Source organism: Dendrobates tinctorius, unplaced genomic scaffold (assembly GCF_039654945.1).
Source record: "Dendrobates tinctorius isolate UK_male_01 unplaced genomic scaffold, ASM3965494v1 ptg000009l, whole genome shotgun sequence".
NCBI lineage: Eukaryota > Metazoa > Chordata > Amphibia > Anura > Dendrobatidae > Dendrobates > Dendrobates tinctorius.
Genome location: NW_027361677.1, coordinates 3,931,323 through 4,057,496, shown reverse-complemented (window position 1 = coordinate 4,057,496; position 126,174 = coordinate 3,931,323). Strand labels below are relative to the sequence as shown.

Here is a 126,174-nt window from a genome sequence, read left to right as displayed (position 1 = left end):
CAGTATTTTAAGGTGAAAAAAAAATTTAAAAAAACTCCAGGCCACATAATTAACAGTCTGTTATCTCCATCAGACGCCTGGTCTATCTGTGCTCTACTTTTCAGGCCTACATTCCTCTTTTTTGCTGTCTGCTACCCTAGGTCTATACACTATTTTGGGGTAAAAAATTAAAAAACTACAGGCCACATATTGAACAGTGTGGTATTTCTGTGACACGCCTCCTCTATCTGTGGGCTACAAAGTGTGGTTTTGAGGCTTCCATTCACCTTTTTTGCTGTGTGTTACCCTACCTCTAAACACTATTTTACCATTTTGGGGTAAAAAATTAAAAAATACAGGCCACATATTGAACAGTCTGGTATCGCTGTCAGACGCCTGATATATTTGTGGCCTACAAATTGTGGCAATTCAGGCCTACATTCCACTGTGTTTGCTGTCTGTTACCCTAGGTCTATACACTATTTTTGGGGAAAAAATAAAAACACAGGCCAAATAATGAGCAGTGTGGTATCTCGGTAAAAATACTTCTGTTTCAAGTTGTTATGGCTGCTTCATAACTGTGCCTTAAATGCAACTACTACCACCATCGTCATCTTTTGCCTAGAGGCAGTCACTTCACAGATAGAAAGTCTAGGGAGCAGAGGGACAATGCTTGGGCGGTGCTGTAGTCTGTCTCTGGATTACGAAGGCAAAATATTCTAGATTAAATCATAACTCGAAGATCCAGAGCAAGAGCAGGTGGAAGAGTACGGGGCTAGGACTCGCAACTACTGAGGCCTGGTGTTCCGGGGCCAGATTCTGACAATCCATCAACTACTAATACTGAACGTTTTGGACGAGGACATCAAAAAGGAGCCCCTGCAGTTTTTGGTAAGAAATGGAAAAACACAGAAGACAGAATAAATCCATTTCCCCATTCCAAAATTCCTCTTTCTAATAAATGGATCTATCTAATAAGTGTCAGATTATTATGCTGTGTGCGGATTTGTTGCAAAACCTGAAGGGTCTACTGATGCCAGGGAAGCGAATGAGAATCCTGAAGTTGCTTATTTTTTCCTTGCAGATTCAGTGCAGATTTAAACCTGAAACACGTCAATTCTTTCATCGTTTTTGATGCAGATTTCATCCATACTAATGAGTGGGGTAAAATCTGCACCAAAAAACGCAAGTAACGCAGCAAAAAAAGCTGCCTATTTTATGCAACGTTTTTCCTGCCAAGAGATGCAGAAATTTCTGCACCAAATTCTTAATGTGTGCACATACCCCAAGGATACAATGACCTTTATTAAGGTGTGCAGAATTTTTAGGCAAATTGTAAATGGGCCATAAGAGATTTAGCTGACTGAAAAGTCAAAACTTGTTACCATGATACTGTTTAATGTGTGTATACAATTTAATGGGTGTTTCCGCTTAACTTTAAAATTTGAACTACATCTGAGAACTGAGATTCATAGCAGCATTTAAGCCTTAAATATGTAATGTATTAAATTCCCCCTTTCCTACTTATATTTATTTCCTAAACAGTGTCCATACATTAAATTTTCTGTTTATAATTATATATATCTTTTAGATTTAATTTATATATATATATATATCCTACAAGGTTTATATCTATCTTCTATGTATCTGTCCATCTACATGATTCTTGCTGTGACATCACAGTATTATCTATGTCACAATGATGTGATGACATCATCACATTCTACATTCCAGTGTTACAGCCCGTAGGAAATCACTGCCTCACAGACCCCCAAGGGTGAGGGAGTTCCTTTTGTTTTTCGTGACGACGAAGCAAAAATTGATTACAAAATGGATAAAGAGAGAAGACAAGCCCAACGAGATCGGGTTCTGAGAGAGAGGAGAGGATTAAATGAAGAGCAGGTATTATTATTCGCTTTAGGGCGAAAAGACATTACTCTACCGAACATGGACACTGACGCCTCTGAAATGGCATCCAAACGACAAAATCTTGAGAAAATTAGAAAGTCCAAAAGACATGAGATCCTTACAGAGAGAAGGATTATGGAGAACCTCATGGAGTCCCACTCTGCAGCCTCCGCTGAGCTTCAGAGGGCCATACTTATCTCCTTGAAAAAAATTGGAGATCTGGCCCCTGCAATAAGGATGAGGAATAAAGAAGCCATCCTAAATAAGTGGAGAAACATCTGCGCAGATATAAAGCTGGACGAGGTTCTCCAAGAAACTCCAAGACAGGTCTCATCCAGATCTGAAAGAAAAGACATCCTGGACCTGCAAAGAGCGGCAGCCAAGAAAAGAATTCAGAACAGCAGAGACTGGGTTATCCAATGCAGGAGACAGCTGACCTATGCTACACCCATTATTAATGGGATTGGAGCACTATGGAGTTCCCAGTCATCAGCCAAAACCATCAGCGTTTCTTTACCAGAAAGAGCAATGGATGAAGATGAAACAGGTAAGATGGATACAGCTCAGTAGGATAAGACTGGGGGCGAGGGGGATTATACTCCTAAAATTATGTGCAGACCTCAATTATCAATGCTGACTTCTGGAAGAACTGTCCTTGCTGCCCGGAGCAGCCAGTCACATTTCAGTGTTCCATAGAATGTTAAGAACCGGAATCTGTGCTGTGAATCGTTGCTACGGGCAACAGGGACATTTTTGCAATTAGACAGTTTTGATAAATGAAACACCAAATATTCGACATTTCCTCCTGATGTATAGAGTTCTGTTTAAAATTGTAATATGTGATATCTGGAGCTATATTTATTAACCCCTTCTTGACCGGGTAGTTTTTCGTTTTTTTTTCTCCCTTTTTCGAAAAAGCCATAATTTTATTTCTTCATTTGTCTTCTAATACAGCCGTATGTGAGCTTTCTTTTTTTTTCATTGGGCCGAGCTGTAGCTTCAAACGACCGCATTTATTTTGTCGTTCAATGTTTTTTTTTGCTTTTTTTTTAAAAAAAAAAGGAAAAAAAATTAGTTTGGTAAAATTGTGTAGAAAAAAGGGATTCCGACATGTTTGTTCTTTATTGTGTTAATTGTGTGATAAAAATGACCTCACAACAAAAAAATTTCCCATTTCAGATACAATTCTGGTAATGCCCAATATGCATAAGTTTTCTTTTTACTAAAATGGTGGAAGAAAATTAGAAATTTAATAAGAAAAAAAATGACAATTGGTTTGTGTCGCCATATTTTGAGACATTGTAACATTCTGATTTTGAAAAAAATGCAATTTTGATAGTTCCATTTTTTTTCTCATTTCAGTATTTACTGTTTGGGATAATTATTTTTATATTTTTGTATAGTGGACTTATACTAATGGAGTGATCCTAGTTATGCTCATTTTTATTATTATTAGTAACTGGGAAGGATAAGTAATTCAAATTAAATTTTTGAATTAAAAAAAAAACAAAAAAAACTTTTTTTATTTATTTCATTTTTTTAATCTCTTTAGAAGATTTGACCCTGAGATTTTCTGATCTCTTGTAAAGGGACTGTATCGCTGTATATAGCTTTAGTTACGTTTTCATATGAAGTTAAGCCAGGCTGGTCTTAACATTTGGATGAAAATAAATAAAAGATAAGGCCCATATAGACATTACAACCGATAAACCCCTTGCAATTGTGTCCTGAGGGGACTAATGGGTGCTGGTGCGCACAAATCGGCATTTACTTAATTTAAGTACCACTCTTAGCAATGAAATAGTAAAACTGAAGCAAATGGAGTGTTCTCCAGTCACTGCAGTTATAGGCAGGTGTCAGCTATGTAATACAGCTGGTGTTAGCCTGGTAAAATGCATGCTCAGCGCCTGAGCCCGCATTTAAAGGGAATCTGTCACCCCTTTTTTGAGACATCATACAATGATATCATTCAATTGTGTGTCACATAAGGATTCTCTTAGTACTTTTGCTTCCCCCTAACCCCGCACCTTTCATGCATAAATACCTTTTTTATATCTAGTCAGATGTATGTAAACTGCTGCTGTCTGGTCCGCTGGGCGGGGCTTATTCAACTGCTCTCCCCTCCCTTTCTTGCTCTACGCGTTTCTTCTTGTGTAGAGCCAGACAGGGAGGGGGGGGGGCAGAATAAGCCCCGCCCAGCGGACCGGACAGCAGCAGTTTACATACATCTGAACCGATATAAAAAAAGGTATTTATGCATGAAAGGTGCAGGATCAGGGGGAAGCAAAAGTACTAAGAGAATCCTTATGTGACACACAATTGAATTATATCATTGTATGATATCTCAAAAAAGGGGTGACAGATTCCCTTTAATGGAAAGTGTATTTCCATTATTTGTTCTCAAAGAGATTAACAAATCTTATATTATCTCAGCAGGTGCAAACGTTATGATGCCCTCTGGCATAGCAGATGTGAAAGCAGAAGACCTTGGTGATGCCAGATCCCCTATTTTACCTGTGAGAGAACTGGTTAAAATAGAAAATCCTATTGACCTTTACAGCCTTGTTATACTCACTGATATTGGAAGAGGAAGCTACGGAAAGGTAAGAATTTATACTACTCCGTGCTCCCCAATGTATTCTTCACCAGATACACAGGATGGTATAAATATTCATTACAGGATCTCCATATGTAATGATAATTGGGATACATCAGTGATCCATTACACAGATCCCTAGAATAGATGAGAGTTTGCTCTGATCTTCTGTGATTTTTCACCAGGTCGTCTTGGCATCAGATCCGGTCAGCAAAGAATTACTAGCCCTTAAGATCATGGAAAAGAGTTGTTGTGATGAGGAAACATTCTGTACAGAGTTAAAGGTCCTAAGTATTGGCGCCGACTGCCGCTTCATAACATCTCTGCGGGGCTTTGTAGAAACACCACAAGATTATAAAATAGCCATGGAGGCAATGGCCGGAGGAGATCTGTTTAGCCAAATGTTAGAATCGATGAAGTTCGATATAGAGACCACAAGGTAAATATCTTAGGCTGAATCATAATAATCTGCTGCCCGTTCATTATGGTCCTAAAATGTGTGTAACCACTGATCCATCCTCTACTTTCTTCTCCACAGGCGCTTTGCAGCAGAAATGGTTTGCGGAATCCAGTTCCTCCATGAACACGGCGTGATACATCGGTAATCAGTTCATCTTCATAAATCTATGTTGTCACCTTACATATCTATTGTAGAAAGTTATTTTCATGAATTATCCTCACCATCAGTGTCTGCTCCTTTTCCCTGCAGTGACCTGAAGCCTCATAACGTCCTCATTGATGGCACTGGACACATAAAAATCTGTGACTTTGGCACTTCAGCCGTGAATGTGGGCAAGGATGACGTCTTGGAAGAACTTGTTGGCACAAAGGGTTACATCGCGCCTGAGGTAAGGAACATCCCTGAGTGATTAATGCCGATAGTAGGATTGAGTACTAAGCTAATCTGAGTATCCAGCTCATATCTCATCACAGACCGGTCCTCATAGGCTCTGTGTGTAAATCCCCTCCCCGGTATATTCAGCTCATCTCCTATCTTATGTTCCTACAGGTATTGGATAGAGAAGGCTACAATCATCTGGCAGATTCCTTTTCATTTGGTGTCATCTTGTACATGATGATTGTGGGGACGTCTCCATTCTATAACAGTGGCGATATGGACGACTACCATGAGTCTTTGGACAACGTCCTATATTTCCCACCCTGCATCTCCATCGATGAGCTTGACATCCTAGAAGGGGTAAGTAGGATTAGGTGAGGAAGAATGATGGTAGATTATAAGGAAGGGTAGAGGACATGATGCTGACAGTTCATAGACATTGTGTAATAACATATCAGTAATAATACATAATATAACGATCAATGGTCTCTCTCATCTTCCAGCTTCTCTGCAAAACTCCATCTGCTCGGTATGCCATAACATCGTTCATTAGAGAACGCCCATTCTTCCACTCCATAAACTGGAGCGACGTGGAGTCCGGCAGAGCCGAACCACCGTTCCATTACGAAAATGTAAGTATAGCACATAGGGACATCCATAGTGTTACCTCTGCCCAGTAGTACACATACCCACCATACACCTCATCATTATATCCCCCAGTATACAGTATATATGTGAGGAGCCAGTTCTAAGAAATGTACATTTCTCTTCTTAAAAAGGAGAAAAGCAGCGCTCACCTTTAATAATCACTTTCTTAATAACATCCTTTAAGACATATCATCAGTAGAGAGAGAAGTATCAGGTGCGACTGTTCACAGAGTCCAGCCGATATAGTCTACAGGACTTTAATAAAGGAGTATTTTTATACGGCGAGTGACGCTTTTCTTCATTTTTGGCCTGCAATTGTTTCCCCAGTTTGGTGTCTATTAAACTGGGCTCCCCCGTGGTTCACGGACCCTTTTTTAAATGTGCAACCTGTGATATTGTGATCTCCGCCCAGACTTTATGATGGTGTCGAGTCGCTTCCATTTCTTTATTTTGAATATATTTCTGTTCTTACAGGAGTAATAGGCTGATATAAATCAGCCCCATTCCAGCAACATCGAGGAATGAAGCTTTAATTAATCGGATGAGACAATTACCTGGACTTTCTAATTTACCGGACTGTGACAAATACTACAGAGCTTCCACCACATTAACAGCCACGTAGATTCGAGCACCAAACATCCAGGGATGTATTCCGATCGCCATATTTGGGGTCAGGAAGGAATTTTTTTCCCCTGAGGATATTCCAACAACAAGTCCTCGGGGTTATTTTTCGCCTTCCTCTGGATTGAAATGGCAAGTAAACAAAGGCTGAAATTGAAAGACTTCTTTCAGCCAAACTTGCCATTTGGTTGACTCATTTACACTGTGGTGGTAAGGACAAGACTACTGGATATGGACAGAGAAGGCAGCGGCTGCTCCTTCTCCACCGGATATGGCCAAAAAGAAGGCAGCGGCTGCTCCTTCTCATACTTGGCCATAGGCCGGGGTCACCCTTGTGAGAAACTCGCACGAGTCTCGCGTCTCAATACCCGGCACTGTCACCGGCACTTGGACCTTAGCGCTCAGCTGCATAGAAACAAACTCCGGTCCTGAGTGACAGCGGCAATTGTGACCCCGACCATATACAGACACTACCGGGTCATGGACAGAATGAAGAAGCGGCTGCTCCTTCATCTACCTGTCCATGGCCAGACAGAAGGCCATATGGTTGATCGTGGTGCTGTAAGAATCCAAGAAAACTCCATCTACACAGATCACACGTTACACATTCCTGCTCTTCTCCTCTCCATCGTGTGTGATCCAGACCTGGATGTGCAAAAAAAGCACAAGTACAACCAATGGCCCAAGGAGCGGAATCATCAACATCTGCTCCTCTCTATAGAAAGTTACTGTATCTACAGATTTTCTTATTTCTTCTTTGCATATTAGTAACAACTTTTATGCAAAAATAAATATATTGAACATCAATGCTGCTTCTAGAACGATTCTTCTGACAGAACTGCTGTTTGGTACTTTTACTAATATCCCGATGACCTAATGTAATTGTGGAAGGGGCTGAATATCTCATAAGGATTTCTGCATACAGTAAAATATTTAAGTTCTAAAAAAAGATGAGAGAATTTAATCTACTTAAACTTTACAAGTATCCTCATATACTGCTCTACCAGTAGCATAACTTCTGGAGAAGCAGAGGTTGAAGTCGCCCCAAGCCCCTCACTCAGACGGGCCCTCCCAAAGCTTAACTTATCGGTGAGGGCAGCCAGATGATACAGAAAGACAGAATAGCAGGGGGGCACACTAGACGAGCCCTGGGCAGATATAACGGGGAGAGAGCGACATGATGAAGTCTGTGACTTTGAAGTATAAGGTGCTCAGTGCTCAGAGACATGGCCGAGGTGAGGAAGGCTGAACCTGACCACCACTGAGCAAAACACAGAAGTACAAGGTGTTCAGTGCTCAGAGACATGGCCGAGGTAAGAAAGGCTGAACCTGACCTAGCAAGACACAGAAGGTGAAGCATCAAGACTGAACCAAGAAATATCTGAAGACAGATTTTTTAAAGGTTTTATGGACTGATGAGATTAGAGCGACTCTTGATGGACCAGATGGCAATGGTTGAAGAAGTAACTGGTACAAACATCTATTTTGACACCAGCAAGGTGAAGGTGAGGAATAGCTATGGGTTGGGATTATTAATGATGAGCTTGATGGACCTTTTCCGGTGGCAGATGAACTTAAAATCAAGTCCCAAACCTATTACCAGTGTTTAGGAGACTCTTCCTTCATACAGTGTTACAGGAATAGATCTGTATATTTCAAGAAAATTATAATTGTTCTGCAGGACAATGCTCCATTGCAGCATCAATGTCTCCACTGCTCGGCTGCCAGTAAAGATGAAAGAATAATGATACAACCCCTTCCTCAACGGACCTAAACCATTATGAGTAATTGTGGGCCCTTCTTAAATGGGAGATTTACGGTGAAGAAAAACACATTTCTGTACAGTATAACACGCAAAAATGAACTGTAACCTTTAATTAAAAAAAGGCGTCCAGTTCTGAGAAAAGATCCATGATAAAATTATTTTTAATAGTGATTGGCGAGCACTAAAATGCTCGTTGTTCGGGTCGAGCAAATTGTAATACTCGGGTAATCGGACAGATCAACGAGCCAAATGTAAGTCTATGGGAGACCAGAACATTTTTACCGCAATCTCCCCGGGGGTCCTTTTAACCCCTTCCTGACATGAGACGTACTATCCCGTCCACGGTACCCGGGCCCGTATGACCGGGGACGGGATAGTACGTCTACCGCGATCAGCGGCGCCCACGTGGCGAGCGCCGCTGATCGCGGCCGGGTGTCAGCTGATTATCACAGCTGACACCCGGCACTACGTGTCAGGGGCGGTCACGGACCGCCCCCGACACGTTAACCCCTTGCACACCGCGATCAAACATGATCGCGGTGTACCGGGGGTTAAAGGGAAGCATCGGCAGGGAGGGGGCTCCCTCCGTGCTTCCCTGAGCCCCCCACGGCAGCGCAATGTGCAGCGCTGCTGCGGGGGGCTCCTTTCCTCCAGGCCCCCGAATCCAAGATGGCGACGGGGGCCTTCGGGGGCCTGGGGAAGCTGGCTTCCTCAGTGCCTGCAAAGCGCAGGCATGAGGAGGCCTTGTGCACTGCCTGTGACAGATTGCTGATCTGTCACAGTGATCTGTGATGTGACAGATCAGCGATCTGTCACAGGACAGTGATGTCCCACCTGGGACTATGTAATAAAGTAAAAAAAAAATAAAAAAAAAGTGTAAAAATAAATTTAAAAAAAATCGCCAAATAAATTAGTAAAAAAAAAAAAAAAAATATTCCCCAATAAATTCATTTTTTGAAAATAAAAAAAAAAAAAACAATAAAAGTACACATATTAGGTATCGCCGCGTCCGTAATGACCTGCCCTATAAAACTGTCCCATTAGTTAACCCCTTTAGCGAACCCCTTAAAAAATAAAAATAAAAAACGAAGCAAAAAATGATTTATTATCATACCGCCAAACAAAAAGTGCAATAACGCGCGATCAAAAAGACGCATATAAATATACATGGTACCGCTGAAAACGTCATCTTGTCCCGCAAAAAACAAGCCGCCACACAGCATCATCAGCGAAAAAATCAAAAAGTTATAACTCGCAGAATAAAGCGATGCAAAAATAATTATTTTTTATATAAAATAGTTTTCATTGCATAAAACCGACAAAAACATAAAAAAACGACCTAAATGAGGTATCGCTGTAACCGTACTGACCCGAAGAATAAAACCGCTTTATCAATTTTACCGCACGCGGAACGGTGTAAACGCACCCCCCCCAAAAGAAATTCATGAAACGCTGGTTTTTGTTCATTCTGCGTCCCAAAAATCGGAATAAAAAGCGATCAAAAAATTTCACGTGCCCGAAAATGGTACCAATAAAAACGTCAACTCGTCCCGCAAAAAATAAGACCTCACATGACTCGGTGGGTCAAAATAAGGAAAAATTATAGCTCTCAATATGTGGTGATGCAAAAACTATTTTTACAATAAAAAGCGTCTTTTAGCGTGCGACAGCCGCCAAACATAAAAACCGCCATAAATAGTAAATCAAACCCCCCGTTATCACCCCCTTAGTTAGGGAAAAATAATAAAATAAAAAAAATGTATTTATTTCCATTTTTCCATTAGGGTTAGGGCTAGGGTTAGGGCTAGGGGTGTGTTGGGGTAGGGTTGGGGTAGGGTTAGGGCTAGGGTTAGGGCTAGGGTTAGGGGCGTGTTGGGGTTCGGGTTGGAGTTAGAATTGGGGGTTTCCACTGTTTGGGCACATCAGGGGCTCTCCAAATGCAACATGGCGTCTGATCTCAATTCCAGCCAATTCTGAGTTGAAAAAGTCAAATGGTGCTCCTTCCCTTCCAAGCTCTGCTATGCGCCCAAACAGTGTTTTACCCCCACATGTAGGGTAGCAGCCTACTCAGGACAAATTGCAAAACAATTTTTGGGGTCCAATTTCTCCTGTTACCCTTAGGAAAATAAAAAATTGGGGGCAAAAATATCATTTTTGTGGAAAAAAATGATTTTTTTATTTTCACATCCGAGTGTTATAAACTTCTGTGAAGCACTTGGGGGTTCAAAGTGCTCACCACACATCTAGATAAGTTCCGTGGGGGGTCTAGTGTCCAAAATGGGGTCACTTGTGGGGAGTTTCGATAGTTTAGGTACATCAGGGGCTCTCCAAACGCACATGACACCCGCAGACCATTCCATCAAAGTCTGCATTCCAAAACGTCACTGCTTCCCTTGCGAGCCCCGACGTGTGTCCATACAGTAGTTTTCTCCCACATATGGGGTGTCAGCGTACTCAGGACAAATTGGACAACAACTTTTGGGGTCCAATTTCTCCTGGTACCCTTGGGAAAATAAAAAAATGGTGACTAAAAGATCATGTTTGTGGAAAAAATACGATTTTTTTATTTTCACGCCCGGGCGTTGTAAACTTCTGTGAAGCACTGGGGGGTCAAAGTGCTCACCACACATCTAGATAAGTTCCTTGGGGGGTCTAGTTTACAAAATGGTGTCATTTGTGGGGGGTTTCCACTGTTTAGGTACATCAGGGGCTCTCCAAAGGCAACATGACACCCGCAGACCATTCCATCAAAGTCTGCATTCCAAAACGTCACTACTTCCCTTCCGAGCCCCGACGTGTGCCCATACAGTAGTTTTCTCCCACATATGGGGTAGCAGCGTACTCAGGACAAATTGGACAACAACTTTTGGGGTCCAATTTCTCCTGGTACCCTTGGGAAAATAAAAAAATGGTGACTAAAAGATCATGTTTGTGGAAAAAATACGAATTTTTTATTTTCACGCCCGGGCGTTGTAAACTTCTGTGAAGCACTGGGGGGGTCAAAGTGCTCACCACACATCTAGATAAGTTCCTTGGGGGGTCTAGTTTACAAAATGGTGTCATTTGTGGGGGGTTTCCACTGTTTAGGTACATTAGGGGCTCTCCAAAGGCAACATGACACCCGCAGACCATTCCATCAAAGTCTGCATTCCAAAACGTCACTACTTCCCTTCCGAGCCCCGACGTGTGCCCATACAGTAGTTTTCTCCCACATATGGGGTATCAGCATACTCAGGACAAATTGGACAACAACTTTTGGGGTCCAATTTCTCCTGGTACCCTTGGGAAAATAAAAAAATGGTGACTAAAAGATCATGTTTGTGGAAAAAATACAAATTTTTTATTTTCACGCCCGGGCGTTGTAAACTTCTGTGAAGCACTGGGGGGGTCAAAGTGCTCACCACACATCTAGATAAGTTCCTTAGGGGGTCTAGTTTCCAAAATGGTGTCATTTGTGGGGGGTTCCACTGTTTTGGTACATCAGGAGTTTTCCAAACGCGACATGGTGTCCGATCTCAATTCCAGCCAAAAATGTCAAATGGCGCTGCTTCCCTTCCGAGCTCTGCCATGCGCCCAAATAGTGGTTTACCCCCACATGTGGGGTATCAGCGTACTCAGGACAAATTGCACAATAACTTTTAGGGTCCTGTTACCCTTGGAAAAATAAGAATTGAGGGTGAAAAGATCATTTTTGTGGAAAAAATATGATTTTTTAATTGTATGGCTTTATGTTATAAACTTCTGTGAAGCCCATGGGGGTTCAAAGTTCTCACCACACATCTAGATAAGTTCCTTAGGGGGTCTAGTTTCCAAAATGGTGTCATTTGTGGGGGGTTTCCACTGTTTTGGTACATCAGGGGTTTTCCAAACGCGACATGGTGTCCGATCTCAATTCCAGCCATAAACGTCAAATGGCGCTGCTTCCCTTCCGAGCTCTGCCATGCGCCCAAATAGTGGTTTACCCCCACATGTGGGGTATCAGCGTACTCAGGACAAATTGCACAATAACTTTTAGGGTCCTGTTACCCTTGGAAAAATAAGAATTGAGGGTGAAAAGATCATTTTTGTTGAAAAAATATGATTTTTTAATTGTATGGCTTTATGTTATAAACTTCTGTGAAGCCCATGGGGGTTCAAAGTTCTCACCACACATCTAGATAAGTTCCTTAGGGGGTCTATTTTCCAAAATGGTGTCATTTGTGGGGGGTTTCCACTGTTTTGGTACATCAGGGGTTTTCCAAACGCGACATGGTGTCCGATCTCAATTCCAGCCAAAAACGTCAAATGGCGCTGCTTCCCTTCCGAGCTCTGCCATGCGCCCAAATAGTGGTTTACCCCCACATGTGGGGTATCAGCGTACTCAGGACAAATTGCACAATAACTTTTAGGGTCCTGCTACCCTTGGGAAAATAAAAATTGGGGTGAAAAGATCATTTTTGTGGAAAAAATATGATTTTTTAATTGTACCGCTGTACGTTATAAACTTCTGTAAAGCCCTTGTGGGTTCAAAGTTCTCACCACATATCTAGATAAGTTCCTTGGGGGGTCTAGTTTCCAAAATGGGGTCACTTGTAGGGGGTTTCCACTGTTTAGGTACATCAGGGACTCTCCAAACGTGACATGGCGTCCAATCTGAATTCCAGCCAATTTTGCATTGAAAAAGTCAAACGGCGCTCCTTCCATTCTGAGCTCTGCCATGCGCCGAAACAGTCGTTCCCCCCCACATATCAGGTATCTGCGTACTCAGGACAAATTGCACAATAACTTTTGCAGTTCAATTTCTCCTGTTACCCTTGGTAAAATAAAAAAAATTGAACCTGAAGTATTTTTTTTATGAAAAAAAGTTAGATGTTCATTTTTTTTTAAATATTCAAAAAAATTCCTGTGACGCACCTAAAGGGTTAATAAACTTCTTGAATGTGGTTTTGAGCACCTTAAGGGGTGCAGTTTTTAGAATGGTGTCACTTTTGGGTATTTTCTATCATATAGACCCCTCAAAGTGGCTTCAAATGTGATGTGGTCCTAAAAATAAAATGGTGTTGTAAAAATGAGAAATCGCTGGTCAACTTTTAACCCTTATAACTTCCTAACAAAAAAAAATTTTGGTTCCAAAATTGTGCTGATGTAAAGTAAACATGTGGGAAATGTTAGTTATCAAGTTTTTTGTGTGCCGTATCTCTGTGATTTAAGGGCATAAAAATTCAAAGTTGGAAAATTGCGAAATTTTCAAAATTTTCGCCAAATTTCCGTTTTTCTCACAAATAAACGCAAGTTATTTGAACGAAATGTTACCACAAACATGAAGTACAATATGTCACGAGAAAACAATGTCAGAATCACCGGTATCCATGGAAGCGTTCGAGAGTTATGACCTCATAAAGGTACAGTGGTCAGAATTGTAAAAATTGGCCCGGTCATGAACGTGCAAACCACCCTTGGGGGTGAAGGGGTTAAGGTCTAAAAACTTCAAAAAATGATGGAAACACTGCTCAAATGACACGGGGACATCATGGGGATCGCCCCTGGAAGCATTCCTGACTCCTAGTTCACAGCTTTAAACAATGTTTTCAGAGTTTCATGCCATTTTTATCGATGCACCAAAAAACATACCAAAACGGATTTTGCTGGGAAATATGTTAGGGTACATCCTTTCCAGGTTAATGACTTGTATATAATGCAAAATAAATAGCCCCGTACCAAAATGTTCCTCCCCCACTTGGGCTATGCTCAGAAGCAGCGTTTTTGAAGCTTTTTTTCAACTTTAACATTGCTTTCAACCAAAACAAATGCATTCACTGGGAAATGTCACTGTAAAATTTCCCAACCCTAGCTGGTCATGTGGTGTGTGACACATAAGCAGACCCATCTTGTTTCATTTATGAAGGAGGGATTCTTAAAGTCACAGAGCCTATTTTTACAGGGCCATCAGGCAGCATTAAGCTGCTTAAAGGGCCATTATTAAGCAGTGGGTCTCCTAAACTGTTATAGCCTTCTAGCTATTGAACCCGTTCTATGCCCGGGTGGTGAGCATTTTTATTGGTATATGGTCTCCCATCCTGGTATGTTCTGCCCCCCTCCTATCCTGGTATGCATGGCACCCCTCATCCCTATAATGGTATGTATGGCCCCCTCATCCCTATAATGGTATGCATGGCCTCCTCATCCCTATTCTGGTATGTATGGTCCCCTCACCCCCCCAAACCTGGTATGCATGGCACCCCATTCCTCATCCTCGTATGCATGGTCCCCTCATCCCCCAATCCTGGTATGCATGGTCCCCTAACCCCCAATCCTGATATGCATGGTGCCCTCACCCCCAATCCTGATATGCATGGTCCCCTCACCCCCCAATCCTGATATGCATGGTCCCCTCACCCCCCAATACTGATATGCATGGTCCCCTCACCCCCCAATTCTGGCATGCATGGTCCCTCACCCCTTATCCTGGTATGCATGCTATCTCTCACCCCCTTATCCTGATATGTAAGGTCCCCATCACCCCTATTAAACTGCACACATACAAAAAAAATATTTATACTCACCTTTCTTCCCTGTGCTCCAGAACTGTCCTGTTCTGGCACAGGCCGGGGGAGGAGTGCAGCGCTGGAGTACACGCATGCCCATACCGCGCTGTCCGGCACCATATTGCTGAAGACACACTTCACACATATTGCGACGCCGAACTCCTGCCCGGTCTCCAGCGAGAAGAGTAGCACCACGGCATCACTCCTCCCGGTCAGGTAAGTATGGCACCGGAGATCGTGGTATGCATTCAGTGTCTACGCGTACCACGATCTCCGGCGCCAGGCTCGGACTGGCCCATAGGGTAACAGGGGAATTGCCCGGTGGGCCCCTGTGCAGATCTGGGCCCCCAATCCCATTGTGTGGGCAGAACTTGGCATAATTCACTCTATACAGAAAAAAGCAGCATCTCATCATTCATTAACCAAACTAGCCAGTTTATTATTATATACTGCTCTAGGTAAATTTGTGAGCAAGGGTAGTGTAATATTTGTGTGCAGGTAACAATGGGGCCCCCAAAGTAAGTTTTACTGGTGGGCCCTTGGCACCCCAGTCCGACACTGCATACAGATGATCGCTGTCGAACTTCAAATGGGCCTGGACATGTGCTGAGTGAGCAGGTGGACTTTGAGTGTCCTGCAGGATTTTAATCCATGACGGCGTAGTGTGTTACTAATGGTAATGTTTGAAACTGTAGACTCAGCTCTCTTCAGGTCATTGGTCAGGTCCTCCCGTGTGGTTCTGAACTGATTCCTTTCCTTTCTCAGAATCATCCTTATTCCCACGTTGTGAGATCTTGAATGGAGCCCCAGACTGAGGAAGATTGACAGTGATCTTGTGTTTCTTCCATTTTCTAATAATTGCTCCAACAGTTGTTGCCTTCTCCACCAAGCCGCTTGCCTATTGTCTTGTAGTCCATAACAGCCTTGTGCAGGTCTACAATTTTGTCCCTGGTGTCCTGAGACAGCTCTTTGGTCTTGGCCATGGTGGAGTGGTTGGAGTGTGATTGAGTGTGTGGACAGGTGTCTTTTGTACATGTAACGAGTACAAACAGGTGCAATTACCGTAATACAAGTAATGAGTGCAGAGTAGGAGGCTTCCTAAAGAAAAACTAACAGGTCTGTGAGAACCAGAACTCTTGCTTGTTAGTAGGTGATGAAATACTTTTTTGAAAATGCAAATTAATTATGTAAAAATCATACAATGTGATTTTCTGGATTGTATTTTTAGATTCTGTCTCTCACAGGTGAAGTGTAGGTGGGAAAACTTGCAAAATCGGTAGTGTATCAAATATTTATTTTCCCCACTGTATATAAATAGTATATATCAAAAAGATTAATTTAGACTAAAAACATTTACATAGAGTGATATTTACTTACTGAGTTTAGTGTTCACTTGTAAATCAATGGAGGAAAAGATTTCAAAGTCAATAGAATGTTCAACCTGAACACTAAAAATTAACTCTCTCCCCATGTGACTAGACCCCTGGCATATTATATGGTACATAACCACACCCACAGGTGAGGTATGGATCACATGGTCATGACCTCACTACAGGTCCTATTCCACACACAGCCACACACATACAGGCTTTACATTGGGCATTCAGACACATGCCCCTTGGTGGGCTTGTAGGTGACTGGTGCCACCCATCTCACCAAGTCACCTAGAAGCTTTCCCAATACACAGCAACAAACCCTCAGCAGTATTATCTCTGCTGATTAATACATATTTCAACTTCCATCACAGGCACCCACCCCTGTGATACATATCGACCATTTATAATCCTGCCGCTCACCATTTTCCCATCACAACAAAGGGAATACCTGCATGCATGTCCCGGGCAGCCCATACAGCGCCCTCTAGCTGTCACTGCATCACTATATATATATATATATATATATATATATATAATTCATTTTTTGCACAAATAATATATTTTTTAATATTTTTTAGCACTTTTACTCTTTTATTGTCCCTGATCCTTATGTTTTTGAGATTTAATTAATGACTTATGGATTTATATTGTTCAGGTTTTTCCTGACTACTGATAAAGGATTTTTTAGAGCCATTTCTGCATGAAATATCATTTTTTATATATATAAACAATATATGATAGTTGTGCTGACACCTCTAGGTAGCAGTGTCTTGGTATTATTTTTTAATTATGTGTATGAATTTTTATGTGTATTCTACCACTGTAACAATAATCAATTGAAATATTGATTATTACCCTGTATGTAAATACATACACACATATATATATATATATATATATATATATATATATATATATATATATCTTTGATCTCTGATCCAGATATTGTTTTTACAGATATGAGCTGGCACGGAGATACCACACCAAAAAATGTGTGGCCTGTATTCCAATTACACTTGGAGCTAGCTATATACGGCTAATATATCCCACAGGTAGCAGCAGCAGCAGCAGCACCAGAACACAGGAAGGGAATGGACCCTCTTGATGTATGGCAGCCGCTCTACCTACACTCTCTCACAACAGAGCTGAATGTGTCGAGCAGGGCGGCGTCCGGTCTCTTATACCCCTGATGATGCTGTTCGGCCAGCCAATCACTCCACGATCACAACTAAGATGGCTGCGGCGTTTCATAATGTGGCGCCACTGAGGGTTCAGTCGCCACAGAGGTACTGCACCTCACCCAGAGGTGTGGTATCTCACTTCCCAGGTAAGATGGAGACACCTAACAGGACTAACACCTGCACCCAACACACACTCTAGAGCAGCAGGGCACCCTGGATGGACCTCAACGGAGGAGGATCTCAACTGTTATGAATGAGTCACCGTAGGAGGCAAAAACAGAAATGCTAGCTAAGTCCAGAAAACCAGAGCAGTTGGCAGCTATCGGATTGCAGACCCCTGATCCTATCACAACAACTAACAGTAGCCGTGGGGGATTCCTACGATGCCCTAGACCCCTCGATCACAGCCGGAGAATTAAATAGGCCTAAAGAAAGGGGAAATCTAAACTTCCCCAGAGCAGACCCCAAAGTAATAGGCAGCCCCCAACATATAATGACGGTGAAGCAAGATGAAAATACTAACACAGACAGAAAGATAGACAGAGCAAAGAGGGGCCCAAGCTAACTAGATAGAAAAGGACAGGAAGGCTGCTGTCTGCAATCCGTGAAAAACCCTATGAAAATAAGAGCCAACAGACTGACAGTGAAAAAGGCCCTGAAGATGCTAGGCTTCAAAAAAGCTATGTCAGTACTCAGGAATATACTGAAGACAGAGCTACAGGCAAAAGGAGATTCAGCTCACCCCAGCAGGAAATGGCAGAATACTGAAAAGCAAGGAAAACAAAAAACAAAACCAAAAGCTAACAGGCAAAACAGAAAACTTAGCTTGAGAGGAGCAGGAATCAGACTGGTGTCCTAGAAGTCCACAGAGAAATCACCCGCAGGGCAGAAGGGCGTCGGCAGCCTTATATCCAGTCCGTGACTCCACTCAGCCAGTCATCCTCATTAGACTCAGGTGCCTGATAATCAGACTCATTACCTTCCTTTACCAGAATAGGGAGTTCACCAGACCCCAGTGACGAAGGGGAAAATGAACTCACAACATGCTCCCTTCCGGAAGTCTGATTCACTCTTCCTTCTTCCGGAAGGCATGCACAAAGGTCTACCGGCTTCCAAAGCCACCCTTGCCAGGTGGATTAAGTCCACCATACAAGAGGCTTACCGCCTTAACAATTCTCCTCTTCCGGCCGGTATCACGGCACACTCTACGCGGGCGGTAGGAGCCTCCTGGGCCTTTGGCACCAAGCCTCGGCTCAACAAGTGTGTAGGGCGGCCACTTGGACTAGCCTGCACAAGTTTACAAAACACTACAGAGTGCATACCCAGTCCTCAGCGGATGCGGGCCTGGGTAGACAGGTTCTGCAGGCGGCAATACCCCAAGTATAGGGGCCTGTGAGCACAATATTCGTCCATTGCTTCCCACCAAGGGACTGCTTTGGGACGTCCCACGGTTCTGTGTCCCCCAATGAGGCGACAGAGTAAAGGAGATTTTTGTGTACTCACCGTAAAATCTCTTTCTCTTAGCCTCTAATTGGGGGACACAGCTTCCACCCTGTTGCCCTTACGGGCCGTTGTTAGTTGAGTTCTCATACTGTTCTTTGAGCTCGTACATAATGGCCTTATTACAGGCATGGTTATGTTATTTGTGTTACATTCCTCCTAATGCTTTTGCACAAAACTGGAGAAGGCTGACGCCGTCCAGGGGTGTATACTGCAGAAGGAGGAGCCAAAGTTAATCTTTTTCAGATTATGCATAGTGTTGCCTCCTAGTGGACAGCAGCATACACCCACGGTTCTGTGTCCCCCAATTAAAGGCTAAGAGAAAGAGACGCATGCGTTTTTTTTGTAGTGTGCACCTAGGCGTGCCCGACAGAACCTGTTGCATTTTTGGGTCCGATCAAAGGCTACTTTCACATTATCCAGAGTTCCCAGACTGCAATGTGGCTTTTTTGGCGCATTCCGTGCGCTAGCGTGCACTAGCGTTTTTTTTACGGCGTTGGACGGACCCAAAAATGCAGGTTGTCGGGCGTGCCTAGGCGCACACTACAAAAAACCGCATGCGCACGAAAACGCATATGTGCGTGAGCAAACGCTAGACCATGCGTACGCCTGCGTTTAAAATCGCAGGAGTTTTAAGAGTTAACATGGCTAGAAACTGGTTAAAACGCATGCGCCTAAAAAACGCAAACGCATGCAAAACGCATGATGCGTTTTTTGCATGCGTTTCTATTGCGCACAAAGCGCAGCACTAAAAAACGCTAATGTGAAAGTAGCCTTAGTCTGCTTTGTAGACATCAAGGACACCTACCTTCACTTTCCAGGTCACCACGGATTCCTCTGGTTCGCTGTTCCGGACTCCCATTATCAGTTCACGGCCCTTCCTTTCGGTCTAGCCACCGCTCCCAGGGTCTTCACGAAGCTCATGGCTATAGTCCATTCCACTCGAAAGGGATTCTTCCTAACACTTATTTGGATGACATTCTCAAGTTCCCCTTTTATCAGGCTTGCTGCAAGAGGCTACAGCTTACTCTCGATACTTTTTACCGTCGCTGCTGGATTATCAGATTGAAGTGGTTTCTGATCCTGGCCCAGCGTCTAGTATTCCTAGGTATGAAATTCAACACTGTTCATGCAATAGTTTTTCTTCCAAAGGTTGCATACTCAGCCTCTTCAGCTGGCTCTGCTTTTTCTGTGGGACAGGACATTCACATCCTCGGACACCCCCCACTTGGGTAAAACTATCTGACTTGTTGGAGCTCATGTCCCTTCATCTGTTGCAGGAGATCCTTTCTGCCGATTCAGTGGAAGGTTGTGATGGTAGACTCCAGTCTCCTGGGTTGAAGAGCTGTGTTCCAGAAGCTCACGGCCCAGGACTGCTGGAAGGACCAAGATTCCTCTCTTCCCGTCAATCTTCTGGAGATCCGAGCCATTTACTTGGCTCTCCTTCATTGACAGGATCTCTTGACAGGCTGTCTATTCCAGCGCAACACCACAGCAAATCACCAGGGTGGAACATGGAGAAGATCGGTCACGTCAGATGTATTGATCATCCTGGTTTGGACCGAACAGAACGTTCTGGTTCTCTATACCAGTGGTCCCCAACCTATCTGATCTAGAGAGCCACATTCAGCACAGAGAAGGTCACGAGCCACATCCAGGTCCCTCCCCCCTCACAGTAGTGGCAACTAGAGCCCCCATTACAGGTATAATGATAACCAAAGCTTTTCCACACAATTCACCCTGAAGCAGTATACCTAGATCCAGAGGTCCTCACAATACCCCCATTCAGCACTCCCAATGCACTGTCACATCCAGCTTCAGGCACCTCCTCTAACAGGTAGTATCATCCTGTCTCTAGCGTACCATACTTAAATTATCGCTAAACCCCCAAGACCAGTATATGTGCATCCAGATCTGCTCTTCTGTGCAGGGCTACCCACAAAATTCACCATTTCGAGATTTGTTCTTCATACCTGTTGGTTAGACCTGGAGCTTAAGCACCAACTTGGCTGCCAGCTGCGAGCCACAATTCATAGGACCGCCAGCCACATGTGGCTCCTGCGCTACAGGTTGGGGACCCCTGCTCTATACAGTGCACATCTCCGGGGTGGACAATGACTTTCTCAGTTGTGAGAGTCTTTCCAGATGAGTGATCTTTTAATCCGATGGTCTTTTCCAAGATTTGTCACTGGTGGGGCATCTCTTACGTCGACCTGATGGCGTTCAGAATGAACAACAAGGTTCCACAGTTTGTGTCCAGATCTGGCAATTCCCTAGCGATTGACTTAGAATGCTCTGATGATACCCTGGGCTCAGTTCAACTTCTCTTAGCTTTTCCCCCTCTTCCTCTGATCTCCAGACTCAAATCAAACTATTTGGTGGGAGAGCAGCTATTAGCTGCTGCTCCCCTCCCTCACCGGCAACTTCTGGCAGATCAGGGTGATGGGCGATAAACATTTGGACCAAGTTTACAGTGTCCAATAGTGAAGTTCACCCTCAGCCTCACATTCTGTGTGCACCCCCTCCACTAGTGAAATTTGCTTCCCAAACTTCTCTTCTACTCTGTGTGACTCATGTATTCTGGTGGCTGGTTTGTGTATGTCTGTGTGTGAGCAACCCATGTACTCTAGTGGCTGGTCTGTGTGCTTGTCTGTGCGTGAGCATGCATGGTTGTGTGTGTGACCCATGTACTCTGGTGGCTAGTCTGTGTGTGACCCATGTACTCTGGTGGCTGGTCTGTGTGTGTGTGACCCATGTACTCTGGTGGCTGGTGTGTGTGTGTGTGTGTGTGACCCATGTATTCTGGTGGCTGGTCTGTGTGTGTGTGTGTGTGTGTGTGTGTGTGACCCATGTACTCTGGTGGCTGGTCTGTGTGCGTGTCTGTCTCTTCTCCACTCCATGGACTGAAAGGAAGACTTCCTACCGCTTGTCTTTGATATCCTCCCCACATATGGAACAGTGGTGAGCAATTAATTTTTCTGATGCCCTCAATTTTTATTTTTCTTAACGGGGTTTTCCAGATTCAGAAAACCCACTGTTCCCCAAATGTAATTTAAAAAAAAACTTGTGCTTTAGGGCTTAATCATAGATCAGTTTTTCACGTATGAGTTCTATCCTTGTTTATCACAGACAGCTCTCATACCTAGTATCTTCTGGGGGGGGGGTGCTGTTCACATGTCCAATTTTTATTTTTGCAGACCCAGTGCTCTTTGCAAAATCACAGACACGTGTCTGGTATTTTCCGAGTATCTTATCAAACTCGACAATACGAGTCTGTGGAAAAAAAAAATCACAGCACTGATGTCATCGGATGCTAGATATGTGTCTTAGCAGCAAATTAAAAACATATAACTTACTGCTTTTTATAAACTGATAATCAGTGTTGTGCTGTGTTCATATGCAGAGGTATTTTTAATGCAAATTAAAAGCTGCTTTTTACAGTAAGAGCCAAGGCTACAAGGTTTCAGAAGTCTCATGTACACGCTTGTTTTTTTTCCAAGACTGAATTTGAGAATGGCAGTGTTTTTTTTTAGTCTGCAGCTTGTCAGTTCTTTCAGTGTTTTTTACCCATAGAAAGTTATGAGAAAGTGCAAAAATGCTGCAAAATACACAATAACCATTTTTGCAGCATTTTTTAAGCATTTTTGGGAAATAAAACCAACTTTATTAAACAAGTTAAGAAGACAAAGCACATGTGTAATCCACACCCAATAAAACGCAGCAAACGAACGCAGCAAAACTGGCATTTTGAACACAGTCGTTTTACTGCCAAAAGAGCAGATTGTGGCTTCAGAAACAAAATGCAGCAAAAACGCTGCGTGTGAACATGGCCTGAAGGAAGATTATGATCAGCCAATTGGTTTGGCCCTCCACAAACAGTCCCAGTTTCTTATGTGGCCCCTTTGAAAAATTAATTGCCCACCCCCCTGCTCTAGATAGATAAATTCCTTGGGGGAGGACGAGTTTCCAAAATGGGGTCACTTGTGGGGGGCTTTCCACTGTTTAGGCACACCAGGGGCTCTCCAAATGCGACATGGCGTCTGCTCTCGATTACAGCCAATTTTGCATTCAAAAAGTCAAACGATGCGCCTTCCTTTCCGAGCTCAGCCATGTGCCCAAACAGATTTGCAACATGAGGTATTGGCGTACTCAGGAGAAATTTTGGGATCCATTTTCTCTTGTTGCCCTTGTAAAAAAAAAAAAAAAAAAAAAATGGGGTCTAAATTACAATTTTTGTGAAAAAAGTAAAATGTTAATTTTTTTCCTTTCACATTGTATTAATTTCTGTGAAGCACCTGAAGGGTTAATAAACTTCTTGAATATGGTTTTAAGGACTTTGAGGGGTGCATTTTTTTGAAAGGTGTCACTTTTGGGTATTTTCTGTCATATAGGCTCCTCAAAGTCACTTCAATTGTGATGTGGTGAAAAAAAACTTTGTAGGAAAAATTAGAAATTGATGATCAACTTTTAACTCTTCTAACTTCCTAACAAAAAAAAAATTGTTTAAAAATTGTGCTGATGTAAAGCAGACATGAGGGAAACGTTATTTGTGTGATATAACTATCTTGTTTAAGGGCATAAAAATTTAAAGTTTGAAAATTGCTAAATTTTCGATATGTTCAGAAATGCAAGTTGTATCGAACAAATTTGACCACTAACATGAAGTATAATACAGTTAGGTCCGTATATATTTGGACAGGGACAACATTTTTTCTAATTTTGGTTCTAGACATTACCACAATGAATTTTAAACAAAAGAATTCAGATTTAGTTGAAGTTCAGACTTTCAGCTTTCATTTGAGGGTATCCACATTAAAATTGGATGAAGGGTTTAGGAGTTTCAGCTCCTTAACATGTGCCACCCTGTTTTTAAAGGGACCAAAAGTAATTGGACAGAGTAAATAATTGTAAATAAAATGTTCATTTCTAGTACTTGAAAACCCTTTATTGGCAATGACTGCCTGAAGTCTTGAACTCATGGACATCACCAGACGCTGTGTTCCCTCCTTTTTGATGCTCTGCCAGGCCTTCACTGCGGTGGTTTTCAGTTGCTGTTTGTTTGTGGACCTTTCTGTCTGAAGTTTAGTCTTTAACAAGTGAAATTCATGCTCAATTGGGTTGAGATCAAGTGACTGACTTGGCCATTCAAGAATATTCCACTTCTTTGCTTTAATAAACTCCTGGGTTGCTTTGGCTTTATGTTTTGGGTCATTGTCCATCTGTAGTATGAAACGACGATCAGTTTGGCTGCATTTGGCTGGATCTGAGCACACAGTATGGCTCTGAATACCTCAGAATTCATTCGGCTGCTTCTGTCCTGTGTCACATCATCAATAAACACTAGTGACCCAGTGCCACTGGCAGTCATGCATGCCCAAGCCATCACACTGCCTCCGCCGTGTTTTACAGATGATGTGGTATGCTTTTGGATCATGAGCTGTACCACGCCTTCGCCATAATTTTCTCTTTCCATCATTCTGGTAGAGGTTGATTTTGGTTTCATCTGTCCAAAGAATGTTCTTCCAGAACTGTGCTGGATTTTTTAGATTTTTTTTAGCAAAGTCCAGTCTAGCCTTTTGATTCTTGATGCTTATGAGTGGCTTGCACCGTGCAGTGAACCCTCTTTATTTACTTTCATGCAGTCTTCTCTTTATGGTAGATTTGGATATTGATACGCCTACCTCCTGGAGAGTGTTGTTCACTTGGTTGGCTGTTGTGAAGGGGTTTCTCTTCACCATGGAGATTATTCTGCGATCATCCACCACTGTTGTCTTCCGTGGGCGCCCAGGTCTTTTTGCATTGATGAGTTCACCAGTGCTTTCTTTCTTTCTCAGGATGTACCAAACTGTACATTTTGCCACTCCTAATGCTGTAGCAATTTCTCAGATGGGCTTTTTCTGTTTTTGCAGCTTAAGGATGGCTTGTTTCACCTGCATGGAGAGCTCCTTTGACCGCATGTTTCCGTCACAGCAAAACCTTCCAATTGCAAGCACCACACCTCAAATCAACTCCGGGCCTTTTATCTGCTTAATTGAGAATGACATAACGAAGGGATTGCCCACACCTGTCCATGAAATAGCCTTGCAGTCAATTGTCCAATTACTTTTGGTCCCTTTAAAAACAGGGTGGCATATGAAAAGGAGCTGAAACTCCTAAACCCTTCATCCAATTTTAATGTGGATACCCTCAAATGAAAGCTGAAAGTCTGAACTTCAACTGCATCTGAATTGTTTTGTTTAAAATTCATTGTGGTAATGTCTAGAACCAAAATTAGAAAAATGTTGTCTCTGTCCAAATATATATGGACCTAACTGTATGTCACGAGGAAACAGTCTCAAAATCACTAGGATCCATTGAACCGATCCAATTATTACCTAATAAATTGATACTGGTTAGGAAGGTGAAAACAGGCTTCGGGTTAATTCTCATCTTGCCAAAAAGCAAGAAAAGGCAACATGGACTGCAAATATGATAATGTGCTGTCTCAAAATTCAAAAATGGGTAAAATTACAAAGTTCTAGTAAAAACAAGTAACTTTGCAATTTACCTCTTTATTAAAATTCCTCTTCGGTGTCAAGAACACAGGAATTTTAAACTTTTATTGCTACAGCTTGTTACCACCACTTTGTGGTCTTAGCGGCCGGTGACCTAGGAAAGGAGCAAGCAGCTCTATGCTTTCCAGGTGGCTAGCTCCGCTCTGAGGCCCACCCAGCGTCAAAGCTTCCTCTGATGCTGTACTCAAAACCACCTCTGCTGGCAGCTTTGGGGAGTGCTCAGTTTGGACCAGTGGAGTAACCTGGTCCGACCTGTCAGTCTTCAGGGGCACACTGCCTGTCGACAAGGCAGGGGAGTGGCGTGCTCCTGAAGATTCAACTTAAGAAACCAATTTTAAAGTGGTTTAAACATCCTGTATTTCCACCTCTTAATTCTCATCTGTCCTTATAAAAGTTATGCTAGCCCCCTGATCACTATTGGTGCATTTGTTTTTCTTCTTTTTTTGACCAGTTTGCATTGTGCATGTGATTTAGTAAGAACTAATTTATTGAAGAATAAATATTAGCAGAATACACTGTAAAATAGCATCTTGACCACGGGCTGTGTATAGTATTGCAGTTTCCCTATTAAAAGTGAATGGAGCTTAGCTGTAACACCAGGCACAACCCATGGTCAAAAGTGGCCCTGTTTGCATAGTACAACAACCAGGGATGTTTTTCTCAAGGTGGCTCAGTTGAGTTAGCCCCGTAGATACGGTAAGTATAACCATGCACTACACCTTCTCTCCCTATACTAAAGTACAGACACACAGGAAATTATATCCCCACTTTCACTGTTCGTTCGTGTAGGATCATCTCCTTTCATCATTTATTTTATTTCTGTAAGATGAAAGGGGGAAAAAAGGAGCCTGGTGGGAAGAGGCTCCCTGTAATAAGCAGATCTTCTGGCTGGAGGGTGTATCATCACAAAAAAACATTACTGAAGTCATATTCTTACTTGACTTTTCACATAAAGAAAGCCTTAACCCCTTACTGGCAGAGCCAATATGGTACTTAATGACCAGGCCAATTTTTACAATTTTGACCACTGTCACTTTATGAGGTTATAACCCTTCAACGGGTCCAACTGATTCTGTGACACCATTCTAAGAAATGCACCCCTCTAGCTGTTCAAAACCACATTCAAGAAGTTTAGTAACCCATCACGAGAACTAAAACAATGTGGAAGGAAAAAATGAACATTTTACTTTGCAACTTTTTTATTTTCACAAGGGTATCAGGAGAAAATGGACCACAAAATTTGTTGTGCAATTTCTCCCGAGTACGCAGATACTTCACATGTGGGGGAAAGCCACTGTTTGGGCGCATGGCAAGGCTCAGGAGGGAGGGAGCACAGTTTGACTCTTTGAACGCAAAATTAGCTGGAACCATGATATACAGTGGGGCAAAAAAGTATTTAGTCAGTCAGCAATAGTGCAAGTTCCACCACTTAAAAAGATGAGAGGCGTCTGTAATTTACATCATAGGTAGACCTCAACTATGGGAGACAAACTGAGAAAAAAAAAATCCAGAAAAATCACATTGTCTGTTTTTTTTTCATTTTATTTGCATATTATGGTGGAAAATAAGTATTTGGTCAGAAACAAGCAATCAAGATTTCTGGCTCTCACAGACCTGTAACTTCTTTAAGAGTCTCCTCTTTCCTCCACTCATTACCTGTAGTAATGGCACCTGTTTAAACTTGTTATCCGTATAAAAAGACACCTGTGCACACCCTCAAACAGTCTGACTCCAAACTCCACTATGGTGAAGACCAAAGAGCTGTCAAAGGACACCAGAAACAAAATTGTAGCCCTGCACCAGGCTGGGAAGACTGAATCTGCAATAGCCAACCAGCTTGGAGTGAAGAAATCAACTGTGGGAGCAATAATTAGAAAATGGAAGACATACAAGACCACTGATAATCTCCCTCGATCTGGTGCTCCACGCAAAATCCCACCCCGTGGGGTCAGAATGATCACAAGAACGGTGAGCAAAAATCCCAGAACCACGCGGGGGGACCTAGTGAATGAACTGCAGAGAGCTGGGACCAATGTAACAAGGCCTACCATAAGTAACACACTACGCCACCATGGACTCAGATCCTGCAGTGCCAGACGTGTCCCACTGCTTAAGCCTGTACATGTCCGGGCCCGTCTGAAGTTTGCTAGAGAGCATTTGGATGATCCAGAGGAGTTTTGGGAGAATGTCCTATGGTCTAATGAAACCAAACTGGAACTGTTTGGTAGAAACACAACTTGTCGTGTTTGGAGGAAAAAGAATACTGAGTTGCATCCATCAAACACCATACCTACTGTAAAGCATGGTGGTGGAAACATCATGCTTTGGGGCTGTTTTTCTGCAAAGGGGCCAGGACGACTGATCCGGGTACATGAAAGAATGAATGGGGCCATGTATCGTGAGATTTTGAGTGCAAACCTCCTTCCATCAGCAAGGGCATTGAAGATGAAACGTGGCTGGGTCTTTCAACATGACAATGATCCAAAGCACTTCAAGGTCCTGGAGTGGCCTAGCCAGTCTCCAGATCTCAACCCTATAGAAAACCTTTGGAGGGAGTTGAAAGTCCGTGTTGCCAAGCGAAAAGCCAAAAACATCACTGCTCTAGAGGAGATCTGCATGGAGGAATGGGCCAACATACCAACAACAGTGTGTGGCAACCTTGTGAAGACTTACAGAAAACGTTTGACCTCTGTCATTGCCAACAAAGGATATATCACAAAGTATTGAGATGAAATTTTGTTTCTGACCAAATACTTATTTTCCACCATAATATGCAAATAAAATGAAAAAAAAACCGACAATGTGATTTTCTGGATTTTTTTTTCCTCAGTTTGTCTCCCATAGTTGAGGTCTACCTATGATGTAAATTACAGACACCTCTCATCTTTTTAAGTGGTGGAACTTGCACTATTGCTGACTGACTAAATACTTTTTTGCCCCACTGTACCTAAACAGTGGATACCCCCCAATTCTAACTCCAACCCTAACACAGCACTAACCCCAACACCACAACCTTAACCCTAGCTCTAACCCTAGCCCCAACCTTATCCCTAGCTCTTGCCCCAACCCTAACTTTAACCCTAATGGGAAAAAACAATTTTTATTTTATATTTTGTCCTTAACTAAGGGAGTGATAAAGGGGTTTTGATTTACAATTTTTTTTTAATAGGGTCTATCCCAGTAATCAAAATAAACCAATAGGAAAAATCTCATATTGTTGCCGGCAGGCAGATCTCAGCGGGCGCACTACACATGCTCCTGCCATGTTCTTCCTGGAAGACACCAGGGGACAGGACCGGGGAATGGATACAGGAGGTACCGGGGGGCTCACAGGACCCAATTTCTCTCTCCTCTGATGTGTGAGATCATATCAGAGGAGAGAGAAATAAATGGGAAATCTGACTTTTTTTTGCAGTTGCTGTTATTCCGTGCATAACGGCGATCGCAACACTGGGGAGGGTAAAAAACTACTCGAATCGTGTTCTTCAGGGTTTCAGCTACCCCCGGTAGCCGAGACCCCAGAGATTTTCCGACGCTGGGGGGCGCTATAATCTTATTTCTCAGCGCCGCTAAAAAGCGGCACTGAGGAATAAGTACCCTTCACCACCGCCGTTAAAAGTATATCGGCCGTCGTTAAGAGGTTAATCCCTCCAGTTACAGCTGAAGAGCTATTAGAAGACATAGAAATATATATATATTTTGTTTATATACTTTTTTTTGTTTTTACAGTCATCTACCATGCAAAATACAGCACTGACATGTTAACCCCTTTCTGTCATGTGACGTACTATCCCGTCCATGTGCCCTGGGACTTAATTCCCAGGGACGGGATAGTACGCCACAGCGATCAGCGGCGCCCACGTGGTGAGCACTGCTGATCGCGGCCGGGTGTCAGCTGATTATCACAGCTGACACCCGGCACAATGTGTCAGGGGCGGTCACGGACCGCCCCCGACACGTTAACCCCTTGCACACCGCGATCAAACATGATCGCGGAGTACCGGGGGTTAAAGGGAAGCATCGGCAGGGAGGGGGCTCCTTCCGTGCTTCCCTGAGCCCACCACAGCAGCGCAATGTGCAGCGCTGCTGCGGGGGGCTCCATCCCTGCAGGTCCCCGAATCTAAGATGGCGACGGGGACCTTCAGGGGCCTGCAGGGAGCTGGTTTCCTCAGTGCCTGCAAAGCACAGGCATGAGGAAAGCCTGTGCAGTGCCTGTGACAGATCACTGATCTGTCACAGTGATCTGTGATGTGACAGATCAGCGATCTGTCACATGACAGGTATGTCCCCCCTGGGACAATGTAATAAAGTAAAAAAAAAAAGTGTAAAAATCGCTAAATACTGTAAATTAAAAAAAAAAAATATTCCCTAATAAATTCATTTTTTGGAAATAAAATAGAAAACAATAAAAGTACACATTTGGTATCGCCGCGTCCGTAACGACCCGCCCTATGAAACTGTCCCACTAGTTAACCCCTTTAGCGAACCCCTTAAAAAATAAAAAAATAAGCAAAAAACAATAAATTATCATACTGCCAAACAAAAAGTGCAATAACGCACGATCAAAAAGACACATATAAATATCCATGGTAACGCTGAAAACGTCATCTTGTCCCGCAAAAAACGAGCCACCATACAGCATCATCAGCAAAAAAATAAAAAAGTTATAGCTCGCAGAATAAAGCGATGCAAAAATAATTATTTTTTTATATAAAATTGTTTTCATTGCATAAAAGCGCCAAAACATAAAAAAAGACCTAAATGAGGTATCGCTGTAACCGTACTGACCCAAAGAATAAAAGAGCTTTATCAATTTTACCGCAGGCGGAACGGTGTAAGCGCACCCCCCAAAAGAAATTCATGAAACGCTGGTTTTTTTTCATTTTGCGTCCCAAAAATCGGAATAAAACGCGATCAAAAGATGTCACGTACCCAAAAATGATACCAATAAAAACGTCAACTTGTCCCGCAAAAAATAAGACCTCACATGCCTCGGTGGGTCAAAATATGGAAAAATTATAGCTCTCAATATGTGGTGATGCAAAAACTATTTTTACAATAAAAAGCGTCTTTTAGCGTGTGACAGCTGCCAAAAATAAAAACCTGCTATAAACAGTAAATCAAACCCCCCATTAGCACCCCCTTAGTTAGGAAAAAATAATAAAATGAAAACAAAATGTATTTATTTCCATTTTCCCATTAGGGCTAGGGCTGAGATTAGGGTTAGGGGTGTGTTGGGGTTAGGGTTGGAGTAAGGCTGTGTGCACACGCTGCGGATTCCGCTGCGGATTAATCCGCACGGATTTTGCAAAAACCGCAGATAATCCGCAGGTCCAAAGACCTGCGGATTATCTGCGGTTTTGCCTGCGGTTTGGTCCTGCGGATTCACTATCTCCACAATGGTGGAGATAGGAACCCGCAGCGGTTTCCGCAGAAAGAATTGACATGCAATTCTTTCTGCGGATTCAAAACCGCAGCAAATCCGCGCGTTTTTTTCCGCAGCGTCGGCACAGCGTTTTTTGTTTTTCCATTCAAATGAATGGTACTGTACACCGCAGCTAAAACTGCTGCGTTTCCGCAGCGGCCAAAACCGCTGCGGAAACGCAGCGGAATCCGCAGCGTGTGCACACAGCCTTATAATTGGGGGGGTTTCCACTGTTTGGGCACATCAGGTGCTCTCCAAATGCAACATGGCGTCTGATCTCAATTCCAGCCAATTCTGCGTTGAAAAAGTCAAATGGTGCTCCTTCCCTTCCAAGCTCTGCCATGCGCCCAAACAGTGTTTTACCCCCACATATGGGGTATCAGCCTACTCAGAACAAATTGCAAAACAACTTTTGGGGTCCAATTTCTCCTGTTACCCTTAGGAAAATAAAAAATTGGGGACAAAAATATCATTTTTGTGGAAAAAAATGATTTTTTTATTTTGACGCCCGGGCGTTATAAACTTCTGCGAAGCACTTGGGGGTTCAAAGTGCTCACCACACATCTAGATAAGTTCCTTGGGTGGGTCTAGTTTCCAAAATGGGGTCATTTGTGGGGAGTTTCAATAGTTTAGGTACATCAGGGGCTCTCCAAACGCACATGACACCCGCAGACCAATTCCATCAAAGTCTGCATTCCAAAACGTCACTACTTCCCTTCCGAGCCCCGACGTGTGCCCATACAGTAGTTTTCTCCCACATATGGGGTATCAGCGTACTCAGGACAAATTGGACAACAACTTTTGGGGTCCAATTTCTCCTGGTACCCTTGGGAAAATAAAAAAAATTGGGGACTAAAAGATCACGTTTGTGGAAAGAATATGATTTTTTAATTGTACCGCTGTACGTTATAAACTTCTGTGAAGCCCTTGTGGGTTCAAAGTTCTCACCACATATCTAGATAAGTTCCTTGGGGGGTCTAGTTTCCAAAATGGGGTCACTTGTGGGGGGTTTCCACTGTTTAGGTACATCAGGGGCTCGCCAAACGTGACATGGCGTCCGATCAGAATTCCAGCCAATTTTGCATTGAAAAAGTCAAACGGCGCTCCTTCCCTTCTGAGCTCTGCCATGCGCCGAAACAGTGGTTCCCCCCCCACATATCAGGTATCAGCGTACTCAGGACAAACTGCACAATAACTTTTGCAGTCCAATTTCTCCTGTTACCCTTGGTAAAATAAAAAAAAAATGAACCTGAAGTTTTTTTTTGTGAAAAAAAGTTTAATGTTCATTTTTTTTTTAAATATTCAAAAAATTCCTGTGAAGCACCTGAAGGGTTAATAAACTTCTTGAATGTGGTTTTAAGCACCTTGAGGGGTGCAGTTTTTAGAATGGTGTCACTTTTGGGTATTTTCTATCATATAGACCCCTCAAAGTGGCTTCAAATGTGATGTGGTCCGTTAAAATAAAATGGTGTTGCAAAAATGAGAAATCGCTGGTCAACTTTTAACCCTTATAACTTCCTAACAAAACAAAATTTTGGTTCCAAAATTGTGCTGATGTAAAGTAAACATGTGGGAAATGTTACTTATTAAGTTTTTTGTGTGCTGTATCTCTGCGATTTAAGGGCATAAAAATTCAAAGTTGGAAAATTGCGAAATTTTAAAAATTTTCGCCAAATTTCCGTTTTTTTCCACAAATAAACGCAAGTTATTTGAATGAAATTTTACCAATATCATGAAGTACAATATGTCACGAGAAAACAATGTCAGAATCACCGGGATCCATGGAAGCGTTTCAGAGTTATTACCTCATAAAGGGACAGTGGTCAGAATTGTAAAAATTGGCCCGGTCATGAACGTGCAAACCACCCTTGGGGGTAAAGGGGTTAATCGCCCCCCCCTTTCCGTTCTTCCAAGAGCCATAACTATGTCTGTTGACATAGTCCAATGAGAGCTTGTACATTGTGGGTGAATCTGTTTTGAATGATACCATTTCATTTACAAGATAATGTACTGAAGACCAGGAAAAAAATCCAAGTGTGGTGAAAAATCCCCCCAAAAAAGAAACTCTCCCCACCCCTCAATGATAAAAAAAAACAAACAAACAGTGGATTTTGTTTTGACAATGTTAAATTGTGGTAAAAACGACCTGACAACTTTGTTGTACAGGTTAGTTCAGTTACGGCGGACCCAAATTCATATTTCTTTATCGCCTTATTGGGGGACACAGATTACCATGGGTGTATGCTGCTACTGCTAGGAGGCTGACACTATGCAAAACAAGAAAATTAGCTCCTCCCCAGTCAGTATACACCCACCGACAGGCACCAAGCACCTCAGTTTGTGCTTAGTGTCTGTAGGAGGCGGACCGGGATCTCCCCAGATCCGCAGTTAACTTTTTTCCCTTAGGTTTTCTAGTAGAACGTTTTAATTCTTTGTCTTTTGTTTTTCAGATTCAAGTCGGGAAACAGGGTGTAAGTTTCACCCTGCTTTCCCATATCAGGCGGCTGAGCAAGCAGTGTGGCGTGCCCCACATCGCAACTCTCAGTACCGCTGGCAGGACTTTTTCCCTATCACCTTCTGGTGCTATGGGTTGTGGACAGGTGGCTGGTCCTTGCCAAATCCCCCTCCTCACCCCTCTCTCGGGACAGGGCTGAGAGGAAGACGGCGATCGCAAGTAGTGCATCCTCCTCATCCAACAAGAGGTTAACGCCGTCTTCTGCAGGATGCGGGTACAGAGGACATTTCCCAGCGGCTTGCCTTATGCTCGTGGGCCCCGGTGATCATCCTCTTCAGGTACGTCAGGTAAGTGCCTGTACGATCCCTCCAGCCCCGCAGTATTACCAGAGAACCCATCGGCAGTAACATCTACAGGCTTCCCTGTTTGAATCTCCCGCCTCTCTCCCCTGCCTGCTGTGCACCGCTCTCATCAGCCGCGCGCCTCCCTTTCTATATTCAGGGGGGCACAGAACAATTTGCAGCCTGGGCAGGGATTTCAAGGGAATCTGCGGGCATTGTACCTTAATATCGGCATTTTTTATTGTCCGGAGTAGTTATCAGGCATCGGGATGTGGCGACGTCAGTTTCACTTTCGTTTCAGCCCGCTTTCAGCGCGCTCCCTCCTCCTTCTGAGCGCGCTTTCCTTCGCGCCTTTCCTAGCCTATCACAGGGCTCCTTTCTCTTTTGCTTTTCCAGCCCCCCTTCTCCCCGTGCCCTCCCCGCTGCTCTTATCCAATCGCGGCTCAGCTACTAAGCTCCGCTCGCGCCGCTTCCTTTATACAGTAGTTCCTGGTCGTCTTTTCTCTACCTGTGTTGCGTGGGGGACACTTCGGTGTTCTCTGCTCGCCTGAATCTCGGTAGACTCTGCTCCGAGGCTCAAATTAGCTCCTCTCCGCAGTTTTTCTCCCTATCTCGTGTGGGCCATTCAGCGCAGGTTACTTATGCCCAACCCTTCAAGGGATCTCAGCTTCAGGCCCACCGCTACCCACTACGCTTGTGCGCGCTGTAATAAGAAGTGGGCTTCAGGTCAGTCGTCCCCCTTCTGTCTGTCCTGCAGACCTTCCATTATGTCTGCCACTCAGGAGCACACCGAGTCCCGGGATGAGGATACTCCACCTCCCCCAGAGTGGGCCGTGGTAATGTCTCAGTCGGTCGCTGACTTGACTAAAGTTTCTCAGTCTCTGGTCCAGGTCTTAGAACGATTGCCTCAGCTAGCTACAGCCACCTGCGCACCGACCGCCTCTCAAGGTGAGTCGTCCGCACCTGACCGCGACCTTCAGAGGGACAGACCGGGCAGGAGTTCTAGGAAGTGAGCTCTGTCTACTTCATCCTCCAGCTCGCAGGGTCTCTCTGCCTCTCCTAGGGTTCCTTCGCCCTCCTCAGAAGATGACCTTAAGTCAGGCGATGACTCCCAATCGGGGTCTAGTTCAGATGCCGACAACGCATCTAAAACACGGGACATGTTCTATAGTCTCATTTCGGCTATCTTCCAAACCCTTAAAATTAAGCAAGATAAGGCTCCCCCTCAGGAAGGCTCTGTGCTCTTTAAACGAGCAAGGCCCCCATCTCGAACCTTTCCCAATCACAAAGAGTTCGAGACTACCTTGTCCAAACACTGGGAGCGCCCTGAGCAATGTTACTCAGGCCGCAGGTATTTAGACGTGCTGTATCCCTTTGATGCGGACCTGCTCACAAAGTGGTCCAAGGCTCTCGAGGTGGATCCCCCAGTTTCACGGATAGCCTCAAAAACGGTTCTATCCCTTCCAGATGGGGCATTGCTTAAAGATCCTACTGACAGGCAGACTGAATCTCTGGCTAAGTCAATCTTTGAGGCATCCGGCGCCTCCCTCTGTCCTATTTTCACATCCGCCTGGGTGGCCAAAGTAATTTCCGCTTGGGCTAAAATTCTTCACAGGGGCATCTTAGCGACAGCTCCTCAAGACGAGTTAGCAGATCTGGCAGATCAGATTAACCATGTGGGTAAATACCTTTTGGCTGCCTCCTGGGACGCGGCCGGGTGTGTAGCTAGGGCTAACAGCAACGTAGTAGATATACGCCGAGTCCTTTGGCTAAAGTCGTGGAATGCGGACACTACTTCAAAAAAGTCGCTTAATAATCTGCCATTCCATGGATTTAGGCTCTTTGGAGCCAAGCTGGATCAGATAATCTCCGATGCCACTGGTGGTAAAAGCACTTCTCTCCCCCAGTCTCGACCAAAACGCTTTTTTAACAGAAAGGGTTTTCGGCCTCTCAGGTCTTTTCGTCTCTTCTCTTCCACGGAAAGATCTGCTCAGCAAAATCGCTCTTCCACCACTAGGGAGCGGGAGCAGAAAAAACCTTCTTAGGCCGGTTTCACATTAGCGCATTTTCAGCGCGCGCACGGCCGGGGGTAGCTCCGCCCCCGAGCCGGCTCTCTGCCCGGCGTGCCCGCCCCTTCCTTGTAGCGCCGCCTCCTGGCGGACAGCGGCGCCTGCGATCGGCGCACCCTATCTTTAGCATAGGGTGCGCCGATCGTGCGCAGGCCGTGCGCTAGTTGCGCTTTGACCTGCGCTGCGCACTTTTGACGGTGCGCCGTGCGCGCCAAAATCAAACTTTTCGGATTTTGGCGCGCACGGCGCACCGTCAAAAGTGCGCAGCGCAGGTCAAAGCGCAACTAGCGCACGGCCTGCGCACGATCGGCGCACCCTATGCTAAAGATAGGGTGCGCCGATCGCAGGCGCCGCTGTCCGCTAGGAGGCGGCGCTACAAGGAAGGGGCGGGCACGCCGGGCAGAGAGCCGGCTCGGGGGCGGAGCTACCCCCGGCCGTGCGCGCGCTGAAAATGCGCTAATGTGAAACCGGCCTTACAAACCCGCTCCCCGCTGGAGATCTAGAGGTCAATACTCCAGGTTTTCAGGCGCCAGTTGCGGCAGGTTTTCCTCCAAGTGACGGGTCACCCCCACCTGGAAGTTCTTCCAGGGTGGGAGACAGACTTTCCTTTTTCGTCGATGCTTGGGTGTCTGCTGTCGACGACGCTTGGGTCAGAGAAATCGTCGCATCCGGTTACAAGATCGAATTTGCTTCCCCCCCAAACAGACGGTTTTTCCTGTCTCGACCCCCGAGACAGCGGTCCCAGATTCCAGGTTTCCTTCAGGCCGTTTCCTCCCTTCTTTCCGCTGGAGTGATCGTTTGGGGGGGCGGGAACAAACGGTTTTCAGGGTTCTACTCAAATCTCTTCGTAGTCCCGAAGAAAGACGGCTCCCTTCGTCCAATCCTGGACCTCAAATTGCTCAATCGCCCACGTGAAGATTCTTCATTTCAAAATAGAGTCCCTTCGGTCGGTGATAGCCTCAATGGAACCCCGAGAATTCCTCTGCTCTGTGGACATACGGGATGCCTATCTTCACATCCCTGTTTGTTTGCAACATCAGAAATATCTTCGTTTTGCGATTCAGGAAAATCACTAGCAGTTCACGGCTCTCCCCTTCGGCCTAGCTTCCGCTCCCCGTGTTTTCACAAAGGTGATGGCGACCGTCATGGCTATCCTTCGCTCCAGGGGGATCATCATCATCCCTAAGGCTGGTTTCACATTAGCGCATTTTCAGCGCGCGCACGGCCGGGGGTAGCTCCGCCCCCGAGCCGGCTCTCTGCCCGGCGTGCCCGCCCCTTGCTTGTAGCGCCGCCTCCTAGCGGACAGCGGCGCCTGCGATCGGCGCACCCTATCTTTAGCATAGGGTGCGCCGATCGTGCGCAGGCCGTGCGCTAGTTGCGCTTTGACCTGCGCTGCGCACTTTTGACGGTGCGCCGTGCGCGCCAAAATCCGAAAAGTTTGATTTTGGCGCGCACGGCGCACCGTCAAAAGTGCGCAGCGCAGGTCAAAGCGCAACTAGCGCACGGCCTGCGCACGATCGGCGCACCCTATGCTAAAGATAGGGTGCGCCGATCGCAGGCGCCGCTGTCCGCTAGGAGGCGGCGCTACAAGGAAGGGGCGGGCACGCCGGGCAGAGAGCCGGATCGGGGGCGGAGCTACCCCCGGCCGTGCGCGCGCTGAAAATGCGCTAATGTGAAACCGGCCTTATCTGGACGATCTCTTGATCAAGGCCTCGTCCCGTCAGGACTGCCTTCATAGTCTTCAGATAACCCTGGACACTCTCTGCTGTCTCGGATGGATAGCCAACAAGGAGAAGTCCATTCTGATCCCCACACAGCGTCTGACTTTTCTGGGCATGGAATTCGACACGAATCTGGCCCGGGTGTTTCTTCCGAGGGAAAAATTTACGGCTCTTTCCAAGGGAATCAAAATCCTCAAACGGCCAGCACCCATACCCCTTCGGTCCTGCATGAAGGTTCTGGGGAAGATGGTAGCTTCCATGGAAGCAGTGCCCTTTTCACAATTTTATCTTCGTCCCCTCCAGCTATCCCTTCTTTCAGCCTGGGACAAGTCCACGCTGTCCTTGGACCGTCACATTCTCCTCCCTCTCAGAGTGATGCAATCCCTGACTTGGTGGGCAATGCCAGCGTCAGTTCTACAAGGGAGGTCTTTTCTTCCGCTTCAGTGGCAAGTCATCACCACCAATGCCAGCCTTCTAGGCTGGGGAGCGGTGTTCCATCAAAAAAAGGCCCAAGGCCGCTGGAATCCACAGGAGGCTCTTCTGCCTATCAATCTTCTGGAGATCAGAGCAATCTTCCTGGCCCTTCTTCGCTGGCAGCCTCTTCTCGTCGGCAAGCCAGTCCGCATTCAGTCGGACAACGCCACGGCTGTGGCGTACATAAACCACCAGGGGGGCACTCGCTGCAAGCAAGTAATGTCAGAAGTGGCCAAGATACTGCGCTGGGCGGAACGTTACGTTCCGGCAATCTCAGCCGTTCACATTCCAGGGGTGGAAAATTGGGAAGTCGACTTTCTGAGTCGTCAAGGTCTAGCATCAGGCGAATGGGTTCTTCATCCCACAGTCTTCGATCAGATATGCCAGCGCTGGAGCTCACTGCATGTCGATCTCATGGCATCTCGGATGAACCACAAAGTTCCGCTCTTCGTAGCCAGGTCCAGGGACCCTCTTAGCCGTCGCTTGTGACGCCCTAGTAATTCCGTGGTCCCAGTTCCGACTTCCTTATCTGTTTCCGCCTCTTGTCTTGAGCCCACGAGTGGTCAAAAAGATAAAATCGGAAGGCGTACCAGTTATTCTAGTGGCGCCAGACTGGCCGAGACGACCTTGGTACGTGGAACTGGTGAACATGCTCGCGGACATTCTCTGGAGGCTTCCAGACCGTCCGGATCTTCTCTCGCAAGGCCCCCTTTACCACGAGAATTCTCAGTCTCTGAGTTTAACGGCATGGCCATTGAGGCCGCAATTCTGAGAGAATCAGGTTTGTCCGACCAGGTGATTCAGACTATGATCAGAGCCAGAAAACCGGCCTCTTCCCGCATTTACCATAGGTACTGGAAGGCTTTTTTCCGTTGGTGCGACGATAAAGTCTTTCCGATGTCCTTTTCCATTTCATCCATACTTGGGTTTCTCCAGTCTGGTTTAGAGGCGGGTCTGTCCCTCAGTACCCTCAAAGGCCAGGTCTCCGCTCTATCTATCCTCTTCTAAAGAGAGCTCACTTCCTTGTCGCAGGTTAAGACCTTTCTTCAAGGGGTTGCCCACGTGGCTCCTCCTCATCATTCGCCGATAGACCCGTGGGATCTGAATCTCGTCCTTAGCGCTCTTCAAAAGGCGCCGTTTGAGCCTATCCAGGACATTCCTTTATCCCTTCTCTCATGGAAGGTAACCTTCTAGATTGCCATTACATCCATCAGAAGAGTTTCTGAGTTGGCGGCCTTGTCATGTCGTTCCCCTTACCTCGTTCTTCATCAGGATAAGGTCGTCCTCAGGCCCGTTCCTTCCTTTCTTCCGAAGGTGGTGTCCTCTTTCCACATCAATGAGGATATCATTCTCCCATCGTTTTGTCCTGCTCCTTCTCACCCTCTTGAGAAGTCTCTCCACAAACTGGACGTAGTTAGAGCCTTGCGTGTCTATCTCGCCAGGACCTCTTTTCGTCAGTCCGATTCTTTGCTGGTCATCTCTGAAGGTCGCCGTAAAGGGCTTCCGGCTTCCAAATCCACGATCGCTCGCTGGATTCATTCTACCATTCTGGAAGTGTACCGACTTCAGGAAAAACGGCCCCCTCCGGGAGTGACAGCTCACTCCACCCGGGCTGTGGCGGCTTCGTGGGCTGTTCGTCACCAGGCTTCAGCTTTACAAATTTGCAAGGCCGCGACCTGGTCGTCCTTGCACACCTTTGCGAGGTTCTACAGGGTTCATACCCATTCCTCGTTTGATGCAGTTGTTGGTAGGAAGGTTCTGCAGGCGGCAGTGGCACACCGGCCAACCTAAGCCTTTCCTATTGTTTCGTTCATTATTGCTGTTCCCGCCCTTGGGACTGCTTTGGAACTTCCCATGGTAATCTGTGTCCCCCAATAAGGCGATAAAGATGGATTTTTGGTCCTTACCGTAAAATCTCTTTCTTGGAGCCTTCATTGGGAGACACAGCACCCTCCCTGTTTAAGTTGTACCGTGTTGGGTTGGTACATATGTTTAGAGTTTTCTCGTTGCTTCTCCTACTCCTTTCTCACCAACTGAGGTGCTTGGTGCCTGTCGGTGGGTGTATACTGCCGGGGAGGAGCTAATTTTCTTGTTTTGCATAGTGTCAGCCTCCTAGCAGCAGCATACACCCATGGTAATCTGTGTCCCCCAATGAAGGCTCCAAGAAAGAGATTTTACGGTAAGAACCAAAAATCCATCTTTTTGTTTTATTGAGACATCCCCCCAAAAATAAATTGGTTTCAAATGCCAAATTCTGAAAGCATTTATGTGTGTATATATGTGTGTATATAATATATATACTTTACACACTTTTTTTTTTGCTTGTAGTATTTTTGAGGGGTTACGGGGAAAGAGGACCACATATTTTGGCCATTGTGTGAGATAACTATCCCAACTATCCTAACTTTAATTTTATTTTTTTGGACTTTTCTATTTATTTTTGCAAAAAAAAGGAACGGGAAGTGATTTAGGCATAAATGATTTTTTTTTTGTTTTAGAATACTTTATTATTGCCTTTTTTATTCCAGTGTAGTGTATAATTTACCCATCTTGCATGAAGTAAAGTCACAGGCTGGAGTTCATATGTATACAATAATGATGAGTGAACCTGCTTGGATACTAACCGAGTGTGTTCTGTGTGCTCGAAAAATACGTTTGAATCCCCGCAACTGCATGTCTCGCGGCTGTTCGACATCCGAAACACATGCAGGGATTGGCTGGTTGTTAGGCAATCCCTGCATGTGTTGTGGCTGTTGACCAGCCGCAAAACATGCATCTGCAGGGCTTAAACGTATTTTTCGAGCACGCGGAACACACTCGGTTAGTACCTGAGAATGTGCGGATAACACCTTATCCGATCACGTTTGCTCATCACTAGTATACAAACCTAAAAGATGATGGTTGAGACTTCAGTAGATCATGTCAAAGGGATGATGAATCACCGATTTCTAACTTCTTAAATGCTGCTGTTACAATTGACAGCAGCATTTAAGAGGTTGAACTGCGCGATTGGAGCTAACACCTCCATCACCTACAATGTACAGAAGGGGCTCATCTCCATGCTATATTTGTGCATGGGAGATGTATCCAGAAGTGGTAGCCCAAGACAGAAGTATTGAGGAAAAATCAGTGGGTACCACCACCAATCAGCTGCAACCTACCTGGGTGAACAATTTTAAACAGCAGGACTCCACAGCTCCATAATCTCAAGTACTGCAGCTCAGCAACCAACGCTCTTGGTGTTTTGCTAGTAAATGGGGAGTGAAAACTTTTACCAGCGTGCTCTTTTGGTAAAGTGCACTTGGATTTATAGCTGTTAGTGGAAGTAAACATGAAACAAATAAAACTGTAAATACTAAACTTTAATGCACAATGTGGCTATAAATATTCAAAAAAATAAATATAATATCCACAGATTTAATGCTCTGTGGAAACCCGATGAATGATTGTCTGTCAAGAACTGTAATGACTTAAAGGGGTTTCCCAGTGTTTTCTGTATAAGCGAGCTGTGGCAGGGATGCTGATAAAACAAACAATGGAGAAGCACTTATCCCCAGAATTTGCTCTTCAATCCAGCACTGCTGCTCCGCACACCTCGGTGGCCTGGAAGGGATGATGTCAAGACTACCGATCACCTGCCCGCTGATCCTACTGATTGGTAGCAGGGTAAGGTGATCAGGATGTCATCCACTCCAGTCCGGCGGAGGGGAAACATCCCACTGCTTGGCTGACGTTTAAAATAAAATACAGGATAACCTCTTTAACTGAACCTGATAGGCAAAACCGGTCCATTGCACTATGCCTAGTACAAGACGAGAGGGGGCCAGCGCACGACACAAATTCAGAGATCCCAAAACATATATTCTGCACCTCTTACACCCCGCACTTGACAAAACACAATATCCGCATTCTTACATTAAGAAAACTACTGTATAACACAGGACACAAATAGAAAAAAGGAGGGTCCCATTACCCAGAATCTGCCAACATCCCGCCTTTCGCTCTACATACTATCCATCTCTTCTCATGGCTCAAGGAAATGGTTACACCCAAATAATCCTGTAATCCTCTGGTGTAGCCTCTTATGTTTGAATTAATAGTTCATGCTCACAATCCTTTGGTTTTCTAGTCACAGTTGTCTCGATTCCTGAAGGCCTGGACTAGGATGGCGTGGCACCCACACGCATGATTCTGAACAAGGCATTGATGTTGTTGCTCCGGATTGCGTCTCTGCACGCTGCAATCACCTGCGCTTTTGGTTTGCCGACTAGGAAAAGAGACAGAAATTTGACAGTTGCATGAATGTGTGTTTAAAATAATCATTACTCTTCTCGGCTTCATTGCAAATTATCTTTTGACTCTTTAAAGAGCCTTGCAGTGTGATCAATGAGATTAGCCGAGGCAACCATCTACAGACAGCTGTTTCAAGGTACTTGCCACTCATCAGGATAGAGTTGAGTTTGGCTGGCTGAATGAGATTGCCTTTGAGGGGAGAGCTCATTTGGATATTTTTCTCATGGAGCATACTCAGCTGCTCTCCTAAACCTATTGTAATATGACCCTTTCTTAAAGAAGATTTCTAGAATATACCACCGATGGCCTAAACATTTAAACATAAATAACGATTATCAATGATTGTCTTGTAGGGGTCTAACCCCTGGTACTCACACTATCTGGTGAAGGAGGAGTTGAAGTGAGCTATAGTACCAGACCCCCGAAAATGACATGTATCCAAATTATGTTCCTGTTATTTCACCCAAAGAGAGTAATTGCCTGATCTTGCTGCCATCAATCATAACAAAGTTAAAATTGCTTTTGGTGCAGATACCGGTCCAATAGGTCTAGAACTATCTTGTTTTAAGTGGGCAGTTTCTCTTCTTCAGCATATTGCCAGTGTTTTAAGTGCTTGAACTTTCCTTCCTTCACTTCCCAGTATGAATTGTGTGTGCCTTTGTCCAACTGAAAGCGCACCTCTCTGTAATACCTACATTCATTTTGACAGTCAGGAAAGCAGTAGCTTCCTGCAGCTGCCGGGCAGTCACATGTGCCGCTACTACTAAAAGGAATGAATATTCACTGCACTCTACGTCTATAGGAGTGGAGAGCTTTGAATATTCAATACCTTTAATAGAGGGGTCACGTGAAAGCACGGCTGCTGCAGGACGCCGCAGCTGACACTGCTCACTACTAAAGAGCAATGAATACTCACTGCCCTCCACGCACATAATCCCAGCGTGGGGAGCAGTGAGTATTCTGGCAACTGTGCTCTGCTTGTAAGCAGCACATGACATCCCTGCCATGCGCTACTTACAAGCATAAAGCAGCTGCTGGCATCGGCAGGAAGGTAAGTGTACTAGTTTTTTTTTTTTTTTAAATGTTTTTCTGATGGGGCCCTGCATACCAGGATAGGGATAAGGCAATGCATACCAGGATGCTATTAAAGAGAAGTGAATATTCACGGCCCTCCACACCCATGGGTGTGGAATGCAGTGAATATTCATTTCTCTTTAGCAGCGGGCATGGAAGTCAGCCGTAACTGCCGGCTCCTGCCTCCACTGACGCTCCCTTACCTCCCCCACCACAGCCAGAGCAGGTACATCCAGACTATAAGACGTACCCCCCATTTTCTTCCATATATTTTGAGGAAACAAGTGTGTCTTATAATCTGAAAAATATGATAAATAAACCTTATATAATTTGTTTTTTTTTTTTAATATTTTATTATTTCAGTACAATCACAAATACAAGCAGATCGGTGGGGGACGGGAGAGCACACCTCCTGATTGAATGCGCACACAAAGCAGTGTATGAGTCAATAGAAAGAATGGGATTTGTAGTCTTTGCTTTCTATCGAATTTGTACTCCGGGCTGATCGCTCCTGTTGCATGAGCTGTAGACCTTTGGGGGGGGTTCTCCGGACTCGGATCCCCAATCAATCTGCTTGTAATCAGAAAGGCACTGAAATATAAATATCATGAAACATTTGTAAATTCTGGTAGGAAACCTCCATTAGATTTCCAGTTGGACAGAAACAGTGAACAGCTATTGGCACAATAAGTCTTGGCAAGTGTTAAATGGCTGCGAGATATCAACCGATCAGAACCCATTTGAAAGCGTCCTGCAGCCCCCATAACAAATGCACAGTAAATAGATCCCTATATCACATTAACAGCCCCCCATAACAAATGCACAGTAAATAGATCCCTATCACATTAACAGCCCCTATAACAATTGCACAGTAAATAGGTCCCTATTACATTAACAGGATCGGCCTACAAAATGGTGTATTAGCAGCTTTCCTTCTCCAGTTTTGGTTGCCTCTCTCTTACCTCGTAGTCGTCCTGCTCGCTGAATTGCCTGGTTTACACACTTGAGATTGTTCAGCAGATCTGTATGGTTGTTACAACGAATCTTGTAGCGATTGATCAGGTCCTTGTTGAGGTCGTACAGTTCTGTGTAACGTTTTTTCATGTTCTTCCTGTAAGATTAAGGAGGAATCCAGTGATTTTCATATAAGCATAACCCCTGCAACAAGGGATTTTCCGGTTGTAGAAATCCTCTGTATCCTGACTGCAGTTTGTTTCTAAAAAACAAATCGCACTTTACCCACCCTTCTCGGGTCCAGACCCAAGTTTCTGCTACTGCTCCTGGTGTCTGATATATTCTACAGTACTGACATAATGTCAACAGCACTGCAGCCAATCAGTGAGCTCAGAGGCTCTGCCCGAGAAGACATCACAAGTTACTCAGAGCCACTGAGCTCACTGATTGGCTGCAGCTCTGTTGATGAGCCATCAATGTTGCAGTCATTAACAGACCTTGGGAGCAGGCGCAGAAACTGAGCGCTGGACCCCAGGAGGGTGAGTAAAGCTTAGTTTGTTTGTTTTTTTTAAACAAGCTGCAGTCTGAGGACAGGAGTTTTCTGAAACTGGAAACCCCCTTTAAAAGAGGGCTGTTTTCTTCCAAAAGTGGAGTTGAGTTACAACTCCACACAACCTGTAGACATCTGTGGTGCAGGTTTTAGAAGAAATATTGCCATCTTAACTCCGTGCTGATGCTGCTGTGATCACAGGACTTTACTAAATAGCACATTCTCTCTAGTGACACACAAACAGCTTGTAATTCGCTGGTTGGGTAAGATATCCAAGTCAGTCTCTCTCTCATTTTCTTTCGGTGAGGGAATGCCTCATCTATGTACAGGCAGAAGCCTAATTGACGCAAAGCTCCCCAAATTTTAATGGGGAACTAAATCTAGATACCAAGATGGAAACTATTTTTTGGGACACTGAGCATGTGCCAGAGGAGAAGGAATAGAAGTACCTATAAATTTTTCCTGATAGAAGACTTACATGTCCCTCATGAGGCGGGAGTCCTCAGCCTGCACCAGTATGCTGCGGATTAGGTTAGACTGATCTGCCATGTCTGCAGTTAGCTTCTGGTGTACAGAGTGGGAGTCATCTACCTGTGATGGAAAAGAGGATACAGTATATCACCTCATTCATCTGACGAACAGAAGCCCTTTAACATACCAGAATTATAAATTAGGAAGTTACAGTCCCTGACCATAGGGTATTGTGCTTTCAGAATAGGGAAATTGAGACCCCATCTTTCACCGGGCAATTTTGTCTCTCGAGCACAAAGACCGCTGTTCCATTAATTTTTTTTTAGCTGCCCAAAGAATACACTTGTTACTTTTTTTTAACCACTTCATGATTTCGAACCTTGAAGAGGATAAAAAAAACTAACCTAAGACTGTTTAGTATGTGCATAACAATGTCATTTTTACATTGCTGTTCAATATGTTCATTTTTTAGCAGCTGTATTGTGTTGATTTATAGGTCGGATTCCCGGCAAGACATCGTTATTCACATACAATTAGGTGGGTTGAGGGCTGTAATGCAGCTTTGGCCCATTCATTATGTACATTGCTGTCTTCTCAGTTGTCTAATACCAAGAGTGGAAAAAGATCCTTTATCGCTTCACGGAGGGACACAGGAGACCATGGGTGCATGCTGCTGCCACTAGGATACCAACACTGAAAAAAGCAGGTTATACCCACCAACTGGCATGAAGCTAATCACTTTTAGCTTAGTGTCAGTAGGAGGCGTACATGTATCTGGTCCCAGACTGGTCTCTACCTTAGGGCCTTGCTGTTTTTAGTTATCTTTTTCCCTTTTCTCACTCTTAATGCATGAGTGTTCAGGTGGCCAGTAGGACGGTCCTTGCCTTCCCTATCCTACCCACTTGTCCCATAGAAAGAGATGGAGTCAGGTGCGAAGACTGTCCACAAACCCAGGATGCGATCCAGAGGTGTTGATGGGTGTCCACAGTCGCCCTTGAAGAGAAGATGGACGTCATCTTCAGGGAGCGCAAGTTACTCCCCCTTTTTTCTCTCTAGGTCAGTGGGCAATGGCAGATCAGCAGAGTGGAAGCTGGATGCCATCACCATTGCAGCCCCTCCAACCCCACCCCTGCCTACATTAGCAATTTAGGCCCTGGCTTACTGTGACCTAGCCATTGAGAAGGCCCACACAGCTCCAGTGAAGCCCACCCACCAATCAGCGGCATGCGGGTCCTCAGAGCGTTCTTTTGCTACTACGCCCCAGCTTTCCTCCTATCAGCGATCGCACTGGCTAACAGTCCACCCTTTTCTTGACTCCACCTCCAATACTTGAATCTCTATCTTCTCCTGAAGCTGCCACATGGGTGTCAAAATTGGTTTCGACCTGGGTAAAACAATTATGGCAGGGAATACTTTCCGATGCTCCACCTGACGATCTGGCAGGTGTAGCTGACAAAATTGATTAGGCAGTAAAATATCTCCTTTCGGCTTCCCTGGATGCCACCAGCTGTGCCGCTCAAGCCTCCAGCAACGTGGTTGCCATCTGCAGGGTTATATGGCTCAAAGTATTGCACGCAGATACTGCTTCTAATAGAGCGCTCATCAGCATTCCCTTCCATGGCTCTCGCCATTTTGGAGCAAAATTGGACCAGATCATATCTGAAGTTACCGGTGGGAAAAGCACTCTACTTCCTCAGCCCAGGCCCAGGCACTCTTCAGCAAAGCGGAAGTCCTTTCCCTTTCACCATTTACCCTGGCGAAGGGTCCCTCTGTCAGGATAAACCATCCAGCTTTCAGGAAAAGAGGAGACCTTCCTTCAAGCCAGCTCCATCCTGGCACCTGCACGGTACTCAGAATGATCCAGGAACAAATCCAACATATTCACTTCCGCATGATGGATTGCTGACTCCTGGGAAATCTGTCAGGGCGGCCAGACATCTTTCAGGTCCTGTGGCTCTCTTCAGTCAAAGAGGTCTCTTGGGTCAAAGAGGTCGTCTCTTCCGGATACAAAAGAGAGTTTTTCTCTCTTGGCCACTGTTCCCAGAGTCTTCATAAAGATCATGGCGGCCATATTGGCCATTCTGTGAACCAGGGGGATCTAGGTCATCCCCTATCTGGACGATATGCTTTCCCAGGGTCTCCTCTACCACCAGAATTCTCGGTCTCTCAGTCTAATGGCATGCCTGTTGAGGCCGTGGTGTTGAGAGTCTCAGGGTTTACGGATAAGGTCATCCAAACCATGATCAAAGCTCACACGCCTTCCTCTTCCCGTATCTATCACCATATCTGGAAGGCCTTTTTCTGATAGGGGTAATGTGATTGGGTTCACACTATGACTTTTTTCGTCCCGTCACTTCTGGTCTTTTTGCACTCAGGCATTGAGGCTGGACTTGTCCTCAGCTTTATTAAAGGACAGGTCTTCGCTCTGTCCCCCTGTGGGACCTCAACATAGTCCTGAACATTCTTCAGGGCTCTGCCTTTGAGCCTCTTCTCTCTTTGAAGATTTCCCTTATGGCGGTCATCACATCCATCAGATGAGTTTCTGATTTGGCAGCAATCTCCTGTTGGTCTCCATCAGGACAAAGTAGTCCTACGTTCAGTCCTCTCCTTTCTTCCAAAAGGTGGAATTCGGCCTTTAATCTTAAAGAGGAAATTATCCTCCCCTCTTTTTGCCCTCCCCTAGCTGATCCTTTGGAGCGGTCTCTGAACAAATTGGACCTCGTTAGAGCGGTTTGCATCTACCTCTCCAGGACAGCCTCTTTTAGGCGCTCAGATTTTCTCATCTAAGGCTACTATCGCTCGTTGGGACGAATCGGACAAAGAAAAGATCACATCCTCATGGGATTTTGACTCACTCCACTCAGGCAGTGTGGGACTTCCTGGGCCCTGCATCACCACGCCTCCACTCCGCAGGTTTGCAAGGTGGCCATCTGGTCTTCAGTTCACACATTTTGCAACTTCTACAGTGGTCATACCTATGCCATCCTGGGCAGGAGGGTTTCTCCAGGCAGCAGTTGTTCGTCTACTGACCTGAAGGAAACATGCCTTCATTGTTGTTTCCTTGCTGTTTCTATTTTTTTGCCACACCCTTAAGACTGCTTTTTTTATATCCCATGGTCTCTTGTGTCCCCCCATAAAGCGATAGAGGAAATAGGGATTTTTGTGTACTCACCGTAAAATCCTTTTCTCTGAGCCAATCATTGGGGGACACAGAGACAGTGGGTGTTATGCTGCTGGCCACTAGGAGGACACTAAGTAAACCAGAAAAAAGTTAGCTCCTCTCCTGAAGTTTACACCCTCTCGCTGGCTGAGAGTTCGGTGAAAAAAGCAGTAGGAGCATAAAAAGTCAATAATAACCATAACTAAGTCAAAGCCTAAGAATGCTACAGTGAGCCAATAGGCTAAACAGGGTGGGTGCGGTGTCCCCCAATGATTGGCTCGGAGAAAAGGATTTTACAGTGAGTACACAAAAATCCCTATTTCTCCTACGCCTCATTGGGGGACACAGACAGTGGGACGTCCTAAAGCAGTCCCTGGGTGGGGAGCATACATCTGCTAATACCCCATGTACCACTGAGTCAACAGTGAGGTACTGCCGATTGCAGGCTGCATCCGCAGAGGCCTGAGAATGAATTAGGCAATGTTTGTAAAGGTATGCAGGCTGGATCAAGTCGCAGCCTTGCGGACAGGCCTGAGAATGAAATTGGTAATATTTTGTAAAAAGTATGCAGACTGGACAAAGTCGCAGCCTTGCAGACCTGGTTTGCCGAGGCCTGGTGCCGAATGGCCGAAGAGGCGCCCACTGACCAGGTAGAGTGCACCTTAATCCCCAGTGGGACAGGCGCATTCCTGATACAGTAGAACCACTGAATCGCCAGGGGAATCCACCTGGCTAGCGTTGCTTTGACTCGGCTAGACCCTTCCTATGCCCCTCTGAAAGCATAAACAGGGCATCTGACTTGTGGAAGGGAGCCATCAGCGAGATGTACCGTCTCAGCGCCCTAACCACATCCAGGGTGTTGAGGGCCTTCTGAATGCGATGGACTGGCGCCGGACAAAAGGAAAGGCAAAACAATTTCCTCGCTGAGATGGAAAGAGGAGACGAAATTGGGCAGGAAGGACGGGGAAGGCCTGAGAACTACCTTTTCTTGATGAAAAATTCAGGAACAGAGAACGGCAGGACAGAGCTGCCAATTCCAAAACTCGTCTGATTGAAGTAATTCCCACTAGAAAAACCACCTTCCAAGAGAGGACAGACAGTGACACGTCCTGCGGCAGTTCGAAAGGAGCCTCCTGTAAGGCCCTGAGAACTAGGTTAAGGTCCCATGATTCCAATGGCCTTCTATAAGGAGGCGCCACATGGGAAACTCTCTGAATGAACGTCTTGACCTGAAGTTTGGTGGCAATTTTGAGTCGGAAAAGCACTGACAAGGGCGAAATTTGGCCCTTGAGTGAGTTAAGCACGAGGCCTGATTTTAAACCAAATTGAAGGAATTCCAATATGGCCGGATTGTAAAAAATACCAGAGGTGATCGACCATGATCCTTGCACCATGAAAAGAAGGTTGTCCAGGTACGTTGATAGATGCACATGGACACAGGCTTCCTAGCACTAATCATGGTGGAAATCACGTTGTGAGAGAACCCAGCCTGTGCTAAAATCCAGGATTCAACGGCCAAGCCGTCTAAGACAGGGCCCCGGAGTTCTGGTGGTAAATCTGGCCCTGCGAGTGTAGATCCATGCAATCTGGAAGTCGCCAGGGGACGTTGGCAACTAGTTGTATTAGTTCTGCATACCATGCTCTGCGCGGCCAATCTGGCGCGACAAGGATCACTGGTACTCCCTCCGCTCTGATCTTCTTAATGACCCTCGGAAGCAAGGGAAGAGGAGGGAAGATGTACGGGAGCCAGAACCGGTGCCATGGCAGAACTAGGGCGTCCACTCCGATGCCGCATGGATCACGCGATCGGGCAATGAACTGAGGAACTTTGTTGTTTAGTCTTGAGGCCATGAGATCCACATCAGGAGTCCCCCAACAATGACAAATCTGTTGAAAGACTTCCGGATGAAGAGACCACTTCCCTGAGGCAATGCCTTGGTGACTGAGAAAATCTGCCAGCCAATTTTCTACGCTCGGCCCAATGGAGGATGTGACTCGCTTCGTGCACGGCCATCCTGCTCCAGGTACCTCCCTGGTGATTGATATACGCTACAGCTGTGGCGTTGTCGGATTGGATCCTGATGAGACTTGCGAGGAGACAGTGGAAACTCCTTAGAGCTAATTTGATTGCTTGCATCTCCAAAATGTTGATGGGGAGGCTGACTCTCGGTTTGACCAATGACCCTGTGCCGTGTGGCGAAGAAAGACCGCTCCCCAGCCGAGGAGACTTGCGTCGGTGGTTACTACCAACCATCTTACTGGGAGAAAAGACCTCCCTTGATTCAGGGAGGACCTCAGTGTCCTCCACCTGAGGGATTGCCTGACCCACAGGGACAGAGGGATCCAACGGTCCAGGGAGAACGGGTACTTGTCCTAAGCTAACAGCAACGCGTGTTGTAAGGGACAGAGATAGAACTGTGCAAATGGAACTGCTTCCATCGCTGACACCAACTTTCCTAGAACTCTCATGCCGAAACGAATGGAGTGAGAAAACAGTCGCGCTGCCTGTGTAAGGCTTGGGTCTCTCCTGGAGGGAGAATGACCAACTTGCGGGAAGTGTCCAAGATCATCCCTAAAAGGGAAATCTGCTGAGCCGGTTTTGGGAAAGACTTTTCAAAGTTTATCTTCCACCCCAGAAAGTGTATTTACTGTTATCCATGGATTCCTCGCAGGCTGGAAGGGACGGACCCTTGATGAGCAGGTCGTCCGGATACGGTAACACCACCACTCCTCGAGAGTGGAGAATGGCCATGACAGCCGCCATGACCTTGGTAAAGACCCTGGGAGCGGTGGCGAGTCCGAAGGGCAAGACAACGAACTGGCAGTGTTCCTTGTGAATTGAAAAACGAAGGAACTGATGGAGGGACGGGCAGATTGGAATGTGTAGGTAAGCGTCCTTGATGTCGATGGATGCTAGGAACTCTTCTTTTTCCATGGAAGCGACAACTGATTGGAGAAATTCCATTCGAAATCGCCGTACCCTGACAAACTGATTTAACAGTTTGAAATCCAGAATGGGTCACATCGTCCCGTCCTTTTTTGTAAACACAAAAAGGTTTGAAAATAATCCTCTGAACCTTTCGTGATGAGGGACCGGAATGATGACTCCAACCCTTAACAGAGCCTGAACAGCCCGAAGGAAGGCTCTTGTCTTTCTCTTGGGGGGAGAGGAAAGGAAAAACCGAGTTGGAGGGGGAGAAGAAAATTCTATCTTGTATCCGGAGGACACCAGCTCCCTGACCCACTTGTCGTCATTGGGTAGATCTATGAGATCTGGTTCCCCTAGATCCAGAAGCCCTGGGCCTGGGTTTCCAAGAGCGGCTAGGTCTGTATGAGACCTGGGAGCCTCTGTCTCCGCGCGGGGACCGACCTGATCCGGAAGAGAAGGTAGAAGAGGACCAACCGGAATTGTTGCGAGAAAACTCATCGGCTGTTGATTGCGAAATGGCCGAACAGCCCCTATTGTTGAAGAAGGAATTTACTTTTTCCCCCGGCAGTATCAGAAATGAGTTGGTCCAGTTTCTCTCCAAAACAACGACCCATTTGAAAGGAGAGAGAAGACAATGATCTTTTAGGTGTGGCATCTGTTATGATTGAGTCACCGAGGAGGAAAAAACAAAACACAAGCTCAGCCCAGAAAATCAGAGAGGTTGGAAACTAGCGGATTGCAGACCCCTGATCCTATCACACAACTAGCAGTAGCCGTGGAGTGTTCCTACGATGATCCTAGACACCTCGTCACAGCAGGAGATCTACACAAGCCTAAAGAGAGAAAAGAGAAAAACTGACTGCCCCAGAGCAGACCCCAAAGCAATAGGCAGCCCCCAACATATAATGACGGTGAAGCAAGATGAAAACACTAACACAGATAGAAAGATAGGTTGAGCAAACGATGGGGCCCAAGCTAACTAAAAAGGACAGGACAGAAAAGCTGCTGTTTGCAATCCGAGAAAACCCTGCCAAAAAATACTACCAACACAACTGATAAGCAAAAAGGACCCTGAAGTCACTAGACTTCAAACCCTATATCAGCACTCAGAATATTCTGGAAGCAGAGCAAAAGAGAACACTGATCAAGGAAAAAGAATCCAGCACACCCCCGGCCGGGGATGGCTGAACTCAAAAATCAAGGTAAACAAAACCAAAACTAATAAGTTCAATAGCAGAGCAAAAACTTATCTTTGGGAAGCAGGAATCAGACTGGTCTCCAAGAATCCAGCAGAGAAATCACCAGCGACTCAGAAGGGAGTCGGCTGCCTTATATCCAGTCTGTAGTTCCCGTTACCCAGTCACGATCCACCTGATCAGCTGTTTGGTTTCTTTCATCCAAATCATCCTCACTACCTTCCTTCACCAGAAGAGGGAGATCCTCGGACACAAAAGATGAATGAACAGATGAGCTCACAACAGGCATCCAGCCGCGGAGCCATAGGGCTCTTCAAATGGAGATCGCATTAGCGGCAGTTTGAGCTGCGCAATTGGCGGCATCAAAAGAAGCGTCTAACAAAGAACAAAAGAGAAAAGCAATATATCTGGTCTATGTATAACTACACTATTTTACATACATTGTTTGTGATATTCAATATGTTGAGGTGGCTTGTTTGATATTTACCCAATGTCACTATTGCTATGTGGGGTTTTTCTGCTGTGGAAGTATCATCATATCATTATTTCATGATTTGAGATGATTGCAATTTTTTGCATCTTTTAATCTGTTTTTAATGTGTTTTGCTGTTTTGTGTATGTGTCAGGTATTGATGTATAAATAAAATTTACCTTTTGTACATTTTGTGGAGCTCCCATATGTAGATATATTGCTTTTCTCTTTTGTTCTTTGTATAATGTATTTTTGAATATATCTTTGGTGAACCCACTTTTGACTAATTTGGCTGTGCCCTCCGTCCATATATTATTGCATCAAAAGAAGAGTCTACTACAAAGTCAGCTGCGTGAACTATCTGTCTGGCGACAGTGGTTGCCTCCAGAAGAAGATTGGTGCCTTGGAAGGAAGTAATCAGAACTTCTGCCCAAGCGGCCATTGCCTTAGTGACCCAAAATGCCGCGAAAGAAGGAAAAAACTCTGCTCCTGAAGCTTCAAAAACTGAACGGGCAAGGTAGACAATTTGACAATCGGAGGGGTTTCTGACTGAGGAACCCTTAGAAACAGATAGGAGCGTTTTAGAAGCAAGACGCGATACAGGAGGGTCAACCGGAGGGGACTGTAACCAATCGTACATTAGGTCTGGATGAAAAGGGTATTTAGCCTGAGTAGACTTTTGCCGTGAACCGCTCATGTGACCGATCCCTATGTTTCAGGACAGCCGGTAAATAACGTGCGCACCCGCTAGGTTTTCTTAAACGTGCTAGGGTGTGCTGGAGCGGGAATATTTTCCCCATCCAACCTCAGAATCCTGTTAACTGATTCTATAAGAGAATCAAGCGACTCTTGATCAGCTGGGGGATTCTGAGGGGCTGACGTGTCAGATTCGAATTCAGAGCCGTGCTCGCTGTCAACCTCAGGAGAGGGCGAGCGAGAGACAGGAGTCGCCGATGCTGAGGCGCTGACCGTCCCTTGGACGAGTATGGCCCCTGCTGGGAGACGGTTCCTGGCTGACGCCAGAGCCCTCCTCGGGAGGTAAGGACGCTGTCTGCCTGGGTCAGAGACTCCACCGACTGTGACAGGGACGCAGCCCACTCAGGGTTACTAAACGCAGGGGGCCCGTCAGCAGCGGCGGCGAGGGACACTGGAGCACAGGTCAGGGCGCAGTGCGGGTCGCAGTCTGTGCATAACGGATTAGTCTGTGCACTGGGTAAGGCAGACTTGCAGGTGGTACACATGGTAAAAAACACAGGGTGCTTTTTAACAGCCCGTTTAGCCTCCTTAGATTGAGGCATAGCACTCCTGAAAGGGTTAACGGCAGAGTCTGTCTGCAGCTGCAAGGAATGTGCCGTGAAGGGGTTAAGCTTTAATCTGAGGGCAGAGGCAGCTTACCCGGTCCTGTGCTGGGTCCCCCCGGGAGGAAAAAACGGTGGCCTTGTGGTGTCACCCGTTATCCGGCTGTCCAGAGCAGGCATAGCGCTCTTGAAAGGGTTCACGGCAGCTGAAGTGAAGACATGGCCCCTGAGAATAGAATTGCGCGTCTCGTAAGTAATGAGAGGCGCCAAGAGGAAGGGGCAGCAACATTAGCGCGGGCGGCGCCATTCAAATTGCGGCCTAGCAGGCCGGAAAAGCCGGGGACTAAATTTTTGGCCTTCCCGAGCACCAAGAGCTGGGGGGGGGGCCACCATGGAGCGCCGATGCACTGCCGCTGACGTTAAGTCAGCGCTTCTCCCAGGGGGCAGGACTCGTCGCTGTCCGGGGTCTTCTTGTCTCATCCTCCGGGCGATGTAGCAGAGCTGGAGGCGGTCTTAAAGGGGTATGCTCAAATCGATCCACCCTGTGGTAGGGGGATGGAGAGCTCTGGGGCTGATTCAGGGCATCCGAAAAAGCACTGCTCAAGTCCTTCTCCATGCACTTCTGTGCTACATCCTGTTGCGCTTGCCCTCGTATCCTTGGAGTACCGACCGTAAGGGAACCATCGTCAGAGGAATCAGCCCCATTCGTCGCAGGAAAGTGTACGGGGAGGTATACTCCACGTACTTGCCTGTTGTTGGTTCGGGGGAGAGCGTGCCGTAGAAAGGAACCGTCGCCCCCTTCACTCCGTTAATTAAAAAATAAAAATTTACAGAAAATTCAAAAATAAAATAAAAACGGTGGGGTCTGAAACCAGACCCAAGTGACTCCTATAGACACTAAGTAAGAACTGGAGAATCTCAGCCATTGAGAGGGTGTATACTGCAGGGGAGGAGCTAACTTTTTTTCTGGTTTACTTAGTGGCAGCAGCATAACACCCACGGTCTCTGTCTCTCCCAATGAGGCGTAGGAGAAAAGAGAATTTTGAATACTCAGTGTAAAATGTCTTTCTCAAAGCCTTCATTGCGGGACACAGCACCTTCCCCTTTCATTGCATGTTGTTCTACTCTTTAATGTGTTGCTTCTCCTACTGCTTTCTCACTAACTGATCAGCTTCATGCCAGTTGGTGGGGTGTAACTTGCTGAGGAGGAGAGAACTTTTTTGGCAAGTGGCAGCAAACATACACCCATGGTCTCCTTTGTCCCTAAATGAAGTCTCCAAGAAAGATTTTACGGTGAGTACCCAAAACCCTCTTTTATATTAACACTTCCAAATAGAAGTTCAATAATACTGCCTTGTGTATTAGAAGCACCATTGCCAAATGACAGGCATATTTTCTGATACCACTACTGGTGATGAATTACAAAAATCTCTTACCCGCAATTTATTACTACACTTAAAAAATATACTGACGCCTATAAAAAGTAACCAGTATAAGTCCGCTACTCCCGTTATGTACAGCAATGGAAATGCAGTGTCCATCTACTATTCCAATACAACTTTCCTCGCAGAACTCACCTTCACAAGCACCTTCCGAAGTTGATCAAAGTATTTGGGGAAATTGGCCTCTACTGAAAGGTCTTCTATAGCTAGGAAGGTCACCATGGACTGAATAATGTCTCCAGCAAGGTCAATGTCATCAGTTTGTAACGTGATCTGCAGCACAGAATATCATTTTACACAATAATGAAAATAGGATGCAACTACTGATGTAGATGTGACATACGGAGCAGCACTCACCTCTCCGCTGGGCTTCATGTTAAGGAGGAGGGTCCCTGAATCACGTAGGGATGTAAAACAAATCTGAAATGGAGCGCTCTGCACCTCTGTGTCTTCTGGTAACAGGAAGTTTTGGTTTAACCAAAGAACCACCTTTCCAAAAGTATAAAAGAAAACTTTACTGACACATTATAGTTTATATGACAGCTATCGAATGCGAAATGAATCGCAGGACCTACTCTATCGGCCACGTCTGTAATCTGTGGCTGTTGGACAGGAGCCCTGAGAGCCATCTAGAATTGCTGGACCCGGTCCATCAGCCACGACTGTAATCTGGATCTGCTGGACGTGAGCCCTAAGAGCCACTTAGAATCGAATGACAGGTCCATTGGCAACGTTGGTAATTTGTGACTGCTGAACAGTAGCCCTGAGAGCTGCAAACTATTTCCTGGCACCCATGGCTATTGAAAGCACAGGCAATGCCAGTGGCTGCTCACCTGCTAGGTCCTCATGACAACATTTCCATTTTTAGATCTAAGTTACTATCCATCGCAATAAACACGTCCCTACGGGACAGAATTGTAGTGGAAAACAAGAAGTGTTGTCCTGATGACTGAAAAGTACTACAGCTGCAAGATTTGGATGTTTATCAAAACTGACTTTCTCGTTCGCCTTATTGGGGGACACAGAGACCATGGGTGTATGCTGCTGCCACTAGGAGGCTGACACTATGCACAAAAAAGGTTAGCTCCTCCGCCGCCGTATACACCCCACCGACCAGCAGGAAATTCCTCAGTTTAGCTTAGTGTCAGTAGGAGGTGGACACGGGTCTTTTATTAGACCCATATCTACCTCAGTGTGCGTCGTTTCTTTACAGGTTCCGGAGGGATACGGAGTGAACAGTCACATCCGTACTCCCACAAAGAGACTATGAGTACGGCGTGTACTGCCACCCCGTATCCTCATAGGTCTCCGCAGCAGGACCAGGAGCCTCGCACGAGTAGGTGCCAGCCGCACGGACGGTCCTTGCCCCCCGCCTCCCACCCTCTCGCCTACCAGAGCCTGAAGGTTGGATGAGGCGCGGATTTCATAGAGACAGACAGTGTGGGATTTTCAGGTACCTTTATTGTAAGGCCCCCTGCCTGGGTGAGTATGTCAGTCTTCCCCCGGCGTTTTCTCTTGGAGCGGTCGCCAGGGGGACCACGTTAGGGTCCCTGCACGCCCCGCATCCCCCCACGGTCACCGCATCCATGCAGGCCCCGGGTCTTCACGGGCCTCGTTCTGCGCTTCCCCCCCCCTTTTTTCCATTTCGGCAGGGGTAGCGCTGGAGTCGGGCAGTTCTGGGCAGGGACGCGGCCCGGTGTTGCGACGCGTCTTCCGCGCCGACCCCCTGATGACAGGCGGCCGCCGCAAATAATTTAGGCCCCGGCTTGTGTTCGGGCCTACCGCAGCGTCGCGGCCACGCCCCCCGCCCCTTTCTACTAAGCGGGCTTCACTCCCGCTCTACCCAGGCCCTCCCCCCGCCTTTCCCTCTCCTGCCCAGCATATTATGGCTAGAGGGCAGCAATTATTAACCCTGCGAGGAGCTCCGCCCTTCCCCGGGACCCGCGCTTTTCTACAGGCAGGCGCCATCTTCACAGCCTGCCAGCCGGACGCAGCTGGAGAGGCTCCCCAGCCCCTGAGCAGTTTCTGCAAGCAGCTTTTTGCCTCTTTGGGACGGCCAGCCGGACTTCTCCCTGATCTGCATCCCCGGACAGGTCGAGCAGCATCGCTTTTGGGGACACCGGACCGTGAGTAGCTCTGCACGGCAGACTGACCCTTCTCCGCCCTCTGTCCCCCAACCTTCCGGCACTACCTCAGGTTTTTCACAACGTCTATCCCTAAGGCTGATCGTACCCACTCTTCGGCCCTCCCCTGCACCCTAGTCAAGTTCTTCGCATGTTCTTCGTGCAACCGCAAACTTCCCTCAGGTCAGTCCTCTCCCCTCTGCCTGGACTGTAGCAATCCAATCCAGCCCGACGCCGCTCAGGAGCCATCCATAGCCCCAGGGGTGAGTGAGCCCCCCTTGCCGGGTTGGGCCTCCTCCCTATCACAGTCGGTGGCAGACCTCACCAAGGTGTCTCAGTCCCTAGTAGCCGTTCTGGATAAGTTGCCCTTGGGAGCTTCTGCGGGACCTAGCACGTCCCAGGACGTCCCATCTGAGCCAGCCAGTGTCAGTCCCAAGAGACCCAGGCAGGATCTCCAGGCGGAGTCCTCTCCTCGCCCTACCTCACCCCATACTCCCCAGCAGTCTCCCTCTCGGGCCTCCTCTCCCGAGTCAGGTGAAGCGCTTTCGGAATCTGAAGGGGTCTTAGAGCTGGATTCGGATCAGGATGCGAACATGAAGGTTACGGTGCAGAACCTCATTGCCGCGATTCACCATACCTTCGACATCACTGACGCCCCTGCGAAATCCTCAGATCAGGAGGTTTCGTTCAGACGGGTGGAAACACCTTCCAGGGTGTTTCCCTTTCATTCCGAGTTTGGGAAGATTTTTACCAAGGAAAGGGAAGATCCGACTAGACGCTTTCAAAGAGGCAAGCGTCTCGGCGTGCTGTATCCGTTCGCTAAAGAGCTCACGGACAACTGGGCCGCTTCTCCTTCAGTGGACCCTCCCGTATCCAGACTCTCTAATAATACTGTTCTTCCGCTGTCGGGTGTAGCGTCTCCAAAAGATTCTAATGACAGAATCATAGAATCCCTAGCAAAGTCTGCCTTTGAGGCGGCATCTGCGGCGGTATGTCCAGTCTTTGCTTCATCTTGGGCAGCAAAGGCTATATCCGCTTGGGCAGAGGACCTTCGGCAGGGCATTCTGGATAAGGCACAACCGGAGCATTTGGCCGATCTCGCCAATCAGATTTCCCATGCGGGGGATTATCTGCTTTCTGCTTCCTTGGATGCCGCATCTTGCGCGGTTCAGGCGTCAAGCAACATCGTGGCAATCCGACGTACAATTTGGCTCAAGGCCTGGCAGGCGGACTTGTCCTCTAAAAAGTCTCTGACTAATCTGCCTTTTCAAGGAGTGCGTCTCTTTGGGTCCCAATTGGACCAGATTATTAAGGACGCTACCGGAGGTACGAGTTCTCTTCTCCCCCAATCCAAGCCTCGCAGACCTCCTCCAAGGCGTCAGTTCCGTCCCTTTCGGTCTTTCCGCCGTTTCAATGCGGCGGAAAACCCTTCCAACCAGCAAAGGCCACAAGCACGTCAGGAAAGAAAGAAGGTCTCCTTCAGGCCCACTCCGTCCTGGCGATCCCACTCTTCCCAGGGAAGACCACCCAGATCTAGATCTGGACGGTCTACGTCCGCATGACTATCATCGGTCTTCCGTGGGTCCCTTCCAATTGGGAGGTCGACTTCTTTTCTTCAGCGACGTCTGGTTCGCCTCAGTAGAGGACGCTTGGGTCAGAGAGGTTGTATCGACAGGATACAAAATAGAGTTCGTTTCTCTTCCACGGGATCGCTTCTTCCAATCCCGTCCGCCACGGGATCCTGCCTTGATCCCGGGGTTCGGTTCGGCCATCACCTCTCTCCTCAGCTCCGGGGTGATTGTGCTCGTTCCCGAATCGGAACGATTCACAGGGTTTTATTCAAACCTGTTTGTGGTGCCGAAAAAGGACGGGGCGGTTCGACCCATCTTGGATCTCAAGTTACTCAACAAGAGAGTTCGCCTCCGCCACTTCCGGATGGAGTCGGTTCGCTCGGTGATTGCCTCCATAGAGGAGCAGGAATTCATGTGTTCCATAGACATCCAAGATGCCTATCTACACGTGCCCATATTTCCCGGACATCCGAAGTTCCTGTGGTTTGCGATTCACCACGAACATCATCAGTTCGTCGCGCTCCCTTTTGGGCTCGCCACCGCTCCCAGGGTCTTCACGAAGATTATGGCGGCGTTGATGGCCTTGTTGAGGATCAGAGGTCTTGTTCTTTTTCCGTATCTCAACGACATTCTGATCAAGGCTCCCTCCTTTCATCAGGCCCGCCTAAGTGTGGCGATCGTTCTAGACACCCTGTCCAGTTTTGGGTGGATCGTCAACCGGAAAAAGTCCTGTCTGATCCCTACTCAACGCCTTGTGTTTCTGGGCCTTCTTTTCGACACTCGTCGGTCAAGGGTATTTCTCCCACAAGACAAGATTCTTTCCCTGCAGCAGGGTGTCCGATCACTACAGATCGCACGGTTTTCATCTCTCAGGACAGCCATGAGGATTCTGGGGAAGATGGTGGCAGCAATAGAGGCAGTTCCCTTTGCCCAGTTTCACGCCAGGCCCCTCCGGCAGGCCATTTTGTCCAGGTTGAACAGGTCGGCTCTGTCTCTGTATCGTCCGGTTCGTCTTTCATGCCGGATCAAGCGGTCTCTCAACTGGTGGTTGACGTCTCCCCTCATTCTCTCGGGGCGGTCCTTTCTTCCCAGATTGGCACATCGGACGCCAGCCTCATCGGCTGGGGTGCAGTGTTCCGCAATCACACTGTTCAGGGTCGATGGTCGACTCAGGAATCAGCTCTGCAGATCAATGTCCTAGAGATACGAGCGATCCTTCTGGCTCTCGTCCACTGGGAACGGCGCCTCAAGGGCCTGCCTGTCAGGATTCAAACAGACAATGCCACAGCGGTGGTGTATATCAACCGACAAGGGGGGACACGGAGTGTCTCAGCCCTGGCGGAAGTGTCCAGAATTCTTCAATGGGCAGAGACCTTTGTTCCAACAATTTCCGCGGTTCACATTCCCGGCGTGGACAACTGGGCCGCCGATTTTCTAAGCCGCGAGGGTCTCGCGGCAGGGGAATGGTCCCTACATCCGGAGGTGTTTCATCTGCTCTGCCGTCGGTGGGGAACCCCGGACGTAGACCTCATGGCGTCTCGCCTCAAAAGGAAGGTACCACAATTCGTGTCCAGGTCTCGGGACCCCCTGGCAGTGGGCGCCGACGCTCTGGCCGTTCCTTGGTCACAGTTCGAGCTCCCCTACCTGTTCCCTCCCCTGCCTCTTCTTCCCAAGCTGTTGAAGAAAATCAAGGCAGAAGGGTTTCCAGTCGTCCTCATCGCCCCGAATTGGCCCACAAGGTCTTGGTTCGCGGACGCCCCCTGGAAGCTTCCCGACAGGGCAGATCTGCTGTCGCAAGGCCCGATTTGCCACCCCCATTATCGGTCGCTCAATTTAACGGCGCGGCTGTTAAGACCGAGGTTTTGAAACGGGCAGGATTCTCTGATCGAGTGATTCATACCATGATCCGCGCCAGAAAGCCTTCCTCTTCCAAGATCTATTACCGTACTTGGAAAGCCTATTTCTCCTGGTGTGAGGCCAATGACATCGCGGCCATGGTTTTTTCGCTTCCTTCTGTTCTGGCATTTCTTCAGACAGGGCTGGATGCGGGGCTTGCTCTCAGTTCCTTGAAGGGTCAAGTTTCGGCACTGTCCATTTTATTTCAGAAGACGCTGGCCTCCCGGCCCCAGGTCAAAACCTTTCTTCAGGGTGTGGCTCACACGGTTCCTCCGTACCGAGCGCCCGTGGATCCTTGGGATCTTAATTTCTTTCTTGGGGTTCTGCAAGGTCCTCCTTTTGAACCTCTCAGGGATGTTTCCCTTGCCCTCCTTTCTTGAAAGGTGGCCTTTCTGGTGGCCATTACTTCCATCCGACGTGTGTCAGAATTAGCGGCCCTTTCTTGCCGCTCTCCCTTTTTGGTACTTCATCAGGACAAGGTAGTTCTGCGGCCTCCGCCCTCTTTCCTTCCGAAGGTGGTATCTTCGTTTCACCTCAATGAGGACATTGTTCTGCCATCCTTCTGCCCAAGCCCAGCTCATCCTCGGGAGCGATCCTTGAACAAGCTGGACCTGGTCAGGGCATTGAGAGTCTATCTAGCCAGGACATCTTCCTTGCGGAAGTCAGACTCTCTGTTTATCATTCCAGACGGTGCAAGGAAAGGTCACCCAGCCTCAAAGGCCACTATTGCTCGCTGGATCAGATCGGCAATTTTGGAGGCATACCGGGTCAAGCATCGTGCAGCTCCTTCAGGGATCAGAGCGCACTCTACCCGGGCGGTGGGTGCCTCCTGGGCGGTGCGCCACAGAGCTTCCACGCTGCAGCTTTGCAAAGCTGCAACGTGGTCTTCGGTTCACACTTTTGTGAAATTCTACAGGGTCCACACCTACGCTTCGGCGGACGCCAGCCTAGGTAGAAGGATTCTGCAGGCCGCGGTGGTGAGTCCACTGGCCTAATGGAAGTTTGTTTCCCACCTCAGGGACTGCTTTGGGACGTCCCATGGTCTCTGTGCCCCCCAATAAGGTGAACGAGAAAACAGGATTTTTGGGGTTGCTTACCGTAAAATCTGTTTCTCGGAGCCTTCATTGGGGGACACAGAGACCATGGGTGTATGCTGCTGCCACTAGGAGGCTGACACTATGCACAAAAAAGGTTAGCTCCTCCTCCGCCGTATACACCCCACCGACCAGCAGGAAATTCCTCAGTTAGTGAGAAAGCAGTAGGAGAAGTAACGGAATAGATTGAAAACAGAACGAACAACTCAACTGTAACCAATCTATTCCGTTACTTCTCCTACTGCTTTCTCACTAACTGAGGAATTTCCTGCTGGTCGGTGGGGTGTATACGGCGGAGGAGGAGCTAACCTTTTTTGTGCATAGTGTCAGCCTCCTAGTGGCAGCAGCATACACCCATGGTCTCTGTGTCCCCCAATGAAGGCTCCGAGAAACAGATTTTACGGTAAGCAACCCCAAAAATCCTGTTGTTCAGAAGATGATAAAATAATACACAAGGGATAAGATCAATATATCTCCCTAATTTGGGGTCCAGAAAGGATTACATTTACCGTGGGATTAATTGGGTAGGGACCGGGTCCTTTGGGTTTGCGTCAACTTGCAAGATGGTTTGAGCCGTCACTTGTTTGGCTCTGCCTGCACTCTTGACATATTTTAGTAAACACTTTGCATCCACCATGATAGAACAATTGTGGAAAGTAAATTCTTAAGTCTGCATGTTCTGATGCTCTATTATTCCTCTTGGAAATGTATAACTAAATGAAAAACTGGGCGTAGATTCCCCTTGTTAATAGGGTATGTCCCTAAAGAGTATTAGGGCTCATTCAGACACCAGTGATTTGTCTCGTACGTAAAAACGGTTTGCGTTTCCTAATTTTTTTTTTTTTTTACATCAGATTTTTATTAATTTTTTTTTTGTACACAAAGAAAGAAAAAGGAGGAGGTTCCCAAAGTTTCTCCTATTAGACAATGACTGCACATGGATGCACACAGATGGCGTCTGAGTATTGCCCAAATTTTTCATGGTCCTATAAACTTGCATTGGCGAGTTTCCTCCGTGACTCGTTTTGTTGTGGCCCACCGAGTTCGCAAAAATGCACGTACAGTGGGGCAAAAAAGTATTTAGTCAGTCAGCAATAGTGCAAGTTCCACCACTTAAAAAGATGAGAGGCGTCTGTAATTTACATCATAGGTAGACCTCAACTATGGGAGACAAACTGAGAAAAAAAAATCCAGAAAATCACATTGTCTGTTTTTTTTTCATTTTATTTGCATATTATGGTGGAAAATAAGTATTTGGTCAGAAACAAAATTTCATCTCAATACTTTGTGATATATCCTTTGTTGGCAATGACAGAGGTCAAACGTTTTCTGTAAGTCTTCACAAGGTTGCCACACACTGTTGTTGGTATGTTGGCCCATTCCTCCATGCAGATCTCCTCTAGAGCAGTGATGTTTTTGGCTTTTCGCTTGGCAACACGGACTTTCAACTCCCTCCAAAGGTTTTCTATAGGGTTCAGATCTGGAGACTGGCTAGGCCACTCCAGGACCTTGAAATGCTTCTTACGAAGCCACTCCTTCGTTGCCCTGGCGGTGTGCTTTGGATCATTGTCATGTTGAAAGACCCAGCCACGTTTCATCTTCAATGCCCTTGCTGATGGAAGGAGGTTTGCACTCAAAATCTCACGATACATGGCCCCATTCATTCTTTCATGTACCCGGATCAGTCGTCCTGGCCCCTTTGCAGAGAAACAGCCCCAAAGCATGATGTTTCCACCACCATGCTTTACAGTAGGTATGGTGTTTGATGGATGCAACTCAGTATTCTTTTTCCTCCAAACACGAAAAGTTGTGTTTCTACCAAACAGTTCCAGTTTGGTTTCATCAGACCATAGGACATTCTCCCAAAACTCCTCTGGATCATCCAAATGCTCTCTAGCAAACTTCAGACGGGCCCGGACATGTACAGGCTTAAGCAGTGGGACACGTCTGGCACTGCAGGATCTGAGTCCATGGTGGCGTAGTGTGTTACTTATGGTAGGCCTTGTTACATTGGTCCCAGCTCTCTGCAGTTCATTCACTAGGTCCCCCCGCGTGGTTCTGGGATTTTTGCTCACCGTTCTTGTGATCATTCTGACCCCACGGGGTGGGATTTTGCGTGGAGCACCAGATCGAGGGAGATTATCAGTGGTCTTGTATGTCTTCCATTTTCTAATTATTGCTCCCACAGTTGATTTCTTCACTCCAAGCTGGTTGGCTATTGCAGATTCAGTCATCCCAGCCTGGTGCAGGGCTACAATTTTGTTTCTGGTGTCCTTTGACAGCTCTTTGGTCTTCACCATAGTGGAGTTTGGAGTCAGACTGTTTGAGGGTGTGCACAGGTGTCTTTTTATACTGATAACAAGTTTAAACAGGTGCCATTACTACAGGTAATGAGTGGAGGAAAGAGGAGACTCTTAAAGAAGAAGTTACAGGTCTGTGAGAGCCAGAAATCTTGATTGCTTGTTTCTGACCAAATACTTATTTTCCACCATAATATGCAAATAAAATGAAAAAAAAACAGACAATGTGATTTTCTGGATTTTTTTTTCTCCCAGTTTGTCTCCCATAGTTGAGGTCTACCTATGATGTAAATTACAGACACCTCTCATCTTTTTAAGTGGTGGAACTTGCACTATTGCTGACTGACTAAATACTTTTTTGCCCCACTGTATATGTGAACAACCCCATAGACTATAATAGGTACGAATTCTAAAAGACAGAAATATCTCGTATATAATAAACTGATGTCAGAATGAGCTTAATATTTAATTTATTCCTACATTTCCAGTAGGAATGACAGACGAATTGCACAATGCATAAGTGGAAGGAAACATGCTCCAAAGTTTGGAACTGTGGTGTCAGGGAGTCTGACGGGTGCCCCTTAAGCTGACTATATGGAGGGGATCATCACATTCACTGCACCTAGACACTGATAAATTAGGTATACCCATTTCAACTTTACAGAAAATCCTGCTGATAACACAAGACTTACCCTCTGAACGCGCTCATTGATGGTGAAGGTGACATGGCTGGAAGGCTCTGGGGTGGTGCCAGGGTTACTGAGCACATACATGGAGAAGCGAGGGAGCTGCCGTGTCAGTTCAAAGACATGAAATTGGACACTGTTCACAAGAGAAATGCTCAGAGATCAGTGGTAAATACAGACAAGATCTGAAATGCATTCATGACAATTATTTCTAATACTCCCCATGACCAGACTAGTTATTTTATTTCCATAGGGTCTATGAAAAATGTAAGCTGGAACCTTGTGCCCGAGTGTAAAATCCATAGCGGGAACCTCACCAACCATCTGCTATGTATATTATTGCTTCTACTCTAAATAGATAGATGGCCCTTGGGTATGCGGCCTATCAGCACGGCTTTGAACTGATTAAAGGGGTTTTTCAGTTTCAGAAAAATCATCCCATGGCTGCAGATTATTTTAAAAAAAAAATAACCAAAAAAAAAAAAAACCCCTAACCCTTACTCACCCTTCCCAGGTCCAGCGCTCAGTTTCTGCCACTGCTTCGGATGTCTGTTATTGTCTGCAGCACTGACATCACGTCATCAGTGCTAAAGTCAATCGGTGAGCTCTGGCGGCTTGTGATGTCAACTCCAGCAGAGCCGCTGAGCTCATTGATCAGGAGCAGTGATGCTGACATGACGTCAGAGCTGCAGACTACAACAGACATCAAAAGCAGAGGCAGAAACTCAGCTCTGGAACCAGGGAGGCAGAGTAAAGCTCATTTTGTTTGTTTTTTCAACTAACATCAGCCAGGGGACAGGGTTTTCTGAATACCCCTTTAAAGGCAGACAAGGCTAAGAGTCTTTCTAAATTGCCTGTAACAAGTGTTATGAGACAATATAGGAAGCCATTTAGATTGAAAGCACTTATGTTACACTGTGCACAATCATGTGTATTTTCAGGCAGGAGATCGCATGTCATCAGCTTAGAGGAATCAATCAGTGACAAACATGTGAATAATCGTTCATGGTTCATTTGCTGCAAATGTTAAATGTGAACAATGATTACAAATAATCGTTAGGACAATTACCCGAACAGGTCTGAAGCTACACATTATCTTTGGCTGCAACACAGGTCACGTACCCAAAGATAGATGTACGCCGCTGCTACATTGCAGCATAATGCAAGTTAATAGGGTCACATAGTGGCCCGCAAGGTACTGTAACGACCTAGTCAGAAAGAAATCCAAATCTTTCTGACTTTTTGCGATTTTTTTTTTTCCTGCTGCAATAGCTTGTGAGTCTTAAGGTGACCCCATTCAAGTGCATTACAGCAAACCTCGGTTGCTCACGCGTGTTTTCAATGGCGAGAGTAGAGGTCCCCACTCATTAACGTCAACTGAACGTGACAATTACGCAGGTACCAGCATACTTTTCTCTGACAGATTATGTTGCAGGAAGAGATAAATCAAGCATTTTTAATTTTATAGGCTGACCTTTTGTGGATAACAGCTGATGCCGTGTATCTGGCAATGTGTATTGATGGGGTGAGGAGGAAAAGCTGTTGGCTATCAATAGCCGAGCGGCTTATCGCTGGTGGGAAGGAATAAAGGATAGGACATTGATAATCAACATGCCAGTTCCTTCTTATCTGTCAGGACGTCCATCCATATTACACTGTTGGGCACTCCTGCCAGTATAAGGGTGCCTTTAAACAGCCATTCGAAATCAAATTGTGACTCTAAAGTAAACACCCCCCCTCCCCCCCAAAAAATAAATAAATAAATAAATAACAATGATCAATTAATAAATTAGATATTGTGATTGTATTCTGTCTTTCCAGTTTGAGCACCAACTATGTGAACAGGGGAGCAAACTCTGGCTGCCCACCAGTCTTGTTCCACCCTGTTTAGCAGTGACATTTGGTTACACACTATGCCAACACAGACCGTCATGGTGGACTGTGCTCGTGGTATTTTAAAATGTCCTCCATCCATGGCATAATCTTACCTGCTCTTGTAACCCACAAAAGCTTTTATGTGCAGATCCACAGGGACATCTTTTGGAGGGCAGATGGGTACTCGAATACGACCGGTTAAATGTTGGGCACTGGGGTGTACAACATGGCTCTCACCCTCAAATATTCCTTCAGCAAAGATAAGTATGGCGCGTATAATTGTGTCTATGGAAATAAAATCACGTTATAAAGTCCAAATGTTGTAGTATATAGTAGATAAGGCTCGGATCATAGATGCACTATGGCTTTCATTTCTGCCGGAGCCCTGATAAATCAGTTATAATACTTTTTCGTAATTGACCTTATAAGGGATGTCCAGGCTTGGAATAAAAGTATGCCGTCACAGTTTATGACCAGTATTCCCAGAGTGACAGCATGTATGTGATTTGCAAACTTTTCATCATGTGACAACTAGACTCATTTGGATTCTCCCTATTCACTTCCATTTTTGGGAAGATGAACATGTCTAGTCGGCAGGTGATCGGAAGTGTGCAACTTGCATATATACGATCAGGCGACCAAGGAAATAGTGACCGTGTGCGATACTGCTGACTTTTGTCCCAAGCCTGGACAACCCTTTTAAATTACAGATTCATAATAAAAGTTATGAAAAGTTACACAATGTTATACTAACACGCCTTTTAACAGTGGCGGGTTGGAGCCTTAATCCACAGCTCCTTAGAAAAACTCCGGCATGTGTGTCCTCTGCCGTCCTATAGCAGTAATGATATCCAAGCACCTTCTGTAAAGGGGGGGGATCCAAGGAACCTTGGATTCTAATTCTTATCCTTGATTGTGGAGTGATCAAAAAAGATGCCGCACTCTGTCCACTAGTAACATGAATGGATATTTGGGTGCCACTCTGCCATCCGCTCTGGGGATACTGAAAGGATCAAATAATTATTTGTTCGCTAAGCCTGCCATTGGAGGACACGCAGTGGTTGTGTCATAGTGACACAGAGGATAGTGTCTTATCATACAAGAGTATACAAATTATTGATGAGAAAAAAAGATGAGTAACAAAACCTCAAGTGGTGCAATGATGCACATCAAGAGGACCAAATAATAGCAAAAGGCTCCCCAGTAGCGCACATGCAGGGGCTCATATTCAGTTTTAGTGTATTGCAGCGTAGAGACCCGTTGGGTCCGTGCGCGACAAAACACGCTGATGGCCAATCAGAGGTAGCTTAGTAGCTGAGGTATATGTGCAACGTGACAGGAGTCACATGGCAGTGACGTCATGAACTCCCGACGCTTGCATGCTGAAGTCAGCTGCCGGCTTCAGATGAGAACGTTGCGTGGCAGGGGGGCGGAGAGAAGGTGAAAATAGTTGTTTATTTTTATATATGTATCAGAGAATGAATACATTGAAAACTTCTGCCTATATTGCTTAGATATAAACTAAGTGAGCAGAGTTTTGCGTGAGAGACCATATCCTTCACTTTATACAATTACTACTCCGCCATTACACAGGGGGCCATCCTCACCATTTGATGTAGAAATGCTGAGCTCCACATGTGCAGACTGGGTCTCGGAGCCCAGGTTGACAGATAGAGCCGTCTGCAGCTGCGTATTTGCTGGTATCACTCCCATCTGCCCATCAGGCTCGCTGACTTGAACCCGTAATTCTGCCTGCTGCAAAGAACAATCTGCTTTGAGCTGAGTCTATTACACTGGCACTGTGCATCGCGGTATGTGTGTACATTGTATCATCAACCTTTGAGTTCTCCTGATAGTTTTTCAGCTCCAGCAATAAGTTCTGCTTCTTCTGACTGAGCTCTCGGACAAGTTCTTGTTCCACACTTGTATCCATCAGACTTCCCGCCGTCTCCTGACTAGAAGGTAGGTAGCCTCTCACTGTGGGTGAAAAGAAATGCCAAATGATCAGGTTTCCATACTAATTATAACAAAATCTTTATCATATCACAACGATTAGGCTTCAATGGCAGCCCGCTTTGACTCAAAAGAGGGCACTCTGACTTATGATAAGTTCTCTGGTTGTGCAAGGAATTGTTCTGCACAGGGTGTGACCCGGTCTGCGTAGGGCATGATTGGGATCTGAACAGGGTGTAACTCAGTCAGAGTAGGGCACGATTGGGTCTGCGTAGGTTTTTATCCTTTGCAGTATTCAAGTATGTTTTCATTTCTTGATAGCAAACAGAAATAATTAGAATACAAACCTGTACTCGCTACTCTCCAAGTGTCATAAGCTTGGTTAGGCAAGGATGTTGCCCATTGTGTTCTATAGTCTCTTCATAACCAATGTTGGATAGAGCTGGAGATTGTAATTGAATTGGAAGGACACTTTAAATTGTAGAAAATAAATTGAAGAAAATAAAGTACCAGCTCCTACAGTGCTGGCAAAATGATGATGAAGTGAACTGACCCACTCAGAGAGAGAGAATGAAAGTTCCATTCACTCTCTCTTTAGGTATCTGCAACCAAGACATGCCCTAAATGCCCAGTTCCCAAATACTGGGAACTCTCTCATATCTACATACCCCCTGATTGGGATTCTAAGGAGCCAAAGACTCAAGGAGTTGATCTCATTATACACTGATTTACTAAGCAGGATATGCTCCTCATTGTCATTGTTGGTTGAGGCCAAATGGAGGACAGCAACACCCTCCCTATCAGAGGATTGGAGCGAGTCTGTGACCTCCCCACAATATGTTCATTGGCAATTAATAACAGGCTAGTCCTAATGTATATAGTCCAATAATGCTACCTGTCTCCTAGCAGGTTATATACAACGGGTAGATCCACCACTACAGACTGCCATACGTGTGGGAAAGAGGCAGCAGAGTTTATACACCTGATGTGGTATTGCCCTCATATTGAGGACTTTTGGAAAGAAGTTCTAGCTATCCTCATCGAGCTCATAAAATGTCCCTAAGGTGTGTAGCCTGGCACCGCTACCCTCGCACTCTTCTCAGGGAAACTTTGTTTTTGGCACATAAGGTAACTGCCATGAGATGGATGGGTAGAAGACCCTCACAAATTTCACACTCAGTCAGTATGGTAAATACTGCAGATGCCTATGAGGGTGGTCCTCAAAAAAATGTTGAAGGTATGGACACCTTGGTCTTATTCCCCTTTGACTCACATTAGTCCCCAGGTGATGAGGAGTATTCTCTCATGATAAAGTATGTGATATTTGGTGCCTGACATTCGCTTCTTATGGTTTTGGTTAAGATATTAGACCCATGGTATAATAAGGGCAAGGTTAACTTTGCTGGATGATTGAGAAATACTGTTTGTTCCTTTGTTCTATGATATGACCTTTTAATGTTGCAGAATCTTAAAAAAAAAAAAAAAAAAAAAAAGGGATATTACAGTGCATGAGAAATGGGACCGAGGACATATTAGACTGGTATGGGCACCAAAGATGGATTTTTGGTTCTTACCGTAAAATCTCTTTCTTGGAGCCTTCATTGGGGGACACAGAATACCATGGGTGTATGCTGCTGCTGCTAGGAGGCTGACACTATGCAAAAACAAGAAAATTAGCTCCTCCCCGGCAGTATACACCCACCGACAGGCACCAAGCACTTCAGTTGGTGAAAAAGCAGTAGGAGAAGCAACGAGAAAAACTCGAACCATATGTACCAACCCAACAAGGGACTCTAAGACCCAACACGGTACAACTTAAACAGGGAGGGTGCTGTGTCCCCCAATGAAGGCTCCAAGAAAGAGATTTTACGGTAAGAACCAAAAATCCATCTTTCTTTATCGCCTTATTGGGGGACACAGAATACCATGGGACGTCCCAAAGCAGTCCCAAGGGTGGGAACAGCAAAAAGGAACGAAAGTAACCGAAAGGCTCAGGTCGGCCGGTGAGCCACCGCCGCCTGCAGAACCTTCCTACCAACCACAGCATCAGACGAAGCCTGGGTATGAACCCTGTAGAACCTCGTGAAGGTGTGCAAAGATGACCAGGTTGCAGCCTTGCAAATTTGCATGGCCGAGGCCTGGTGACGAGCAGCCCACGAAGCCGCCACAGCCCGGGTGGAATGAGCTCTTACTCCCAGAGGGGGCCGCTTTTCCTGAAGACGATACGCTTCCAGAATGGTAGAACGAATCCAGCGAGCGATCGTGGATTTGGAAGCCGGAAGGCCCTTCTGGCGACCTTCAGAAATGATCAGCAAGGAATCGGACAGACGAAAGGAAGAGGTCCTGGCAAGATAGACACGCAGGGCTCTAACTACGTCCAGTTTGTGGAGAGACTTCTCAAGAGGATGAGATGGAGCCGGCCAAAAAGAAGGAAGGACGATATCCTCATTGATATGGAAAGCGGAAACTACCTTTGGAAGAAAAGAAGGAACGGGCCTGAGGACGGCTTTGTCCTGATGGAGAATGAGGTAAGGGGAACGACATGACAAGGCCGCCAATTCAGAAACTCTTCTGATGGATGAAATGGCGATCAAAAAGGTGACCTTCCAAGAGAGAAGGGACAAAGGAATGTCCTGGAGAGGCTCGAACGGCGCCTTCTGGAGCGCGCTAAGGACGAGGTTGAGATCCCACGGGTCTATTGGCGAACGATGAGGAGGAGCCACGTGGGAAACCCCTTGTAGAAAGGTCTTGACCTGTGGTAGAGAAGCTAGCTCTCTTTGGAAGAGGATAGAGAGAGCGGAAACCTGGCCCTTGAGCGTACTGAGGGACAGACCCGCGTCTAACCCAGCCTAAAGAAACCCCAGGATAGACGGGATAGAAAAAGACAATGGGAAGACTCTTTTATCATCGCACCAATGGAAAAAAGCCTTCCAGTACACATAGTAAATGCGGGAAGAGGCTGGTTTCCTGGCTCTAATCATAGTTTGAATAACCTGACTGGACAGACCTGATTTCTTCAGAATTGCGGTCTCAACGGCCATGCCGTCAAATTCAGAGACTGAGAATTCTCGTGGTAAAGGGGGCCTTGCGAGAGAAGGTCTGGACGGTCCGGAAGCCTCCAGGGAACGTCCGCGAGCATGTTGACCAGTTCCGCGTACCAAGGCCGTCTTGGCCAATCTGGAGCGACTAGAATCACTGGTACGCCTTCCGATTTTATCTTTTTGACCACCCGAGGGATCAATGCCAGAGGCGGGAACAGATACGGAAGTTGAAACTGGGACCACGGAGTCACCAGTGCGTCGCATGCGACGTCTAGAGGGTCCCTGGACCTGGCTACGAACTGCGGCACCTTGTGGTTCATCCGAGATGCCATGAGATCGACATCCGGGGTGCCCCAACGGTCGCATATCTGAGAGAAAACTGCGGGGTGCAGGGACCATTCGCCGGACGCTAGGCCCTGGCGACTCAGAAAGTCGGCTGCCCAATTTTCCACCCCTGGAATATGGACGGCGGAGATTGTCGGAACGTAACGTTCTGCCCAGCGTAGTATCTTGGCCACTTCTGACATTACTTGTTTGCTGCGCGTGCCCCCCTCCGTGGTGTTGTCCGACTGAATACGGACCTGCTTGCCGGAGAGGAGGGGCTGCCAGTGAAGAAGGGCCAGGAAAATTGCCCTGATCTCCAAAAGATTGATTGGAAGGAGAGACTCCTGTGGCTTCCAGCGGCCTTGGGCCGCTTTCTGATGGAACACGGCCCCCCATCCTAGAAGGCTCGCATCGGTGGTGATGATTCGCCACTGAGGCGGAAGGAAGGACCTCCCTTGGAGAACTGACGCTGGCCGTAGCCACCAAGTGAGAGACTGCCTCACTCTGAGAGGAAGCCGAATAGGACGGTCCAAGGACCTCGTGGTCTTGTCCCAGGCTGAAAGCAGAAACAGCTGGAGGGGGCGAAGGTGAAACTGCGCAAAGGGCACTGCTTCCATGGAGGCCACCATCTTCCCCAGGACCTTCATGCAGAACCGAATGGGAATGGGAGCAGGCCTCTTGAGAGTTCTGATGCCCTTGGACAGAGTTGTAAATTTTTCCTTTGGAAGAAAAACACGGGCTAGCTCCGTGTCGAATTCCATACCCAGAAAGGTCAGACGCTGGGTGGGGATCAGAATGGACTTCTCCTTGTTGACCAGCCAACCTAGGCGGCTGAGAGTGTCCAGGGTTATCTGAAGGCTCCGGAGACAGTCCTGGTGAGACGAACCCTTGATCAAAAGATCGTCTAGATAAGGGATGATGAGGATCCCTCTGGAGCGAAGGATGGCCATGACGGTCGCCATCACCTTTGTGAAAACCCGGGGCGCTGAAGCTAGACCGAAAGGGAGAGCTGTGAACTGAAAGTGGTCTCCCTGAAACGCAAATCGAAGATACTTCTGATGTTGCACACATATTGGAATGTGCAGATAGGCATCCCGAATGTCCACCGAGCAGAGAAATTCCCCGGGCTCCATGGAAGCAATCACCGACCGAAGAGACTCCATCCTGAAATGAAGAATCTTCACGTGGCGATTGAGCAATTTGAGGTCCAGAATAGGACGAAGAGAGCCATCTTTCTTCGGGACTACAAAGAGATTGGAGTAGAACCCGGAAAACCGTTCGACTGAGGGAACGGGAACAATGACTCCGGCGGAAAGAAGGGAGGAAATGGCCTGCAGAAAACCCGGAACCTGGGCCCGCTGTCGCGGAGGCCGAGACCGGAAAAACCGTCTGTTCGGGAGTGAAGCAAATTCGATTTTGTAACCGGATGCGACGAGTTCTCTGACCCAAGCGTCGTCTACAACGGACAGCCAAGCATCCGCGAAAAAGGAAAGTCTGCCGCCCACCCTGGAAGAAATTCCAGGTGGGGGTGACCCGTCACTTAGACGAAAATCTGCCGGAATTGGCTCCTGCAGATCTGGAATATTGTCCTCTAGATCTCCAGCGAGGAGCGGGTTTGTAGGAAGGTTTCCTCTGATCCCGCTCCCTGGTGGCAGGCGGCCGATCCTGTTGAGTGGCTCTCTCCGTGGCAGAGAAGGGACGAAAGGGCCTGAATGGTCGAAACCCCCTTCTGTTGAAGGGACGTTTTGGTCGAGACTGGGGAAGCGAAGTACTTTTACCTCCAGTGGCATCGGAAATTATGTGATCCAGCTTTGCTCCAAAGAGCCTAGAGCCATAGAATGGTAGATTGGTAAGCGACTTTTTCGAAGTAGTGTCCGCATTCCATGACTTTAGCCAAAGGACTCGGCGTACAGCTACTATGTTGCTGTTAGCCCTTGCTACGCAGCCGGCCGCGTCCAAGGAGGCGGCCAAAAGGTATTTTGCCGCCTGGTTAATCTGATCTGCAAGATCTGCCAATTCGTCTCGAGGAGCTGACGCTAAGATGCCTCTGCGAAGAATTTTTGCCCAAGCGGAAATGACCTTTGCCACCCAGGCGGATGCGAAAATAGGGCAGAGAGAGGCGCCAGATGCCTCAAAGATAGACCTAGCCAGAGATTCAATCTGCCTGTCAGTAGGATCTTTGAGCGATGCCCCGTCTGGCAGAGAGAGCACCGTTTTAGAGGCTATCCGGGATACTGGAGGATCTACCTCTGGAGCCTTGGACCACATTGAGAGCAGTTCTGCGTCAAAGGGGTACAGAACGTCCAAATACTTGCGGCCTGAGAAACGTTGCTCAGGGCGCTCCCAGTGTTTGGATAAGGTAGTATCGAAATCGTTGTGATTGGGAAAGGTTCGGGACGGAGGTCTGGCTCGTCTAAGGAGAACCGAGCTTTCCTGAGCTGGAGCCTCATCCTGTTTAAGTTTTAGTGTTTGGAAGATAGCTGCAATAAGACTATCGACCATGTCCCGCGTTTTAGAAACGCTGTTCCCCTCTGAGCTAGCTTCCGAATGAGAATCATCGCCTGACTGAAGGCTGTCATCCGAGGAAGGAGAAGGAGGCCTGGGAGCGGAAGGGCCCTGCGAGCTCGAAGACGAAGTAGACAGAGCCCGCTTCCTAGAAGTCCTTCCCTGTCTGTCTCTCTGAAGGTCGCGGTCAGGTGCGGACGACTCACCCCGAGAGGTGGTCGGGGCAGAGGTGGCTGAGGATAGCTGAGGTAATCGTTCTAAGACCTGGACCAGCGACTGTGATACTTCTGTCAAGTCAGAGACAGACTGTGACATTGTAACGGCCCACTCCGGGGGGGAGAGAGGAGGGAAGAGCGCCCTCCGCCCGGGACTCTGTGCGTTCCTGAGATGCTGACATAATGGAAGGACTGCAGGGGGGGCAGAATGGGGACGACTGACCCGATGCCCACTTCTTTTTACAGCGCGCACAGGCGTAATAGGTAGCGGTGGGCCTGAAGCAGAGATCCCCTGAAGGGTTGGGCATAAGTGAACTGCACTGACTGGCCGCAGAAATTAGGGAATAACTGCCGAGGAGAGCTAATCCCTGTCCCAGAGCCGAGCCTACAGAGATTCTGTGCGAGCAGCAGAAGAAACGCCGAAGTGTCCCCCAAGCAGCGCAGGAAGGTAGTGAAAACCCAGGAAATCCTTGTGCTGGAAGAAGGGGGCGGAGCTTAGCGGCTGCGCCGTGATTGGCTAACGGCGACGGAGAGGGCATGACAGAAAGGGGAGGCTGGCATCTCAAAGAGAAAGAAGCCCTGTGATGGGCTAGAAAAGGCGCGCTGAAAAGAGCGCGCTCAGGAAGGGAGGAGGGAGCAGAGAAATTCCCCTCGCTGAGGGAAAGTGAAAGTAAAAGTGACGGCGCCGCAGCCCCATGCCTACCCCGACATACCGCGCTCAGGAAGCAATATGACAGCGGTCCCCTGGTTGCGACGCTGCTGCGGTGAGTGAAGGGATCCCCAGAGTCTCCCTGACTAGAAAAGGGGAAGGGACGCAAACAGCTGTGTGAGCGCGCGGCAGGCAGAAAGGGCGGGAGATTCAAAAACTGAGGACATGTAATCCCAAGGTCCAACTTCTCCCATGCACTGAAGCCTATGCGGGGCCGGAGGGAACGTACAGGCACTTACCTGACGTCCCTGAAGAGGATGACCACAGGGGCCCACGGGGAAACGGCAGGCCGCTGGGGGGGAAGGGAGTCCTCTGTACCCGCATCCTGCAGAAGACGGCTTGGAACACATACGATCGCCGTCTTCCTCTCAGCCCTGTCCCGAGAAAGGGGTGAGGAGGGGGATTCGGCAAGGACCAGCCACCTGTCCACAACCCTTATCACCGGAAGGTGATAGGGAAAAGTCCTGCCTGCGGTACTGAGAGTTGCGATGTGGGTGACACCACACTGCTCGCTCAGCCGCATGATATAGGAAATCAGGGTGATAAGTATACCCTGTTTCCCAACGGAAAAAACCTAAAAGATAAAAGAAGAAAGGATTAAAAAGTTCAAACTAAACCCTGAAAGGAAAAATTGGATTAATAACTGCGGATCTGGGGAGATCCCGGTCCGCCTCCTACAGACACTAAGCACAAACTGAGGTGCTTGGTGCCTGTCGGTGGGTGTATACTGCCGGGGAGGAGCTAATTTTCTTGTTTTTGCATAGTGTCAGCCTCCTAGCAGCAGCAGCATACACCCATGGTATTCTGTGTCCCCCAATAAGGCGATAAAGAAAAGAAGTTTAAACTTATTGATGGGTTGAGGCCAATAAGACCATACTTTGGCTCTGGTCTCCTAACCTTATAAACGAGGCGTTTGCATTGTCGTCAGGAGACCAGCGGTTAGGCCAGCCCTGGACATGGACTGTAAAATGTGTGAATGCACCCTGCCATGTTTTCTTAGGATATGTGCTCACCTTCCCCGTCTATAGAACAGCAGATAAGTTGAGTTTTTCCATCCATCCGGTAATCTCCTTCTACCACTCCAGCAATAGAGGATGAGAAGTTATCCTTAAAGATCACCTCTCCTGTACGGTCGCTGCGGGCATCCACCTTTATAACGTCCCCAAAGATAATAATTAGGTAAGAAACAACACAAACTCAAACGATGGGAGCTATAACACAGCAAAATATGCGGTAATCCTTCATAGATCAACAATTCGTATGGGGAGATTTATTAATACGCTCCGAAATTTAAACACAAACTGCAAAAACACCCTGCGTCAGAAATTTGGCTCATGCGGCTAGCAGTGTCAGACGCTTTTCCTCTCGGCTCGGTCACTTAAGGCTGGTTTCACATTAGCGCTTTTTATCAAACTTTTCGGATTTTGGCGCGCACGGCGCACCGTCAAAAGTGCGCAGCGCAGGTCAAAGCGCAACTAGCGCACGATCTGCGCACCCTATGCTAAAGATAGGGTGCGCCGATCGCAGGCGCCGCTGTGCGCTAGAAGGCGGCGCTACAAGCAAGGGGCGGGCACGCCGGGCAGAGAGCCGGCTCGGGGGCGGAGCTACCCCCGGCCGTGCGTGCGCTTAAAAAGCGCTAATGTGAAACCAGCCTTACACCAATATTTTGCACCAAAATAACCGAGCACACCGTTTGTAAATCTGGCACAATGTAGGCAACACTGCCTTTTCTAGATGCTTTTTAACCCTTGCCTGAGTATGTACATAGCTCAGATCGCTTGCTGCTGTTTAACCACTTAGATGCCATTATCCATCTATGACAGCAGCATTTAAATTGTTTTGTTGCATGTGCATGCCCAAATTTGAGGGGGGTAGATGGGCTAAGGAGTTGACATTCTTGCATCCCCCTAAATATTGGAATAAAAAGCAATCAAAATGTTGCATCAACCCCAAAATGTAACAAATAGACCCCAAAAAAATAAACTCACACAGCTCAATGGAGAAATAAAAAAAGTTACGGGGGTCTCAGAAAGGGTTTTTTTTGTTAAAAATTTACAAATTTCTCAGTTTTTTTAACCACTGGAATGTAAAAACGAAAAGAAAAAAAAATTTGGCATAGTTGAAATTGTACTAACCTGGAGAATCAATTTACTGTTCAATGAACACTGTAATCGCAAAACTTAAAAAGCAATGGTTGAATTGCATTTTTTGTTGTTTTTTTTTCCACTATTTTTTCTTCCGTTCTTTGCAGTACATTTTATAGTAAAGTAAATGATTTAACAGAAGATGACAAAAAAAAAAAAACATACAATAGAGTATGTAAATGCATGACCGGTTTGGCAGTGGGTAAGTAATGGTGTGGGGAGGCATTTCATTGGAGGGCTGCACAGCCCTGCATGTGCTAGCCAGAGGTACCCTGACATTAGGTACCTGGATGAGATCCTCATACACATTGTGAGACCACATGCAGGTGCTCATCAGGTGAATGCCCAGGTGCTGTAGGGAGATCATACAGGCACGTGGAGGCCACACACACTACTAAGCATCGTTTCCTTGTCTGGAGGCATTTCCACTGAAGTTGGATCAGCCTGTAATTTGATTTTCCACTTTGATTTTGAGTATCATTCCAAATCCAGACCTCCATGGGATATTAATTTTGATTTACATTGATCATTTTTATGTTTTATTGTTCTCAACGCATTCCACTTAGGGATGGGCGAATCTACTCGTTAGGACTCGTTACTCTGCGAGTAGTAGGGGACTCGCAGGAGTCGGTACTCTGCGAGTTTCCAAGCGATTACTCGCACAGTAACGAGTCCAATGCAAATAAGGCTAAGTGCACACGTACCGGAACTCTCGCGGAAATTACAGCGAGAATTCCGGAATTCCATTCCGCGGGAAAATCGCATTTTAAATTCCCGCGATTTTCCCGCGGAAAAACTAGCATTTTGCAAGCGTAATTAGCTTGCAAAATGCTAGCGTTTTCCAAGCGATCTGTAGCATCGCTTGGAGAACTGATTGACAGGTTGGTCACACTCGTCAAACATAGTGTTTGACAAGTGTGACCAACTTTTTACTACTGAGGCTGCCTATGCGGCATCAGTAGTTAAAGATAAAATGTAAAAAAAAATAAAAAATAGTGTTATTCTTACCCTCCGACGTCCCGCGCAGCCTTCCCGCCTCTCCACGCATCCGTTCCCAGTAATCCTTTGTGAAAATGCCCGCGATGACGTCCGTTCTCGCGGTAATTCGCGATGGCGTCACGCAAATGACCGTGAGCCTTCGCGATCCCGCGAGAACGGACGCCATCGCGGGCATTTTCGCAAAGGACTACTGGGAACGGATGCGTGGAGAGGCGGGAAGGCTGCGCGGGACGCCGGAGGGTGAGAATAACAATATTTTTTATTTTTAAATTCTATTTTTTACAGGGATATGGTACCCAAAGCCCGGAGGACAGTCTCCTCCTCTCCTCCGGACCGTGGGTACCATCCACAATTGCTCTGCTTACTTTCCGCATGGTGTGCACAGCCACATGCGGGAAGTAAGCGGAACAATGCATTCCTAAAGAGTAAAAAAAATGGCAGCACAGGAATCGCTGCAATACTCGCATCCCCATTCATTAACATTGGACTCGCTAGACTCGCAACGAATAGCGAGTTTCCGAGTCGGACTCGTTAGAGTCTAGCGATTCCGAGTATTTCAGGATTCGCCCATCCCTAATTCCACTATGTAATGAATAAAGATTTGCAACTGGAATACTTCATTCAGTGATATCTAGGATGTGGTATTTTAGAGTTCCTTTTATTCTTTTTTTGAGCAGCGTATATATTGTGATGCAGTGACCCCTGTGACAGCTAAGGGGCGCTGTATGGGCTTCCCAGGACATGCATGCAGGCGTTTCCTTTATTGTGATGGGGAAATGGTGAGCAGCAGGAATGTAAATGGCCGATATGTATCACAAGGGTGGGTGCCTTGTGATGGAAGCTGGAACGTGTATTGATCAGCAGAGGTACTGCTGAGGGTTTGTTACTGTTTATCAGGGAAGCTTCCACGTAACTTGGTGAGATGGGTGGGACCAGTCACGTACAAACCCACGCAGGGGTGTGTGTCTGAATGCCCAAAGTAAAGCTTGTATGTGTATGGCTGGGTGTGTGTAATAGGACCTGTAGTGAGGTCATAACCATGTGATCCATACCTCACCTGTGGGTGTGGTTATGTACCATATAATGTGCCTGAATTATGGTCACATGAGAGAGAGTGTGTACCTGAATGGTTTAGGGTGCAAGGTCCTGGAGGGTCAGTGTTGGGAAATTCTGGGAGAAGAATCGGATCCCTGGAGCACGTGCTGCGACCTTGGACCTGGTGAGGCGCGAGTGTTGGACGGTCTCAGGAGGGGACGGACGTCCTGAATAGCACCCGCTGAGGCCCTGGACCTGGTGGCCGGTGTGTTGGGAGACCCTGGGAGGAGGGTTGGATCCCTGAATAGCACCCAGTGAGGCCTGTGTGTTGGACGGTTCCAAAGTGGGGACGGACGTGCTGAATCGCACACAGACAGGCCACGTGTGTTTGCAGAGTCAGTGTCGGCACTGCATTGGGGGAGCTACCGTCCGTCTGTGGATCTGGACTGTCAGGTGGCCTGGTGAGCAAGGCGTTGTCCGGGATGGTGATCCCAGTTTGGCAGCTTCCGTGAGAGAGGACTACCAAAGAGTCGGCATCTGGAGCAGGAGCTTCTAAGAGGTAACTCCGGACAGGGGGAAATAACTGTTGGTGCTTGGGAGGTTCTATGAATGTTAATGAACTGTTTGGCGTGCGGTCGCCCACGGTCACTGGACAGAGAGGTCCAGCGTGTTTAGAGACTGCAAGGAAAAGCCATAACCTGTGAATGTTCTGGACTATGTGTTAAGCCTGTGAAGTGTAGCATGGCCTACAATGGTTTATGATGCTTGAATAAACCAAAATGGACTGTTTATGTGAAAAAAACCTGTGCCTGACCCTATTAATCTGCTGCCAAGTGAGTGTCCCCCAACACTAACAATAAGCGCAACCTTATAATATATAATAAAATTAAAATCATGGAACTCATGACTCGGAAGAAAGGGGAAGAGAAAAAAAAGCACAAAAAAGAAAATATGTCACGGTCATGAAGGGGATAAAAAGTGTAATCTACTAAGATGCAAACAGTATCTAAAACAGGAATCTGTCACCAGGTTTTTACACCAAATCTTAAAGCAGCATAATAAAGGGGCAGAGACCCCAATTCCAGCAATTTGTCACTTACAGGACTGCTCGCTACACTTTTGATAAATATCAGTATTTTATAAGCAGGAGATTATCACTACAGGACTAGGTGTCTGATGATTCCTAGTTCAACCCGCCCCATCCACTGATTGGCAACTTTTTTGTTAATATAGAGTGTATACAGAAAACTGCCAATCAGTGGTGTGAGTGGGATTATATACAGCTCAGCATTTTGAGCTCTGCTAGATCTGTAGCAGAAAAAGCTGTGATTATATCTCAACAGCTGCACCCAGTAAACTAAGTGACACATTGTTGGAATCAGGGTCTCTGTTCCTACATCATACTGTTGTCAGATTACATAGCAGAACATGGTGACAGATTCCTAAAAAAAAATGCTGCTACCACTATGTGATAATACATGGAGATTTGTGCTCCTGATCTGGCACATGCATAGTTGTCAGTTTGACAGCATTTATATTGATCTGCCGTTGCAGGACGAGTCACTGGGTAACAACAGGTGTATAAACGTTAGCGGCTGTATGTGAATCTGTTATATCTAAAACCACTAGTCTGCATATTTACATCCCACTGATCAAAGGTGACATGCATTTGCGTCATTTTACTTACAGAATAAAGACACTTACCTTTCCATTGGACCATCCTGTGATCAGCTCACAAACCCCATCAGAATTAAGGTCGAAGCCGTGGATGCTCATTGCAAGGTTTTTGGACTGTGAAGGGAAACATATGGACATTATAAGGTTCAAGAAGCAAAGCAGCAACAACAGTCACTACAGAAAGTCTCTCGTGCCCTCACGTTTATACATTAGAATAAATATCACATTCTTGAAAGTTTTTAATTAAAGGGGTTGTCGGAGTAAAAGCGAACCTGTCAGCAGGATTTTGCAAAGCAAATTACAGGCATTGTCTGTAAAATGATACATGGGGTGAAGAAATCCGTCTTGTGGTTCTTGTGTAATCAGTGGTAGAAGTTTTCAGTTAATGAAAGGCCCGTGCTCCGGGGCGGGACTGTAGGCAGAGTCTTATCGTCCTGCTCTAAGCTAGAGAAACCAAGGAAAGACCTGCCCACAGGCCGCCCCAAAGCACAAACATGTTCCTCATCATAAACACAGAGAGCGAGAAAGTCTTTTGTTTTTCACATGTCCGTAATTTTTTGTGGTCCATGAAAAATCGCAGAGACTTGTCCGAAATTGATCAGAGTCTCGGATCAAATTCAACAATGAAAATCTATGGGTCTGTGAAAAAAAAAAAAAAAAAAAGGACTGCACTCAGATGTCATCGGAGTGCTGTTAGTTTTTCATGGACTGTTAAATAGGAGAAGGTGGAGAAACTTTTTTCTTAACAGTGAAAATCTGTTGACAAAAATCACGAATAAAACTTGGGACGATTTTCTTGTACGAGAAAATCACTGTTGTGTGAATGAGGCCTAAGAAAGGGGAATGGTAACACCTACTTTTTCAATTTATTCAGAAATTCGTGGTAGGAATTAAAAAGAAGCTGCACAGTATAAAACTCTTAGAGAAGACGCTCCATAATTTTTATTTCAAGGGCACTACAACTACTAACCAGAATAGAGATGATAAGAAAGCAAATTCTTTCAAGCTCAATTTCTGAGAAATTAAAGATAAAAAAAAAACCATGCCTTTATCCTCCAGTACCGCGACATCCGTTCATACACCCCAACCGTGCCATTAGACAGCGCATATCCAAATCGGCTGGAATACATGGGGCACATTGCTGTAATCGTCTAAAATAAAAACGAAGAAAACCTCATTTACACTTTGCAGATAATTCAGCGGAAACTGATCTGTTGTGAGGATTTTAGGTCTATGGCTTGTCATTTTATACTGCAGATTTGACACATGGAATTTGAGGATATTTTGCCACAGATATGCAGTAAAGATCTGCACCTGAGAGCAAACATTCAAATTGGAAAGTGATATTCATAAAATCCTTAAAGGGAGTCTGTCAGTAAGATCAACCCTCCTAAATTGTCTATATGGGCATGTAGGTCATAGGAAGCTGAATAAAATGATACCTTGATATCTGCGATCTGATGTTTTATTCATGAGAAATCCATGTTTTTCTTAATATGTAAATGAGTTGTTAAGATCTATGGGCCGGACATAGATCTCCCTGAGAATCGCTTAATACTAGTATGAGATATCTAAAGACTGACAGTCTGCTCTCCTGATCTACAAGTCCACTTTCATTTACAATAAGCTCTGGAGGCAGAGTCTTGGGGAGATCTTTATCAGGCCCACAGATCTTAACAGCTCATTTACAAAGTAAGAAATTTCTCTGCAATAAAACATCTTATCGCAGATATCAAGGTATCATTTTAGTCAACTTTTTATGACCTACATGCGCATATAGGCGGCTTAAGAGGGTTGATCCAACTGACAGATTCGTCTTAAGTATTAAACAATTAATTGTAATCCTATAAATCCCCTGTAAATACAATATTACAAAGCATCTGAGGGAAGTAGTCTGGTCTTCTGACATGTGTAGACTTGGATGACCTTTACTTTTGCTATTACTTTATGAGCTTCTTAGACAACTAACAAACTTCTCACACTTATTGACTGAAAGTGACAATGATCCGGGAAGGTACATTACAATAGCGGGCTCGTTATATTACACTCATCTTTGATTCACTTTACATCAGATGCTTTCTATAATAAATGTAAATGAGCATTCAACAAGACCGCTCATGCCTATGGGAATACAGCTTCACTTGCCTCCGTCTCTGTCATCTCAGCGACAATCTCGTCTTCTTTGAACACTCTTATATCAAAGTCTTCCGATCCAACAAGAAGCTGCAATAAATCATGATAAAAATTGTATGTTAATGCTTCAATCAAACTGTAGCAAATGCAGTACTGTCATGGACTAAAGACCACCAGTATACCCTAAACGCTTTGGCTTCCAAAGGTAGGAGATGGTTGAGTGCTCCCCTAAAGAGTTACATGGAGTTGCACTGCACAAGACAGGTCCCCAATTATAGGGATCCGGAAGGGTCCAGCGGGTGGACACCCTCCCAATCTGTCAGCAGGTAGTCTGAGAGCAGCATGATGTAACGGCAGAGACCCTGATTCCAGTGTTGTGTCACTTACTAGGCTGCTTGTTGCAGTTTTGATATAATCCCTGTTTTCTCTGTTGTATATACAGCAGTGCTCAGAATGCCGAGCTGTGTATAACCCCGCCCACACCACTGATTGGCAGCTTCCTGTGTAAACTGTACAGAAATCTAGCAATAAGTGGCGGAGTCGGGGTTATACACCTTAGCCTGACTGGCACGTGAGACATAGTCCGGCAGTGATACTCTCCTGCTGATAAAACACTGCTTGTATTGAAACTATAGCACACAGACAAATAGGTGATACGTCCGTGGAATCAGGCTATATTGCTCCAGATTATGCCACTCTCAGATTAAATCTCAGATTAAATACCAAAAACCTGATGACAGATTCCCTTTAAATAATCTATAACATGACATAATCCCCCCTCTTTGTTATTACATACAATCTGCACATGAAAGTGGACAGTCTGTACTGCCAATTCTAAAAAACATATTTAATTAACATTTGAAAGAAAGTTATTCTAGGGATCAGGTGATCACTAAAGGTCCCCCAGCCATTGATGAGGCAGGGCAAGTAGTACTACGGGCAGCACGGTGGCTCAGTGGTTAGCACTGCAGCCTTGCAGCGCTGGCATCCTGGGTTCGAATCCCACCAAGGACAACATCTGCAAGGAGCTTGTATGTTCTCCCTGTGTTTGCGTGGGTTTCCTCCGGGTACTCCAAAGACATACTGATAGGGAATGTAGATTGTGAGCCCCATCGGGGACAGTGATGATAATGTGTGCAAACTGTAAAGCGCTGCGGAATATGTTAGCGCTATATAAAAAATAAAGATTATTGTTATTACTAAATGGCGTCTAACCCTATCTGATAGCAGTCACGATCACTTCTTCCATCCTTACCTCTTTTTTCCCATCTCCATCGAAATCACACAAGGCGAGGGAGCGCACATTGTCCCCTGTAACCTGAAACACATCAAACAAGAAATGTCTCACAAAACAGTAGATGAATTACACAGACAGAAAAAAGTCACAACAAAGATTACACCCCTACTGAGATCTATGGAAGCGCGAAAGGAAGGCCGAAATCATGGCGGATAAAAGGAGAATGGGGTCATACATAATTTTCCCTGTAATTTGTAGTGCCAGAAAAAATTTACTGAGCCGTTTCTCCAGGCAAGTCAAGGGCTTTTTACATGGGCTGATAATCAGCCAAATGATTGTTAGTAAGAGAAATTGTTCATGGTCACTGGTAGGTGCAAACATGGCAGCGATTAGCCAAACAGAGGATATGCTGCCAACAATATGTAATATGTATGGGTGCCAAACCAGAACATCAGCCATGTTAAAGGGTCTTTAAATGGGACCAATCAACGCGTTTTGGCAAGTGTCAGTTTTTACCAACAGTGATTTTTCATAAATGAAAAAATAAAGAAAGAAATTGTAAAACTTCTCCTTTGGCACACTGGTGCCATCCGTGCGCTGTCAGTGATTGTCATGGACCCATAGACTTGTTCGAACAATTTTGATCCATGATTTTATTATTTATGGATTGTGCTCATCGCACTAAAGTTTATGGGGAAATAGAGAATTTGACACGTGGAGGATTTCAAAAGGTCAGTTTACGCAAAGAAAAAGCACAGTGGACAACCTATTTACTTTGTTAGAACTGTAATAAACTACATTTTTGTGTGCACGATAATATACTGAGGAAAAAAAGGGAGAATTAAATATTCATAGTAGAAACTTAGACTTAGTAAAAAAAAAAAAAAAAAAAAAAGTCTGACTACAAAAAATCTATGAGCTGCATCTTCTTATACTCCGGAGCTGCATTCACAGTGGTGGTGCTGGTGGCTGGCTGTCGTAAGGAACAGTCAAAGAGATTGTTGTCAGAGAGATCTCGAAAAGCTTAGATGAGGTATTATAAAGAAGTGCGACAGTAAAGCCCCTCACAGCAATATTCTTCAATGAAAAAGACCAAAACATACAGGGGTTGGACAAAATAATGGAAACATCAACAAAAGATGGATTTTTGGTTCTTACCGTAAAATCTCTTTCTTGGAGCCTTCATTGGGGGACACAGAATACCATGGGTGTATGCTGCTGCTGCTAGGAGGCTGACACTATGCAAAAACAAGAAAATTAGCTCCTCCCCGGCAGTATACACCCACCGACAGGCACCAAGCACCTCAGTTGGTGAAAAAGCAGTAGGAGAAGCAACGAGAAAAACTCGAACCATATGTACCAACCCAACAAGGGACTCTAAGACCCAACACGGTACAACTTAAACAGGGAGGGTGCTGTGTCCCCCAATGAAGGCTCCAAGAAAGAGATTTTACGGTAAGAACCAAAAATCCATCTTTCTTTATCGCCTTATTGGGGGACACAGAATACCATGGGACGTCCCAAAGCAGTCCCAAGGGTGGGAACAGCAAAAAGGAACGAAAGTAACCGAAAGGCTCAGGTCGGCCGGTGAGCCACCGCCGCCTGCAGAACCTTCCTACCAACCACAGCATCAGACGAAGCCTGGGTATGAACCCTGTAGAACCTCGTGAAGGTGTGCAAAGATGACCAGGTTGCAGCCTTGCAAATTTGCATGGCCGAGGCCTGGTGACGAGCAGCCCACGAAGCCGCCACAGCCCGGGTGGAATGAGCTCTTACTCCCGGAGGGGGCCGCTTTTCCTGAAGACGATACGCTTCCAGAATGGTAGAACGAATCCAGCGAGTGATCGTGGATTTGGAAGCCAGAAGGCCCTTCTGGCGACCTTCAGAGATGATCAGCAAGGAATAGGTCCTGGCAAGATAGACACGCAGGGCTCTAACTACGTCCAGTTTGTGGAGAGACTTCTCAAGAGGACGAGATGGAGCCGGACAAAAAGAAGGAAGGACGATATCCTCATTGATATGGAAAGCGGAAACTACCTTTGGAAGAAAAGAAGGAACGGGCCTGAGGACGGCTTTGTCCTGATGGAGAATGAGGTAAGGGGAACGACATGACAAGGCCGCCAATTCAGAAACTCTTCTGATGGATGAAATGGCGATCAAAAAGGTGACCTTCCAAGAGAGAAGGGACAAAGGAATGTCCTGGAGAGGCTCGAACGGCGCCTTCTGGAGCACGCTAAGGACGAGGTTGAGATCCCACGGGTCTATTGGCGAATGATGAGGGGGAGCCACGTGGGAAACCCCTTGTAGAAAGGTTTTGACCTGTGGTAGAGAAGCTAGCTCTCTTTGGAAGAGGATAGAGAGAGCAGAAACCTGGCCCTTGAGCGTACTGAGGGACAGACCTGCGTCTAACCCAGCCTGAAGAAACCCTAGGATAGACAGGATAGAAAAAGACATTGGAAAGACTCTTTTATCATCGCACCAACGGAAAAAAGCCTTCCAGTACCTATAGTAAATGCGGGAAGAGGCTGGTTTCCTGGCTCTGATCATAGTTTGAATAACCTGACTGGACAGACCTGATTCCTTCAGAATTGCGGTCTCAACGGCCATGCCGTCAAACTGAGAGACTGAGAATTCTCGTGGTAAAGGGGGCCTTGCGAGAGAAGGTCTGGACGGTCCGGAAGCCTCCAGGGAACGTCCGCGAGCATGTTGACCAGTTCCGCGTACCAAGGCCGTCTTGGCCAATCTGGAGCGACTAGAATCACTGGTACGCCTTCCGATTTTATCTTTTTGACCACCCGAGGGATCAATGCCAGAGGCGGGAACAGATACGGAAGTTGAAACTGGGACCACGGAGTCACCAGTGTGTCGCATGCGACGGCTAGAGGGTCCCTGGACCTGGCTACGAACTGCGGCACCTTGTGGTTCATCCGAGATGCCATGAGATTGACATCCGGGGTGCCCCAACGGTCGCATATCTGAGAGAAAACCGCGGGGTGCAGGGACCATTCGCCGGACGCTAGGCCCTGGCGACTCAGAAAGTCGGCTGCCCAATTTTCCACCCCTGGAATATGGACGGCGGAGATCGTCGGAACGTAACGTTCTGCCCAGCGGAATATCTTGGCCACTTCTGACATTACTTGTTTGCTGCGCGTGCCCCCCTGATGGTTTATGTACGCCACGGCCGTGGCGTTGTCCGACTGAATACGGACCTGCTTGCCGGAGAGGAGGGGCTGCCAGTGAAGAAGGGCCAGGAAAATTGCCCTGATCTCCAAAAGATTGATTGGAAGGAGAGACTCCTGTGGCTTCCAGCGGCCTTGGGCCGCTTTCTGATGGAACACGGCTCCCCATCCTAGAAGGCTCGCATCGGTGGTGATGATTCGCCACTGAGGCGGAAGGAAGGACCTCCCTTGGAGAACTGACGCTGGCCGTAGCCACCAAGTGAGAGACTGCCTCACTCTGAGAGGAAGCCGAATAGGACGGTCCAAGGACCTCGTGGTCTTGTCCCAGGCTGAAAGCAGAGACAGCTGGAGGGGGTGAAGGTGAAACTGCGCAAAGGGCACTGCTTCCATGGAGGCCACCATCTTCCCCAGGACCTTCATGCAGAACCGAATGGGAATGGGAGCAGGCCTCTTGAGAGTTCTGATGCCCTTGGACAGAGTTGTAAATTTTTCCTTTGGAAGTAAAACACGGGCTAGCTCCGTGTCGAATTCCATACCCAGAAAGGTCAGACGCTGGGTGGGGATCAGAATGGACTTCTCCTTGTTGACCAGCCAACCTAGGTGGCTGAGAGTGTCCAGGGTTATCTGAAGGCTCCGGAGACAGTCCTGGCGAGACGAACCCTTGATCAAAAGATCGTCCAGATAAGGGATGATGAGGATCCCTCTGGAGCGAAGGATGGCCATGACGGTCGCCATCACCTTCGTGAAAACCCGGGGCGCTGAAGCCAGGCCGAAAGGAAGAGCTGTGAACTGAAAGTGGTCTCCCTGAAATGCAAATCGAAGATACTTCTGATGTTGCACACATATTGGAATGTGCAGATAGGCATCCCGAATGTCCACCGAGCAGAGAAATTCCCCGGGCTCCATGGAAGCAATCACCGACCGAAGAGACTCCATCCTGAAATGAAGAATCTTCACGTGGCGATTGAGCAATTTGAGGTCCAGAATAGGACGAAGAGAGCCGTCTTTCTTCGGGACTACAAAGAGATTGGAGTAGAACCCGGAAAACCGTTCGTCTGAGGGAACGGGAACAATGACTCCGGCGGAAAGAAGGGAGGAAATGGCCTGCAGAAAACCCGGAATCTGGGCCCGCTGTCGCGGAGGCCGAGACCGGAAAAACCGTCTGTTCGGGAGTGAAGCAAATTCGATTTTGTAACCGGATGCGACGAGTTCTCTGACCCAAGCGTCGTCTACAACGGACAGCCAAGCATCCGCGAAAAAGGAAAGTCTGCCGCCCACCCTGGAAGAAATTCCAGGTGGGGGTGACCCGTCACTTAGACGAAAATCTGCCGGAATTGGCTCCTGCAGATCTGGAATATTGTCCTCTAGATCTCCAGCGAGGAGCGGGTTTGTAGGAAGGTTTCCTCTGATCCCGCTCCCTGGTGGCAGGCGGCCGATCCTGTTGAGTGGCTCTCTCCGTGGCAGAGAAGGGACGAAAGGGCCTGAATGGTCGAAACCCCCTTCTGTTGAAGGGACGTTTTGGTCGAGACTGGGGAAGCGAAGTACTTTTACCTCCAGTGGCATCGGAAATTATCTGATCCAGCTTTGCTCCAAAGAGCCTAGAGCCATGGAATGGCAGATTGGTAAGCGACTTTTTCGAAGTAGTGTCCGCATTCCATGACTTTAGCCAAAGGACTCGGCGTACAGCTACTATGTTGCTGTTAGCCCTTGCTACGCAGCCGGCCGCGTCCAAGGAGGCAGCCAAAAGGTATTTTCCAGCCTGGTTAATCTGATCTGCAAGATCTGCCAATTCGTCTTGAGGAGCTGACGCTAAGATGCCTCTGCGAAGAATTTTTGCCCAAGCGGAAATGACCTTCGCCACCCAGGCGGATGCGAAAATAGGGCAGAGAGAGGCGCCAGATGCCTCAAAGATAGACCTAGCCAGAGATTCAATCTGCCTGTCAGTAGGATCTTTGAGCGATGCCCCGTCTGGCAGAGAGAGCACCGTTTTAGAGGCTATCCGGGATACTGGAGGATCTACCTCTGGAGCCTTAGACAACTTTGAAAGCAGTTCTGCGTCAAAGGGGTACAGAACGTCCAAATACTTGCGGCCTGAGAAACGTTGCTCAGGGCGCTCCCAGTGTTTGGGTAAGGTAGTATCGAAATCGTTGTGATTGGGAAAGGTTCGGGACGGAGGTCTGGCTCGTCTAAGGAGAACCGAGCTTTCCTGAGCTGGAGCCTCATCCTGTTTAAGTTTTAGTGTTTGGAAGATAGCTGCAATAAGACTATCGACCATGTCCCGCGTTTTAGAAACGCTGTTCCCCTCTGAGCTAGCTTCCGAATGAGAATCATCGCCTGACTGAAGGCTGTCATCCGAGGAAGGAGAAGGAGGCCTGGGAGCGGAAGGGCCCTGCGAGCTCGAAGACGAAGTGGACAGAGCCCGCTTCCTAGAAGTCCTTCCCTGTCTGTCTCTCTGAAGGTCACGGTCAGGTGCGGACGACTCACCCCGAGAGGTGGTCGGGGCAGAGGTGGCTGAGGATAGCTGAGGTAATCGTTCTAAGACCTGGACCAGCGACTGAGATACAATGTCACAGTCTGTTTCTGACTTGACAAAAGTAACGGCCCACTCCGGGGGGAGAGAGGAGGGAAGAGCGCCCTCCGCCCGGGACTCTGTGCGTTCCTGAGATGCTGACATATTGGAAGGACTGCAGGGGGGGCAGAATGGGGACGACTGACACGATGCCCACTTCTTTTTACAGCGCGCACAGGCGTAATAGGTAGCGGTGGGCCTGAAGCAGAGATCCCCTGAAGGGTTGGGCATAAGTAAACTGCACTGAATGGCCGCAGATATTAGGGAATAACTGCCGAGGAGAGCTAATCCCTGTCCCAGAGCCGAGCCTACCGAGATTCTGTGCGAGCAGCAGAAGAAACGCCGAAGTGTCCCCCAAGCAGCGCAGGAAGGAGTGAAAAACCAGGAAATCCTTGTGCTGGAAGATGGGGGCGGAGCTTAGCGGCTGCGCCGTGATTGGCTAACAGCGACGGAGAGGGCATGACAGAAAGGGGAGGCTGGCATCTCAAAGAGAAAGAAGCCCTGTGATGGGCTAGAAAAGGCGCGCTGAAAAGAGCGCGCTCAGGAAGGGAGGAGGGAGCAGAGAAATTCCCCTCGCTGAGGGAAAGTGAAAGTGACGGCGCCGCAACCCATGCCTACCCCGACATACCGCTCTCAGGAAGCAATATGACAGCGGTCCCCTGCTTGCGACGCTGCTGCGGTGAGTGAAGGGATCCCCAGAGTCTCCCTGACGAGAAAAGGGGAAGGGAAGGGACGCAAACAGCTGTGTGAGCGCGCGGCAGGCAGAAAGGGCGGGAGATTCAAAAACTGTGGACCTGTAATCCAAAGGTCCAACTTCTCCCATGCACTGAAGCCTATGCGGGGCCGGAGGGAACGTACAGGCACTTACCTGACGTCCCTGAAGAGGATGACCACAGGGGCCCACGGGGAAACGGCAGGCCGCTGGGGGGAAGGGAGTCCTCTGTACCCGCATCCTGCAGAAGACGGCTTGAACCACCTGCGATCGCCGTCTTCCTCTCAGCCCTGTCCCGAGAGAGGGGTGAGGAGGGGGATTCGGCAAGGACCAGCCACCTGTCCGCAACCCTTATCACCGGAAGGTGATAGGGAAAAGTCCTGCCTGCGGTACTGAGAGTTGCGATGTGGGTGACACCACACTGCTCGCTCAGCCGCATGATATAGGAAATCAGGGTGATAAGTATACCCTGTTTCCCAACGGAAAAAACCTAAAAGATAAAAGAAGAAAGGATTAAAAAGTTCAAACTAAACCCTGAAAGGAAAAATTGGATTAATAACTGCGGATCTGGGGAGATCCCGGTCCGCCTCCTACAGAAACTAAGCACAAACTGAGGTGCTTGGTGCCTGTCGGTGGGTGTATACTGCCGGGGAGGAGCTAATTTTCTTGTTTTTGCATAGTGTCAGCCTCCTAGCAGCAGCAGCATACACCCATGGTATTCTGTGTCCCCCAATAAGGCGATAAAGAAAGTTAGTTTAATATGGTGTAGGTCCACCTTTTGCGGCAATTACAGCCTCAATTCTCCGAGGTATGGATTCATACAAGGTATGAATTGCTTCCAAAGGAACTGTAGCCCATTCTTCATTTAAAACACCCTCCAGTTCTTTGAGCGACGATGGCGGTGGAAACCGACATCTAACTTGAATCTCTAAAATCTACCATAAATGCTCAATAATGTTGAGGTCTGGGGATTGTGGGAGCCAGATGAGATGCTCAACTTCATTACAGTGTTCCTCGTGCCATGCTTTAACGATTCTAGCTGTATGAATTGGTGCATTATCATCCTGAAAGATGGCGTACCCCTCCGGGAACAGTGCTTGAACCATAGGATGCACTTGGTCGCCCAAAATGCCTAAATAATCTCGGCTGTTAATTCTTCCATGAAGGGATATCATTGGCCCGGCGGACCTACACGAAATAGCACCCCAGATCATCACAGAAACTCCGCCATGTTTTACGGTTGGGAGAAGGCAATCTGGATGGAATGCTTCTTTCGGCTGTCTCCAAACGGACACTCGGCCGGAGGTCAGAAATAGGGTAAACGATGATTCGATTGAGAATATCACATGTTTCCACTGCTCAAGGGACCAATTCTGGAGGTTTCTACACCACTCTAAACGCTTGGAAACATTTCTCATTGAGAGGAGAGGTTTTCGAATTGCAGCTCTTCCGTGGAATCCAGATTTTTTCATGGAAACTTGGTTCTGCAGGTGTTCATTGAGCTCAGGAGTGATTTTCGGAGCCGTGGTCTTGCGATTCTCTCTCACAATTCGCTTTAGAGTCCGACGGTCTCTCTCAGTCAACTTTGACTTTCGGCCGGACCTGTGCTTTGCTGCGGACGTTTTTCCTTCTCTTTCAAACGCAGTCTTTACTTTGGAGACAGTACCTCTTGACATGCCAAGCATTCGGGCACTTTCTGTTACACTAGCGCCTGCCATACGAGCACCAACAATTTGGCCTCTTTGAAAATCCGAGAGGTCTGCCATTGGTATCAGGTTTTCATCAATGTTCTTACAATTCTGCAAAACAAACATTTAATTTACATACACATATCACAAATAATCAACTACAAAACATTACCATACGTCATGGTTTGCATGTTTATAACATGTTCGAAGATTATGATGCCAAACGTTAGGTGTTTCCATTATTTTGTCCAACCCCTGTATAATAGAATGAAATGGTAGAAGAAATGATAGATGGCTGAGCTGAACAGACTCACATCATTTACCGTCTCCAATGATACACGAGTATATATGCTCCTACCGTCCAAAATATGTCATTCCCTCTGCTGTCAAATCCTTGCAAGGCGCAGTTTCCACCAATGATTGCAAGGGGACAAGTGACATCTCCCAAGGAACCAAGGATGACCGCATTGGCACCGTCCGCAATCTAAGCAATCACAACAAAAAGGAGACAGTGATATAAGCATACAATGTATACACAATCTGCAGCTCTGCGGAAGCCATATTAAAAATAAAGAAAGTAACGCTAAAGACTCCCAAATATTTTCGTGCTCTCATGAAAAGTAATGAGACCACCCTATGCCCCTCTGTATCCTATGCAACCACCCCATGCTTCTCTATATCATATGCTGCCACCCTATGCTCCACTATATCCTATACATCCACCATATGCTCCCCTATATCCTATACTTACACCGTTTGCTCCCTTCTAGCCTATGCTACCACCCAATGCTCCTCTATTTTCCATGCTTCCATCCTATGCTCCTCTATATCCTATGCTACCACCCTATGCTCCACTATATACTATACTTACACCTATGCTCCTCTATATTCTATACTTATACCTATGCTCCTCTATTTACTACCACCCTATTCTCCCCTCTATCCTATATGTCCACCCTATGCTCTCCTTTATATTTTATGCTTCCACCCCATGTTCCCCTATATCCTATACTTACACTCTATGCTCCCTTCTATCCTATGCTACCACCCTATGCTCCTCTATATTCTATGCTTCCCTATATCCTATACTACCACCCTACGCTCCCCTCTATCCTATACTTTCACCCTATGCTCCACTCTATCCTATAATTCCACCCTAAAGTCCTCTATATCCTATTCTTCCACCCTATGCTCCCCTATATCCTATGCTACCACCCAATGCTCCCCTATATCCTATACTTCCACTCTATGCTCCCCTATATCCGATGCTTACACCCTATGCTCCCCTCTATCCTATATTACCACCATATGCTCCCTTATATCCTATGCTTCCACCCTATACTCCCCTGTATCCTATGTTTCCACCCTATGGTCCCTATATCCTATGCTTACACCTTATGCTCACCTCTATCCTATGCCACCACCATATGCTCCCCTATATCCTATTCTACCATCCTACACTCCCCTACAGCCTATGCTACCACCCTATGCTCCTCTATATCCTATATTTTCCTCTATCCTATACTAACACCATATGCTCCCCTATATCCTATGCTATCACCCCATGCTGCCCTATATCCTATGCTTCCACCCAATGCTTCTCTATAACTTATGCTACCACCCTATGCTCCTCTACATCCTATATTTTCCTCTATTCTATGTTTCCACCCTATGCTACCACCATATGCTCCCTTATATCCTATACTGTGACCATATGCTCCCCTGTATCCTATGCTACCACCCTATGCTCCTCTATGCTATCATTCCACCCTATGCTTCCCTATATCCTATGCTTACACCCTATGCTCCCCTATATCCTATGCTACCACCCTATGCTCCCCTATAGCCTAAGCTTCCACCCTACAATCCTCTATATCCTATGCTATCACTCCATGTTCCTGTCTATCCTGTGCTACCACTCGATACTCCCCTTTATCCTATGCTACTACCTTGTTATGGCTGCTATGTTAGCCTATCATGCATTGCCCTGCACTCACTGCTCTCTGGCTTCTCTTCCTCTTTCCCCGCACGGGCATGGAATGAGGCCGGAGATCTTTAAGTTATGAAACAAGCCCCCTGCACTTGCGGTTCATTTGCATAAATATTTGCTAACGGACTTCTACAATATGACAACATAGACTTACAATATAAAGGAATGGACTTTATCAACATTATAGGGACTTTCTGTCTATGTGATCTGTAACGCTGGCCATACACATTGGATCATGACTCCCCGTACAGGGGTCATCTAGTTTCACCAAGATCAGTGGGCTCAGCTGACGTCTGACTGATGCGTATAAAGGCAGTAAAAGCTTAGGCTCTGACACTAAAGATGACAATATGGCATAGTTGCGGTAACAGATGGGACACCACCAGCATGTCATCGGTTGGAGAACCTCACCATTGATTTTCCTATTGTACTCCATGAGCAGACCCCCTCACTGACCCCAGGGCTGGTAAAAAGCTGCCGGTACAAATACATTACCCCGCTGCTATTTAGGTTTATCCTTTCCACTCACCTCTTTAAAAAACAGGTCGGAGTTGTTATGGACATCATAGGCCAAGAGGTTGGTTTGGGTTCCCACTATCAGGGAGTCGCAGCCCAGCTGGGGGTCCAGTGCTCCCGCTGTCAGACAGCTGACACTTTGGTTAATGTTTAGCAGAGAGATATCGGATTCCTGAGCACTGTGCAATAAGCGATTTGCAGAAAAACGTTGGCTGCGAGCATGGGGGTTGTGTATAAAAACCTGCAAAAATAAATAAAAAGCAAGTTACATATATACAGCTCAACAGAGCAAGCGCTAATCCTAGCTCCTGAAATCAGTCCTGGGGCAATTGGTGTTTCTCCTTTCAGAAAACCCCTGTCCCCTCGGCTGCAGTGTTCTTACACTCCCTCTCCCCTGGTCCAGCACTGAGTCTCCGACGCTGCTCCTGGCGCCTGTTACTGTCAGCTGTTGAGGTCAGCTATTAGCAGCAGCGGGGCCGACATGATGTTAGCACTGCAGACCATAACACACTCAGTGCTGGACCTGGGGAGGGTGATTAAAGATTTATTTTTTATTAAACAAACTGCAGGTATGTAACAGGAGTTTTCCAAAACCAGAAAATATTTTACATCCCTAATCCTTCTATTTCCCGCAGCAGACAGCTAGGCTGCTCCCATATGCCTACAATATAAATGGAGGAGGTCTGCGACCATGAAGATCACAGAGCACTGAGATAATGGCAAGTAAAGTGAGGCAGTAATTAGTACTGTGAGGTAATGTGAGGTAATAACGAGTATTGTGAGGTAAAGTGCGGTAGAACAGGAGGGGATGGTGAAGTTCAGCACAGACATCCAGTAAATAAAATCCAAAATTTATTAAGTGAAAAACATAATTAAAAGCAAAACCTGACGCGTTTCTGGCACATCAATGCCCTTAGTCATAGGATGCAGTAATCAGTATCATGGGGTAATGTGTGGTAGTAATGAGTATCATGAGGTAATGTCGAGGTAGTAATGAGTACCGTGAGGTAATGTGGGGTAGTAATGAGTACCGTGAGGTAATGTGGGGTAGTAATGAGTACCGTGAGGTAATGTGGGGTAGTAATGAGTACCGTGAGGTAATGTGTGGTAGTAATGAGTACCGTGAGGTAATGTGTGGTAGTAATGAGTACCGTGAGGTAATGTGGGGTAGTAATGAGTACCGTGAGGTAATGTGGGGTAGTAATGAGTACCGTGAGGTAATGTGTGGTAGTAATGAGTACCGTGAGGTAATGTGTGGTAGTAATGAGTACCGTGAGGTAGTAATGAGAATCATTAGGTAATGTGAGGTAGTAATGAGTATCATGAGGTAATGTGAGGTAGTAATGAGTATCATAAGGTAATCTGTGGTAGTAATGAGTACCGTGAGGTAATGTGTGGTAGTAATGAGTACCGTGAGGTAATGTGTGGTAGTAATGATTATCGTGAGGTAATGTGAGGTAGTAATGATTATCGTGAGGTAATGTGAGGTAGTAATGAGTACCGTGAAATAATGTGAGGTAGTAATGAGTATCATGAGGTAATGTCGAGGTAGTAATGAGTACCGTGAAACAATGTGAGGTAGTAATGAGTACCGTGAGGTAATGTGGGGTAGTAATGAGTACCATGAGGTAATGTGAGGTAGTAATGAGTACCGTGAAGTAGCAATGAATATCATAAGGTAATGTGGAGGTAGTAATGAGTCCCGTGAGATAATGTGAGGTCGTAATGAGTACCTTGAGGTAATGTGAGGTACTAACCAGTATCGTGAGGTACTATCGAGTATTGTGAGGTAATGTGAGGTACTAGCGAGTACTGTAAGGTAGTACCGTGAGGTAATAACGACTAATGTGAGTTAATCTGAGAAAGTAACGAGTACTGTGAGAAAGTAACGAGTACTGTGAGTTAATGTGAGGCAGTAACAAGTAGTAATGTGAGATAGTAGAGTAGTAATGCGTGAGGTAATAACGAGTATCGTGAGGTACTAACGAGTACTGTAAGGTAATGTGAAGTAATAAATAATTTGAGGCAATAACGAGTACAATGACGTAATAACGATATAAATGGCCAGGTTAAATCTGTGTCCTTTCAAGACAAACCCAGTCCAAATGTTGGCTCTGGACCCCGTGAAGATGGCGCAGTGCCACTGTCAGGTTACTCCGACCATGTGGCACAGACTGACTGATGGTTAGGTTTTTGTACCTTTCCAGCTTGGGTGGCTGCAGTTAAACATGGGTGCGTCCCGTCATATTTCCCCACGGTCACCATGCGAGGGTTGATTTTGTGATTCAACTTCAGGGTAAATATTGGAACAAGCATGATGGCTCCTAGCAAAGAGATAGCACAGGCTTAATCACATAAAAAGTATTATTGGAAGAAAGCATGGGGATCGCTGGCTACAAAACTGGACCCTGTGATAACGTGTGCGGTGAAGGATGACGACTGAAGGTGGTATCTGGTACATCCTGAGAATGGAGGCGCCAATATCTTGCATGGGAACTCCCCTATTTAAGTCAATGAGGGGTAAGGAAACTGATAAGTCACCAGTTCGTGTAGGGTCATAACTTGGCATGTAGTCAAGAATTGCACATTGACTTCATACTCTTCATCTCCACAATGGTCAGAGGCAGTGAGAGAGAGCTGTGGAAATGTGAACTGCGCCTCTTCTGACATTACATTGGTGTGGGATGGACCAGCAACGTACAGCCATATTTAACATGGGGTTTGGAGAATCCCTTAAACTGAATCTTTCAGCAGGTTTATCCTATGTAATCTGAGAGCAGCATAATGTAGGGGCTGAGACCCCGATTCCAGCGATGTGTTACTCTTTGGGCTGTGTGTTGCTGTTTCAATACAAATCAGTGTTTTTTCTCAGCTGGAGACTAACACTGCAGGACTAGGTGTCTCCTGCCTCCTAGTCCGACCACGCCCCCATCACTGGCAGCTTTCTACTGATCAGTGATGTGGGCGGGGTTAAAGACAGCTCAGCATTCAGAGAACTGTTAGATCTGCAGCAGAGAAAACTGTGATTGCAAAAAATGACAGCAAGTGACACAGTGTTGGAATTAGGCTCTCTGCCCCTACATCATGCTTCTCACTGATTGACAGATTGCATACAAAACCATGCTGACGGATTCCCCTTAAATGCCATTTAACATGGGACATCCGGTCACAGTCATTGGCTGGTGTAAACATGATCAGCGATCAGAAAGGTAAAAATTTTCCTTGTGCCGACTGCTTGCTTCTATACGGAGCCTTATGTATATTAGCTCTCCTCCAAAAGACAGAAAGCTGCCTCTTTAGTGCCACTTTTTGGGGGTCAGAGAATATGGGAAGCAAGATGTGCCACAGTCCGCGCTGCTGAATCCACAAAATCACCTGGGATGCAAGATGTAGTAACAAAGTACTGCTTTATTCCTTCCTACGCGTTTCGGCGCCCTTCCTGGCACCTTCCTCAGGGATATCACCTTCCCCCACCCTTTTTGTATTGATACTTTTTGGGGGTTGCGGCCCTATACACCACGTACGACCCTTGCCACAAGACGAAGGCTATTAGGCAAACCATCAGTTGTCAGATGCTTGGGGGTTCTTGTCCCTCAAAGCTGGATGCTGTGGTCTTCACAAGGAAAAACAGAGGTTGGACCCCCACTGATTATGGTCTGCATCGCTATTGGTATCTTTTTACAGGCTGTAGGCAGCAGCGGTCATGTGAAAGTCGCACTACCTCTGCACAGAAGCTGCAGTGCCGAATCAGACCCCCATAACGATCAGTGGAGGTCACAAAGACCCCCCAATCAGACAGACGTACAATTGCTTAAATAGCGTTTCCTAACTCACTCATCCCTACTCCTTCGTGCCTTAGGGTTGTCACTATTTTTCTTACACCTTTGTCTATCACTTCTTCAGGCTGGTGCGGCATATGAAGGCATTAAAGGGGGCACGGAGTAACCCATCACCTACTCTGCTAATATTGGATTTTGGGTCATAAGGCACACACATATTTGCCCCCATAGCCTTTAATGGCAGTTTGCCTGTCACTGATTATGGAGACATAACATGATAAGGATTGGCTGCAGCAGTCATGTGACTGCCTGCAGTACATAAGCTACAACCTTGCCCCTGATGATAGCAGGGGAGCTCCCCGGCTCTGCTACATGTGCTGCAGTCATGTGCCGGAGCAGCTCTGCAATCTGCACTGGGGCAGGTGATAAACTAAAGCGGAGTCCTCCGGTCTCCATGGCAACCGAATATGCCTGCGTCTGACGGCACCTTCCTGCTGCTGTCGTTATGGCCGACCGGCTGCACCGCGCTCCTCCCGCTCTGACATCTCCTCTCTCCCTGATCTCCCGGTAACACCACCCCTCACCCCACACGCAGACACTCACCGCGGACCGGCTGTATCTGCTAGAGCCTGCAAACTAGCGAAAGGACCTTCGGTGACGTCACGACCATGTGATCAGTCACGTGTGTGGGAGGAGTCATTCTGGAGAACACAGCCTTTCTAACGTCACGTGTCTGATCCGTGCCCGCACCGTTTCTGCACAGCATTGAAAAACGGATAAAAGAAAAGTTAATATGGATAAAAAAGCATTGTTTCTGCGCAAGGCCCTTTGCATTACATTTGCTATGTTCACATGCAGATTTTTTTTTTACTGCGTTTTCATATGCAAATTAAAAGCTGTTTTTTGCAGCCCCACCAAACGCTTCCTGTCACATGCTGGAAGTCGATTGAGGTAATCTGTATATGACTGGTCGGCATGTGACTAAAAGTATGCAAATCACTTACAGACTAGTCGGGATGTGACTAATAGTATGCAAATCACAGACTAGTCGGGATGTGACTAATAGTATGCAAATCACTTACTAGTCATGTGACTAAAAGTGTGCAAATCACTTATGGGCTAGTAGGCATGTGACTAAAAGTATGCAAATCACTAGTCATGTGACTAAAAGTATGCAAATCACAGACTAGTCGGGATGTGACTAATAGTATGCAAATCACTTACTAGTCATGTGACTAAAAGTGTGCAAATCACTTATGGGCTAGTAGGCATGTGACTAAAAGTATGCAAATCACTAGTTATGTGACTAAAAGTATGCAAATCACAGACTAGTCGGGATGTGACTAAAGGTATGCAAATCACTTACAGTCTCGTCGTCATATGACAAAAAGTAGACAATTCACAGACTAGTTGGCACATGACTAAAACTATGCAAATCACTTACACACAGTCATGTGACCGCCCGCACAGCCGGGGAATCGGACATTGCACTGGATGCTGTTATAGAGAGACTTTTATCCCAAGCCCGGACAACCCCTTTTATGTCCCAATGCATAAAAAAGTGGGGGGAAAAAAAGAACCTTTGCTTTAGTCCTCAGTAAGGAACCTGTCACCTCAGAAAACACTTTTCCTGCAGATTTGGGGTGTGTGCACACGCTGCGGATTCTGCTGCGGATCCGCAGCGGTTTTGGCCCTGCGGATCCGCAGCAGGTACAGTACCATAATATCCTATGGGAAATGGAAACCGCAGTGCAAATGGTGCGGAATTTTCCGCGCGGATTTTCTGCGGTTTCTAATCCGCAGAAAGAATTGACATGTCAATTCTTTCTGTGGATTCCGCTACGGTTTACCATCTCCTCCATTATAGAGGTGACATCCTGCTGCCAATCTCTAACATGTAACACGCGTCGGCAGGGGGCACGTCATTCCACGCTCCCATCGGCACCCCTGTGATGTGATCACCGGGCGCCGATGGGTTGTCATGACAGTTGGGGGGGGGGTCTGCTGATGACCCCCGTTGCCTGTCATTACGATATCCCTGTGAACGCCGGCCCGTAGCTAACGTTCATAGGAGACCGTGATTTCCACAGGCAATTGGTTGATTACAGCTTCAAGCTATTAAATACAGTAAAAAGTAAAAAAAAAACTATACAGGTTTGGTGTCTGTGTACTTGTACTGACCTGGGGAATCATAATGGCAGATCAGCTTTACCATATAGTGAGCATGGAAAACGGCCGACGCTTAAAGGGTTATTCCCATCTTCATAAAGGGGTATTGTTGAAAATAAAACTGGGTCTCCCGCCCAGGGCTGTGGTTTACTCGGTACCGGGCCCGATGAGCTTCAATGGGAGATGTCGCTGCAGCTAGGACCCGGCCCGTGGCCCTGGGTGCCCATTGTAAAAAGGGGAAAGTTTATAAGTGACGCCACCTGTGGTGTTTGGCAATGTAGATGTTAAGCCGACGCTGCAGACAGATCCTCTGGGACTGATGGTGTGGTGCAGCAATGATGTTATAGCCCTCCACAGGCAGGGCTGGAGTCCCAGGGCAGAGTAGGTGAAGTGACACGTAGATGGTGTAGTGTCGGGCGCAAGGGATGTAGCCATGCTGGGCGTGTTGGAGCAGGAATAAGTGGAGGACACCAGGGCATGTAGTTCCAAAGCTTTACTCAGTCTGTTGCAGGTATAGGTGCCCGCATCCGTGCTGTGTCCTCCGGGTCAGGAGCTCAGCCAACTTCCAGACAAGATGAAGTCCTCCCTTCCAACACTCCGCCAACATATGTGTCTTTTCGGAACGTCTCCTCTTATAGCGCCTTTGAGTGAAGTACTCTCAGTACTGAGTTACACTGGAGTTCCTCCTGTCAGATGTTCCTATGAACTCTACTTGTACGGCAGACAGCTGTAGCCTGCTTCGGGGACTCCTTGCTACTAAGTCCAGGCTCACTCTCATTGCTGTTGTGCCCCCAAGTCTTGTGTGGGAATAAAGTGGTGACAACTTCTATTCCTCCTGTGTCTGCTACAGGACCATTAGTATCCATACAACCTCGGGGACCGGGCCCCGGCCTCGCGCTTAGAACTTGGGAAGGGTTCTCTCTTCCAACCCCGATCCTTAGTCCTCCTATTCTCCTTACGTTCCGTACTAATCCTTCTTTCCAATGGAGAATCAAGCTTCCTTTTCTGTCTTTTTCCTGTGCCAGCAGACCCAGATCACTGTGGCCTGCTGCAGCACTTCCTTCTCCCATCCCTCTCCCGGGGATCTTCTCTTTCTCACTCTCTGCCTTTCTACATCTTCACTCACTGACTGAATGAATGACTGAACGACTCACTCAACTCTTCCCGCTCTTTTATGTGAACTAATCTCCACCCACCTCCCAGCACGTTTCGTGTTCCAAGCAGGGAGCCGCCGAAGGTGCTTTGCTACACTACTTTGTGGTGTGGGGTGCAGGTGTTGGAGTGTGGTCAGGTGTCTCCACCTTACCTGGATGGTGGGGTACCACACCTCAGGAGGAGGTGCAGTACCTCTGTGGCGACTGAACCCTCAGGGGCGCCACACAACTACTTTTGCAATGTACTTCTTATTAAATTTTGCAGCCGTGGTTGAGATATTAATACTGTTTTTTTGTTTACAGCTCGTTCCCTTGGAGACCAACCACGGCTGCTAAATAAGAGAACACGCGCAGGGCTTACAAGCTATTTTGCATTGAGTTTGTAAGCGCTGTTTTAAAGCTGGCCAGGATTGCTGGAGTGCGCTGTTACCTCTTAATCCCAGTCATCTTTACTGCAGTGCCCACAATGTAAACAGCGGTGGTCGGTCTCCTTGGCAACGAGCTAAACAAAAGAAGTGTTAATATCTCAAGAATGGCTGCAAATTTTAATAAGCAGTAAATTGCAAAAGTGCTTGTTTTTACAAGAACTATCCCTTTAATGTACTGGGGTGAAAGCATCATTTTGAAATTTTTACTCTCACAAAATTAACTGCCTATAGAGTTTATGACAAGTTGTTTTTGCTACTAGTGACAGTCGTACTCCACACAACATATATTATTACTCTGAGCACCAATGTTCCCGTCAACAACCCATTCAGATCAGGAGGGTGAGAAAGTGTCAGAGACTTGGTAGCACAGAGTCCCGTGATTCAGCCTGCCATGATGTCAGCCATGGGCATTGTTCCTGCTTCCTCCCTGCAGCCTAGCGACCCGCAGCATAATGTGCACGATTCAATGGAGCAGGAACCGTGTGCAGAGACAGTGCAGAGCCGAGTGCAGAAACTTTGTGAAACACGCCTGCTTCTAACAGACCCAAACAAATAGAAATATCCGGGTTTGTATTGTGACTTGTAGGGCACCTAAAAAAAAAAAACCTGCTGATTTTTGCAGAAGTAGTGTCACTGCCCATCGTTTTATTTGGGTAGCTGTGGTGGCAAAATCACATCTGTACAGTGCTGGAGGTGTATGCCTGAATTGCAAAAAACTATTATGGCAGCATATTCATAGTGTCATGATTCCTCTGCTCAGAATGTCTGGGACTCTGTGATGGACAGCTCTGGCATCCTATCCTGTGCTATGCTGAGCTGTCGGTGCTTTGATTGACAGCTCGGCTGACCTATCTGACTGGAAGGTGCAGAAACTTCCACAGGTGCTCCATATTCTTGGTAATTGCCCTGTTATTTAGGTGAGCTGTCTGCCCAGATCATTGCCAGTCAAATGTTTGTTCTAAGCTGGTGCTCTCTGGTGTGGTCGCCTGTACCCTTTGGTGTAAGTTCTGATTCTCTTCAGCTGCTGACATTTGGACCGTGTTCAGATTACCCGTTTGTCATTGCTCCTATACATCTGATATTGTGCTGCTGACCTTTGGACCGTGTTCAGACTATCCATTTGTCATTGCCCCTTTGCATCTGATGTTCCGTTGCTGACCTTTGGATCGTGTTCAGACTACCCGTTTGTTATTTCCCCTTTGCTTATCCTCTGTTTCTCTGGCATTCTGACCCTGGCATGTGACCTGGCTTGCGATTTCGTACTTTTTCTTGGTTTACTAGATGATCTTTTGGCATTTACACTGAAACGGCTGACACTTAGAAACCCGATGTTTACCTTGGTTACCAGGCTCCAGATCGCTGGTCTCCCGCCTGCCACACGCAGCGATGCGTGCTGGCCAGCGGGAGACCAACGATCAAAAAAATGTCCTGGCCATTCCAGCACAATCAGCGATACCCGGCGGGGGGGGGGGGGGGCGGTCGCGTGTCACACACAGCGATCTCGCTGGTGAGATCGCTGTCGCGTCACAAAACTTGTGACTCGGCAGCGATCTCGATAGCGAGATCGCTGTGTGTGACGGGGGCTTTAGGGATGATCTGACGAAACTCACAGGACCCAGGTCACAGAAGCTAAGATCATGAACCTGACACCAGGGGCTTCACCACAGAGTACTATAGCTCTGAGTTCCGGCAATGGTCCTGAGGTTTTGTGGAATGATGCAGCTCTCCGATGTCAGTTTCACCGTGGCCTCTCTGATTTTTCTAAAGGACGCTCTGGCTTTGCATACTCCACCCTGTCCCCTGGGGGAGGCCATGACCCAGGCCATTCGACTAGATCGTGGAATTCATGAGACGTAGTGAACGACAGGGGGCTTCAGTCATCCTGCCCAAGTCTGTTCACTTGCCTGAGACGGAACCAATGGAGAGTGGAACAGCCCACTCTTGGGTCATGGAGAGGAGGCGTCGGCGTGATCTTGGCCTTTGCCTTTATTGTGTTCATGCTGGACATTGCCTCAAAGACTGCTCCATTCACGCTCAAGCCAGCAAGCCGATGGGAAACATCTATATCTGGGTGATATTCGGGGAAGTCACCAAGACTTCCAGGTACCCTTTTACTCTTCAGATAAAGTATTGCTGAACGTCAAACTTTGGTTTCAGAACCTGTGGTTATCTGGTCTTGCTTTCATTGACACTGGCTCTGCCACCAATTTCATTGATTCTGGACTGGTTGTTAAATTATGATTAGGGACAATTAGATTGGAAAGAGCTACTCAAATTGTCGCCATTGACAGGACACTGTTACTTCAGAACTTAGTCCAGCTGGTATCAGTGGAATTCGCACTTAGGCCAGGGTCACGCTTGCGAGTGTGATGTGAGAAACTTGCGCATCAATACCTTGCGCTGCCGCCGGCACTCGGGACCGGAGTGTGCGGCTGGTTCCGAGTTCCGGTGGCATCGCCGGGTATTGATGTGAGACTCGTGGGTTTCTCGCATCACACTTGCAAGTGTGACCCTGGCCTTAGAGTGGGAACTCTTCACTCTGAGTCCATCTCCTGCTATGAGTTGGATAATTTACCTGCTGGGTTGATGTTGGGATTTCCATGGCTGCAAATCCATAATCCTGTTATTGATTTGTATCAGAAGGAGCTCCTACTGTCACAAGAAATGTCTTACCTCTGTACACATTTGCTCCGCTCGCTTGTCTGGAGGGTCTGCCGGCTTACCTGAAAGACTTCAGAGATGTGATCTCAGAGAAAGAGGCTGAAATATTCAGCCCCATCGTCCTTATGATTGTGATATAAATCTTATTCCTAAAGCCAAATTGCCTAAAGCTTGGCTGTATAATTTGTCGGGACCTGAACGGACCGCTATGAAAGAATATATTAACAAAAGTTTACGGAAGTGTCATATCCATCCTTCCTCCTTGCCTGTAGCTGCAGTGTTCTTTTTTGTTAAAAAGATGGTGGCCTCCGTCCTTGCCTCAATTTCCATGAACTGAACAAAATTACAGTTAAGAATACTTACCCGCTTCCACTTACCTCCGACCTATATAATCAGCTTACTGGGCCTAAATGCTTTTCTAAGCTTGACCTTAGAGGGGCATATAATCTGATACGGATCCGACAGGGTGATGAGTGGAAAACGGCGTCTTTAACGTCGGAGGGTTTATTTGACAATCTTGTCATGCCTTTTCGGTTAACCAATGCACCTGCAGTCTTTCAGAACTTTATGAATGACATGTTCTCTGATATTATTGGAAAGTTTATTGTGGTATACCTGGATGATATTCTAATTTTTTTGCCTGTCTGAATTCTCACTATGAGCACATTCGATTTTGGTTTACAGAAGCTAACGGAAAATTCTTTGTTTGCTAAATTGGAAAAATGTGCTTTTTTTCTGTTCAGGAAATATTGTTTCTGGGGTTCATTGTGTCTGCTGAAGGGTTTAAAATGGACCCTGGGAAGGTGCAGGCAATAACTGATTAGGTTTAACCTCGTGATTTGAAAGCATTGCAGCAATTCTTAGGGTTTGCTAATTACTACAGAAAGTTTAAGGGTTTATCTCAGATAGTGAAACCCCTTACTGACCTCACACGAAAGGTGGCGACTCTTAAGGTTTGGTCGTTGGATGCTGTTGGTGTCTAATAAATTTAAAGTGCTTCATGTCCGTTCCAGTATTGATTCAACCTGATCTCCAGAAACCGTTCATCGTAGAGGCGGATGCCTCAGAGTTTGGGATAGGAGCTGTTTTGTCTCAAGGTTCCAAAACTTTGACCAACTTGCGTCCATGTGCAGTTTTCTTCAGGAAATTTTCATCTGTTGAAAAACTATGATGTGGGGAATCGTGAGTTGCTCGAGGTCAAATTAGCTTTTGGGGAATGGAGACACTTTTTGGAGGGAGCTATTCATCCTGTTACTGTGGTGACAGATCATAAAAATTTGGCCTATATTGAATCTGCTAAACGTTTAACCTCTAGACAGGCCAGATATTTTTCTCTAGATTCAATTTTTTCATCACATTCAGACCCGGGTCTAAGAATGTTAGAGCTGACGTTTTGTCACGCAGCCTTGATTCTGTCTCCTCCATTCCTCCTCTAGGAATTGTGATTTTCATGGTATCCTCGGAATTGGAAGCTGAAATTCGTGAGGTCCAGTCGCTGGCCCCATCCGCTACTCCTGAATTTAAATTATTTGTGCCTGTGTATCTTAGATTACGTCTATTGCAGGAATTTCTTAAGTGGTCACCCGGGAGTCACTGCTACACAGAAAGCTGTTGCTAGACTCTTTTGGTGCCCATCCATGCTTAACGATGTGGAATTTGTATCCACTTGTGAGATTTGTGCACGCGCTAATGTCTGTCATGGCCACCCGGGGAATTGGTTCCATTGCCTATTCCAGAAAGAGCATGGACTCACTTGTCCATAGACTTCATTACGGATTTGCCTTTATCTGGTGGAAAAATTGTTATTTGGGTGGTGGTGGACCGATTCTGTTAACAGAAGCATACACTCTAGATCACGTGAAGTCATTATTTCCCTCTACTCCTCTTTGGTCAGACCTCATCTGGAATATTGTGTCCAGTTTTGGGCACATTTTAAAAAAGACATCAACAAACTGGAGCAAGTTCAGAAAAGAGCGACCAGAATGGTGACCGGTCTGCAAACCCTGTCTTATGAGGAAAGGTTGCAGGATTTGGGAATGTTTAGTTTGCAAAAGAGAAGACTGAGAGGAGACTTAATAGCTGTCTACAAATATCTAAAGGGCTGTCACATTGTAGAAGGATCAACTTTATTCTCATTTGCACAAGGAAAGACTAGAAGTAATGGGATGAAACTGAATGGGAGGAGACACAGATTAGATATTAGGAAAAACTTTTTGACAGTTAGAGTGATCAATGAGTGGAACAGGCTGCCACGAGAAGTGGTGAGTTCTCCTTCAATGGAAGTCTTCAAACAGAGGCTGGACAGACATCTGACTGGGATGATTTAGCGAATCCTGCTTTGAGCAGGGGGTTGGACCAGATGGCCTAGGAGGTCCCTTCCAACTCTACGATTCTATGATTCTATAAGATCACTTTGTTCAATTTCTGCACCTATTAAGTAAATGTGGCGCCCCTGAGGCTCAGTCGCCACAGAGGTACTGCACCTTCTCCTAAGGTGTAGTGCCCCACCAACTAGGTAAGTTGGGAACTCCTTTCCACACTCCAACACTCGAACCCCACACAACAGGGTAGTTCTGCACATCCACAGTGAGGTGTGTCTCTCTCCTCCTAGACATTAGGAGTGCCTTGGTGGTTCCCTGCATGGAACACTGGATGTGCTGGGAGGTGGGTGGAGTTGAGATTCATATAAAAGGTTTGGAAGGTTTAGAATTACAGGTCAGTCTGGAGGTCAGTCTGAGAGGAGGCCACTCGGGAGGAGTGGGGATCCCCTAGAAGGAGGGATGGAGGAAGGAGTGCTGCAGCTGCCTCAGTGATCTGAGCCAGCTGGCACGGGAAAGGAACCAGAAGGAGAAAGACTTAGAACTGCAACCTAAGCTTCCATAGGAAAGAGGAGTAGAGAGAATAGAGAGGAGTTGTGGGTTGGAAGAGGAACCCTGCCAAAAAGGTTCTCAGCGCAAGGCCGGGGCCCAGTCCCCGAGGTTGTATGGACACTTATGGTTCTGCAGCAGACACCGGTGGAGTAGTTGGCTGTAAATGCACTACTCCCATCTAAGACTTGGGGCACAACAGCAACTGAATAGAGAGCCAGGACTCCCGAGAAGGGAGTCCCCAATAGAGGCTACAGTTGTCTGCCATATGAGTAGAGTTGTTAGGAACATCTGACAGGAGGAACTCCAGAGTACCACGGTATTGGAGAGCTTCACACTAAAAGGCGCATTGGCGGAGTCGTTCAGGAAAGGTACATGTTGGCGGAGTGTTGGAGAGGAGAATCCTGACTTGCCCGGGAGGTTGATTGAGTCTCTGCCCCGGAGGACATGGCATGGAAGCGGGCACCAGTGGGTACCAAGAGCTGTGAGTAAAGCGTTTGGGTCGCCCCTCACACCCAGGGCAGCGGGGTACTCTGTACCGGGCCGGTGTCAGGGGGATGTGTCACAGCAGCGGTGACCCGGTCCTTGGCCCTGGGCGCCCAATATCAATGGTGGTTTGTAGTTAATGGAATGGAATAGTTAGTGACGCCGCCTGTGGCGTTCAGCAAGGGAGGTGTTAATCTGACGCTGCAGACAGATCCTCTGGGACAGATGGTGTGATGCAGCAATGGTGGTATAGCCCTCCACAGGCAGGGCTGTTGTCCCAGGGCAGTGTAGATGTGGGGACACTTTGATGGTGTAGTGTCCGGCGCAGGTGATGTAGCAGTGCTGGCGGATGCAAGAAGGAATGGAGGACACCAGGGCTTGCAGTTTCAACGTGTGGCACCCCTGAGGCTCAGTCGCCACAGAGGTACTGCACCTTTTCCCTGGGAGGGCGACCCATAAACTTGTTTACTAGCGTTTATTGTGTCTTTGTCTCTTATTGATGTGCCATGTTTTAAATAAAGCTGCTTTGTTTTAGAAACTTCTTGTCATTTGGATTTGATGAAACTTTACTGATAGTCATGTGTGGATTACGTACTTTTTTTTACCTGTGGATTTTCTGCATTTAAAGAAATTCCTGTTTTAAATGCTTATCTAATTGATATGAGATAAATGACGGTAAAATGTCCATCTGACTAGATTATAGCGATGGTAGAAATTTTCCACAACAGGGTTATTGGTGACACAGGCTCCCGGGATCTCTGCATGTTTACTGCTTGCCGAGCCGTGTGCAGATGGTTGAGGTTTTGGCCCATTGTCAGCCAGAGCCGTGTGCACATTCCCCTCCTCCTGTCCATTCATCTACTAGCTGCTGGCTTCCTTACCAGATAAACAAGATTGGCTGTGCATTTTAAGACTTCTTTTTAGCTTCTTTGCATTCAGTGATGTTTTGAGCTTGAGAAAAAAATCTAACATTCATTTTAGCATTAAACTATTTTTGATCTATAATATCGGCGTTACAAACCCTCGTGCAATATGCTACCTATAATAGTAGTCAGCACGAGGAGGACTAGTCATTGATTTTTATGTGACACTTGTGAGTTAATGCTTCCGTGATTACATGTATGCATGCACTGCTGTGCGATCCTGTAGGAAAACATTGCATGCGACATCAGTGTTTTCACTGAAACAAGCCAATGCGATTATCCGGTGATAAACAGCCAAAGGATGACCGCTGTGTGTGAATGCAGCCTAAAGGCGGTTGTGCCACCATAAACTCGCTAGGTGATAAATGTTAGGTACCAGTGGTGGTCACACATGCATACCTCCCAACTTTTGAAGAAGGGAAAGGGGAAAGGCTGCGGCGCACCGCTGCAAATTTTAGGCAACGCCCCAACCACACCTATTTTGCAACTAGTCACACCCATGTCCACGCCCAACCGCACCCATTTAGCACTGCTGATCAAACTGTGGGCACAGTGGCTGGTATTATGGGCAGTGGCTGGTACTGTGGGCACACTGACTGGTACTGAGGAAAAGAGAAAAAGAGAGCGAGAAAGAACAGAGCGAAAGAAAGGGAAAGAATTAACAGAGTAAAATAAAGAGGGGAAAGAACAGAGAAAAAGAAAGAGGGGACAGAAAAAAAGAACAGTGAGAAAGAAAGGAAAGAGAACAGAGAAAGAGGGGAAGAAAAAAAAAAAAAAAAAGTACAGAGAAAGAAAGGGTGGGGGGACAGAAAAAAAAACAGGGAGAACAGAGAAAGAAAGGGGAAAGAACAGAGAGAGAGAAACTATAGCATCCCGGCTCCCATTGTAGTGCCCACCTGAGCTTCCCGGTGCAGGACTTATGATCCGCTCACATGGCCGGCATCCCCGATTCCAAGGCGATCCCGCTGTCGGAGGAGGACATGGTGATGCATCTGAAGCATTCCCTGAAGTGCCTACATGGTTCCGTCACAATCTCCTCCCGAAATTACCTAATTTCCGGTCAGCTCCAGCCTATCACTTCCGGTGGACCGTCATGTGCGAGTTTTTAAAGTGCTCCGCCGTGTACTCCTGTGTCCATGGGAAAAGCCTGCTTTGTATGCCTCATACACACATGGCTCCACTCCGTACACACAGCTCCGCTTCGCATACCCCATACACACGATGCTCTGCTCCATACACCAAGTACACACATGAATAGCTCCACTCCGTACACCTCGTACACAGGTGGGGGGGGGGTGTCAAGAATGGGACTGTCCCGCAAGAATCGGAACGGTTGGGAGCTGTGTGTATCACCTAACTTATCAATAGGTAATACATTTCATTAGTGGGGGAAAAATACAGAGCTCTTGTCCCCTAGATGAAGGTCACAATTCTCCTGACAGCTACGGTTGTATGCCTCCATATGAAACTAGAGGTTTACAGCATAGGGTCCCATAGAAGTTTGTAGATGCCAGGTTACCTCTCCTCACTGTATGTGGTCTGTCTTCTATATTACTTTGATTCTCCAAAAATAAGACCTACCCCAAAAATAAGCTCTAGCATGAGTTTATGGGATTTTTGGAGTATGCTTGAAATATAAGAGTTGGGCACCTACCCTGGATCCATGCCTTGCTTCTCTCTTCCACTAGATTTTATTGTGCACCACATCAGGCTTTGCAGATGGCCTGGCGTGATACCGGGCCTATATGAGGCTCACCAAGACACACACCTGTGTCTTGGTATTAAAACTTGGGTGTTAATAGACTCCAGATGGTTTGCGCTATATACCTTGATCTGCTCAGCTGGTGTCTGCAGTCCCCTGGATGTCTCCCGCCTACCTGCATGGTGTCTCTTGGACATTTTCAGCCTCCCTGTGCTTTACTGCAGTCTCCTGGACATCACCCACCTGCCTGAAGTTTCCTGCATCCCGCTTACCTGCTTGCAATCGGCTGTCCATGTCCCATGTGCCCCACCTATCTTCTGCATTGACACCTGTGGCCCCCCACACCTTGGGCTTGGAAGATTCACCTCACTTGGTGAATCTAATAAGGGCTAGTTAATTAGGGCCAGCATTATTGGGGACAGTTGGAGACCACACTTGGGGTATGTGCACACATCTTTAATCTGAAGGTAGAACCACTGGACTTTGTCACTACAGTTTTTTTGTTTGTTTTTTTTCCCTTTTGAGACCTGTATGTCATAGCCCTGGTCATTTGCAACCAGTGCAGTGCTCAGTAGAGCCTGGACTATAAGGGTATGTGCACACGCTGCGGATCCGCAGCGGATTTGGCCCTGCGGATCCGCAGCGGATTTGGCCCTGCGGATCCGCAAGCTTCTACTGCGTTGTACAGTACCTTTTATTCTCTATGGAAAATGAAAACCGCAGTGCACATGCTGCGGATTTTTCTGCACGGATTTGCTGCGGTTTCAAATCCGCAGCATGTCACTACTTTGTGCGGAATCTGCAGCGGTTTTACACATGCTCCATTGTACAGGTGTCAAACTGCAGGGGAAAACCGCAGGCTAATCCGCAGATAATACGCAGGTCTTTTGACCTACAGACTTTGAAAAATCCGCAGCACAATCTGCAACGTGTGTAGAGTCCCTGAAACCGACATCACTGAAGTTTTCATTAAAGTTGGATACAGAAGCTGCAGCAGTGACCGCAGCTCCAGCCTTCACATCCACTGGGGATACTCAAAGGAAACGTCATCAAAAGTCAAATAAAAAAAAAAAATGCAGAAAGTTAATTAAAAATTACCAAACGCATATTAGAAAAGGGACTTGATTATTAAAACGAATAGACATTTACTGCGCAATTCACCTTTTGGTTTCAGACAACCCCTTTAATTAATAAAATGTAATGTATTTCAGCAGGCTTTTTATAAAATGTCGGTCTAAGGCCATATTCCCACATGTGGAAACGCTGCATTATTCTGTTGTGGTGGTTTCTGCAGGTGTCTGCACAGCATACACACTAACCATCTGATTATTGCGCTTTTTTTTTTTTTTTTTGTGATTTTTGCATTACATTAAATGCTTTTTTAACTGTTAAGTGCAGCATATTTTCTGTGCAATAAGGATGGACAAAGTACAGTGTTTTTGTCACATGGTCATAGTAATGTTCCCCCTCAAATTTAAGAGGTGTCGTCTGTTTATGATCCATTCCTGCCTTTTTCTTCTAAAGCTGCACTGAAATTCTTATCCTGGAAACCCAATATTTCCAAATTTGGTAAGGGGCTGATCTAGAATGCATTGTCACTTGTGCTGGCTCATCCTGTGTCTTGGATGACTGAGTAATTAGTGCACACTGCACTCAGTGTTTATACTTTGTCTTTTGCACATGTGGATGGCGTCACACGGCTGGGGAGGTGTTGTGCACTAGTCTCTGTTTTGCACTCGGCTCAGGCTCTTGTGTATATAGGAAGCAACAGAGGATCCTGCATCAGAACACAGCAGCAAGCACCTGCCTCTGCCTGATCTCCAGCATCTGCCTGATCTCCGCCTGATCTCCAGCATCTGCCTGATCTTCTCCTGATCTCCAGCATCTGCCTGATCTTCTCCTGATCTCCAGCATCTGCCTGATCTCCGCCTGATCTCCAGCATCTGCCTGATCTTCTCCTGATCTCCAGCATCTGCCTGATCTTCTCCTGATCTCCAGCATCTGCCTGATCTCCGCCTGATCTCCAGCATCTGCCTGATCTCCGCCTGATCTCCAGCACCTGCCATGGACCCTCAAAACTGCAACTGCGCCACCGGTAAGTAGGGGCTTTATAGGCATCAGCATGTTATACATGGGGATATTTGTAACTAATAGTATATGGAGGAAACACCTGAATGAATATTGATATTGCCTAACCATAGGTGACTCCTATGCAAAATGCCACCATCTATATTGGTACATGATTCATTCTAATCTGATGGCAGCTTATAGTATATACTTTATCTCTCCCCAGGTGGATCCTGCTCTTGTGGAGATTCCTGCAAATGCAAAGACTGCAAATGCAAGTCGTGCAAGAAAAGTAAGTCCACGTATGTGGATATGATTTTAGATACAAATCAGGTGAGAGTAAAAGAAAAAAAAAGCCATCGGCTCACCTGTCCAGGTGCACGGCAAAATACTCCAGTAATAGCAACAGTCCAAACGATAGACGACACTCACATCTTCTTAAAATAACTGCTTTATTGATCCAGTAGTATAAGGCAGAAAATAAATATCCTCTGCGCTCACAGGCAACATGTTTCACACCTTCATGGTCCTTTGTCAAGCCTAGACCATGCAGGTCTGAAACATGTTGAATGGGAGCATAGCGGATATTTCTTTTCTGCCTCTTTAATTTTTGTGCTAACTATTTTTTTTTGTGCCTTTTTTATACTACTGGATCAATAAATCAATTCTTTTAACCCCTTAATGACCAGGGGTATTTTTAGTTTTGCATTTTCATTTTTCCCTCCCCTTCTTTCCAGAGCCATAACTTTTTTTTTTTTTTTTTTTTCTGTCTATATGGCCATGTGAGGGCTTATTTTTTTTTTTTTGCGGGACGAGTTGCACTTTTAAATAACATCATTGGTTTTACCATGTCGTGTACTCGAAAACTGGAAAAAAATTCCAAGTGTGGTGAAATTGCCAAAAAAGTGCAATCCCACACTTGTTTTTTGCTTGGCTTTTTTGCTAGGTTCACTAGATGCTAAATCTGACCTGCCATTATGATTCTCCAGGTCATTACGAGTTCATAGACACCAAACATGTCTATGTCCTCTTTTATCTAAGTGGTGAAAAAAAATTCCAAAGTTTGCTAAAAAAAAAAAATTTGCGCAATTTTTTGAGACCCGTAGCGTCTCCATTTTTCATGATCTGGGGTCGGGTCAGGGCTTATTTTTTCCGTGCCCGGCTGACGTTTTTAATGACACCACTTTTGTGCGGATACGTTCTTTTGATCACCCGTTATTGCATTTTAATGCAATGTTTTGGCGACCAAAAAAACGTAATTCTGGCGTTTTGCATTTTTTTTCTCGCTACGCCGTTTAGCGATCGGGTTAATGCATTTTTTTTTTTTTTTTTTTTTATTATTTATCGGGCGATTCTGAACGCGGCGATACCTAATATGTGCATGTGGGATTTTTTTTATGTGGAATTTTTTTTTTTACTGTTTTATTTTGATTGGGGCGAAAGGGGGTGATTTGAACTTTTAGGGGTTTTTTTAATTTTTTTTTATTTTTAAACATATATCTTTTTTTTTTTTTTTTTTTTTTTTACTTTTGGCATGCTTCAATAGCCTCCATAGGCTGACATGTCCCGGCTTGGATGTGGGCTCAGCGCCGGAGCCCTCATCAAAGCAGGGGCGATGTCTGATGACATACTGTGCACGTCATTGGACATTAAGGGGTTAAGACTGAGTGCCGGCTGGACTGTTGAAATCAAGTGAAAAGTAGTAAAAAAATAAAATAAAAAAAAAATTTGCATTTAGGGCACCATGGTCTGTTCCAAATTTTATCCTTTTCAATGCAAATAAAAGGTAGTAAATTAATAAGACCTCTATTCAGGGTCTGCAGCCTACAGTTCTTTCGCCATTTTAAGACTTCAGCTTCCAATATACCCTGAAAGCACACAGCTGGCATGCTGGGACTTGTAGTTTGACAACAGCTGGAGCGCTGTAAGTTGCTGACCCTTCCATGTACCAAAGCATGGGATTGTTGATCAATTGACTTAATTAATCAGATGGGTCCATGGTGATCTGCAGTCAACACGGCAAAAAGATCACTTTTAAGGGGTCATGAAATGACTGTATTTTTGGTCCGAGTGCGATCTGACAATATTGGATCACACACTGACTAATGTTGTTCTATTGGGCCTTGCAGGTCCGTGTGTTTTTTTTTTTTTCCTCTTTGACACAGCCTGTCCGAATAGGGAAAAAAAATCACAGCATGAGCGATTTGCATCCCATATTCAGATCACTCTCAGCCATGCGAGTCTCAGTCTGTGGGAAACCTCTGGCTGCACTCGAATGACATATGAGTGCAGTCAGATTTCCATGGACTGACACAATGGAGATGGGGAGAATTTTTATTTTTTACTTCTCTTCATCCGAGTATCTGATCAGTGTGGCATAATCAGCCCGATTCTTTCAAATGAGAGAAAATAAAAAAGTATAAATAATTGCAATGGATCATTCCATATGGGATCCAATATATGCATTATTCCTGGTGATCTGCCAACCTCTAATTCAAAAATGGAACAATCTCTTCCTGGCAATAATTTTCTGCTTTTTTTTTTTTTCCCCCCACCCACAGGTTGCTGCACGTGCTGTCCTGCAGATTGCAGTAAATGCAGCCAGGGCTGTCAGTGTGCAAAAGGATGTGATTCCTGCAGCTGCTGCAAGTGACCATCGCGGCTGTCAGTCCCACCTATTACATGTCCTAAATGTAGAAATAAACATGTATCAGTGCAGTATGTGTATAATAAGTCTGGACAACTTTGTAAAAAAATTGTTTTGCTAATAAAGTGATAAACTTTGACTTTGCGCACTTGTTGTTTGTTACTGTAACTTTAATGGATGTTACCTGGGAGGTAAATAGTTTCCAGGTCCTAGTGTCCACCGCTCAGATGAGTACATACATTTATTCTGATTCCTGGTTTTGACTTACAAATACTGATGTAAAAAAAAAACAACTCACCAAATACTCAATGTGTGCACACGGCCTTAGATGCAGCCACCCAAAAAAAGGTTAATTTATAAGAGAAATTAACAGGGGGAAAAAAATGACTTTTCTAGTCTTCATTGGTGAGCCCCCCTCCATGTCTAGCTGTGGCGCGGCGTTCTCGAAAAGAATGCTACTGGCTCCCATGTTGGCTGGCGACCTATTTCTGAGAGACCGAAGTGCTCTGCAGCCCAAAATCAGATGTGCCCAATTGACATCTCCCCAACAATTTGGATCGTCCCCTCTCCATACACATTAGATAGTCGGCTGCACCCATCAATATCGGTGGGTTCGGCTGACGCTTAGTCTGTGTTCTAGGGACCTTAAATCCAATTGGACCCATATAAGATACTAGATTATGGCCCGATGCTATCGCATCGGGAGGATGCGATAGCATCACACCTCTTGCCATGTTAACCCTCAACACACACACTCCTCAACACACACACTCCTCTCACCTTTCACCATCTCCACTCCACATACGACGCCTTCTCTCACTCCGTCTCTCATACTCACGCCGTCATCGCCGCTGCTCCACGATCCCCGACATCTTCTTCCGGCGCCATCCTGGATCCAGACGTTGTCCACGCCGGCGACATGTTCTTGCGGCGACGCCATCGTGAGTATCGTGAAATCCCGCGATACTCAAGATGGCGTCGCCGCAAGAACATGTGGATGACGTCGGGATCCAAAATGGCGTCGGCGAAATCTCGCGAGTTTTCGCCGACGCCATTTTGGATCCCGACATTGTCCTCGCCGGCGACATGTTCTTGCGGCGACGCCATCGTGAGTATCGTGAAATCCCGCGATACTCAAGATGGCGTCGCCACAAGAACATGTGGACGACGTCGGGATCCAAAATGGCGTCGGCGAAATCTCGCGAGTTTTCGCCGACGCCATTTTGGATCCCGACATTGTCCTCGCCGGCGACATGTTCTTGCGGCAACGCCATCTTGAGTATCGCGGGATTTCGCCGATCCAAAATAGCGTCACCGCAGGAACATGTCGCCGGCGTGGATGCCGTCGGGATCCAAAATGGCGTCGGCGAAATATGCCATTTTGGATCCCGACGTTCTTGCGGCGACGCCATCTTGACTATCGCGGGATTTTGCCGATCCAAAATGGCGTCGCCGCAAGAACATGTCGCCGGCGTGGAGGACGTCTGGATCCAGGATGGCGCCGGCGGAAGATGATGTCGGGGATCGTGGATCAGCGGCGATGACGGCGTGAGTATGAGAGACGGAGTGAGAGAAAGGGTCGTATGTGGAGTGAAAGAGTGAGTGGACGTGAGTGGAAATGGTGAAAGGTGAGAGGAGTGGTGTGTTGAGGGTTAACTTGGAAAGAGGTGTGCGGTGACGTCACCGGTTACAACTGGACGGAAGTTGTTACAACCGGAAGCTGCTTAGGGCATTTATTATTATAGATTTTCTGGGTGACTGAGAGCAGCCTCAGCAACTGCCGTGCTCATTATGTCTTTAAGGCAGGGGTAGGGATTTTTATCTTTTTCCTGCCAAGGGTCATTTGGATAATTAGACCATCCTTCGGGGGCTGTACAAACTGCTAATTCCACCCCCAAAGTACTTCATGGTGCTGAAGCTGGTGTCGGGGTCTAATTTTTAATGACATGCCCCTCCAGTATTCAGTAGTGAACACTGCGTGCTCACCAGCGGCCATCAAAACACCAGTTACCGGCCCAAGCACTGCGGTCCCCGGGATTGGATAAAAGGTCATCAAGGGCCGTAAACTTTCCGCAGGCCTGAGGTTCTCCACCCCTGCTTTAAGGGCTAATTCTTACAACAGTTATAGCGGCATTGTAGGACTACAATACCCAGCCTCACTGTAGGTTTCATGACTGTAACTGCATCGTCCATGCCAGCTGGGGTACTACATCAGGTTATGGAATCATAAAGTACAGGTCATGACCTACGATTATAACATGTACTCTATAGCTCCCCTGAAATAATAGAATCTATTATACAAGAGGTTGTAAAAACCAGATCCATTTCTTTTAGTTTGGTTTCTACTTGATAATGATTTCAGCTTTTGTTTTACCAGAGAGGCTTACAGGGGTTCTCCAAGAGAATTGTGGGAGCTGTTAGATTTTGTTTTGGGGCCCCAAGCATAAAAATATGCCTTTAGTGCCCGTCGTGCAGTGTATAACCTGCCACTGGTCTTGTGTGAGTTACAGAAGCCGCCTTCCTCCCATCAAAGTTTTTATCCTCTTAATATATTGCAGTCATCATTGTATAGCACTGTGTACTTACAATTGCTCATTTTCCCTTTCTGCCCAGCTAATTCTTCTCTCTCCCATTAGGTCTATCACATCACGTGATTAATAGTCGACTAGCTGAATCCTTCTAAACTCTATGTAGAAAGAGGAGGTCAATTGCCCCTGTATAATTCACTGCAGAGGTCTCTGGCAGGAGGGAGCAGCTGAGTCAGTTGTTGTAGAGGGGAATGATTTTTTCAGGGGAAATAGACTTCCTGTTTAAACATGGAGCAAAGAGAAGAATTACTGGGTAGAAAGGCAGAATGAGCAATTGTAAGTACACAGCGCTGTATAGATTGCAATATATTAAGAGGCTAAAAACTTTGATGGGAGGAGGGCTTCTTTAACGGTCTTGAAAACTGACTGATTTGACTGCCTTTTTACCCTTTGGTAAACGCATGTTCCAAATGTACAGTATATGAATAACACAACATTGTGATGAATGCCAATAGGATTCCACTGTAAAAAAAAATACTATATGGCACCTTTTCCTAGATATTGTTTTTAATGGATAACACTGTATTTATTTAGTACTAATTTTAATGTTTTTCAAAGGGGGTGTGGCTCACAGGTTAATTATGCAGCGCAAGATAAAGACACACCCCTGAGGATCCTCTGAGCACTATAAAAATCACTGAACAATCAGATCCATATCTATGGAACCGTATATAGAACTTGAAATAAAAGAAAAACAATTGAACACTCAGGGGAGCAACAGGAGAAAAGAAATGATCACTTTTCACCTGGTGATAGGTCCTCTTTTATATGGCAAAACAAATTGTCTTTCTCAGCTGGACTGTATGTATACGAATATTTTCTCCTTATAAAAATTGCCAAAAGCTGAAAATAACTCCATGTGTCACGCCGCGCTCATCTGAGGGTGGGACCTCGGTCCCGACGTCATCTCTTCCGGAGCCACGGTCGCTCCGGGGGTCCCGCCAGGTGCGCACGCGCACCTCCCGTACCTAGGTTCCTGTCTCCCCCACGTTATGTGTGCGCTTGTGCGCTCCTCTCAGTTGGGCCTCCTGGTCCGTTCTCTCTATGGTACTGGAGGACTTGACCCGGAAGCCCTAGCGATCATGTGCTATATCAGGCTACCTCTTCCTAGGGGAGGTGCCTGATTATTGTTGTACTTCCTGGCTTGGTCTGCCGTGTCCCTGCCTGGCTGTGCGCTGTATTCGGGTCCTCTGCCTTGCACTCTATTGTGCCTCTTGGCACACACTCTGAGCCTGAACTCTGCCTTGTACTCGGTTGTGCCTCCTGGCACACGCTCTGACCCTGTACCCTGTTTTACACTCAGCTGTGCCTCCTGGCACATACTCTGACCCTGTGCTCTGTCTCATACTCAGTTGTGCCTCCTGGCACATACTCTGATCCTGTGCTCTGTCTTATACTCAGTTGTGCCTCCTGGCACACGCTCTGATCCTGTACTGTCTTATGCTCGGTTGTGCCCTTTGGCACACACCCTGCTCCTGTACTCTGTTACACCTCCTGACACACCTGCGGCCTGACTCAGTGCTCTGCCGTGCTCCTTTGCACGCATCCTGCTTTGCTCACACCCGGAAGCTGTATACCACTTGTTCCCGTGCCCACGCTTTACACATTCCTGCAGACACACTCACTCACTCGTGTCTCCTGTGAGTTGGCTGCCTGTTGCCAGCAGTCGTGGTACCTCACCCCCTGGGGCTTGCCCCTGACACTCCCTGTATAGGGGGTGGTCTTCACTAGGTCAGCTCGCCCTGGGAGGGTTGGTGCCACGACCCAGAGGGTCCACTCCAGGAGTCGTCACACCATGTACATGGAGGCAGATAAAGTGTATATGGCAGGGCGTGAAGTCTGTGCAGCTTCATATACTACAGGTTTCATGCCCAGGACTCTGCAGCGTGCTTGAGCCATAAGGTTGCATTGCCTTGAAAAATCTAGGATCCTGAATAGATCCGGTTAATTAAACAAAGTACAGATCTCTTTCATGGAGAAGTATTACATCAACCTTCAAGGTTTGACAAAGAAGTTCTATCATGAGACACTGCGACACGGCCATTATTCAGCCAGTCCACTTACCTGCATGTAAGATTAGCCGATTTCTGAACAACGTATCTTTGCTCAGGCTTCGGTATTACTGTACATGCTGTTCTCTTTAATCCTGGATTTTGTCAGATAAATGGTAATCCTGATTTGTGCCCTCAGCACTCATAAAGCTTAGGACAGAAACCCTTCAACCAGTATATAAAAAAACACACACACAATTACAACAGGACCTATACCCCAGGGGGCCCCATAGTCCCTAAATAAGAACTGATATACATGAAACACATCTGTATCAGATTTCACAATACAATCATCTCGCAATGTTATATATTCTCTTGGACCTAATAAGGCTGGTGTACTTACTTTGAAAAAGCTTGGCGCAATGGCTATATAATCTGGATATTAAAATGAGCTGTTTGAGTCCAGCTACACAGTGAGAGAGTTTGAGCCTAAATGTTTTCAGTCTCCACCCACCCAACCTGATTGACAGATGGAGCTTGCTCTGACCAGTGTGAGACTTCAGCAGCAGGGAGGAAGGACACTGAGGAGAGCTGCAGTTTGCACTGAGCAGTATGAGATTTCAGCAGCTGGGAGGAACTACACTGAGGAAATGTCAATCGGGCTACATGTGCACATATTGCATTTACTCTTCTGACATGGTTAATCAAAGTAAGTACACCATCCTCAGCCGGTCTATCAAATGAATATCTAATAATATATGCCGTTTATATTGTGAAGTTTGACGCAGATCCGCTTTATTCTCTGCAGCTCTCTATGGAGTTGGTACAGTAAAGCTCCATAGCTATACCCCCATAGCGCTAAAACAAAAAAATGGTGTATACGTAAAGTGTAAGAGCACATTCACACGGTATCATTTCCTAGTTAAAACCGGAGGGAAAAAGGGCATCTACCCAAATGGTAACGGCACATGTAAATAATGTAGAATACTTAGTTAATGCCTTTTTTCTCCAAAAAGCATAAAACCATCCCAACACGTCAAGGGGAAAATATTGGGATGGTCCTAACCTGTCTCTAGTATTAAAACCTTACCATATGTCAAGCTATATCAATGTGAATAAGGGAAGAACAGGACAGGGTCCCCTACTGAGAGACCCATCCATGGGAAGCTATTCAGATTGTACAAAATAAAAGCAGGCCCTGTCCTGCTCTGCCCTTATTCACATTGACGTCGTTTGACACATGGTAAGGTTTTAATACTAGTGACAGGATAGGAGAGTCCAGATGGGTTCACCTTGACATGGTGGGACAACTTTGATCATTTTTTTTTTTTAATCAAAATAGCATTAATTGTGTATAAAATATCCCCATAGTGGTCTAAAAGCTCAGTTAAATGGGATTGCTGTAAGTGTATGTTCACACATGGCGCATACAATACAGAAAGAAGGCATGGAAGTCTATAAGAAAAAATGCCACAAAGTGGGTAAAAAAAAAAAAAAGAGCATAGTGCTATAAAAAAAGCAATAAATGTGGAAAATGCAAGTGAAAAACTGGTACCAGGAAAAAAAATTTGTTTTTAGCGAGTTTCAAAATTACACTTTGGCTTCTAGGAAACATCTGATGGCAGTGTTAGTTTTAACAAAAAAGGAACGAAAAATTCAATAGTTTAAGAATAATTATGGTACATTTACAGCACTTTTTCCATAGAGAAGACTAACACATTAAAAGTGTGAAAGAAAGTACTTTGTAGTGCACTTCACATTTTCTATTGCCATGCCAGAAATATAAAAATCCTTAAAGCAACACTACAGCGGTTTTTTTTTTTTCTTCAGTGCTGGAGTGGTGCTTTAAGGCTGTGTGCACACGTAGTTTTTTTTGCGTTTTCGCAGCGTTTTTAACGCGTGATTTTGCTGCAAAAAAAGCATCCCATGCAATCCTATGGTATTCCGCACATGCTGTACTAATGCTCATTCTTTTTGCGGAATCGCGGGAATTCTGCACACATTGGAATGCATTGTTCCTCTTACTTTCCGCATGTGGCTATGGCCACCATGCGCAAAGTAAGCGGAAAATGTGCGGATGGTACCCAGGGTCTGGAGGAGAGGAGATTCTCCTCCAGGCCCTGGGTACCACATCCCTGTAAAAATAAGAATTAAAATAAAAAATCATGATATTCTCACCTTCCGGCGTCCCCAGGCCTCAGCGATGCTCCCGCCAAGTCCCGTTCCCAGCGATGCCTTGCGACAATGACCTTTGAAGTTGCGGTCTCACTTGGTGGGAGCATCGTGAGGATCGGGGATGCTGCGCGGGATGCCAGAAGGTGAGAATATCATTTTTTTTTATTTTTTAACATTATCTTTTACTACGGATGCCGCATAGGCAGCCTCAATAGTAAAAACTTGGTCACACTTGTCAAACACTATGTTTGACGAGTGTGACCAACCTGTCAATCAGTTGCTACAGATCGCTTGGAAAACGCTAGCATTCTGCAAGCTAATTACGCTTGCAAAACGTGGGAAACACGTGGGAATTACACATGCGGAATTCTAGCATATTTCCTGCGTCAGGGAGTTGCGGAATTCCCGCAGAAATTTCCGCGGCAATTCTGCAACGTGTGCTCATAGCCTAAATGTCATACCCCTGCCCACATACTCGTCTTCCGGTGGCTTCACCGTTTACCAACACTGCAGTGCCCATAATTTCTGACTGGTCAGAAGTTACATCACAAGAGTTTGATGCAAGTCTATGAGAGTCATAATGAGGCCTCATAGAGATGGATTGGGAAGTGACCATGAAACAATGGAACTGTCCGCAGGTCGCTTTTTGGGGGTGAGTATGAGACACGGGCAGGGGACTAACATTTAAAGCACTACTCTAGCTGTGCAATAAAAAGATCTGGAGTGGTGCTTTAAAGGAAATTTCCTAAAGAACCCCAAGGTATCCCTTTTTTATTGGATAGGTGATAACTTGCTGATTGCAGGGGTCTGACCACTGGGACTTTCAGCGATCCTGATGATGGATGGGGGGTCTGTTACCCTGAGAACATGGCTCTGCTGCTCCGTCTTGAATGGAGCGGAGGTGAGCATGCTCAACCTTAATTGTCAAAGGGACTGTACCACAGGCATCATCATACAGTAATGTTGTCAGGTGGTCAATGATTTCCTTAAAGGAAACCTTACACCATTTCCAACCTCTTAAATGCCGCTGTCACGATTGATAGCAGCATCTAAGAAATTAAACTGCTGCCATCGGAGCTAGCTCAATTCGCAGCAGATGGATTTGGGTGCCGACTGTACCATTCTACATGCATGGCAGATGTCGCAAGTTGAAACCTTGGCATAGTGGGCCCCCGAGGCACTTGACTATGATAAACCCTCAGGATCCCGTGTATCAAAACTGTCTAAGATAAAAATATTTTGTCATCCAATCAGAACTCGGATTTCATTTCCTTTCACAGCACTGGTATTATGAAACCTGAGATGTGATTAGTTGCTATGGGAAGCATAGTTACACAGTTCTGATGGATCTGCTCCATATATAAAACTAGCTGAAGAGCCCAGCGCTGCCCGGGCATAGTAACTAACTATGGTTAGTTATAACAAATTATAATGATATATAGTGAGGTAGCGCTGTCATTTAAGTAGGGGATCACTTGCTTGGCAGCCACAAAATCAGATCCGGCACAGGTTTTCCATAAACCAGTATAGTCCATGTGGTTTATTAAACATCATAAACCATGACCAGCAATACATAAACGGCATAGCGTCCATGACAGAGCTTCACTCTGTTAGCAATGTCCAATACGCAGGCTTTTCATCCTCACAGTTATATCTCACCCCGTCAGGGTTCTCTCATGGCTGCTTCTCCATACTGCAGACATTCATTCCCTCCAGGGAACTCTCAGGCACTTGCAGCCATTACACACAGCGTCCACACGTGCTGTCAGGCAGGAAGCCCCATCTCAGCGGGACCTTCCACACTGGACCAACCGGGTCCCAGCATTCACCACATGTGACCTACCCTGGTCACATTATATGGTTCATAGCCACGCCCACCGGGTCACATGACTCTGACCTCATCACAGGTCCTTCAAGCATTTACACACTCTTTCCAACAGTGCTTTAAACACACCCCCTGGGTGGGTTTGTAGGTAACCAGGTCCACCCATCTCTCTAGTTACCTGGAGACTTCTCCCTTACACATTGAAACAGCTCAGCAATATCATTGCATATCAACGCATAAGTCTCCATCCCAAAGCCACCCACTTTGGGATACATAACGGCCATTCCGTATTCTGCCATTCATCCTTCCTCTTGGGACATCCACACAGCACCCCCTAGTGGACACAGTGGTTACTACACCACAAAATATATAATATATATAATCTGAGTGTAGAGCCCCGCCCATTCCGCATAGCCACATTCACTATAATATCCCACATCATTCCGTCAGCCAGATCTACCGGACTACTACCCCTAAAATCCCACATCATCCCATCAGCCAGAGCCACCGGACAACTACCACTAATATCCCACATCATCCCGTCAGCCTGGAGTCAGAACCAGAGCACTGAGTGGATTTTCCCTGACTTCCATACCAATGATCCCTTTAATAGAAGCCTGGGGTGAGAATCAGAGCACTGAGGGATTTACCCTAACTTCCATACCGGAGATCCCTTTAAAAGAGGCCAGGGGTCAGTACAAAAGCGTAGAGTGGATTTGCCATAAAT

At 46.4% G+C, this 126,174-nt stretch overlaps 2 protein-coding genes across 8 annotated transcripts; one reads left to right on the top strand and one right to left on the bottom strand.

Moving 5' to 3' along the window:
• Positions 1-41,316: 41,316 nt before the first annotated feature.
• On the bottom strand, positions 41,317-112,594 carry BBS2 (Bardet-Biedl syndrome 2). 7 transcript variants are annotated; one of them, XM_073581973.1, is made up of 18 exons: positions 112,427-112,594; positions 98,185-98,309; positions 95,999-96,226; positions 93,838-93,963; positions 85,350-85,412; positions 84,107-84,184; positions 83,008-83,112; positions 81,989-82,075; positions 77,120-77,255; positions 69,197-69,336; positions 68,967-69,114; positions 67,473-67,644; positions 65,491-65,620; positions 56,172-56,303; positions 55,950-56,087; positions 45,325-45,437; positions 44,305-44,453; positions 41,317-42,242 (listed from the first exon to the last, which is right to left on the bottom strand). In XM_073581973.1, exons 1-18 carry the CDS (start codon positions 112,446-112,448, stop codon positions 42,136-42,138), a joined length of 2,199 nt encoding a protein of 732 aa, XP_073438074.1. In that variant the 5' UTR covers positions 112,449-112,594; the 3' UTR covers positions 41,317-42,135. The 7 variants fall into 7 exon arrangements, with proteins under 7 accessions (XP_073438074.1, XP_073438084.1, XP_073438104.1 ...); XM_073581983.1 differs by lacking the exon at positions 112,427-112,594 and adding an exon at positions 112,330-112,348; XM_073582003.1 differs by lacking the exon at positions 112,427-112,594 and adding an exon at positions 112,107-112,221.
• A 1,253-nt stretch (positions 112,595-113,847) lies between these two features.
• On the top strand, positions 113,848-117,007 carry LOC141095748 (metallothionein-1-like). Its single transcript, XM_073582039.1, has 3 exons — positions 113,848-114,249; positions 114,448-114,513; positions 116,783-117,007. The coding sequence occupies exons 1-3, from the start codon at positions 114,219-114,221 to the stop codon at positions 116,872-116,874; spliced, it is 189 nt and encodes a 62-aa protein (XP_073438140.1). The 5' UTR covers positions 113,848-114,218; the 3' UTR covers positions 116,875-117,007.
• Positions 117,008-126,174: the final 9,167 nt, after the last annotated feature.

What these genes read in the sequence shown, in the direction of transcription:
- BBS2 (XM_073581973.1), bottom strand. Translation starts at nt 112,448, where the DNA reads ATGGACAGCCGATTGCAAGCAG. An exon ending in ATGGAGATGGGAAAAAAGAG is followed by an intron (nt 84,185 to 85,349) that starts GTAAGGATGGAA and finishes GATTTATTGCAG; the next exon opens with CTTCTTGTTGGATCGGAAGA. An exon ending in TCAATGAGCGCGTTCAGAGG is followed by an intron (nt 56,304 to 65,490) that starts GTAAGTCTTGTG and finishes ACTTTTGGAAAG; the next exon opens with GTGGTTCTTTGGTTAAACCA.
- LOC141095748 (XM_073582039.1), top strand. Translation starts at nt 114,219, where the DNA reads ATGGACCCTCAAAACTGCAACTGCGCCACCG. An exon ending in AAACTGCAACTGCGCCACCG is followed by an intron (nt 114,250 to 114,447) that starts GTAAGTAGGGGC and finishes ATCTCTCCCCAG; the next exon opens with GTGGATCCTGCTCTTGTGGA. An exon ending in ATGCAAGTCGTGCAAGAAAA is followed by an intron (nt 114,514 to 116,782) that starts GTAAGTCCACGT and finishes CCCCACCCACAG; the next exon opens with GTTGCTGCACGTGCTGTCCT.